Raw genomic sequence first — 144179 nt, 5'->3', positions numbered from 1 at the left:
CAAGCATCTTCAGGCTTCTGCAGGTGCAGCAGCCTGAAATGGAGTTCTTAATTTTGACTTTGCAAAAACACTAAGATTTCTTGTAGTTCCAAGAAAGGTGATCCTTCTGTAAGCAGACTGAACCCACAAGAGCAGAACACTACCCCACCAGTGCTCAGTTGCTTTTTTAGAGACAGCATGTAAAAATGTTCACAGCACGAAAGCGAACACTATTTATGACAAGCATACCTTTTTCTCCATCACCTTCTTCCTCAGGTAAGAATTCATCTTCATCGGGATAATCATTACGCCAGTTATTTTCATCATTTTCATCATCTTCATCTTCATATATTTCCCCTGCAACGTCATCATTATCTACCTGCATGTCAACACAAAGACCAACATTCAGTACAAATACAGACACTTAGCACTTTTCCACCCACCCATACAAGACTATACAGGTCACAAATAGCCAAGAGATCCTGATCTACCGCGAGCGTCAGTTATCCAAATAGTTGCACAGAGCAGCTGTCAGTATATTCACCATCGCACAGCAATCTGCTTTAGGTGAAAAAAAAATCACCAAAACCATGCATTTAAATGTTCCGGATCAGCTTTAAACACCAAGGTTAATGTCTTGGTGTAATGTCTTGGTGAAGTGCTCCTCACTTCAGCAGTCGTGTAATACATCAGGAAGCAGAAAAAGAAGCTTCAAGTTCCTGATACACAAGTCTATTGATCACAGTACCTATACAATGGAAGACTTAAGTTGACATTTAACTTTCTAACTCCACAGTTACTGAAGGACAATTCTATTACAGGAAAATATCTCGTATTAAGATTAAAGTCAAGTCCCCAAATATTGAAAAAGATGCGTGTACCTCCCATGTTCCTTTTTTCACTCAACTGTATTTCCAACTACATTTTTAATTGCTGCCTCCTCGTCATAAACAAGATGTGAATTGCTTCAAGTTTACATTTGTGTGCAAAAATTTATTTGGCAATTTGAAGCCAGACAAGTTTTTCAGAGTAGAGTATGTGAGGACTGTCCCTTCAGTTTTCATTGTCATATCAGAATTTGCTTGAATCAACAGTAACCTGGAAGAACACAGGACTGGCAGTGACAAACAGCCGAACACAGATGTCGCTGAGCGTGTCACATTCTTATTTGTGACCTTTCTATTTAAGAAAGATCTGTTTTCCCACATCCTTACCAGTTCATATTCTTCTCTATACGGCTGTACAGAGAGGATGTTTTCAATCCAACCAGGGGCTGATGTTTCCATATAGTAGATGTCGTAAACATACTCCTCTTTCTCATGGTGTTCTTTTTTACTGTCTTCAGAAACATTTAAACGCTCACGGATCATCTCTACTGCATTGCAAAGAATCACATCTGGATCAGTCTTCTGCTGAGAAAAAATAAAAAAATTAAAAGGGCATATTTCCACTGAAGTCGTGCACACGAAGGTTTAGTTACAGCCAACTGCCTTTGTAGACAGTAGTCAACAGCAGGCTAAGGATGACATTCTGAAATCTTCAACCAAAACACTTTTCCATTGAAATGCTGGTATTTGGAACATTAACTAGAAGAGAAAGACACAGAAAAATTTTCCAATTAATGCAGTAAATCCAGCCATACCCAGTTCAGAAAATTTCTGGAACAAGTTCATTAGAAACTATTGAAGGGGATATGACTAACCCCATAGAACTGTTCCTCTGTTTCTGATGACGTGTTGGTTGAAAAGAGCAGTTTTAAGGCAGCCTGTGCTTTGTAAAGCGTTACAATTGCCCCCCCCAGAGAAGATGCACATACAGTAGCAGTGATAACACACAAGCAGATTACAGTACACAAAGTGTGCAGGAGAAACAATGACAATATGAGAGATGAACAGGAAAAGGCTGACACACCCTACAGATATGCATTTTATTTCCTTGTTTCCTAACTTAAGCACATAAGAAATTTCCCACATAAACACAGAAGAAATTTCTTTGTGCTTTCTCTTTCCTAATAAATTATTTCCAATGTATTTGCTTTAGTGACCAGCACTTGAAGGTCTACACAGGCAAGTCTTTGCTGCCAGTTATTCTCTACTAGAGCATTTCAGAATATCTTGTCCAATCCACAGTGATGTCTCCTGAGCTACTTGAGTAATTCTGAGGAACAGCTAGACCAGCCTTTCACTCATGTCTAAATACTTACAGAATGACAAAGCTTACTTCTTTCAACACTTACTGCTTGTAAGTTCTGATGCTACCTCAGTTTCATTTCCGTTTTTCTAATCAGCAGAATGGCAGGTAACAGTTAACTAACAGATCTCAAATGTCTCTTTGAACTATGTGCTTAATAAAAAATGAGAGTTCATACTAATGTTTGATGGCAAAGCCCTGAAATAGCCTGTAGGAAATGCTGAAGGATGACAGCTGGTTGGACTCTTCCTCACCCAAATACCTTCTTTAACATTAAGCATTTTAACTTTTCCTCAGAGCTGTGATAGGCTGCGTAAGTAAAGCATCCATGTGTACTTACAGATCATAGAATGGTTTGGGTTGGAAGGGACCTTAAAGATCATCAAGTTCCAACCCACCTGCCCTGGGCAGGGACACCTCCCGCCAGACCAGGTTGCTCCAAGTCCCATCCAGCCTGGCCTTGAACCCTCCAAGGATGGGGCAGCCACAATTTCTTCCTAGTTTCTAATCTAAATCTCCCTTCGTTCAGTTTAAAACCATTACCCCTCGCCCTGTCACTCCCCTCCCTGATAAAAGAGTCCCTCCCCAAATATATATAGTGAAGAAACTACTCTCTCTATATATATATACAAACACATATAGTGAAGAAACTACTAAAGAAAGCATATACAGCCCTCATACCTTCTTTTCCATATGGTTATGACTCTCAGATACAAAATCTTCTGAACGCTCTGCAGGGTCAACCCTACATAGAAGGCAGAGCTTCTTCCTACTTAAAACCATGCTAGGCATTGAGCAGGTACTCCTCAGACTGAAAACATACTTAACTCTTAATACCAATAGAAACAGGACATAGGGGCTTAAGCAGCCCGTTAAACATCTAGAGTTCTGCTAAAAACAAAATAAACAATAAAACCTTGTATTGGAATTATGAGAAGGGGAAGCTCAAAAGTATCTTTTCCTTTAGTGAGTCTTGCCTAGAAGTGACATTCCTAGGCATCTGGGTAGGTAAGCAGACACCAAATTAGATTTTTTTTCTTTTCTAGGTAAAGAAGTTAATCAAAACCCACCAAGACTGATCTGACAGATGAACGTGAGAATTTATACATCAGAGCAGGGTACAGGAAAAACAGGGCGGTACAAGCCCTTCCTGCAGCAGCCAACTCCACACAGCTGTCTGTCTCAACAACATTAGTGCACTTAAGGATCCTCAAATAAGTTACTCCCTGTAAAATACTCCAGCTTGCAAATATCTAGTTAAAGCTCCTATTAAACAGTACAATACTTACAATGCAAAAACCTTCCACAGCGCTCAGTTTGCCCACATGTACCAGTCAACAGTGACACCAAAGTACTTCAAGTACCCTAAGTTCGTTTGCTGACCTGAGGGTTTGTGGCAGCTACACTGGACTCTTCCACCACCTCCTCTTCCTGTTCAATATCAAACAACTGGAATCTCCCACAGCCGTCCGAACTCTCATCCACGGCACCACTATCCTTTTGTGAAGAGCATTCTGTTGCCTCAGAGTCCGCTCTGTCCCCACCGATGGATGGCTCGCCATCTCTGGCAGGCGTGGCTGGTTGGGCACAGCTGGGACGATGGCTGGCTACCACACGGTAACGGTTCTCCTTCCTTTTCTCTTGCTTGGAAGAGCGGAGCTCCTGGATGATCCGCTGAGTGCTTCCTAAAGAGGGTCGCAGACTCTGAGCTGCTTTCTCTCGAGTGATCACTTCCTGAACATATTTCTGGAGTGGTTCGTTCTGGGCAGAGGAACAAAACAAGAGGCAGCACAGTCAGTCTGACTCCTTCCTGGGAGTGATTCCTAACTGCTAGTACTGGTACTCCCTATTCGAGGACTGCAGTACCAACCTTCCTCACAACATTCAAAGTAAGCTCTACTGCTTTCAGTCTCTTGATACTGGGGAAAAAAGTATAAGACACTTGTAAATTCTAAGACTGCTTCAATTTGATTTTCAGACAATATACTTTGTGGTAGAGAATACCCCTCCGAACAAAAACAAATGCTTTTTGAAGACTGTGACGGTCCTAAATTCAAGGCGTATTACCCTCCCTCACCGGGCAGGACAGCGTCTCCCCGAGAGGCGCTGCCCCCGGGCCCGCACAGCCCCCGCGGGTCCGCTCCTTGCAGGAGCACAGCACAACGCCCCGGCTGGGGCACACCGCCCGAGGAACGGCCCCGGCCCAGGGCAGCGGTACCTTGGAGGAGACGGTCGCCACCAGCGTGAAGAGGCCCTTCTCCACGGGCGGGCCGCCGCCGGTGCGCGGCCGTTTGCAGGCCAGGAGCAGCGCCTCGGCCGGCTCCGTCCCGCCGCGCTTCCGCTTCACGCGCAGCACCGCCGCGCGCTCCATGGCGGCCGCCGGGCGGAAGGGGCGGCACCCCCCGCGCGGGGCAGGCCGGGAAGCGGCGGCGGGCGCACGGGGAGGCGGCCCGAGGGGTAGGTGGTGTCGGGGGGGGCAGAGGGGCCGACTCGGGGCTCTGGAGGGGATGATGGGGCCGCCGCGCAGGTTTCGGGCAGGGGACAGCGAAGAACGTTGTCCCCGTCCCCCGTTGCAGCGCTTTTGTGAGGCGGGAGAGGTGCGCGCCAGGCCGCTCTGCCGGCGGCCGGGCCTGTCCCTGCAGCTGCCGCTCCGCAGCGCGGCTCGGGGGCCCGGCCCGGCCTTGCCGCTTCCTTCAGAGAAGGTTTGGGCACCCTGTAGAGAGGGTGTTTGGTCTCTCCCGGCCCGACGTGCTGTGCCTCAGGGATTTGTTTTCCCTGGAGAATTTAATGGTGATTTTTTTTTTTTTTTTTCCTCTCTGTACTGAGTTCATGAACGGGGCTGGGGGAGCTTCAAACATCCTTGTAGAGAAAGCATAAGGCAGTCACCAGTGCTTCTGGCCGAGGCAGGTGTAATAAGGAAAGTATATGTATATAGATACAGATCTAGAGCTAAAGTGATGTCTCTTGTTTTCACTGAAAGCTTTGTGGTGTTTGTTTTTTTTCACAGCCAGTGTTATGGGTATTATACTGAAGCCAGGGCAGCAAAACTGTACATAATATATAAATAATACAAATTGAGATTGATCATGAAGACCTTTTGTGGAAGAGCTAATCCAACCACTGGTGCGATGGAGTGGTTGGAAGAGGACGAGGACTATGACTACCATCAGGAAATTGCAAGGTATGCCAGAAAAAATACCTTGTTGTTCCACTAAAGCTACAAAAAAGAGCAAACCCGACTTGTTCTTAGGACAGATTTTGGGGTTATCTCTGTAGAAGTTTGAAGGGCATGAGGTGAACAGACTGTAGGACAATCTAAATGTTACAGTCCCCTGTGTTATACAGGACAGAACGGTGAATGTAGAGTTATGTGAAGTATTCTCCAAGTAGTTTCCTTCTAAATTTTTTAAAAACATTCTTTGAGGTGCTGATCTTAATACTGATTGTGATTGAGTTGTGGCAAAATGCATTGACTAAATTTCTTTTGAATCCCTATGGCAACGACTAATTTCCAGTTGTTTGTTGCTGTAGTAACTATTTAAGTGTGTAATAATAACAGCCACAGGAGTTGGGAAGATTAGATTTTGGGGTATTTTTAAGTAGTGTGACTTGTGAAGAAATGGGGACCAAAGAAATGTAGATGTTGGTAACAAGTGGTAGACCACTAGTAGGCTGTCTTCCACCGCGGTGTATTGCTCTGTAGGAAACCGCGTCTGTCCCAGCTGTTGTTTCACAGCTGTTTGTCCATAGGTCTGTGCATTGGATCTATTGCTGAAGAGAGAATATATGCCAGCAGCTAATTAGTTCATTTATATGCTGGTGACCAGATCGCTGAAATGACATTATTCCTTAAATCTGGGGAAGAGTTCAGATCTTCAAAGGGTGCATCAGTTACCTGTGCATTTGGAGGCTATGAGGACCGGTTGCTTTAGTAAGAGAAGACAAAGGAGGCTGCGTAAGGTGTAGGAATTTTGTTGTGCTTTGCAGTATGTAGTATTTTGAATGGGATCTTTGTTTTTTTTATTGTAGGTCACGCTATGCAGATATGCTTCATGATAAAGACAGAGTAAGTATAGAAGCAAAAAACTTTTGAATGGTGGGAAAACATCTGTTTTCTTTTTCTTGAATAGCTGTCACTGAACAATTATACTGGTTTCTCTGGAAGATTAAATGATCAGATTTGTAGTCTTTAAGATACCAGACCTGCTCTTAGATCAACAGATGCCTTCTTACATCTGACTCCAGTGTTCTGTTGTTTACTGCAGAACGTGGTATTTACGTTCACTAGCTGATTTTGCTGTTCTGTGTTTGGCATTTTTGAAAGACAGAGCTCATTAGATGAAATTTCAAAGTCTGTAAAATGCTTCTTAGTTTTTATAGAAATGTAAGTAAAGTCTGTCTTTATTATTTTGTGGTATTTTTAGCTCTTATTTACTGCTTAGGATTGAGAAGAAAATTAAGATAGGCACGATGAAGTCTGGAGTGAATGATCTAAATGTTCTTTTTGCTCCAGCCATTTAGTCAACCGTTCTGTCAATAACCTTTTTAAAGAGGTTTATGGTGACTACTTTATGAGTCTTGAATTCATATTGAATTGCAACATATCAGTGGGATCAGGCGTTTAATAAGCATATAGAGACAGCAAGTTGTGTCTAAGTAATTAAAACAATTCTCTTGGAATTATATATCAAAAGTGTTAAATAGAATTGTTCGGAAAGGCTTCCAACACACCTTCCAAATGTATAGTGTCCAAAGATAGTGTATTCTTTGGAAAGGCTTGATAAATCAATAGGAAAGGAATATCTTGGAGCAGACAGGGGAAAAGTGATCAGAGTAACAGTAGTATCTTACATGGATCTTATTTGCTCTAGAAAATGTAAATTATGCATGCGCTCTAAATAGCTGACTAATCAATGACGATGTGAATATTGTGATAAAAACTGATGTACTTGAAATGGACTGATCCCACCAAAAGCCCTACCTTTTGTTGAAAATGGCTTTGGTGTGACTGTATAGCGCCCAGGATGCCTGTAGGCATTTTTCTAATTATAAACTCACAGTTGGAGAATGCAAGATTTCTACACAAAAATTCGAAGTATAAATGGAAAAAAGATTGATGATTATTTTTTTTTCCTTCCTTCCACAGAATGTGAAATATTACCAAGGTATTCGTGCGGCAGTGAGCAGAGTAAAAGAAAGAGGTGAGAAGGCAATTGTTCTAGACATAGGGACTGGCACAGGACTCCTGTCAATGATGGCAGCTTCAGCAGGTGCAGATTTCTGCTATGCAATCGAGGTGAGTGTTTGTTACAGGTTGCATATACTTCTGCGTACGTGTTTATAGCCTCTTCATCTGCAGGATTACTGGAGTGGATGCATTTGCTATTTTGTATTGTGGCTTCTGAAATGCAAGCTTGATACTTTTGTGCGTCAAAAACACTTAGATCTTACAAGAATATAGTTGAAAAGGTACATTTTTCTTTTTTGGGACACTTTCTGTAAATGTACAGATTAAAATTACTAAGTCAAGTTTTACAGTATTCTGTCTTCTCTACTTATGAAAACTCAAGCATAATATGGAAAACTTTAACCAAGTTTTTGAAAAATGTGAGTATTCTCTAACCATTTTGCTGACCTTCATAAGTTTCAGCTCTTGGAGAGGGGTTCTCAGACCACTTCATCATAACATGGACCACATCATAATGATTTTTCCATCTCTGTGATTAGATAAAGCATCTCCATTTTTATTGACGTCCTGATGGTCATTAGCAGCCATTACTTATATTAAGGATAATAACAGGAACAATTTGGCCCATTTAGCTTTTTTTTTAAACACATTTGAAGAAACAAAGAGAAAAGTCACTTGTCTGTGGGTCATAGTTGAAAGAATGCTATGTGATTTTTATCCAAAAAAAAAAACCTACATTTTTTTTAGTTGAGGATTTTATCCTATGATCATTTTTCAGGGACATTCCTCTTTCATGTTGACACAGGAAGCAATCAGAGAGGGTTTTGCTGGTTTCCAGAGTGGCCACAAATGTCTTAAGTAATCAGATTGTGTGTGAGCAGAATATTTAAAATTTTTGAGTTTAAAAACTGGATATGGACATTAAACCTTTTCAAAATGCTCTTCATCCTGTTATTTTTCAGCTATGCACTCTCTCTGTGCTTCTCTTTGTCCTGAAGAAAACAACAATTCTCGTCATGCTGTTAATAAAAGATTTTGGGCATACTTCACTGACTATATTTGTGCTGGTTGTTTTGGGTTCTTTTATTAATTTGTTTGTTTTATGCCTTGAGCACATATAAGTCACTTGGGGCCTCTCTTGATGCATATATATCTTTATTTAAAAAAATAAGTTTGTTTGTGTGCTAAAATATTCTTAACGTGTATTCTTGTCTTTCAAAAGTTAAATTGGAGTAGGTTTTGGAGTCAGCTGACGTTCAGTTTGTAAACAGTGACGTTGGAACTCTATGAACTATGAAGTAAGGCTTGCTGTCTTGTTTCATGGTCGTGAACCTCAAACATAGGAGAAGACACAGAAGATGTTAAATGTTTGCAGGACTAAGTATATTGCATTTTGTGCTGGTGTCCTTTCATTTTTGATAGCCAGTGTTAGCTTACCAGTTTGTTATACTTTTGCTATTTACAGGTTTTCAAGCCCATGGCTAAGGCTGCTGTGAAGATAGTGGAGAAAAATGGTTTTCGTGAGAAGATCAAGGTAATCAACAAACACTCCACTGAAGTCACAGTTGGCCCAGGTGAGAAAAATAGGCTAGGGGTAGAAAACTTGCAAAGTACCTTAAAATCATGAAGGAATATGTCTTATTCTTATTTTATACATGTTTTTAATTAAAACAAGCAAATCCTTTACGCTCTAGGAAGTAATACTGGAAATTTACTTCCAAAGGAAGTGTTGTAATAGTAATTCAGTAGTCATTTGTATTTCATAGTAAACTTTTAAAGGAAGATAATTTGCCGTCTTCAGCAGATTCTCTAACAGGAATAAGTTTTTCTTTAATTACTTGCGTTTTCAGGATAGCATCTTCTTGAAAGACTTTTTCTTAATGTTACAATAATAAATCGTGTCTTTTAGATGGAGATATGCAATGTCGTGCAAACATCCTGGTAACAGAATTATTTGATACAGAGCTGATAGGAGAAGGAGCTTTACCAACCTATGAGCATGCACACAAATTCCTTGTACAGGTAAGAAAACAGAGATAGTGTGTCACATTTATCCCTAGAGAAACTCTTCCGTGTTTTGGAGTAGGATAGAGATTATACTTGATTTAGGATTCTGTATCCTTTGTAAATACACCATCAGCTGTGCTAATTTCTTATGCAGTGAATAATTTACTAGATTTATTTCTAGAATAAAGCTGTTGGAGTTCATATTGTAAATCATGGGCTCTGAAATTGCACTTAGTTGTTTTGTGTTAAAACCTGTAACTTGCTGGATAATGAACACTTTCCAGAAAGGCAGCCAGTTCTGATTTTGAGCTTTCCTTAGTAGCTTGTTCCAAGAGGTTTTCAAAGAGTTCTCCTCCTAGATCTGATGGGCTTCACCTCCAGGCATTGGTTTGGTTTTGTGGGTTTTTTTTCCTAAGGAGCACTTGCTATTCCACTTGCTTCTTGCCTGTGGAAATACTTTCAACACTGCAATCAAATTAATATCTAGGGGGTTTTTTGACATACAATCTATAGATGTGATTCTTTTTCCCTTTCTAATTTTTTCCTTTAAGTAAAACGTGGATGGCTGAACTTTATTTTGGGTTCTAAGTCTCATTCTCCAGTTTTACATATAAAGACAATAGCACTCCATAAGTTCTTACTGCTCTCCATATAAAACTCTAAATTGTAATTAGTCTTTTCTTGTAAAAGCATTGTTCTTGGACTTCACAGTAAGCTCTTAGTTCACAGTGGTTTTTTTAGAACAACTTGTATGTTATCTATTCTCTAATCATGGATGCAAAGTTATCATTGCATAAATGTTTGAGCCATTGTTTTTCTTATTTACTCACTGCAGTCACAAACTCTCTTTAATATTGATAACTCAGTAGTTGACTGCCCTGAGAAGCTCGAGATAGATCTCTTACTTCAGAATGAGAATGGAAATCCAAGTTTAACTGAGGCTGGTAAACTGATAGTGTTGCATGGTCAATAAAGTAATCTGGCCTTGCTGAACCACACTGAACGGGACAGGTAGGTGTATCGTACTTCACAGATAAGGAGACAAAGTGCTCTGATGTTACAGAAGTCTCTGAAATAATTTGTGTTTAAAATTTCAAAGCTCCCAGTCCAACTTTTCTTGAAATAGGTTCACATTTCAATTGATTTAATTCTCATGCATGTTAATAAGTCAGACTTGTTGAATGCATTTACCCTTTGTTTTGAACACTCAGGAAGGATGTGAGGCAGTGCCTCACAGGGCAACAGTGTATGTCCAATTAGTGGAATCCAAAAGAATGTGGTCCTGGAACAAACTGTTTCCTGTTCATGTCGAAGCCGAGGATGGTGAAAAAATTATTGTCTCCCCCTCAGAAATGGAGAACTGTCCAGGTGTTCCTTCTGTTTGTGATATCCAGCTGAACCAGATGCCTTCAAGTGACTTCACTATCCTTAGTGATGTGGTGACAATGTTCAGGTAAGGTAGGCATTTGTTTTGAAAAACAAAATTCTCCTGTGATGCCTTTTATATAAGTTTTGTATTTAGCTTAGGAAGCTAGTGAGAATTTCTGAAGAATGTTGAACTCTTTCTTTTTACAATTTTCATGCTTCTTTGCAGTGTGGATTTCAGTAAGCCAGTAAGGAGTGCCTCTACCTCCTACAGAGTGCAGCTGGAGCCTGTGAAGTCTGGCAAGGCACAAATTGTACTTTCCTGGTGGGATATTGACATGGACCCCTGTGGGACAATAAACTGCACAATGGCTCCATACTGGGTAAAATCCACTTCTGCTCTCCAGGTAAAATACTCAGCCTTCAGATACCATCGTTAGATGACTTGAGTAAAGTCCATACTGGGTGTATTAAGCAGCTGTCCCTTAAACTGTGTAGGAACTTTGCTAATGTTTTATGTGTCAGAAGGTGCTAAATATGCAAATCATAAAAATGTTAACTGTAGTATGTACCCTGTTTAGGGTTTTTTTTGATGTAAAACTTAAATGTAAGCTTTAGTGTAAAGATTAAAATCTGGAACTGTCTTCCAGATATTTTTATTTTATTTATTTTACTGTAAAAAATAAAGATTTCCACATATTTTTTCCTTAACTAGTTCTCTATGCTTGGTCAAAATACTAGACTGTAGTTTGCTTCCATGTAGTTCTTCTGTTAAATTTCCAAATAAGTTTATGGTAACATATTTATATTCCCATAAAAAAGGCTGGTGTGTGAAAATGCTGGGTTGATACTGGATAATTAGAGGAAGAGGAAGTCACTATGAAATCAGATTCCTGTGTTTCAAAATGAATGTATTTGCTAGTAGGATGAACTTAGTAAAAAGGAAGCTAGAAAATGATTGTTTGCACTTACTGTGTTTTAGGATAAAATCTGAAACTATCGAGCTTTGGGGAGTTCAGTCAGCTTGGAATGAGCGATCAGTTTGGAATATTTGCAATGTAGAAAACAGCTTTTTGAAATACAAAATAATTGTACTGTCATATCAGAGTGACACTAAGTGATCTCATTTGATGTGTGAGGCTCCAACCACTGGTCACTGTCAACAATTTAATACAGGTTTCTAACAAAAGTGAACTATACAGGTGAAACAGCATTAGTAAATGCAAAGCGTATTTTGGATTTGTTTTTCATTTGATTAAAAGAGCAGCTTAGCTAGTCAGCAAGCCAGTGGGCTCAGGCTTATCTATTGTAAGAAATCTATATAAAATACATTTATTTAATATATGGTATTAGTCTTTATTCAGCTTTGCTTATATGAACAGGATTCTTTTAACTAGTCGTACATCAGTGCTTCAAAGTTGTGCCCAATCTTACTAATTGTTTTCCTGCTATTTGTTTACTTTCCATTTACTTTGTATGAGTTACTTCCTAAGGTTTTGTTTATTGACCCTTTTCAGTGGAGGGATCACTGGATGCAGTGTGTCTATTTTCTTCCCAATGAGGAGCCAGTTGTCCAGGGCGAGAAGGTGTACCTGACTGCCTGTCGTGACAAGTACTCTGTGTGGTACAAGCTGCAGAAAGCCAGGTAACAATACGTCTATGTGAAAAAGGGTGGTATTTTACTCCAGCCTGGAGTATTTGCTGCTCTTAGTGGAGCTGTTGTGTAGAAGAGCAAGATAAGAACCTAAAGACTAGAAAATTATTTAAGTCCACTTCATGGGCAATGCACAGGTTTAAAAAACACATTATGCATAAAAACACAGTTGAGGTTTTGACTGCAGGCTCCTGCCTTATGCCTGGTAGAGTTCTGTGACAGAGATACAAAGACCACTCACGGTTGGTTCTTGGAAATCCTAAAATACAGCTCAGCTGAGCTGGCCTAAAGGTAAACGAGTGAAATAATTGCCATTCCATCTCTGTTTTCTATTTTTCCTAGTCAGCACTGTCTTTTTGAGATTACTGCCTTTTGCTCAAATTAAAAGGAGCTTAATCATGTTGTTTGTGATGACAACAGCAGCTAAGATTTTTAAAAATCAGTGCCAATTTTAAAAGTTAATGTCTGAATTTTATGTGCCTTTTTTACTTAGGAATCCAAATGAGTATCTTTTGTTCTAAAAGATCAAAGCCTAAAATACCTAACCATCACAATTAGTGTGAAAGTTGGTGGGGGTTCTTGGTTTTGTCTTTTAAAAAAGGTGAGAACTGGCCCCTGGAGAACTAGTAAATTTGAACAAGTAATAGTGGACTCCATAGGCACTAATGTGTGTACTACCTAAATGCATAAATGTACCTGTTTCCGAAAGCATGGTGCTGATAGTGTAGTTAATACTTTGTTTAATTTTTTTTTCCAGAGGAGAAGAGGAGAATAATGCAGCTGTTCGTGTTGAGAGCCCTGTTTGTAGATGCCAGGCTCATCTTCTTTGGAACAGACCACGTTTTGGGCAATTAAATGATCAGAACCGAACACGCCAATACATCAAGTCTTTGATGAAAGTGAGTGCATGTTGCCTGTAGGTTTTTTGACACCTGTGATAGATGTGTATATTGCTTTATTTGCAGTAGTTATTTATCGAATTTGTTTCTCTCTTACTAAAGGGCTTTGCTCACAGAGTATATTTTATTTACATCAGGAGATGTAAGTTATATTTTGTCATCAAAACTTTGGTATTATTTTTTTTCCAATTGTAAGCAGCCATTTTTGCATAGGAATTTGTAGCAGCTCTGTGTCTGTTAGTTAGAAGGAGTATTGGTAGTTGAGTAAAGACACCCAATACGTTCTTATGCAAACTTTTTCTGACTAAAACGAGGGGATTACATGAGTATTTCTTACACTGTTGTGTTCTGCTTGAAGTGGTTATATTAATCACTGTATTTTCCAGATCTTATTTGATAGGGAAGTATATAAAGTGAGAAGAAACACCACCAAAATGTCTAGAATTTGAAAACTTTTTCATCTGGAATGGGAATAACAATGACAATTTGTTTTCTGCAGGTTCTGAAAACAGATAGTGTTTGCCTTTGTATCAGTGATGGCAGTCTGCTGCCTGTTCTGGCTCACTATCTTGGAGCAAAGCAGGTACAGTACTTCTTCCTGTTTTCTGATCTTTGCGTTTTAACTTGGTATTTTTAGTTCTCTTGTATAATTCAGCATTTCCAGCCCATTATTTAATTATTTCCAGTGCCTCTTTAGTGGCAAGTAAGAAAGAGGCTCTCATTATTTTGAAGTGGAGGTTAAATTCATCTCTGATCAAGCTGAAGTCTAGGGAGATAATAATTACCAGTTTTGGTGTTTGTAGCCCTGGATGAAAGTGGTGTTCCTCATTCCTGTTTGCCAGCTAGTATCCTGATGCTTTTGGAAATGCTTTTTCTGCCAACCTAAATGTCTGGCAGTTTTTGTTCTTCTTTTATGTTTGCAATTCCATAATTCCATGTATTATCTAGTCTGAAGTGGAAGGTCTGTAACAGCAAGGTAGAAAGCAGTAAGAATACCAGGTCTGTATGTAAAGGAGAGCTGCCTGGCTCTCTCACTTATGGATGTACCTTATGTGATGTGTTCTCTCATGGGGCTCTTCAAACTAAAATCTATTATAGTTGGACTGAATATCTGGAAAGGTGTAATATTATATAATCCTGAGGAAGACGCTAGGCAATTCACAGAAATAAATAAACATGCTGAGTTAAACCAGTGATCCATGGTTCCTGTGTTTGTCTTTAGTAGTTGCTAGTCACAGATGACTTCTGAGGAGAGAGGAAATGAATTGGGCAGGCGGAGATTTCCATAATGTTTTCCTAGCCTTGTGGCAGCATATTGCCTAACTATTCATCAATTTTGAATAAAGCCTGATTTTTTCCTTCCTTCAAAAGGCTGATGTGCTGCATTGCACATCTGAGCTCTTTGCAGATGATACAGTCAGATCATGTTAAATAATGCCTACAAGGAGTAAGCGCTGCTGGAGGTATATTCAGCAGACTGGCAATATGCTTGCATTTGTTCAGAAGCAAATATATGCCTATAGAGCAAAATGGCAATATTAATATACTATGTGCATCTTAAAAATGGAGAATAAACATTTGCCTGCTGTTGGGTTTTTTCTTGTACGGCTGTGAAAACAGCATTATTTAGCCTTTAGCTTATTTAGGGTGTTTCTGTTGTTAAAAAAAGTACGTGACAGTGGTCTGTGGAATAGGTGCGTGGTTCTTAGAAAATGTGCTCACCCAGGCATCACATCAAAATGTTTCCTGCGTTGTTCTTTTACATATTCTTTTACATATTCTTTTAATAAAAAAATTATAAAGCTAGTTTGACTAACTCTTGTGTATTTTCTTTAGGTGTTTACATTGGAAAACTCTGCTGTGTCCCGTTCTGTCATGGAAAAAGTGAGTATTCAATTTTCTGTTAAAGCAGTAAATGAACTCATGGCATTTTTAAGGCCAGAGCTGATGCCTTCGATTGTCCTTGCATCAATTGCTTGGAGGTTAAATCAGTTTAATGAATGTGTTTAATCATACAGTTTGACAGGACTGTGGGAGGTAGGATATATTGGGGGTGAGGAGTTCTTATTTTTTCCTGGTATTTGTACAGAGCTTTATGCAAATGCCTGGAGGAATACATCCTACTGGAGATATATCCAATCTCATAGCTCTACCCACAAGCTGAGTAGGCCACTGGGAAAGCTGAGCAGAGGGAATTATGGTTCCCAGTGCTTAGTCTGATCTTCCAGATGCCTGTTGGCTTATCTGCTTGAGCTATTGCTCTGCTGCCCTCATTGCATTGGTGATAAAAGTGGAGCTTCTTGTTCCTGAGGATTAGTGGAATGTGAAAGCATCCCATCACTTGCACTGGTGTTACTGGGAAAGTGGCATCTAGCAGTACTGTCTTGCAGCTGGGACGAGTTGGGAATGCCTGCTCTGCTGTTTGGCTTGTAGGAGACAGTGGGCAGTGGCTCTTCACTGCGAGGCACATTTCAACTGCTCCCTTGGGGTAGAGCAGAGAAGGCCCTGCCAGCAGAGTGGAGGCTGTTCAGGAGAGGCAGCTGATCTCTAGGAAGCGACTGGAAGCAGCTTCCTGAAGTCAGCTGTTCTGTTTTAGTTGGCACAGTATATTTGAAAGAGGTCTGCCTCAGCCTGTGGCTTAGGAGTACAAAGCACAAGCAGTAGGCAAATTGGGATGGTCTCTGGCAGAAGCTGAATATGCAGTGTATGCGTAGTTATAATTTTTATCTTTCTTGACTGTCCTTCCCATGTGCTTCAAAGTACAAATGAGTGAAGGTGAGGCAACTTCTGTGTTATCTGCCTTTTTATATACTGAGTTGAAGGAATATGTAGGGCATGTGCTTTGGTTCACCAGGTGTGATATGTTGGCTCCAAGTGCATGCATCCTTCAAGAATAGGCTTGTATCATCCTGATGACTTACAGTAGGCAGTTTTTTAGAACTTCTTTTGGCTATTGGTTTCTTTTTCTTTATTTTTAATAAAATTATTATTTTGGTATGGGTTTGAGTCTCAACTGTAGCTTTTGATAAGGATTCTTTGTTTTAGTTTTTTAAAGCAAATCATCTTGAAGATAAAATTAAAATAATAGAAGCACGTCCTGAGTTGCTGACATCTTCTCATTTGGAAGATAAAAAGGTATGTTACAGTTGTCCAGTTCTGAATTTCAGTGGGGTGGTGGGGAGCAGAAGGTGGAAATAGATCTTGCCTTCCTACTGTGCTACTTGTAACCATAATGAATCCCATGACATCCCAGTTCATATGAAATGGAATGAGTAGATGGTTCAGATATTGTCCCACTGAAACTAAATGAGACTAAGGACTGGGGGATTTCACTTTTTTTTGAAAGGGTATGACTTTCCGTTGCTGCATGATTTATAGCAGTTGTTAAGGCAGGTAAATTGGTTTAACTGTGTATGTGCTACTAGCTGTAGCTCTTCTTCCTCAAGCCACTCAGAAGATTGCAGTCTGTATTTGAAAGTATTAACATCCTTAAATTAAAAATTTCAAAATTCTGTTGCCCTCATTACAAAGCCTTTCAACCTAAAACTGCCATTTTTTCCCTCAAACTTTTTTGCAGGAAAATTACTTTTAAAATTTGCTGACTAAACACAAAAAGGTGCCTGTTGGGCAACATATGCAGTAATTAAATCCTTATGGAGCAGCAGAAGGTTTTACCTAGGTGATTCCACTTGCAGTGTTGCATTGTCAACTATTGAAGGTATAAATGGCCTGTGTTACTGAATTGTTGTTCTTTATTGTAATGTTTTTAATCTCCTCCTTTCTTTGCAAAGATTTCCATTCTTGTGGGAGAGCCGTTTTTCACAACAAGTTTGTTGCCGTGGCATAACCTGTATTTCTGGTATGCTAGGACAGCTGTGACCAGTCACCTTACCAGCGATGTCACTGTCCTGCCTCAGTCTGCTTCTTTGCACATGATGATTGTGGAGTTTCAGGTGAGATTGTTTAGAGATATCCATTTGATATTTACTCTTCCAGGATTGTTTTAACAAGTTTCTCTCATCTTAATACTTCAATATGTTTTGCGCTTACCACCTGAGAAAAGAGTATTTGACATCTTGAAGATGAGTTTTGCTCTTTCAGGGATCTCTGGTCAGAAAATTAACTCAAGTAAATTTACCATTTTAAATGAAAGGGCTGAATGTTTTAAAATGCTTCTCCAGATTAAAGAGAGATTGCCGAAGCATGTGAGAATTGTGGTTGTGTATAAAATCAGATAGTCTACAAAATACCAGTTTTTAAAACGGTGCTTTATGAGTATAAAACTGTAGGCAGGATTTATAATTGCATGTTCTTTTTTTTTTGACCACTTTAAGGCTTTGCACAGTTCTAAATTTGAGCATCATAGGGGTCACATCTTAAAAATACTTGGAAAAATCATCTTTCAGAAATTGTACAATGGTGTAAACTTTCTTGCAGTTAATTAAGGACTTGGTCAGTAAAGATTGTGAAGAGTTTACTTGCGATGGAAATTATATAAGTACTTTCATAATTAATATGCAAAGTTTTTGTCCAGTAGCTTAAGTGAGGGAACCCTTCAGTCTGAAACTGTGTAACTAAAATAAACGTACTATAAATTTAAAAGAAGCCTATAATCTAATGAATTTTCACATAAACATAACCTTTAATTCAGCTGTTAAAAATGCCAGCTCATTTCTCCCTCTTCTCTTCCCTCTGTGTGGTTCAGCAGCTGCATACTTCTGTGTCTGAGCCTCCTCTCCCTTCACAGTTTCCTTACTTGAATGCTCTTGACCTTGTTCTCTTACTTCCGCCTTTGATTTGTGCATGTGAAAACATGTATGTTCTTTTTCCCTCTGGGACTAATCAGCTATGCTGCATGTTTTTACATATCTTTCAGATTTCTGCAAAAACAGAGAATTTAAATATGTATCTGAATCTTACAACAGGAAGCAGATGTTTAAGACTAATCAGCAGTAATCAGACTGAAATAAGCAGTTAATTTTAATTTCATGCTGTTTTATCTAAAGGATTTTCTTCCCTAGAACTCAGAGCATTTAAGTAAGGAAGTAAGCATTATTCTTTTCATGTTGTGGATGAGGAAACTGAAGCATGCAGAGTGATGACTTAAGATTATTCAGCCATCTAGTAGCAGAATGTAGAGTAACGTTAATGTTACTGAACCTCAGTTTTACACTTTTATACACAGGTTTGTGTTCAGAGATGATTCTATGTAGTTGTTTTGGTAAAACATTTAACATGTGTTTCATTCCATTAAGCAATTCCAGAGGCTATTGCTTTAATTTTACCCTTTTTTCTTTGTTCAGTGGTGAATGTAGACTCAAAGCCTAGAGTCTGTGGACTTTTTAAAATAACCTCTGCATTTTCCAGTTCTTGGTTAGACAGAAGACACAGACATAGTGTTGTAAGGTATTTGGCAGACCTGGTTCTGTAGGCTGTTCTGCCTTGCCAGAATAGGTATATGTCTTTACAGTTAAGCAATTAGCAAAAGCTGGATCTGGGAGAACGAATTTAATGAAGTTACGTTAGTTATAAACTTGTTTGGTCCATAATTGCATTTAGAGAGCAGGACGCTACCTTTCTGATTTGATAGTTCTATCAGGTGTGCCATTCGGAGATTCTTTATAGTCCCTCTAGTTCATGCTCTATTCCGACACAAATTATGACAGCATTTATTTAAATTTATAGTAGTTCTGCTGCCACCTTGTAAAGCAGGAACAATTGAGGTTGCTAAGTGGAAGAGTGAACAAGTAATAAAATGTATATATTCACAACTAGTGAATGCTCTTGTTCTATTAATAAACCATTAATGCAGTCTAAGAAAAGGCAAAAGTTGAACTGAATCATTGTCTGTCCGGTGGAGAGGTAATAGAGTGCTAAAGTCAGCGAGAGGCATAGTATGAAGTGCCTAAAATGTTTTTATAGTCTTTGGAATGCTAAACTGGAGTATGGTGGAGCAGTGGGCCGTAAGATGTGCTGGGTACTGGAAATGGGGGCGTGCAGTAAGGGTTAGTCTTGGCAAATTCATACCTACTCTGAAGTAAAACTGTGCATAGAGATGGTAGGAAATGTGGCATATTCTTTAGAGGGGATGAAAACTGAAAACAGTGGTTAAAGGATTAACTGACGTGCAAAACATTTTCCCAGCATACACTGTCTTCTGATTCTTGCAGTAGTTCTAATGGTTTAGGAATCCATAGAGAGTAGAGAGTTTTTATCTGACTTGTTATCAAATGTATAATCTACAGCTAAAATTATTTTTAAGTTGCCTATTTCCTTTAATAAAGCCAACCGAAATCCTGTTTTCCTTTTAGGACTTATGGAGAATCCGAAGTCCATGTGGCACCTGTGAAGGTTTTGATGTCCAGGCTATGGATGATATGATTAAAGTAAGAAGACTGAAAACAGTTTCAGCACAAGTCTCAGTGAAACAGGACAAAACTGGCCTTGGCTTAAAAAGTTATTTAATGACAGTTGAAAAACTTGTATGTTAGGCAGAACACCATTGGTTTAGTTTTTCATAAATATGGTGGCTGTTTAGTTCTTGCAAAACAGTAACTTCTGTAGCATGGTTTTTGAGATTATATGTTTCTTCTCATTTGCCAAGCTCCTCAGTGCTTTGTGCTGTTTTGAAAATAAGTCTGTTTGGTCAAAAAGAAAAATACTGTTCTCAAAATTTTGTGCTGAGCTTGAAATCAAATCACCTGGGAGTTGTTCATAGATAAATCCTGCTGCCTTTCCTTGCCCTTGCAGGTATTTTGAAAGAGAAAAAGGCTTTTTTACTTCTGAGAAATAAACATGAAGGGTGAGATTTATCTGTATCAGTTTCTAGAGCTGTATTGTGGATAGCCGTATTTGAGTTAGCCATTTAGACTGCCTTTAGAGTCATTGTGGAGGAGTACAGGCATTATAGGGTAGACTACATCTCAAGGGAGAAGAAAAGTTAAATGCATGGTGCATTTAAAAATGTGCCTGTTTCTGTTTGACTGTGAAGACCATAGTCATAGCAATTAGTTCATGCATGTAGTAGGTGTTTTCCCTTGTGCCTAAGAAGTGCAGTCCTGTCCTCTTGCACTTTATTGCTTAAATACTTCTGATTCAGGATACACAGTTAGCTTGCCAACAGGGACTGTTTGCCTTTAGATTGTTTTCAAATAGTTTTCTTTCTTTTGTTCTTTCTTTCGTTCTTCAGAATTCTCTGAATTTTAGGGAATCCAAGGAAGCAGAACCTCACCCTCTGTGGGAATATCCTTGCAAGTCACTCTCTGACCCCCAGGAAGTTTTGACATTTGACTTCAGAGACACTGTACCGGAACACTCTCTCGGCACACAGGGTTCTGTGAAGCTTTTACGGTGAGTTTTCTCATTGCAATAAATATTCTTGTCATTATCCATTTTTTATCTCATATTCAAGGACTGTGTGTGTATATATATATCCATATATATTTATTTATATATATATATATATAAAATGTGCATGTGTATATATATGTAATATATAGAATGTATAGTTAACTATAATGGTTAACTAGTGGGAAGATACTTGACAGTTTTTAAAAATGTGACCTAAAGTTGTGGAAGTTACTCTGACATGAATGTCCTGTGGCTGTTCACAATAGGCTATAACAGTAAAGGTAATTTCTTAGATAATATGACTGTATAAAATAGCATTTTCTAGATGTTGCCATGATTTAAAAATTAAACAAATTAATTTATAGTTCAGAGAAAATAAACCACTGTCTGGATGTTTATAATCTTTCTCTTTGTTCCCTGTTGCTGAGTTCTTGCAGAAAAAGCTCCTATTTAGCTTTCCAAGTTATTCTGTTTAACAGCTTTAACGTGTACACTATTTTTCCTTTTAACCATAATTCTGACAATCCTGATATGTCACGTGTCTTCTGAGATATTTTTTATTATAACCTATCTACAGATTGTATTTGATTCTGTTCAAACTTGAAATGCTGTTAAGAATTTAAAAACAGGGGAAAGTAATTTTTAACTATCTAGAGCTTATGTAGCTCAAACACTGCTGTAATCATATGTTTCTCTGTGAAAAGAAAATTCAAAGTTTCTCAAAACCCAGAACCATCTGTGCAGGTGCCTTTGCACCAGTTGTATTTCCAGGCAAAACACTAGCATGACCTCTGCTGCTTGAAGTGAGGTGGGATATGTGGTAGATATTATCTCAAAATTCAGAAACAACAAAGCTAGAGTCTCTGAAGGAATTACTCTCCAGATATACCAAATATTTTATGTCATGTTATCCAGTGCCTATTAAATGACTTAGTTATGGCATATTTTCCTCTTCCTTGTCTTTTTTAGATTTCATATCTACAAATACTTAAAAGTTGCCACCCACTTAGCAAATCATTCAGCTGTCCAATATTTTTTTCAAGCAAACAAGTTATTGATGGTTTTAGAGATCTCGCCTAAACTGTATGAGAAATGTGTGCAGTGTTTAAGCTATTAGTATGGGATAAAGTAACAAGTTTTGATCTTCCACTGCTCCCCAGGAAAGGAAAGAGCCATGGAGCAGTTCTGTGGATGGAATATCATCTTGCGGCTGATATCTCTGTTAATACAGGACTGATACAAATCTCAAATGAAAAGGTATTTCTTCAATCTAATTTTTATGCCCAAGTCTATAGGATTACAGTGCTGAAAAGTGGGTCTCTGTTGGCCACGACTGGTTTATGTAGTGCTCTTTGCTACACTGTTTGAATACTACGTGGACAGAACTATTAGAAATATCTGTTCCTATTCGGGGGCGGGCGGGAGGGGGAGGAATGGGAGATGTACCTTAAAATGGGAGAGTCTGAATTGGATCCAAATGCTGCCATATTTTTGAGCCACATTTAGAACTTAAGTATGATGCTAGCTCAAAGTAGAATTTACTCATAAAAATCCCCTTTTCTCAGTTTAATTAAAGCAAAAATTTTGAGGGGAAGGAGTAAATATTTTCAATATTCTATCCAAATGCTCTTTGACCAAATCCATTTTTTCCTCTAGCATATGGTATTTCAAGTTATGTGTTCCTATAACGGAATGGACGGCAATGGAAGTAATAACTATCTGATCACTGTATGCTGAGCTGGGAACAAGAACTCTTCTGTTCTTAATTGCATTATTACTGTCTAGTAATAATTTCATGGAGTTTTGACTGCTTTCACTTTTAACTCTGTCCTGTAGGGAAACTGTGAATGGAATCCCCACTGCAAGCAAGCTGTCTATTTCTTCAGTTCGGTTATTGAATCAGAAACTCTGTCAGACCTTCCTAGTGCTGTCACCTATGCTATAAATTTCAACACAAAGACAGGAGAGATTGCCATGGATTTTAAGCTATTATAAAATACTTTCTTCATGTTCCTAAATTATAATAAACTTACATAGTATTTTTTTTGTACAGCAGAGGGGTTGTTTTTATTGTGCTCAGAGAGCAAACTGACTGTTCTGAAATACACTTTACACCTTTTTGGTTTTGTTTTCAAAATATATAGTTGGGGGAGTAGAGAGGAACTGTTTCTTAAGGACAGGTATTCCTGACAGGGTTCATATATGTTTATGCACATACTTGTTACCATCTGTCTCTGTGAAACTCTGGTATTTTGGGGGTTTGAATAATGTTATTGGGCTACAAAACAGTTGACTTGCTGGTTATTGCATGGCATATCAGTGGATGAAGACAGTAAACCTTACACCAAGAGTAGATAAAAGTGAGTTAAACTGATCTATTTCTAGGCTTTGCTCTTGTCGCTCTAAAATGAGAAATAATCTTCAGAGTGCACAAAAAGAAATCCCAAGTCAAGCTACATACATATATCAGTAAACTTAATAGGGAGAAGGAAACAGTTTAGCTGCTTGCAGAGTTGTCTAAGTTGTGGCTAGTATTGAACTGAAATGGTCAGTGAATTAAAAGTACGAAGCAGTGACGTTCTGCCGGAGTCTGAGCTGCTGCGTTTCTGAAGAGACATTTCCCAAAGAGTGACCAAAGTCTGGAACAAAGTATCTGGAAATTAGAAAATGTAGATATTCAGGTTAATTGGAAGTGACAAAATTCCAATGGGTAGTCTGGGCAGAAACAAAAGAAAAAGAGACGAAGTCTAAAAACCTAGTAAATCTGTAGGGGATATTTAATATGCATTATATGATCAAAAATGTGACCTTATACTCATTCCGCTGGAGGTCTAACTGATATCTGCCAATTTAGCTAAGTTGTGCTATTGCTGAACAACGTAGGTGTCCACAACTGAGGTTTTCTTAGTTTCATTCCATATCATGTTGCCAGAAACTCTAGTGTGACCGTGTATACGCAATTAATTCTGCTTTAGATGAACAATCAATTGGTGTATCCATTTTGTATGTGTGACCTATTAAGGGAAATAGAAAATCTATGCACTGCCTGTCCTAAATTATATCAGTCAGCAGGGAGAACTCTGCTTTCCAAAGCTACTGCTGTTTCCTCTGAGCTGTAGCTTCAGCAAAGGGAAAGAAGTGCCATAAAGAACCCGTGAGTGAGCAGGAGCCTCCTCTGCTCTGCTTTCCTGGTCACCATGATAAAGAATTCTGGTGAGTAGGGATTTTTCCTATTTTTCTTCCTAAATGTGATCATATTTGTAGACTTGGAAGTCATCTGAAATATTCCTAAATTTTTCAGAACTATTTTTCTGAAATAGTCACTAACATGACTCATGTTTTTTACTAGAACAGGAACCCTGCAGCTCCTCCCGAGACCTGTGGATTTCACTCTTCAAAAATGTACTTTTAAGATATTTTAACTTCAGACTCTGATTTCTTACAAACTTCCCTGGAATATATAGGTTGCTCTTCATTAAACAATTGTTTGTAAGTTTTGATACGCTGATCCCAGTGCACAGTAAGTATGGTGGCACATACTGGGAACATAAACTGTGCAATTGTAAAGGGAACAATAGTATGGCCAAACCTTTTCAATGGTGAAGGCTGGGACCTTTATAAAAAAGCAAAAGGCACAGAGACAGTTGTGCGAGTCTGAATGCGTAAGGCTTGCGTTGTGTGGCTTCTCTTCTGGAGGAGGCAACACAGCAGAAAAAAGGGAGCTGCTGCCTCCCGTGTTTACTGGAGACCCCACTCAGAGCGGGAGCTGCTGGTCTTGTTCTGCAGCAGGAGGAGATTCTGAAGGTGCTTTGCATTTAACTGCACCAGTGATTCTGGATCTAACGGAAGCGTACAGTGTTCCAAAAGGAACTATCACAACTATTAGATAACAACATATTAGAATTTATATGTTTAAAAACTAAAAGGTAAAACAAAACCACAACTGAATTTACAGTATTTTAAGGTCTAGTGTTAACTTTCTTAAAGATAAGTGTGTGTGTGCATGAATCGTAATTCCTCAGAAAAAATAAAACAGATAAATTTGCTAAAATGCCAAAGGAAAGAAATCCATTGATGGCAATTTGTATTTTATTATCAGTGTTACATATGTTGAAGCTGTGTGGACACTGCGGTGGACACCAGGCATGGCAACTGGGAGATATCTTTCTAAACTGTTTTGGTATTGAGAGACTTGAGACTATTGAGATTCTCCCAGGTGGGTGCAGTGAATATGAAGGGGTAGGGTTGGTGCAGTAGCTGGCATATCTCCAGAACTGTGCTTCCAGAACTGAACTGAGGCAATTGATAGGAATCATATTATCTGCATGTGAGGAAAAACATCTTAAATTTTAGTATACCTGGAGTGGTGATTGTATCACTCCTGTCCAAAAAAATTAAAGTTCTGGAATGCTGAGCATATTTTAGCACCTCTGGGTTCCTTAGAGGAGCAAAATCAGGAAACCTTATGCACGTGTTAATTCACTGTGAGCGTGATCAACATTATTAATGCTTGCTGGTTATGCTTAGTATTTAGATAGGCACTGAAAGTGCTTTGAGGATTTGGTTGAAACATGCTGGAAGCTGTTATGTTGAAGCAAACCCTTACCAATTGTGTGGTTTGATTGTTTTCATCTAAGTGACACCACTCATTAAATTCTGATATATACAGAATGCAACTGTGTTGATACGAATGTGGGAGACTTGGGGAAAGATTTCTTCACATGTAAACAGGAGCATTTACTGTATGTATAGGTTTTCCTTGGCTTCTGTGAATTCTTCAGGTTGGACTTAAAAACCTAGTGTGATCTGTAAGTCATGTGGAGAACAGCTGCTTATATTGGCCATTCCTTATATATGTATCAAAAACAAAGCAAAAAAAGTACTTGCATCTCTGTCCTCTCCCACAGGGCATTTTACTGCCAGCTACAGGTGGGGGAGGAAAGCCACTGTATCAGAAAAACATACCTGCCCAGTAGCAGTACCCAGGAGCCCAGTTCAGGCCCCTGTTTGTTCCCGGAGCTGACAGAAGCGTTGCCATGATGTGCTGAGTTGGAAGAGCTGCTGTCTACTGGCATCTTAATAACAGAGCCAGAATCCTCTTTTCTCTTGGAGGGAACTTACTCTGTATGGCCACTACAGGCATATTTTTTTCTAAATGGTGACAGCTTTGATCCTGACTAGGCTTGCAGGTGTAGAGGCATGTTTTAGTAAAAACGAGATCCCCTGCCACCACTCAACTAATAGTATTACAGTTTGTAAATTGTATAAGAGCCAGTGTGTAACTGAGATTTTTTTAATGTGTCACAAGAGAAGCTTGCATTAAAGATGCAGGTTTTAGTCAGGTATTAAACATAAGCTACAAAGTTATGCCATTTGCTTTTAACTTCCCTATTATAGTTTTGCTGCAAAAAATAATAACTTCTGTAGGTCTGAGTTGTAATGAAAGTTTTACTACTGCTTGGTCGTTACCACACCACAAATCCACAAGAGGGTGCTGAGAATCCACTTTTAAATTGCTAGTGCATTTTGAGATCATGTTTACATCTCATAAGGACTTGCAATGCAGCTGTCTCATATGCAAATAAAATGCTTGTGATGTTACGATACACTATGCATATGTGCACTGGAACCAAAAACCAGTTTAAAAAGTGATAACCGCTAGTAAGTGATAACTGCTAGTAAGACTAATACATGCACATACCATAAAAAACAAGACAACAAAGTGTCTCATGCTAAATATACTGGATAATACTTTCAGGACAGTAAAATGGTCATTGCCCTAATGATGGACAAATCTTGCATTTAATTTAAAGAGTGTTTTCTAAGTTGTGGCAGCACCTGCAGGATTTGTTCCTTTATTTGCAAAACGGGTGCCTTTTGTGTGAAGGCTGGGCAGTCGGAGGACCGGGATCCTGGAGCTTGCTCTTCTCCTTCATTAGTCCTTTTGAAACTGTTCTGTGTAGGCTTCCTGCATTTAACAAGATCGAGGATGCAGTTCAGGGCTAATTCATTTACTCACTCGCCCTTTGTATTCTATTTGTAGTTACAGTGGGTTGTTAGGAGGGGAAGAGACTATTACAGCTTCCCAGTGTTAAGATTTTTCCAGACGATTGTGAGCTGAATACAATGTGTGCTTGTATTGTCATTCTGCCTTATTGACTCCGACAGCATTGCAGAATGTTAAGTTGCTTTGATACTTCATCATTTTAAAACTTCACGTTTCCAAGCGTTTAATGCAGATTAACGATCAAGGTGCTTCTCGGAGAGAGGTGTGTGATGTTATCCCTGGTTTTCAGATGAGGAAAAACTAGGCGTGCTTTGCGTGGGTGATCAAGTGTTTCATCTGCCCCGGCTCACTATAAGATTAGGGCCTCAGAGCTAAAAACGACTTGCTTGAGGCTGTGCAGAATAAACTAATCCCCTGACTCCCTTGCTCTGCTTTAATCATTTGTTTTCTTAGCACCGTGTGATTTCAAATACAGCCTTAGGAGGTTTGACCGAGATACAGCAGATAAAGGCTCAGAGGCAGCAAATCCTTGGATACTTGAGTAATTAAAACCATGGGTTTTTTCACATATATAAAAAATATATATCTATATATTATAGACAAATTATATTTTTAATATATAGATGATATATTTTTTTACATAGCTGTAGGGCTTTTTGTTTTGAAAGGGTGTCATGAAGATGACCCACTTCTTTTTTTTTTTTTCCCTTTTTTATCCCCAGCAGGATTCTGTCTCGGATTTGAGAGCCCTAAAGATGCTTCTCTTGTGGACAAGGGCACTAATGAAATAATGGGAGCTGATGATCTCCCGGTACGCAGAGGGAAAGCTGGGCAGCGGCAGGTCGGACGGTGCAGGGCTCTGGGTGCCGTATCTTGGAGACTGGCCTGGGGGCTTTACTCCAGAGCAGCCGTGTAACTGTTGTCTCTGGCCCCTGGTGTTTTCTGCAGCCCGTGCTCTCTCTGGCTGTGCCCATCGCGCTCTGGGCAAAGTGTTGGTCTGGGAGAAAGAGCAGGCGCTGCCGTTTGCCAAGCGGACTCCCGTTCCCCAAGGCTGATGGATCCTGCTGTGCCTGTGCTCCCATCGAGCAGCTGCTTGCTTCATGTCAGAGTATCTAAGAAACCAATTATTCACAACCCTGAGAATCGGCAAATAAATCAAGCTGCGGCGATGAAGGGGGTGGGAGGGAGAGACAAACAGCCTTTGCTGCAGCACTTCAAAATGTCATATTTCTTCTCAACTGCAGCATTTCGAGGAACAGCTGAAGTGGCTCTACTGTAGGTCCACACGCATCATCTCATGCCTACCTCAGCAGCTGCAGTCACAGTGAGGGGCTGAGGAGCCCTCCCTGAGGTGGGGAGGGCCATGAGCGCATTCAGAATTAATTAATCATAGAACGGTTTGGGTTGGAAGGGACCTTAAAGATCACCCAGTTCCAACCCCCAGCCCTGGGCAGGGACACCTCCCGCCAGACCAGGTCCTTCAAAGCCCCCTCCAACCTGGCCTTGAACCCCTCCAGGGATGGGGCAGCCACAGCTTCTCTGGGCAACCTGGGCCAGGCTCTCACCGCCCTCACAGCAAATAAGTTCTTCCTTAATTAGCGATAACCCGGCTCTCCTGGAGCCTCCAAACGCTTGAGGGAGAAGCAGCCAGCCGGCCCGCTGCCCGGGGACGCGCCCGGGGTCCGGCAGCCTCTTCCTTCCCCTCCTCCTCCTCCTCCTCCCGGGGCCGCCCCGCCACAGCCATGGCCCCCGGCGCCTCCGCGAGCGGGCCGGCTCCGCTCCTGACTGGCCGAGCCCCCTCCTCAGCGCGGCCGGCCGCCATTTTGCCCCCCCCCGCCGCCTGAGGGGAGCGGGGAGACACGTCCTCCTCGCACCCCCAGCCCTCCCCGCCCGTCGCCTCTGCGCCGCGGGAAGGCAGCCGTCAGCCAGGCCGGGGAGGCGTTGCGCTGCGGAGCTGGCTGGTCGCGGCGGGCGGCTCCGGGCGTCGAGCTCTCGGGCGGTTTCCAGCCGGGGCGGCGCGGGCCCTCGCCCGTCTCCCCGCGGTGGCGCTTCCCAGCGGGCTGCGGCCGGCCCTGCTGCCGCGGCGGGGCTGCACCGCCCAGCCAGCCGCGCTGCTCCCCGCCTCAAACGAGTTGTGCCAGCGCTCGCTTCCAGTCCGCAAGTGTGCAGGAGGGAACAAACTTTGCCTGGATTAGAGGCCTGCTTCGTTTTAGAAGTAATAGGGGACTTAGGAAACAAGATCTCGTGTGTTGAGTGTGTCTGTGTGACTTTCAGATTGAAGAAGCCAAGGGCACACGTGGGTAATGAACTGGTACGAAAAGAATATTCATACCATATAATTTTGCCTGCTGTTTTGCCACGTTGTGTATCCTGGGATGTTGTACCAAGTAGTGAGTAAGCTAAGGACCAAGACAGTGGCTTTAGTATTGAATGTTCACGCCCCTGGTGCTTTAAAACAGCATTTAGGGGTTTCTGCCACCTCAGCTGATGTTATCTAAGAACTCTCCATAATATTTCTCATATTTCCTGGGAGTGGAGCCTCTGTCCTGTGGCCCTTCTAGGGGAAAGCTTATGAAGAGGGAAAAATGTTTTGAACACACTTAACCTCTTTCTGAAGAGGTATAAACAAAAGGCTTAAATTTGGGGGTATTTTTTTGTTTGCATATAACTGAAATTTGCTTGCTTTTAGGTTTAATTTGCTGTAGAACATTTTCTTCTAGATACGCATTTACAAATAATACGTCTAAACAGCTATTTCCCAAGCTGTGCTGACGGACAGAGGTGAACAGTATGTTTTGTGGGTTTTGCCCCTTTCTGTGTTATAGCTAGCATTTATTAGCTTTCCTTGCCCCACGGGAGGGCAGTGGGGGATACAAGGAAAATAGTAATTGCAGAGGCCAGTTTTGGGTTAAACTTAGTGTTAATTCTATTGTAATCTATATGTGCAAGGCTGAAAACTCATGGGAGGATTCTTTATGGTGAAGTCTAGTCATCCCTGGTTTCTTTTGAAACATCTCGCTCCGTTTTAAAAGCAAATTCTAGTTTTCAGCTTTATCATACCTCCTGTGTTAGGTGCCAGGGATCAGCCCCGGCTGCCAGCATGGACAGCCATCTCTGCTACTTTCTGTCTCTGGTAGTGTGTTCTTTGAGTGATTGAAGTGGTCTTTGGACTCCAACTCCAGCAGTTTCATTCCGTTCAGGGAGTTTAAGTACTGATCCCTTGAGTGACCCTGCTGGCATTGCTTCTCCTTAAGCCTTGGCCTTGCTTACAATCGCTGGCCATCTCTTCCATCGGGCCCTGTTGACGAGGCTGGCTGTCCTCAGAGGTGGCAGGGGCTAACAGAAAAACGAGCCAGGAAGTCTCCCACAATTAGGCAGGCGTTTCAGCAAAAGGTGTTTCTGCCTACAAAAATGTGCCATCTAAAGTTTATGCATCTGGATCTGAAGCATAAACCCAGACCTATCTGAAGACACTGGTGAGGCATGGGGAAAGTGTGGTGAGGTTACAAGAAAGTTCTCTCCCACAGCCCGTGTGTTGTTGGAGAGCACTAATCCCCAGTCTCCAGGCATAGCATGCTGAGGGATAAAGATCTTGGTGTTAATGTTATGGTGTTGTGTTGAAAACTCTGCTGATATATTACATTAAGATGGCTTAGCATGTGTTTCTGTTTTGTGTAAAACTGTGAGGGAAGCTGCATCTCTTTTTCTTCATGCATTAAGAAAATTCTTTTTAGATTTCGGGGGTTTAGATATTACACACACACCACACACCCCTGCGCTTTTTGCATAATGCTGACTAGTGCTCAACAAAAACTAGCAGTTCCTTCTGTGTTTTACAGCAGAACCATAAGGTCAACTTCCATGTTAAATGTTACGTTTTCACCTTTTCTTGATTATTTTGGCATGCACTCTGCAGTACACATCAAGAAAAGCCTCCAGAAAGGGAAGAAGTCGTCATATTTCAATATGAAATAGGCCTTATGTCTGCTGTGGCAAGGCACTTGGCTCCACAGGTTTCATGGCTATACACTGACAAAGCATTTAATTTCTGTGTGTTGTCTTTTTTGCTTGTCAGGGAAGCTCAAGGCTAGTCTCTTAGTGTATTTGTGTGCAATGCCTGCAGTGCCAGGCTGTGGTTTTTATTTGATGTTTATAGATTATATGAATGAAATAGCAGGGTCGAAGTAGAAGTAGCTTTTCCATTCCAGAAGGGGCACCAGCCCTTTGGATCATCTAAGCAGTTCTTCCTAACCCAGGTTAGTGTCGGGGTTACACTATGGAGAGTAGAACTCCTCTAATAATCCATTGTAGATATGCTAATGTGCAGATGTGGTTGGCAGCCTGTTTCTTCTTGCATAGTGGCAGTCGTAAGATATCAACAGGAGGTTTGTGATAACGATGCAACATGGCCCTTTTAAGTGCTGTTTAGCCCGTTCTCTTTCTTTGAAGGCTCCCTTGATGGCAGAATCTGTCCCCATTTAGAATGCTGCCATTTTTGTATTTGTCATGGTGCCAGTCAGCTAAGCCATCTAGTTTGCCTGAATAAATAAAGGTATTTTCTCACAGGAGATCATCTGTTCAGATCGATGCAATGCCTTATATCCAGTGCCAGCTTCCTGCAGCTTTCTTGGACGGTGCTGCCTGTATCCCTTTGCTTACAGGCAGAATATCCCACTTGTGTCTCTGCCTCTAGCTGGGAACTAGATACACTGCTCCATTCTTTACCTTCTCTTAAAAGCTGAGAGCTGTGATTCTCTTTTTGAGACAGTCTGTATTTGCATTCCCTGGGTTGGCCGGGCAACAGCTAATAAAATAATTATATTTAAAATAAGATTTAATAAAAAGGCATCTCTAAAAGTAAAGGCAAGGTGTAGTCATGGTTCTCAAAACCAAAACTAGTCAGCAATACACATTGCTGTGGAATGTTTCCTAAATAACTAACTGTCATTTAGTCTTTCTTAATGTTCTTAACTTTTTTTTCCTGTTGCTGATTTTGGGTTTTTTTTTCCTTTTCAGATACTCTTGTATCTTTATAGCATGTCTTCAGATCAAGTATCTCCTTCCATTTCTTTTTTTTCCCCCATTCTCCTCTGCCCTCCCCATGGATGGGAGCTTTAAGCACAGTCTTCTGAGGTAGAGCCTTGACAGGGAGCTATTCATAATTGAAGAGTTTCTACTAGTATGTGACAATTCTGCCCATGTTTAAAATGTAAATATAAAATTATTTTAAATATAAAATTAAATATAAATTATTTTATAAAAGAATAAGCTGAAGATCCCAAACAGATAATTTTTCTTGCACTTGTAAATAATCATTACCCAGAGGCAAAAGAAATTCTGTACTTTTCCCCAGTCCTCAAACTAGGCACAGGACTGAGTGGGATCTTCTGGGTTGCTCTCTATAGTCCCTTCTTGTAGTAGGACTCGTGCATATAATCTGTCCCTAAAAATACATCAGACTGTTTTAAAAGTGGTGGGGTTTCAGAGAGGAATGTATGTTTGTTTGTTTTGCATTCCATTGTGGTAGTTTGGAAGCTGGTTTTGAACTTGTCTGGTCAGAAACCTTCTAATTGTCAGCCCCTGGGAATACAGGCCTGGACAAGGACCTCTTATACTGGGAACAGAGCCACTGCCCAGCATTTAACCAGACTCAGCCTTTCTTTCTGGTGGTGTGTGGTAACTGCTACGTCGACAGCTTCTAATTTGCTATAACATTGGAACACCCAGTTGCTGAGGATTTTGCTGTGGGTTGGTAGGACATTCAGGGTCAGCTGTGGGTAAGAGCACTGGTAGTTCATATGTGCCACGGAGTTCCAAGAACACCAATCTAATAATTAATGAAGTAGCTACCGCATGAAGTCCTCCTTATGTACTTATTATGGGATACAAAACACATTTTGTTAGAAATCTGAGTTTGCTGTGGCTATAAATAGCTTTCTCGGCAAACGTGGAAAAGAGAAATTATATGTAACTAAGGAGTAACAGAAAATAGGGTTTAAATACTTGTTTCATAACAGGCTTATTTTGGGGCTGAGATAATGGACCAGGCTGCGTACTGAGAATTAGTTTGACTTGTGTGATACACCTTTCATTAGAAATATATTTAGCGTAGTGCTTGGCACCATACTAGACCAAGGATATTTTTTTTCCTTTGGTGTCTTGCAGACCTTGCAATTGGCTTTTGTTCCTTGATATTCTGATGGTCATTACTAAGTGATATAAAATATTCAATATTGGCTTTGCTGAAGCTGGTGACAGTTGACTTCAGGAGAAGTTTTTAATTGTGGAGGAATATCTACCTGGATTTTGCTGAGTATTAAAAATTCTGGTTTGGCATTTGAAAGGTGTTTAAGAGCCTGTTGCAGCCAAACACAGAGAAGGTAACAATTGCACCTAGTTAGATCTGAAAAGGTAGTGAGGATGTTACCTGAACTGCAGCAGGGCTGGGACGTTCAAGCTGACAGTCTTCTGCTAATTTAGAAGTTCATGAACCTCTTTAATGAGAGCAAAGATACTTAATTACACTTTATGTGGAAAGACATCATCTCCCCCTCGTCATGCTCATCTCTTTCCGTTCTTTGCAGTGGGATACATTTGGAATATACTGCTGTTGTGTGATTTCAGGTTCTGAACTCCAGCATGCTTCTTTCAAAGCCTGAAGGGTTGGAGGCTGCCCGTGCAGGCACCGCACCCCACTGGGCTGTGGCAGCCCTGGAAACCCTTCAGTTGTTGGTACTGCATCATCCCCCATCTAACATTACAGAAGGATTGTTGTGGAATGGAGCAGTTCTTACTGTAGTTGCATCCTGAACTCTGTGTGGGTCATTCTGCCAGGCGTTTGTGGAATCACAGCTCCACAGGTTCAGTGTGTGGGGTATGGCCCCCAGCTTTACCAACACGTTACTGTCCTTTCTGCGGGCAGCTTTGTTTTCCTGGTGTTAACGCTGCATCCTCCATTCTGTATCGTGAAGCAGAAGGATTTATATCAGTTTCTAGTTAATACAGTGTTTAATGTGTGTATCTGTGAGGCAAATTCCATTTTAGCAGGGTGGAAAGCAGTCAGAGATATCAATATTCAGTATACTAATGGCATTCAGGATCACATTAAGGTCTCTATTGAGCTCATCAGGCTGACACATCTTGTTGCTGGAATTTGGAAGAGTCCAACATTTGCGAATAAGAGTGGGACTTCTAAGGCTTCTGGCTGCTTTTGACACGTGCTGCTATGACTTGAGGAGCTTTAGTAGAGCTTTGCAAAAAACCTGTTGTGCTATGTAGTATAGCAGTGAAAACTACTTGATGTAAGAAGCTTTAGGCTTTTGTTGCAGTGTTTATACAGATAAAGGATACTCTGACACACGTGGCTCGTCAACTGTACCATGGCACTCGAGGCAGTTTGGAGTTGTTCTGCCAGGCTTGGCTTTGGAGACATCAAAGGTTTACTTAGAAAAGGGAAAGGGAGGGCTTGGCAGTGGCACAGCCTGGGCGGGCGTCTGTATGGGATGCTCGTGTGGGGACTGGAGGAAGGTGAAGCATCAGTATGGACATTTCCAGGGGAACAGAGCGAGCAGGTGCTGTTTTCTAGGAATTGTGCCATTTACGGACAGGAAAGCTAGCTGAAAACCAGTATATCAATAGGAACATGGGAAAAATGTCCCTTTATTTTATGTGACTATGTCCAGTTACCTCGTCATTTAAAGCACACAGGAAGGCTGTAGCATTTTTCTACTACAGTTAATCTCTTGTGATTTCTGTTTATTGTTTAGTTGGTTCTTGGTGCCTAGGAACCATTTTCCTTCACAACGTAGTGCTGAGTGCTGTATAAAGACAGGGCAGCAACACGGTCTTCTGCCCCAGAGTGTCTCTGAGTCAGACAGGAGGAGGGTGAGAGGAAATAGACAGTGAAGGCCCGTGGGTTCACAGGTTGGAACCTTCTGTCAGTGTGAGAGGCAGTGGTACCAGCGTGGGCACTACGGCACGGGCAGCACTGAGTGCAACCTCAGCAGCTCCTATGATTTCCAGTACTACAAGATGGTCGTCAGACCTATGAAGGGGTTTTTGGGGTGATCAGAGAAGGTAAAGGGAATTAATTTATGGCCCAGATTAAATGTTGATGGAGATTCCATGATCTCTTTGGGTACGCAGACCCAGTGTGTGACTACCATTGCTACTTTTTTTCTCCTCCCTTTTTCTTCTAGTCTTAGGTACAATTAATGCACATTTCTTCCCAATCACATCTTATGGTCGTAAGGAGCAGTTATTAAATCTGCTGTTAAGTAGAAGATGAGAAAGAGGATTGTTGTTTTCCTGCCAGTCTTTCTAGAAAGCTTCGCTCACTGATTTCACAAATGGCTGCTTGGAGCCTCCCCTAAATGTCAGGGAAAGTATGGAACAAAATATGAAGGGCTTAGAGATTTAGAGTGGTAGATGTGGAAATCTGGATTAGTGAAAAACAACGGTACAGGATAAGAGCGTGTCTTCAAAAGGCTGTGAAAATGTAGATGAGCGACTCGAATTTGCTGCAACAAGGAGAATTAGTACATCAAAGTATTAAATAGTCAAAGAGAAGGGCTCTAGAAGAGTAACAGTTTCAGCAGCACTCTGAGCAGGAATTTCAGTGGGATAGGGAAGCTTGCATTTTAATAGGTGTTTTGCCAAGAGAATCGGTGCGATAGCCAGGAGGCGGGTGGCATTGCAGTTACTGTGCTGACCCTCAGGCAGCTGAATTTCACTGAATTTCACTGAATTTCTAGAGTTGGAAGGGACCATAGAGATCATCTAGTCCAACTCCCCTGCTGAAGCAGGATTGCCTAGAGCTAGAGCATGTTACTCAGGAGCATCCAGGCGGGTTTTGAAAATCTCCAAAGAAGGGGACTCCACACCCTCCCTGGGCAGCCTGTTCCAGGGTTCCGTCACCCTCACCGTGAAGAAGTTTCTCCTCATATTTGAGTGGAACCTCTTATGTTCCAACTTGTGCCCGTTGCCCCTTGTCCTCTCGGTGGGAACCACTGAAAAGAGTCTGGCTCCCTCCTCCTTCAACCCTCCCTTGAGATACTTGTAGGCGTTGATAAGGTCTCCCCTCAGCCTTCTCTTCTCCAGACTAAAGAGTCCCAGCTCTCTCAGTCTCTCCTCATAAGGGAGATGCTCCAATCCTTGAATCATCTTTGTAGCCCTACGCTGGACTCTTTCTAGTAGTTCCCTGTCCCTCTTGAACTGGGGAGCCCAGAACTGGACACAGTACTCCAGTTGTGGCCTCACCAGTGCAGAGTAGAGGGGGAGAATGACTTCCCTTGACCTGCTGGCTACACTCTTCCCTATACAACCCAAGATACCATTGGCCTTCCTGGCCGCAAGAGCACACTGTTTACTCATTGTCATTTTGCTGTCCACCAGGACCCCTAGATCTTTCTCTTCAGTAGTTGCCTCTAGCGGGTCCACCCCTAACCTGTATTGGTACCTGACATTCTTCTTCCCCAGGTGCAGGACCCTACACTTTTCCCTGTTGAACCTCATGAGGTTCTTCTTTGCCCAGCCCTCCAGCCTGTCCAAGTCTCGCTGGATGGCAGCACAGCCCTCCGGGGTGTCAGCCACTCCTCCCAGTTTGGTATCATCAGCAAACTTGCTGAGGATACACTCTGTCCCCTCGTCCAGGTCACTGATGAATATATTAAACAGCACGGGTCCAAGTATTGACCCCTGGGGGACTCCACTGGTTACAGGCTTCCAACTTGAACCTGCTCCATTAATAATTACCCTTTGGGTCCTGTCACACAGCCAGTTCTCAATCCACCTCACTGTCCCCTCATCCAGCCCATACTGCCTCAGTTTCCCAATGAGGATGTTATGGGAGACAGTGTCAAAAGCCTTGCTGAAGTCAAGGTAGATGACATCTGCTGCCCTCCCCTCATCCAACCAACCGGTTATGGCATCATAGAAGGCTATCAGATTGGTCATACATGATTTACCCTTGGTAAACCCGTGTTGCCCACTTCCAATAACCCCCCACTCTTCAACTTGTTTGGAGATGACATCTAGTATGAGTCTCTCCATCACCTTCCCAGGGACAGAGGTGAGACTAACTGGTCTGTAGTTCCCAGGGTCCTCCTTCTTGCCCTTTTTGAAGACTGGAGTGATGTTGGCCTTCCTCCAGTCCTCAGGCACCTCTCCTGTTCTCCACGACTTCTCAAAGATGATCGAGAGTGGTCCAGCGATAACGTCTGCCAGCTCCCTCAGCACTCGTGGGTGCAACCCATCAGGCCCCATGGACTTATGAATGTCCAGTTTGGCCAAGTGGTCCCGAACCTGGCCCTCCTCTACTAGAGGAAAAATTTCCTCTCTCCATACCATCCCCCTTGCCTCTAAGGCCACAGATTCATGAGGGGTAGTCCTAACAGTGAAGACTGAAGAAAAGAAGGCATTCAGCAACTCTGCTTTCTCCGTGTCTTCCACTACTAGGGTGCCCACCTCATCCATCAGTGGGCCCACATTATCCCTCACCTTTCTCTTGCTGTTAACATACTGAAAAAACCCCTTTTTGTTATTGTTAATATTGGTGGCCAAGCTGAGCTCCACTTGAGCCTTGGCCCTTCTAATTTTCCCCCTGCATATCCTCACCGCTTCATGGTATTTCTCCTTATCTGCCAGGCCCTTTTTCCAAAGATTATAAGCCTTCTTTTTGTTCCTGAGTTCCAGCCGAAGCTCTCTATTTAGCCAGGCTGGTCTTCTTCCCTTCCTGCTTGATTTTAGGGACTTGGGAATAGCTTTATCTTGCGCCTTTAAGAGTGCCTCCTTGAAGAATGACCAGCTTTCCTGGGCACCCTTGCCCTCGAGGACCATCTCCCAAGGGACACCCCCAATCATGCTCCTGAAGAGGCCAAAGTCTGCCCTTCGGAAGTCCAGGGTGGCAGTCCTGCTGGCCCCCCGCCTTGCTTCAGTGAGAATTGAAAATTTTATCATTTCATGATCACTTTGTCCAAGACGGCCTCCAACGTTTACATCCCCCACAAGACCTTCCGAGTTAACTATCAGCAGGTCCAGTAGGGCACTTTCCCTGGTCGGTTCCCTCACCAGCTGCGTTAGGAAGTTGTCTTCCACGCATTCCAAGAATCTCCAGGACTGTTGCCTCTCTGCTGTGTTATATTGCCAGCAGATATCAGGGAAATTGAAGTCCCCCATGAGTACAAGGGAGAGTGATCGTGAGGCTTCTGTCACCTGCCTATAGAATACTTCATCAGTCTTTATATCCTGGTTTGGGGGTCTATAACAAACTCCCACCACAATGTCTGCCTTATTGGTCTTCCCCTTGATCCTTATCCACAGGCACTCGACACTGTCATCATGCATATTGCTAAGTTCTAGGCATAGAAGACTGTTCTTAACGTAAAGGGCCACCCCACCTCCTCTCTTTCCTTGCCTGTCCCTTCTGAAAAGTTGGTAGCCATCAATTGCAGCACTCCAGTTATGCGAGTCATCCCACCACGTTTCTGTGATGGCAACTAAATCGTAGTTTTCTTCCTGCATGATGGTCTCCAGCTCCTCCTGTTTGTTGCCCATGCTGCGTGCATTCATGTAGATGCACTTCAGCCGGGCTAGTCTTCCCACTATTTTTCCGGAAGGGCTGGCGCATTTACCTAATATCATTGGTGCGCTGTTCCTGGGCACCACTTTGGTAGCCCCGGTTCCAACCCCGTCCCCCTTCAAATCTAGTTTAAAGCTTTCTTGATAAGCTGTGCTAACTCCCGTCCCATTGTGCTTTTTCCCCTTTGGGTTAGGCTTCCCCCATCTGCTGTAAGCACCCCTGGTGACCTGTAGATCATTTTATGTTCAAAGAAACCAAAGTTCTGCTGCTTGCTCCAGTCTTTTAACCATGAGTTGATTAGTTGCTTCTTCCTACTTACCCCTTCGTCCATCCCTATGTCTGGTGGGATAGCAGAAAACACCACCTGTGCTCCTGACCCCAGGAGTTCATAATAAACTACAGTGCAACTCCTGGGGCAGAGGGAGCAGAAGGACTGATAATTTTCTATACTTGTTCTTCTCAGTTAAGTATCTGGAAGAAGCAAACTGTCAGGAAATTACTGTGTTTTACCTTGTGGTTCTATAGCCATTTCTGAGCCACTTGCATAATAATGCAAATTGCAACTATGGAAAAATAGATCAGGTATTGCAGGAGAGGCACATCCTAGGAATCTGCCACTGGAAAAGGAAGTCTGTCCAAGTGCAATGCTGTAGTAGCATCAGAATGCAGACAAAAATCACCCGTACAGCAGCGGAGAAAGATGCAGAGCTCCATCTCTAGCACCCTGTCTCAAAAGATGGAGTGGTTTCTTCCTGAGCTAATGACAAGAAACATGCATGCTGTGCTCTTGCTTAATCACTTGCATTCCACAGATTGCCTCCTTTCTGCTTGTGGGAAAAAGAAATTCTTCGAGGGGGGGGGTTCCCTACTGTTTTTTTTTTATAAAAGACTTTGAGGACTGTTAAGAGAGACTGAACCAGTAAAATGGATTCTTTTCCCTTCACATTGTTTTGCTGAATCACTGAAATTCTTAAGGACATATGTACATGGAGGCTTTTGTTTTGTTGCATTTTATTATATATTTTTTTTAATTAACTTTGGCTGGACAGTATAAGGATAATAACCTGCTTTCTGTTAGTTCAGGGACTAGATAAATGTTGAGATGTCAAAATGTGCAAGTGCATAATAAGAACTTGCCCTTGTGGTCTTGCATTACACGCTGGGGGAATGCAGTGTGGAGTGGATGCCCTCGTACTTAGAGCGTGGACTTGGCCTGAGACGCGGGGCTCAGGTTTGCAGCCTGCAGCAGGCACTCTGAACACTTGTGTGAAGGTTGCACGCCTTGAAAACCGAGCGGGCTGTGACTGTGCAGGGGGATGTCTGAGCAGTAGAGGCAAAGGGAGGTGGGCAGTTAAAAGCAATTATTTCTTTTGCCCTTTATTTTCTGCAGATTCACTAGCCTGGGCATAGCACAGTGAGACCATACTTGACCCACCCGCTGGACTGCGTCTTAGAGTCAGGTTTCTGTTAGCGCCGTCAGACTCCACATCACAGAACCAGAAAAAGTGGACTGCACAGAATTATTTGAGCCTTGAAATTTTATTATCTTGTTTGCATCAACCAGTTATTCCTTTCAGCACCAATAAAAGACAAAAACCCCTTTTTCAAAATACCTTGTTTTAATCAGGTCTGAGATTGTGGTTTTCTTGCAGGCAAAGAAACCAATGAAAATATTTAAATTTTTATTTTTTTAATACATTTATAACAAAATGTCAGAAGGTGTGTGCTTACCATATAAAAACATTAGGTTCCAGAAGGATACAATACCGAAAAATCATTGAAATAAAAAAAGGTTATTCTTCTTATAGGATTTCTAAACCTCAGCAATAATACAAGTCTTTAAAAGCATCAAGATTATATTTAAAACAAGATGTCATGGAAAAATGAGACCTTCAGTAACAATTTAACCCTCATTGTAATGGATGATAAAATTGGGAGTTTTTCAAAGTGCTTGAATGGTATTTCTGTTCTCATCCTATAGTGCCAGGAGGAAGTAAAAATGCTTCATTTCCAAGCTGATGATATGTGCTGACACTGATGTGCTGCTGTGTGAGCCCAGGGTAGCTCAGAGACCAAACTGGGGACAGTCAGATCTGCTTAATCTGGACCAACAAACAAAGGCCGTTTAAGAAAAAAAATAAATCTTTATTGAAATTTTAAGTTCGTTAAATTTTACTGTCTTACCCAACAAGTAGGACTGAGGGTCTAGCCAGACTAAATGAGAGCGCTTCTGGGACAAAACCTTGTCATAGTACTAGCACAAGATGGGTAAACTCGTACCAGACAGCTTTCCCAAGGGCTTCTCTACAGCAGGCCACACCTCAGCCGGCTGCAGGCTTCTCTTGGAGCAGCCTGTGGTAAAGTTTGGGTGCTCTGGACAGCTTCTCTTAAGCGTCCAATTTGTGATGGAATAAAACTAGCTGGCCACCACTTGGATTAGTTATAGTAAGCACTTTTTCACATAGAATCATAGACTGGTTTGGATTGGAAGGGACCTTAAAGATCACCCAGTTCAGCCCCCCTGCCCTGGGCAGGGACACCTCCCACCAGACCAGGTTGCTCCAAGCCCCCTCCAACCTGGCCTTGAACCCCTCCAGGGATGGGGCAGCCACAGCTTCTCTGGGCAACCTGTCCTGGTGTCTCAGCACCACGTAGCAGGAAGCTGTACACGAGGCGCTGCTCCCCTGGTCCTCGATGGCTGAGCTGTGGGGCACAGCTGGTAGATTGTTTATCCCACAGACCCTCAGACACACAGTGCACAGATTAACTGGATCTGAATGTACCCAAGAGGCTACGTACTGTTTTCTGTAGGTTGTGTTTTTGAAGTGATCTTAAGGTACCAACTTTGTAAGGACCTGACATCCCTGAAACTTCTGGAAGTTCTTAGTTTTTGGTGTCTTCATTTGTGTCTTTTGTTCACTTGTTCTAGAAGCACTGTTGTAAAATGCAAATTGAACATGCGAAACAGAAGATGTTGCCTAGCTTTTATAAAAACAGGTGACGCTTCATCTACAGTATCCCTGTTGAGTGGCACTTATTAAACCAAGAATAGCATTATCACCCACTTCTTGAAGATACCTGAAATTCCTGTACAAAGTGGGGTAAGCATAGCAGATTAAGCTTAACTAAAAATTCTTATAAATAACATCCTACTAATAAATTGGGTCATGCTATCCTAAAGCAAAGTGGGATTGACATCTGAAAAAGCTATCCAGGGTTTGATATCCTGGGCATGTTTTGCTACCCCTGCCCCCACCATCCCCCTCCCCCCTCTTTTTTTTAAATGCAAATATTCTATTACATAGTATCTGTCTAAGGCTTGTAATGATTGATATCCTACCAGTATCTATGTGCGATAGTATATGGAACTGTGGTAGTAGTGGTGTAGACAAAACTCATTTTTCTGCGGGATGTTGCTCTGCTGGGAAGGAAAGCCTGTTGGTTACAGGTTACCAGTACATTCGCCCTCTGACTCCTGCAAGCGTACCAAGGCATGACAAGGCACAGGATCAATGCAAAGAAAGCAAGGAGCATCTGTACAGTGGTGCCACAATGCTGTACTTCCCAGCATCACTCTTGCAAAGTTAGATCCTTAAGACAGTAAATTAGTAAGAACTACCTAGACCGATTAAATGTATTTGTATCGTTTGAAGAGAACATTTTACAACTATCCATGTCTTGATCACTGAGAAACTAAGAACATCAAAGTCTAAAACAGTTTACTTCAAATTTGAAAAAATATTTCTCCACGTATCTCAAAAAGTTGACAAAAGTGCCTGGTTTTTAGTCAGCACAAAGCCACAGAACGAATTTAAAAATAATTTAGACCATGTTAGTTTTACTGTGAATGTAACATTGTTTGGCAGTAGTTTTATGATTATATTCCACACAGTGTCAAATTCAGCTCCTGCAACTGATACTCAGTGAAGTTGGTATCAAATTGTAATTTACATTGTTAGGAAAGCTATTAAAAATACTGTACCTTATATTTAATCTTACTGCTGAGAAATAGCTGCTGGACAGCACACAAATTGCTACTGATACTGTTTCTTTTTTTAAAAAGGTTAATAAAATACAAGCAAGGTAGAAAATAGGATTAAAAGCATTGTTTCAGGTACGAGTCTTTCTGAATTGGGTGGAGAGATAAGAAACCAGAAAAACACATTGCACATATGTGCACCCTCTGTATAAAGAGAAACATACAAAGTGAGAAACTGGTGGTGCACTGAAATAGTACACTAAAGTCTCTGACGCTGTAAACTTGAATTCCTAATTTTATCAAAAAAGGGGAATTGAATGAATCTGGTTCCATTGTTGAGTCCCCATGGGTGACACAGACTACCCTATGGTTTGGCACAGTACACTTTTAAGAGGCAGTCTCTGCTGAAGGGATGCCAGGACTGGAAAATGAGGCATACATAGGGTCAAGAGCAGGTGCAGTGGGAGAGCATGAGAAGTGGCCCACTACCTACTTGAAATTAGCCAATACTGTTAGTCCAGTACTTTTATGAGTTTCTCTACTTGCAAAATCAGACTGATCTAAGGAAAAGTTCTGTTTACTGTAGCTAATTAAGCCAGTACCAGAGGCTGTGCAGACTGGGGTTTCTAATTTTAATCTACTCTGATTTAGTTCAAGGTGATTCCTAGCAGATATAAACTAAACCAAAACAGGAGCATCTTCAGGAGTTTGTGGCCAGCATAACTAAAACAGTTTACTTAATAAAGTAAGTACAAGTATTAGATTTCAACTCTTTTCAACACAGGGAATTTGTAATGTAAGAGGAAGTAACACTGAAATTGAACAGGAAGTAGGCAGAAGAAACTAAGTATCAGTTAATACGCAAAGGGTCTTACTGTTCTTCCAACAACACAAACCCTTCTGAATGTAAATCCCTAAGAAGATGCCAAGTCTCATTATGGACCTGCTTCTCAGCTTTTCATTATTTTTGTTAAGGTTAGAGAGGCTGATTAGGTCAGGTCATGGGGAAAAGATGGCAGAGGGGAGCCCTCACCTTTAAGGACCTGCAGTGGAAAGAACGCACGCATCAGATGGCAAGACCCCAGTTAGAGTCTGCGAGCGCATCACAAATGGAGAACTGTCTCGCGGACAAGAGTCACAGATCTGTTCTCTAGTAGCTAGCCACGCTACGCCTTCCCTTCAGGTGTACTGATTCCTTTGGAAAACTGTTAGGTTATCCTGCCTTATCAGTCATACACTGTTCTACGCTTTTTCTCCCTCTCTAAGGTCACTTACACTTATTTTAACTCTATATCTAGCATGCATTTTACAAGCTATTTCCCACTTAACTCTCTCTAGCTAAGGCAGAATGTTGTCTCTGGTGTTACCAGTGGTACTACAGGAATCTATTCACTCTACTGTAACATACATATCATCCCATACCATAATTCAGAACTGCCCCACGTATGGGAAAGAAAGAAAAGACATTACAGGGGAACTATACTTCTTAAGGGAATAAGTTGCGCTTGGAAAGCTAAAGGCCCAATTCTGGAGTCATCATTCAGACAAAACACTTCATAATTTCAGTGGGAACACAGTTGGAATAAGGGTAGAACTGTGTTAAGTCTTAATTTCAATTTTTTCAAAATTTCAAAATTTTTTAAGTATCCTTAAATTGGACAGGAAGATATTGGTCTGCAAATGGGATAGTTTTTGTTTGTTTTAAGGTGTATCTGTAATGACAGAAGGGTTTGCCAGTCCCAGAATGCCTTGCTTTGGCTGGTATCTGATTTTTGAACTCACTTCCATTCTGATATTCCCCATGGTATCTTACTATTTTATCTCAGAGTGGCATGCAGTGCGGGCGCATGCTACTGATGCAAGCACGCTACTACAACTTTTAACAGGCTAAAAAAAGAAAAAAAGCTTTAGCTTCTTAGTTATACAAAGAAATGATGCAAAAAACCATTGAGCAGCACTAACTCACAGACTAATTACAAACTAAATTGTGCTATATATTAGTATAAAAACATGTTTTAGTAAGAATGGCACTGGTTCAGAAGGAATTAGGACTTCCATCTTGGTTCCGTTCGGTCCACAGTGAAGCATTGTAGTACAGGCCTGCCCTGTTGCCTGAGCAACTTGTGACAGTGGCTTTGGGCCAGAACCCCTTCCCTTTCTTCCCTTTGTATATCCGTCATCGTTGGTGCCTTCTTGGAGTAGCCTGGGTCAGGTCTGGTCATCTTGCCTAATGTGGCACCAGAATAGTTCGTTCTCATCCTCTGATATTTTTTTAATATCGTTAACATTTCCCTCTTCTAATCTCTCAAAGCTGGTCAGTTTTAAGGGTCGTCTTCTCCTGTAGACACCATGAGACGCATTGCTACTGGTAGGTGGTCTGTCAGGCCTGCTAACTGGGTAATAAAGCTGAACTCTTCCACTTCCTGCAGAAGGAAAACAGACATAAGAAAGAAGGAACTGGAAAACTGGTCTGTTATACCTCACACCAGGACTCAGCTTTTATGTCCCTTTTTAGTTACTTTGAACTACCTTACTGTATTAGTAGATGGATGGGACCATAGTATGGTAAGCTATCTGGCACACAGGGCATGTCGGTGTGGTGCAGTGTGATGAGGTGAAGCATTTATACAGTACATAGTTGAACTACTGGGGATGAAATCTGTTTCCTTTTCTGTCCAAGCAGCAGGTAATCCATGTGTGCAGAGAGGCACTTGCTGGGAGGAGGGGCTGTACTGCACTAGGTGTAGCATGCAGCTAAAAAAGGAAACCTGTCTTCATTAGATTGAGGTGTTAAACTTTGTGGGAACTTAAGGCAACCAAGAACCCCACTCCTCACGTCTCTGAATTCCAGACTTTTTTCTGGCAGCGTTTCATAGGACCACATTAAAGTTGTGTAGGAAATGCTGTCTGCTTCCCAGCTTCTGAAAGCTGGGTGAAGCAATCTCCAGGCTCACTTGATACAATGCAGATGTCCCCTCTTACAGGCCTGGTACTTAGAGCAGCCTATCTACCAGTGTTGCTACCAAAATCCCTAAACTCACCTTGAGTTTGTTTATGTAACAGGTTTACAAACTTGGTACTTGCATGCAAAAGTAGAAAATAGCAAAGCAGCAGGTTCTCCTTGGAGTATGAATTTGAACCCAAGCAGAACAGGCTGCAGTGCCATCCAGACAACTTTGTTGTATAAATTATGGCCTTTTTTGTCAGCTCTGAAACTCACCACTTTCCATTCCAGGTAGAGACCTTCTTCTGTATAGAGCATATAATCGATCCTCCTCCCGTTTCCTTTCAGCGATGCTTTCCTCCCCTTTTGACTGGAACTGTGGTTCTTGCTGGTGGGATAGACTAAGTATCCTTTCCTTCCTTCTTCACTTTCCAGCACCCTATTTTATTAAAAATCAAAACACATGCTTTAAATGTTTGCTCATTCTGTCCTTTTGTGCATTACACTAGGTTCTCTCCCAGTTCCCAGTAAGGATATTACCTGTCTCAAAGGACTGATAAACTTGTAAAGCGCATCTTTTTCCAAATGCATTTTGCAATATGAGGCTGTACTGACTGCTGACAGTGCTCTTAAAGCCTCGAGGCTGGTTTGTACTGGTAGACCTGCCCTTGTAGCCAGGAGAGCCAACATCTGAGAGGATGACCTTGCCTGCCTGGTAGCTGTTGTATATGGCAGCCTGCAGTGCCTCCACTGATTTCCAGTGTTGCTGAAGCTAGCAGAAGGGAAAACTCTTTCATTGTTTCCCTTTGAACAAACCTGAGTACTTTGATACAAACCTCTCCATGCTGATCAGAGCAACTCCGTCTGAAAGGAAGACAGCCAGCTTTACAGGTGGGATATTGATGAGGAATTGTTTTCAGGAGGACACATTTGGGCACAGGGTAGTTAGTTTTGAGCAAGACTCGGCATCAGATTACTGTCTTGAACCCCAAGCTCTTATTTCACTAGTAATGACAGCCTTGTTTATTCGATTCCTGTATGTGACACTCTTTAAACTCCTCTACAGAGATGGACTTACTCACCAGGTGTGTTAGGACTGCCCCCATCTTGCATGATTACCCAGCCCAAGACCATAGACAGAAGCAGTCAAAAATTAAGAATCAGTTTTCTATGTACCAGTCTCATGTTCAGGCAAATAAGCTGCAGCTCTCCTATTACAATTTTTAGTTTGGGTGCTTAAACCTTAACAGTAGGTTTTATACAGAAGACTATCAAGGCCCCAAGCAACTTGATCCAACTTTGAAGTTAGCCCTGCTTTGCACGTGACTTTGGACCAGATAACCCCTAAAGGTCCCTGCCACTCTATTTTTGCAATAATTCTATATTGCTGTACTCTTCTGTGTTTTTTGCTATGTTGTATTGGATTTAAAAGGAATCTTGGTTTGCCTTCTTGTATTCTATTTAAAAGGTCTACCAAAGGAGCGCCAGAGGCGACAGGCCCAGCTGGGTGTGCAGACACAGGGGTCGCACGCAGGGACTGCGTGGGAAGGGTACTCTGCAGAGAGAGAAGATCTGGTACAGTCATAGCTGTTTTGCATGGTAACTGTGGATGCAGAGAGAGGCAGATCAGGTTGTGATTTTGCTATCTGGCTCAAAACACAAACTACTTTCAAAATCACCTCCTTGAAGATCATTTTCCTTTACTTACCTGCCAAAACCTGAGCTCAAGGTTCTGTGGTTTCCCTTGAAAGAGTTGATTACGCCATTAAGCTACATCATCAACTGTCGCAGGAGAAACACTGAGCCATGAACTTGGGTCCTAGCAGGTACAAAGCCTTTAATTTCACCTTGGAAAAAAATAAGATATTTTTTGATCACCCAGTTTTTAAGATTTGACTTTGGATGGGTTTTATGGGGTTGGGTTTAGGAATTTTTTAATGCATGCACGTGAGAGTACAGAATGAAGGAAAAACAAGAGACAAACACCAGATTCTTGTGATGTGTTTTAATGTTTGAGATTCAGATGCTTTCTTTGTCAAATTTTGTCTCAGGAAGGACTTGAATGGTGGCAGAGGGGACACAGCACTTGCTACAGTTGATTAGGTCTCAGTAGTGTTATAATCTCTAAGTTTGGGTCAGTTGATGCATACAAGAAGTACTTTATGTGTCTTCAAAAGATAACATTGACAAAATTCTGGTCATAGAGATATTTAATCAGAACTTTTCTGAACCTTCTTTGGACTTAGTGAGGTACTGAGGGTTCCTATGAGTTTATTGTAACCAGTTTATGAAAGTAAGCTTCCTTTTATTCAGTTTTAGGCTGTCATCTAATAACTCATGTTAAATTAGGTTACTGTCTGCACCCCATTTGCAAGCTGATTCTACAAAAAGCTGCTGCCTGAAATTCTTTTTCTAGGTTCAAGAAAGCAAGCTCTTTGATGGGACTGACCTCTTTCAAAAATTGTATTTATATTTGGCAGAGCTAATTAAGTAACAAAGTAAAAGAAACTGCTGATTAGCGCTGCAGTACTACTGCAAAAAAAAATCTTATTTGCATTAATTTAAAAGATGAATTTGTTTTAGCTTCAATTATGTCCTTTTAAAAGTCTGAATGCTGGGTATTCACTTAACCTGCACAACTGCTCACAGAAGGGAAATGTTAATTTCAAATACATGAGGAAAACTAATTGTAAATGTGTATTCATCTGCTTCTGACTAAAACTTGTACCACTCTATGCAGTGCTTTGCTGTTTGTCTCTACACAAAGCAGACGCAAGTAGTGGACATCTGACTATGCTGTGTTAACAATTTAAGTGAACGTATCTGATTATGACTGATTTGCAGAACTAAACCTGAATTTTGTCAGGATAATTGTCTTAATTCATAGGACACAAAGAAACGGAGAATAAAAAGTAATTGGAACTTTATTTTTTCCTTGAAATATTTTCAGTCCCAAGTAACTCCAAAGGTTAAGTATGAAAGTGTCACGCAGCTCTGGGTGATGGTTGGTTTGCAGTGCTGACGGGGCTGCAGTGAACAGAGGAGCACAAAGAGCAGGATACGTAAGGGAGCTGTAAAGCAAAACTTACTCCCTCATTGTAAAGCTTGAGGGACCGTCTCTCGTTCAGGCAAGAAGCACCCCAGGAAAGGAAGATTTTTCTCACTGGTGTTGCAGCCTGTTGCCCAGAATCGTGAGCCTCCGTCCAGCAGTGGAGACTGGAAAAATTCTCAGTTAAATCTTATTAACTATGCTGTAAAGTTCTCTCCTGAGACAGACTCCATTCAGGGCTTAGAGACAAAAATGGGCTTATTGCAGTGCTTTGCTTGAAGTGACATACATCTTTCTGAGATGAGATTATTTGTGTGCATTTCATGAAGCCTTTCTGAGCAGAAGCTCATGTGGCTTCCAGTGCTGTGGCAGGGCCCAGATCGTTACATCTAGCTTACTAATTGTTCTATAATTATAAATGACTTGCTCATTATTTGTACCAAGCATGTTCTTCTAGTCCGATGTTTTACGTATGCTGTACTTGACATGAAAGAGATATTTAAGAACTAGTTGTTCTGCTGCTTTTATGGCCTAATTAGTTTAGTAATGTGAACTACTTAATTTTATTTATAAACCAGAGAAGAGTGCTGATGAAGAAGTAATTCCCTGGATAGCTTACATTGCCAATTTGAATGTCTGTTTTAAATGTCTCTAAGGTTTGATCAAGATTTATTATTGAAAAATTTAAGAAAGGATCGATTTTAGGCTGTACCCTGTTTTGCTGTGTATATGAATTATACTTGTTAGCTAGACAGTGCTGCACAGCTTCTGTGCTATTTAACATTTCAATATCCTTAAATTCCATTAAGGGCTTTAAATTTTACTGAACTTATTTAGCAATTCTTACATTTACCGATCCCCTGCAGAGATGGGAGGGCAGGCTCCCTTGGCCTCTCATGAAGTGAAGGTTTCTCTAACATATAAGCAGATCTACATAATGTACACATGCAGATGTGCACAAAAAGCTAGTGGAAATTCTGGTCTAATAGAGGGTTTTTTTCATCAGTTTAAAAGAAGCATAACGTATTGCAGAAAACAAACTGAAAGCCACTTTTAGTAGGCAAAATGTCTTGCATATATTCTGTTATCAACAGTCAAGAATATTTTCCAGTTAATTCATACTGGGATGCAGTACATAGACACAAGTAGTGGAAGTTATGCTCATAAATCTTCATTGATCGTTTGATGGCTTTTTATCTATCAGTAGTGTATTCAGCAATGAAGTTGCACTGACAAATACAAGTAACTCTTCAGGAAATAATACCCCAAAAGTAATTTGGTGACAGATTGTCTCAAAAGGCAGCTTGAAAACACAGGGGATTTTGTTGGGTTTTTTTTAATTATTTTTTTTTTTAAGCCTGCTTTTGGAACCATAAAATAGAATGTTACACCCACGTACAGATTTGCATTTGCAAACTTGATTGTAGGGCCAAATTACCTTACTTTTGCTTTGCAGAAATCCCTTTCACTTGTACCAAGTTCATGTTTTCAACGCGTGCATAGAAATGCCTGGAAATTTTGCAGGCTCTTGAATGTGCGAAGTGTGATTTGCTGTAACAAATCCTTATTTTGAATATAAACTAAACTCAGACCTTATGTCTAGAATTCAGTTTGTCAAAACTGATACAAGGAAGACTTGAAGAGGTAGCCTTACCTAACACGTTCAATGAAGTGTCCAGCTATACCATGCAGTGTACTGTACTTAGTGAGTAAAAATGCCAACATAAACTGTGCCTACGATAATGCACCATTTCCATTATATTGTGTTAACTGAAGCATCTGCACAGACTTATTAATTCAAATAACTTTACCTCTTTAGTATATTTGGGTAATGAACAGCTAGAATATGTTTTATAGTTAGTCATGATAATACCATATTTAGTTCATTAAACTAGCCTTCAAAGTGTAAAAAGGATTATCACATTCATTAAGTGCTGCTCTAAAATGCACAAAGGTTATTAATTTATCTCCACTGGCATATTATTTAACAAACAGTACAAGTATTCAAGAAATTTATCTTAAGACTTCTGTAAGTTAAGGGTTTTTTTGTATTTCTCTTAAGTCTACTAGCTCAAACCAAAGATACCTATTTCTCAATATCAAACCCTCCTTAAAAGTAATGCTGCACTACTGTCACCAATAGATATTAAGCCTTATTCCTAGTTATGTCTGAGGTACTATTCAATTCCTCTCTCTGTTTGTGAGTTTGCTTTTTTAGGTGTATCAAATTCTGCCAATTTCTGGAATGGGTGTTTTAAACTTTATGGTTTTTTTATTTGAGGAAAACTAAATTTTCTTTTGTTGCTGTCCTTTACAGTGCCATGACCATGGAACTGGCTGCCTGCAGAAAGACTGTCAAACAGGCTGTCACCATACCCTTTCCAGTAGTGCTCGGAGTTTCTTGTCCTATGGGCCTGTTCAGGTAGGACCAACTCTAGAGACATAAACCCACTGACTGCAGTTGCTCTCATCTTTTCACCCGCTGAAGCCAATGCTATTAGATTTAGAGAAGCAGCCACTTTCCTTCCCTTTTTTTCCTCTTCCCAAGTACCCCTGAGTAAAAAAAATGTGTTTGGCTATGGGGGTTTTTTTTCTTACAGTCAATAAAACACCCCTCAATTTTTGACATGTTAAAGAGCAAGCAATGAACTGGCTTTTAAGGAGTTGTCTAAAGTATGTGAGAGGATTAAGAATTGCATACTTCTGTAGGTTATCTGGAGTGCACACTTCTTCATCGTATAATCCTTCAGGATCCAGCAAGGTACCTGTGAAAAGAAAGGGAGATGTGACTTTCCCAGCCTACTTCTGTGACTTGCCTCTTGGGAGGCTTCCGGGACACGTGTGTGAGGAGCCTCCGTGTGGGAGAGGGGACCGCTCTGACTGAGCGCGTTGTGTCACGTCTCCTCTGCCCACACCTCCCCACTGCTGCCACCTCTCAAAACGGTGCCTCCGCTCTTCCATTTTCTCAGCCCCAGTGTCTCTGGTTTTCCTTTTCATCTGTTGCAATTGAGTAAAGCCACACTATTAAACAGTTCCACATTCTTACCTTTAGCATCTTCACAGTTATAATTGCTCCTCTAGAAAAAGTCCTAATTCCTGATCTAAAACTTCACCAAGTTCAACTGAGTTTTACCAGGTATGAATATCTCGGAGTTCCAGGAAGTCTTTTGTAAAATGAACCCTACAAGTTCATAGTGTTGTTGAATTGCTTTGTTACATCTCATATTTATCAAATACCAAATGGAACATTCTAATCAGAAGCTGCAGGCTTTCGTTGCATGCAGAAAGTACAGAAACAATAGCTTGGCTTCCTCCTGAAGTAATCTGGAGATTATTTTAGAAGTAGAATAGGTGTGGGAAGGCATTCAGGTAGTTCTATGCATAAATTCTAGAACGTGGACTGAAGTTTAAGTCTCTGGTCTTAATTGTGATTCAACAAGACACTGTTAATGTTTATAAAATATACGTTACAGAAATACACCTTGTAAATATTTGGTCTCTATCAAATTACTGCCAGTTAGCTGAACTACCTGCCGCTTATAGATGTTCTGTCAGTGACAGAAAAGTAAATGTTCACACGCTGACAGCTAGAGAAGGTCTTACCAATTGCCCATGGTTTATCCTCCCCAGGACCAATTCGACAAGGGTCTTTGTAGTGTGTAAACAGAGAATGCTGTTGCTCCAGCTTGTCCTCTGCAAGGAAAGAGCAAACCCAAGAAAAGGCACATCAGCTACGTGCAGTGAACTATGGACAACTGTGTGTCCTGCCACAATAGAAAAGGCAAGTCCTCCTTCCTGCTCGGTATACATTTGTAGTGAGTTGAATCAGTTCAGTAGTAGCTTTATTGCACAGCAATATCTTGTCTTGATTAGAAATTCCAATAAATGAGTGCTATTAACAGTGCTTCCCTGCAAAGTCTTTCTATGAAAGACATTTTTTGGTAGTTTCTACCCGTAAACTGAAGGTTTTTCAACATTTTTCCTTACCCTGTCATTGACATTGCATTGCTTACACTAGTACAAAAACTTATGTTGAAATAGATCACACAATGGAAAATTGGACTGACTTCACAATGTAAAAGGCTGTTTGTGGGTGTATATCTACATCTTGGCAAGTCTGAAAATAAAAGCTTGTGCTTTGCTTGCTTCAGAAGAATTCACTGAATGTTTTCCAAGCTATAATAGATAAGAGAAAGGACAAGCAATTGATAATTGGCTTGGGACATTATCTAAATCTTTAAAGCCATTCTAAACATAATCAGCATCACCTATCTAAGATAGATTAAAATTTTGTTGTGATTAATTTGCAAAAGATGAGACAAACTTAATCAATCTGACTGGAAGGCATTTTATCTTACACTAAAAGGTTTAAAAACATAATAGACTTTTGCACAAGTCAGTCTAAAGCAACCTGACAGTAAGTAACTTTTTAATAATGTTCCCACTAAATGTGAATTCACGGTATGAATGTTCTCATAATGTAAAGCTGGAGGGGAAAGCTGAGTTGCAGAAAATTTGTCATAAGCATAAGGTTGATCATGGACCTGGAGATCTTTGAAAACTACTGTCAATACATCTATGAATAGAAGCTTGATATTCACTGAAACATTAATTACTTGCAGTATCAGTCTGTGGAGTGGGAAAGAATACAGAAAATCATACACAGAATTACAGGAAGCTAATTATTGTTTAAAAAAAATAAATACCAAAATGTTAAATTTTCTGTAATGCTAACAAATGTCCCTAAAACAATGAGTAATGTAAAAATGGAGGAGAAAACTTCAAAACATTGCATTAACCTTGCTTAGTGCATAAGGAAAGAAAGCAATCTAAAAATAGCAAATGAAATAGCTTAATTTCAGTTTCCAGGCTTGAGTGAATTTTAAGGGGGGGGGATGTAAATAAGCTACAGAGATAGCAAAACTGGTCTTCTGTAACCTACTTTTCAATCCTCTTTAGCAGTGGCTGCAATATTTACAACTATCATAGGTTTTTTTCACTTTTGCTTTAAAAAGGTTACAACAGCATTAATTATACTTTGTACTTGTGCAAGATGTTGGTTAGCGTGCCAAAACCTCTCAGGTAGATAATACTGACCATATGTTCTGCCTCACAGCTTTGCTCCCGACTCTCATGCCGCATAACCCCACTCACTTTCCATTTGCTGTGTGACTGGGCAGTCTCCCCTTTGGTAAGCAGCAGATTGTTTATTTCCTTGATGGACATCTTTGCCTCCAGGCCACTCCATCCATCCAGCAATATTGCAAACAGTCAGATCACAGCAGATGTGTCCATTTCTATCCCCCAGCTTCTCTCCATTCATTGGGACTGCTGCAATTGCTGCCTCAGCCTGTCTGTGTAGCAGCTTGGCTAGCTGAAGACCCGTTTTTGATTACATTTCTTCCTTCCTTCCTTCCTTCCCTAAAAATGCACTACCACTGCTACCATTATATTTTATTCTAATAGCTGTTTGTTTAACTCCAGTATTCTGTAGCCATTACCACTTACTGTTCACCTCCACAGTGCATAATAGTTTCTTCTACCCATCAGAGCACTTCTGACAATTCAGAGTTTACTTAGGATCATAAACTTGTGACTGATGCACTTTCTGTACATACAAGCTAGAAACAAGCAACAGGAGGGCTGAGCTTTGGCTTAATGGTCTTTTTCTACCCAATTAAAATGTTTCTTCATCTTTGTTAAAAGCTTCTATTACAAGTGTCTGATAGAAGTAATGAGATTAGAGAATATTAGTTAATTTTTGAGATCAGAAAATTCTTGCTTTTTGTTTCTTAAAATTGTTTTTGGTACAGTTCTTGCCCTCAGCCTGAGTTACCTACGCTTCCCATGAGGACTGCAGAACTCGCACTAGATCCAGTTCACAAATTCACCTGTCAGTCCACAAACTCTGGTCGGAGTTACTGAGTCCCATTCAGAATGCTGCAGCCTGAGCTCACCTGCACGTCTCCCTGCTGACTCAGCACAGACAAACCCCTCTGATGACCCCCCACGCACTGTACCTGCCTTGTGCTTTTCCTACCTCAGCACTGCAGTTTTGGCCCAGTCGCACAAAAGGCTTTTGGGCCGTCAGCCGTGCGGCCCGCTGGTCCCTGGGCACTGCTGGTCCATTTGCCAGCTCCAGACCAGCAAAGTAGATTGCCATCACATAAAAGCAGCGAGGAGCTCAGCTGGGTGCCTGAGCTGTATGAGCAGGAAGGCAGAGAGGATACACAAACACAATGCTCTGCACTCTGTGTTGGCAATTTAACTCTTAACAGAGCACAATATTTATGTTTGGAAAAGGCCACTGTCTCTGTGAACTCACCAGACGTTAATTATGGTTTTGTGGAGTTCTTTTTCTAGTACCCTCAGCATCCAAATATAGACAAAAAATATTAAAAACTTAATAAAATAAAACCCCAAAGCTACAAAGCATCAGTTATTTTTTTCCAAGACCTAATTCAGCAATGTTTGGTTCGCTCTGCAGCATTAATCTCCTATGCATGTGTATATACACTATCAAATTATTTTTAACTGCATGAATTTAATACTTTTTGTCCATAAAAATCCCATAACATACAAGTCTTTCATTAGTAACTGAAATTCTAGGACAGTAGGTGTCTACCTAATTCAAGTAAAGCTAAAGCACTAGATCTGTCCTCATTATTGCTACCACAAGTCACAAATTATTGCCCTTTGTGCCTTAAAAAACATTATTAAGCAACTAATTCAGCAGAGCTCATAAGTGTGAGCCACTCTCCTTAGCTCATCTCGAGACTGGTAATTTTTTTAGAAGTATCTGTAGAATGAAATCTTTCCTTGCAAAAGCCAGTCACAATATCGTATACTGCTGTAACCCACAGGAATCAAGAATCTTCCTGTTCCTTTTTGGAATAGGTAGATGCCTGGAGAAAAAACTGTTGTCTTACCAGAGGAGCAGTTATCAAAGTTGAGATCTCCACAGATTACATCAAACGCCACCAGCTCCTCTGGATTGGCTGTACTGGAGGAGGAGGTAGATTTTCTGAATTCAGACAGCCAATCTTGAAGCATATCCAGTTGCTCACATCGAACAGTAGTATCTCCTGCAGCAAACAAAAAAATACCCAACAAAAACATGAAACAAGACCTCCTTTTAGCATGTTACACAGCCACATATTAATTGCTAGGCTATCGTTAAACAACTTGAGAAAAAGAGCACAAGATAAAAAAAAGGTGTGGCTAATGGTATACTCAGAACATAGTGCTCAGCCCATTGTGAAGTTCATGAGGAACGACACTTTTTGATGATTTAAATATATCTTTCTGGAACCAATCATACTAGCCACATCTGAAGAAATAAGAAGATAAAGTGCATCTGTGCTGCAGACAACCAGCCAAAATGACGTTTCTGGCCGCAGGAGGGGAGTGATCTGATGCGCTACATCTATAATCGGGAGTTCAGAGTTCAAATCCTACCTCAGACAAAACTGGACAGCATGCTTTGGGGTAAACCATGAGATTTTTCTTTGCTTTGCTTTCTAATTGTTTAAAATGAAAAATTTAATTTCAGTTGGTTATTAGTAAATATACATCCCTGGTAAATTCAACTCACTCACTCACTCATGCTGTAACAGTCCATCAGAGAGTCCATGTTACATTTGTGTTCAAGTAAGAATGCCTAAACTGGAAGTATTGTTTTGTGTTTTTAAAGGTACGTGTAGATACAGGTTGGGGCAGGCAGTACTGCAGAAATAAAGAACCAGATCCTTTTCCCCACTTGCAGGGAAGTTACACTGGGTTACGTGTGCTGAGGATGTGCCCCGTTTCACAGGACTGATATGAAAGGGTTGAGATTGATTGGTTGCCAAATATATTTTGTTTGTGAAACCATCTGACACACATACCAGCTCTTTAATTATAGCAACTAACCATACCTAATTTCTAGCACATTAAGTGACATGAAGTCTTAGAAAAAATTAATTACTGGCTCTCTTAAAATGATTACAGGAAAAGCTTGATGTGAGGAAAGAAGCAGGAAGTGACACACTCTAGAAATAATTGTTTACCATATTGTCTTTCCTTTCTTTTTCTTTTGTTTTCACCGTACCTATTGTTAACAGTTATTATTTTGCTTGTTTCAGACTTGAAATGATATGTCAAGTCAGACCGTTACTTTTCTTCAAAAGAAAAGATTTGTTTTTGAATGACACAATCAGAAGAAAAAGCAGCAATCCCAAAATAACTTAGTCTGACTATAGTTCTATTTTAACCTAATTCGCTACTTTGTGCTAGCTATTAAAAAAGTGTAAAACACCAATTAGAAACATCAGTTACACATATGTCCAAAGCTGCTGTCAGTGGCCACTATGGAGATGGGGAATATTTAAGTCCGTGTCCTCATAGCTTGTTACTCCCTCATCTCAACTGCGGCTGTCACCAGCACTGTGCAGACTTTCAGAACGTGGACTAGGCAGTGCACGGGAGCTGCGTTAACCTACAGACAGACTTCAGGCCTTAGCTCTTTATTTTCCTACCACTATTAACCTGTGAAGCACTGGAATTTTTAAGAACATCTCGGAGCCGGGGGGGGGGGTTGGTAAAACAACAGTTAAATATAAACTGAATCAGAAATGAACCAAGCATGATTTCATACAATCCTAAATAATTAAAAGAAATATTAAAAACAACATGACCAGGGAAAGAGATAGCTTTAAGTAGCTTCTGACACCAACTTACATCTTCTGACTGGTAATTCTAACAGCAAATAATCTGATTTTTTTCTTCCACTCGTGTTACTCCCACCAAATCTTTACCTGTTGGGCTGTAATGTAAAAGCAGGTACAAATGCTTCCTGGATCTGTTCCCTAACCTAAAGCTTCTAGTTGTACCTCCAGTTCACCCAGTACCTAATCGCACAGCTTGATGTGAGTCCAGACCAATGTGTTCTTGGGAAAGCCCTTGCTACAACAGCACAAGAAAGCCCTCCAGTGAAGACGTAGCTAGACAAAAGCACAAGAAATGGATCACGTGGAATAAATACAGCCTGGAGCAGGTGACACTAACCACAAAAAGTGTGCCTGACTAACGTATACATTCTGCTTAACTAAAGATACAGACAAAATTACAGATTCATAGCAAGCAGGAGCTTGCAAGGGCCCTCTGGAGATCATCTACCCCAACCCTTCTGCTCAGGCGGGGCAGCCACAGCAGGCTGCTCAGGACCTTGTCCAGTCAGGCTTTGAATAGTGCCATGGTTGGAGAGTCCACAGCCTTTGGGTATCCCATTCCAGTGCTTAGTCACCTTTGCAACAAAAAACGTTGTCCTTTGTTTACACGGCATTTCTTGCATTTCAGTTTGTGCCCGTTTCCTCTCATCCTGTCACTGGGCCCCGCTGAGGAGAGTCTGCCGCCATCTTCCTTACAACCCTCCCAGTGGGTATTTACCCACTTGGGTAAGATTCTTCCTGAGCCTTCTCCTCCTGCAGCTGAACAGGCCCAGCCTTCACAGTCCTGGTGAAGCTTATTCGAATTCATGGGCTCTCCTTATTTTATAGCAGCTGAATCTTTCTATTCTGTCTCACCTCCTTAGGCTAATACTTTCTTCTGGCCTGCCTTTGTCTCCTCATACATAACTTTTAGGCGTGGTGCATGTTGACAAGAATGCAGTAACATCCCCACAAAGTCCTGATTATATAAATTGCTCTCTACAAATCCTGATTATGTAAATTGCTCAGCTGTCTAAGACCAGCTTTTATATCCCTGAACTGTCCAGGTCTTTTTGCATTTTCTGTGAATTAGCCATCTAGTATGGCTTCACTAGGATGAGTGATAAAATAATGCAGCTGTTTACCATATGGGCATAAAGCTCAGCCTGTCACAGACCAGCATGAACGATGTAGCAAACCCACTTAACTGAAACGCACAAAGGGAAAATTCTCCAAAAGAGAAAACCCTTAGGAAAAAAAAAACAGACAGACAGGCAAAAACATTTTAGAAGGATATTGCAGAAGTTGTCTGGTAACATGCACTGCTATTATTAAAAAAGCATTAACTGCATAGTGACATACATCTGCCTGGTAAGAAAGCTCAGCCTTTGTAGCAGCACTAGCACCAGATGAGCTCAGGGCTCTACAGAAAAATAGCCTCGGAAATCTAGAAACAGATGACTTTCACTTCTTTTTAGAAAAAGTGTAGAACTTGTGATAAACTGACATCTCTGATGACTAGAGGTCACAGAAGTAATTGCACTTTAGTACACTACCATGACAAAAGATGGGATCCTCTAACGCAACTGGAATATAACTGCTTTCTGAGGTTAATGTTAAATTAACAGTATCCAGCTTATCCTGCAGCTACACAGCAGGTACTGTATGTATCTGTATGCAAAAGTTACTAGTGAGACTCAGTCTGACCAGCTCCCAGTGATCAATAGCTTTGGAGATGAAGAATGAAGATAATTGAACTAATCACCTGAGTAGAGGAGAAGCCAAACCTGTATCCAGAACAATAAGGGGAGCAAACATTTAAAAAACTGCTGCTGAAGTGAAATAGCATCAATAAATATTAACAGAAGAGAACTAGGTAGTAACTCCTAACACTAACATTCAACTTCGCCTTCTTCCAGCCTTCAGCTCTAATTAAATGTTCAGATAGAATCACTGATCTGATTGACTGCCACCAGTGATTAACCAGAGAATACAGATTTGTACTAATTGCTCTACACTCCTTTACTCAGTAACTGGCCTGGAAAAATGCAAATAATTGTGTTGTGACTGGTTCCTGCAGTTAGCCTTTCCAAATTCTTCACAAGTTCTCTTCAGCTCCAAATTTTGTGGAAGGATGAAAGGGTAGTGTGGGAAACCTCAGCCACCATAAATAAATACTTTACCTTTTTTCATTATAGGATAATCATACTTGCACTTTCCATTCACTTTGGAAATGCTTAAGTGAAATACTGGCTTTAGTTAGGGCTGCAGGTAGGTACTACAGGCTGAGGAAGACTGCTTTGTCCTACTCTGAAAGATGTTGAACAAAGCAGCTGACAGGTCTAGTCAGAGGAAATGATAAGATCCAGTGGAGGTTTTTAACCACTAAGGGCTATGGGATATCTTGGCAGGGAACGTGCCACAAGTGAGGGTAGGGGGCAAGAGCAGGCTGCCACAAGTGGGGATATGCCAGCCTTGCTATTTCAGAAACATCTGTGGAATCACTGCCTAGGGAGCTTAGCACTGAGGTTACTCCTGATTGCACTGTCAGATCCCTCCAGACACTGAGGGATCTCTCAGGACTGAGCCAAGTTCTGCTTAAGCTGTGTGTAGGCTTGTGGAACCTGACACTAGGGAAGCGTGAGCTGCCAGCACCTGCACTGCTGATGACCAAATTCACGCTGAACGCCCAACAGGGACGTGAATGGGGTTATGAGCCAGAATCCAGCATCCTCCATCAGCTGGGCCTGGGCTGGAATAGCCTGAGGCTGGCTCCCTTTTCATGGCTTGGTGAGGTGTCTGAAAGGCGTGACTCAAGGGACTTGGGAGGTAGGTGGATTCTAGGCAGCAAAACCTGTCCAGAACATTAATCACTGACTAATTGAAAGACATAAAAGAACCATGTAAACTTAACAGCCCCTTGGAAAATAATTACATTCAAGTCTCATTAAAGGATCCCTTCATTTGTCACTGAAACGCAGCTATTTCCACAGTGGAAATAAAGAACTTCATAGCACCATTCAGTAATAGGTGGAGAACTGAGAGGATACACTAAATCTAATTCTAAAGTTTTATTGAAAAAGGTGAATGTCAGGTCTGAAGAAATAGTAATTGCTCAGAACAGAGTTGAGCCAGCCCATGTCTTGATAAAAGTAGTTCATCCCCTACCATAAGCAGTTGGATCCCTTCATTTTATACTCGTGTAAGTATCAGAACTATCAAGTGTAAGTTTATGTAGCCTAGAAGGGAAGCCAAATTGCACTCAGCCACGTATGACAAGATGATTTAAAGGCTAACCTTTTAAACAGTGCTTGTTTTTATAGATACCACATCTTTACATCCTTGAAGTGTTTTTTGGATAATTTTTTAAGTGTGTGAAATGTTATGAATCAGATGATACAAATCAGAAAGCACAGCTCTGCCAAACTTATGAACTTTAGTTTTCTATTTCCTTACATAAACTAATATGATATATCAAAGGACAATTAGACTCTTAAATCATTGTCTGCTCTATTTGAATGTAGTTTGAACCAGATAAGCCTAAAAATACGAAGCAAGAACATAAGTAGGAAAATGAAAGGTTGTGTTTTACCCTTGAAGAAGCTTTAGGCTGACTTTGAAAACAGAACATTACTTCCCCATTATTCTTCCCTGCCCCCTCTTCCTCTTTAATATTTCAGGGATTCACAATGTGGTTATCAAAGACCTACTGAGAATACATGACTAGGTAGTAAAAAGGAACAGGACTGGAAGTGGAGGTTTATAACCTAAACTAGAACAGCAACAAATCTCAGCTCCACAAAGCAATCTCACAGTACATTACCATAATTCCAGAGCTAAAAATAGAAAACCAGAGAAGGACATTAAATTGTTAAAATGTAGCTGAAAAATTCATGAGTCTTCTTCAGAACCATCCAGTCTCTCTCATGTACTTCAGGGACTGGCAGTTTTGTTCCCAAGCCTGTCTCTCTGCGCCTGAAGCACTGACAAAGTCGAAGGCAGGCGAGCTGCCTGGCGGGGTTACCCCAGACACGCGGTAGCACAGAGGTTCAAAGTTCTACCATTTATAATGCATGACCATCTCGCCTCAGTCTGCGGCGTAGGCGCTGTCTTCAGGCAGGCTGGGAGGGCTGTGTCAAGCTCTCCAGCTCTCAGCAGCACAAGAATCATAGTTGCATCAAGTAAAACTAAGGATATCCACCCCTCTGGCTAAATTAAATTTGGATCTTACACAAAGTAAAGGTTTGTAGATTTGGCTTTTATTTTATCACTACATCTACTCTAAGTATAGAACTGATAGCTGTGATGCAAAGCACACAGAGCATGCTTTGTTAAATGTAATAGCGGAACTGCTTTTAAACATGACCAAGAGATTTTCTTAGTAAGGGTATTAACTTTCTAGACATTTATGTATGAAATTCGCAGGTCAAAAACCAGAGAATTTGGGCTTATTCCAGCTGCTGACTTCTGATGGAAAAACTGTCCCAACTTGTATCTTCTGATAATCCCTCAGTTACGTACAAAGAAATTTTAGTTTATATGTTAATATGAGTTATTAAATACTATTGAGTAATGATGATAGAAATGTATTAGCTAAAATAATAGTATTTGGTAAAGAGGGAGCAGGGGAAGAAAAGCTCTCAAAGGATATTCTTTGTTTGTGTCCTATAATATTAAATTACCCTGAGACTGAAAATGTGAAGCTTTGGGGATACACTTGTCTTTCTTCGCTATTTCACTGCTATTTGCAACACGCATTGCACTTTGTCAGAAATACTGGAGGAGCAGTGCTTGCTACTTTTGCACAATACCACCCCCCCGGCCTAGAAATAGTGAAAATTAGGAGAGTACCTGCAATAGCTTGCAAGTGAGTGCAGGAGATGTATCCCACGATTCTTTGGTCCTGAGGTGTACTTCCCACTTGCACCTGGAAGGGAAGGAAGAAATAAAAAGGTGATTAATGGAATAGCTCATACGACTCCGCTTCTAACCCCGGCTGCTCAGCCTCTGTACACAGCATTGGCCTCTTCCACCACTCCTTCCATCCAACCCCATTTTGAAAACACACACAGAAAAACCCGCCGGAGACACAGGGTACTGGTGTCCCACCTCCTGCTGGCACGCTGACTCCTGCCTGACCACCACTACTTCAGTGTTTTGATTTTGATCTGCAACACACACAAATATTTGACTTCCTCCCATTCTTCACATTCCCATTGGTTCTGTCCCAGCTGCGCTGTCACCCTTTTGCATCCCATCCCAGCAAGACCCAGGCCCACCATTGAAGTGCCGTGTAACCCCATCAGCAGTCTCATGCTCGGTGGCTCGGTGTCTGTGTGAGACCAGCATGCAGAAGGAAAAAATGCCAAGGGAGTCTGAGGAAAATGATGAAACATGAAATAAATACTGGGCTTGACTATGTTTTCTGCATTCTACAGCAAGTTTTGAGTTTTGAGGGACTTTTATTACATTCTTCTACAAAGGTGCTGGGGATTTTTGCTGTGTCTCAGCGCAGTATTTACTTTCTTCAGGTCACGGCAGCAGCCTCCAGGTCTGTCAACCAGATGAAAACACAATGTGTGCCCCTGCTCTTATATGCAGAAGCGGAGCTTTCAGGGAAACTGGAATGTAGTATAATTCCTCAGCTGTATCATACGCAACAATCTGTTAAAAATATATTTGCTGGTGAGCACACAAGCAAATTAGAATCAAGTTCTGGTTTAGGTTTTCAACTCCATTGAAGGTTTTGGCAGTTCAGGACTTACACAGCTGCAAATCAAAATTCCTGACGATTGAGAATCAAGATTTGGATTGAGGCAAGAAAGTAGTTTGAGCATATGGTTTTCCTGTTGAGAATTAACGTGGCAACACTGCATGGACTACTAAAGAGAATGCCCACAGAGGAAAGCTGTACCCAGGGCTCAGAAACAAAACCCACAGATGACTCCTTCACAAGGCCAGGCTCAAATTTCATCTGACACCTCTAAATAACATGTAGAGCTACATTTCATACAGATACAATTTTGCCAGGTTTGTTGGTTTTCTTGTTTTTCAGCTATCCAAGAACCATCGGATGCATTTTAATACTTATAAAGTCAGCTTTGCAGTGAGTGAATTTAGAAGTCATTTGTACTCAACAATGCCTTGGTAACTTTCAGTTTTTGTTGCAGCTAGAAGACTATGTAATAAACAACTTGCATTATTCTGTCCTCAGTCTGTGCAGTCCTTCTTTAGACAGTTTTCCAAACAGATATTGATGGTGTTCTGCTGCTCCCATGCAGTTAACCTCCTTCAGGGAGGGCAAAGGCAGAGGAAGATGAGGAAAATACACACAATCACTGCTGGATCTACCCCTAGGCCAGAGAATTCTCCTAAACTCACAAGGTTGTAGCAGAGTCCCAAAGGATATGCTGATCTGCAGGATGGCTGTTCGTGACTACCGCAGAAGCTTCACTACACAGACATCCCTCAGGCTGCCTTGGTATGAAGATCACAATGTCACTGGTGAATTAAAGGAGCATTCTCTCTCAATTTTTTATGCAACATATGTCATTCCAATAGAAAAGTGGGAAACCTTTGGTTTATATCCTCTAGTATCTAGTGCTGACAACGTGTATGAATTATATTTTCCAGACTTTGTAATTCAAAATCAGATTTTCTCTGAAAAATATATATTGTAAAATCTCTACTAGTTTACAACTTGGGAGTCTCTCTTCCTGCAGAGAAAAGGTATGCGTGTCATACATCTTTCAATGCCATCCACTGTAACTGCACTGAAAATACTGCATGTGAAGTTTTCTGCCTTACAGCAAGAATGTGCTGCTTATAATCCTCTTATTGACTAAAGCAATGGATATGGCTAGAGAGTGAGGAGATGTCCCTGAGATCTGCTGGGAAGGCTGCACAGGCCAGGAGGTTCCTCCCGTGTATTGATGGTAATTTCTTGACTCAGGTGGTGGAGGAGCCAACAAGGAGAGAAGCACTACTGGACCTACTTCTGACAAACAAAGAGGCACTGGTGGAGGACATTAAGGTTGGGGGCAGCCTTGGCTGCAGTGACCATGGAAAGATAGAGTTCAGGATTGTGGGTAGTGTGTGCAAAACAACAAGTAGTAGCATCCTCATAGGTGAGCTTAGGAAGTGTAGGTCAGATGAATGGACAGTGAGGTGGATTGAAAACTGGCTGAAAGACAGAGCTCAGAGGTTTGTGATTAGTGGCACGGAGTCCAGTTGGAGGTTGTTAACAAGTGGTGTTCCCCAGGGGTCCGTACTGGGTCCAGTCCTCTTCAATATATTTGTCAATGACCTGGATGAATGGATGGGATGTGCCCTCAGAAAATTTGCTGATGATACACAGCTGGGAGGGGTGGCTGACACACTGGCTGACACTGCTGTCATCCAGCGAGACCTGGACAGGCTGGAGAGTTGGGCAGAGAGAAACCTGATGAAGTTCAACAAGGGACAGTGCAGGGTGCTGCACCTGGGGAGAAATAACCCTCTGCACCAGGACAGGTTGGGGGTGACCTGCTGGAGAGCAGCTCTGAGGAAACAGACCTAGGAGTCCTGGTGGACAATAGGATGACCATGAGCCAACAATTTGCCCTTGTGGCCAAGGAGGCCAATGGCATCCTGGGGGGCATCAGGAAGAGTGTGAGCAGCAGGTGGAGGGAGGTCATCCTGCCCCTCTGCTCTGCCCTGGGGAGGTCCCAGCTGGAGCACTGGGTCCAGTTCTGGGCTCCCCAGTTCCAGAAGGACAGGGAACTGCTGGAGAGGGGACAGCAGAGGCTACAAAGATGATGAGGGGCCTGGAGCATCTCTTTTTACAAGGAGAGGCCGAGGGACTTGGGTCTTTTTAGTCTGGAGAAGAGAAGGCTGAGGGGGGATCTGATCAATGCTTATAAATCCTTAAAGGGTGGTTGTCAGGAGGATGGGGCTGGCCTTTTTTCAGTGGTGCCCAGGGACAGGACAAGAGGAAATGGGCCCAAACTTGAACATAAGAAGTTCCATCTAAACATAAGGAGGAACTTCTTTCCTGTGCGGGTGGCAGAGCCCTGGCAGAGGCTGCCCAGGGAGGTGATGGAGTCGCCTGCTCTGGAGACATTCAAACCCTCCTGGACATGTTCCTGTGCAACCTGCTCTGGGTGGTCCTGCTCTGGCAGGAGGTTGGACTAGATGATCTCCAGAAATCCCTTCCAACCCCTGTGATTCTGTAAAGCAGATGGAATCATTTTCAGTATCTCTATCCAAAAAGCATAAAAGATCTAAGTTGGAAATCTGAACACCCAAACATAAATTATAGTCAGTTGAGAAAACAAGTCAATGGAAATTGGCTTTAGAATTTCTTGTGCAGCCTTAATGGAGTGCCTGACAGGGCCTTGTACTCACCAACCAGTTTACGTTGATCACACTCATTTCCATTAATCATAAATAAATACGTATGGTGTGGTGTCCCTGATGTGAACATATCTGTACTGAAATGGACTTGGGATCTTCCTCTCAAAGAATGACAAGAAGTGGCTGAGAAGAAGGACCAACTGCCGCTCTGCAGAGGTGGGCGAGCGCAGGGGCCGGTGCCCTGGGGCTGTGGTGTGCCAGGAGCAATGGCTGCTTTGCACACACACGAGGGCAAAAGGAAAGGGGCTTTCATAAATGCTCTGCTAATTTTAAAAAAGCTCAAAAGCAAGAGCTGAAGACATTAAGATAACAAGAATTTCGTTGGAAAGTGCCAGCGTGGAAGTACATCCAAAGGTGCTTGTCTCCCCGATTTCCCATTTCCTCCAACTTTTTTGACTTTTGGGGTTGGGTTTTTTTTTGACCGGCATTATTTGACCCACCACGCAGAGTCATTTGAGTATAATGATAATGGAGGCAAACATTTGTGACAACTGCTAGGAGAGAAAATAAATATCCTTGCAGCTACCAAGTCAGTCCCCAGCCAGAGCAGAAGCACTAGTACATTAAATATGGTCTGAAATAAAACAGTAAGGAAAATCTGTTTCTTCAGTGTAATTTGGTATTTCACAGATGACAAGGACTATGGGATGTATAGACAGGAAAACTACTTGACCTCTGGAATATTACAAGCCCTGTAACTCCACATAAAAGCATTCCTTCGTGTGGCCCAGTGCCATGGCTCCCTTTGGAGCCTTCCATTCCCCAGGGGCAGCCCGGCAGGAGATCCCACTCTGCATTTCAGCCTGCAGCCTGGATCTTGGCAGGAAGGTTCCACTTCCACCAAACCAAGTCAGGACTTCACAAATAGCATAAAAATTTTTGCTGCTTAACACAGAAGAAACTTCTAAATTCACATTTACAAAAAAAAATCCCAACATATATGTAAGCAAATAAGCAGAGTGGCTCCTTCACCATAAATCCAACTGAAGTTTGCTTCGGCTGCACTTCAGTAGCTCTGTGTCAGTAACACATTTATCAGATTACCTTTGTGGTACTACTTCAGATGGTGCTTTCTATCATCTTAGTTGTGTCATGGACCACTCTTCTATATCTATGGAAATTTATAGGAAGGTAATATCTAAATATAAGTTCCCAATGTTTTAAAATAGGATAGTGATTACAAGAGGAAAAAGTTTATGTGACATCCTATTAAATTCTGATGTTACACAGAGGTAAAATTAAAACATAAAATATATCCATGGTTTAGTAAAGGGTCCTAATTATATAATTTTGACAGAAACAAGTTAATATTTTTCAATATTATGCTGAAATATGCAAAATATATTCCAAATCTCAGTACATCTGCAAAGTTTAAATAGTCAAACTAGTCAAACCTTTGGAAGGTAGGAGTAGATTCTGATCCTGTTACTGAGCATTACATTTTGTTAGCTGTTGGAGGGGCATAAAAAGCGCGTTACCACTAAGAAAGAGGCTTTTTTCCATAAAGGAGAAAGCCTACTAGGGTTGTGTTTGGAATTCAAAATGCCAGTTTCTACTGCTGCATATTTGCATTTGTCCTCTGCCTGTAAATTAAATAAGTAAGTGTGGAACTGACTGCACTGAATTTTTATTTTCAGTCAGAGTACACAAAAGTACTTGACATCAAGTACTTTTTAGTAAAAGATTTCATCTCTATGCCATAGCACATTAGTACAATCTACTGAAGAACCCGTGCTGGTACTGTGCTGTACTGTGCAAAGCTGTGTATCAGAGACTTGTCCTATAATGGACTGAGGATTGTATGTCCTCCTGTTAGACTGGCGTCAGGTAATAAATAGTGCTCATGAAAGAAATCAAGCCAACAACGCTACGGCAGAAAGATTCTTGCTGACAAGAAAAAAAATGTAGCAATAGTTGAAATTTTAGAGCTTGAGTGAAGGAAATAACTGTAAATTCAATCACATTACTTGCTATCATGGGAATTTTCTGAGATAACTGGAAAATCTTGTACATCTCATGTTTACCATACTCTAGTATAATACATATACAGAGCTGCAAACATGACAAGTATCTTGTCTTTAACCATTTATATTTACACACATCTGTCCCAGCAACACAAAACAGTTCTATTACATCTGGATGTCAATAAAAGCATCAACAGATACTTAAACAAAAAACAGGGAAATGCTACCTAAATAGCAGGGAGATTTCAATACCAGCTTCAAACATGTCATCGCTGTGTTATAAATAATCAGCTACTTGGAAGGAAATGTTCTTTAATGGTTAAAAACGAGGGCCACGCCATACATGAGAAATCTCACTTGATTAACGAATGAAACTAGGTTCTCAGGACTGACCAGTAATGTGTAGACAAAACCAAGAGGTTTGTTATGAGGAGAACTTAACCTTTAGTGACAATGTCTAGAAGCTTCCCATTGCCAGGAGGCAGCCATTCAAAAAAATCCGAAATGAAGTAGACGGGTTCTCAGATTTCTGTACACTGCAACGTGAAGGGTTTCTATCCATACAAGTCCAAGCATATGACATTGCCTCTTCCTCCATTGGAAGCAAATCCAGGTGCACAAACCAGAAGAGAGCTACCATTTTGGCGTACTCCTGGAAAAAAAGCTCTGCCGAGTTTATCACCCCGAGTCTACATGTGGCCAGTAAAGCCAAAGCTGGGAAAGGTAAATAATCTGACTGCAACACCAAGACTCCTTCAGGGAGATGGGATACTACATGGAATAATTTCAGCTTCAGCCATTATATTTAATCACATCTTGGACTGTAAGGAGCAAAACCATTCATTTCATCAGCTTAGTTGCCCATGAAGGTGTCAGTTTTGCAGTTGGAACAAATGTAAAGCGTAGTACTGATTCCTGCATTGTTCTTTGGAAGAGCGTGAGTCTCCAAAGTCTCGAGCCCTACAGCAGACAAACTCCCAGTCATGGCAAGAACCAAGCTAACGGTGCTCGTATTATGAATTAAAACTAGCCAGTCTTAAAAGCACACCTGTGGGAAAAACCCTCTCCTTAGAAACAAAAGCATGAACACTGCATTTGTAAAGAACGGCATCTAAGTGGGGGCCTTGAGTTACTGTTTATCTTAGAAATAAAACACCCAGATGGAGAATAAGAGCAGGGCAGAGAAACAGACTCTACAGGAGATGTGACAGTGACTTACTCCCACAGAAATATTCAGCTTGCCATATGTAGCCAATATTGGTTAAGTTCAAGGGAAGCTCCATTAAAAATCCAGGAGCATGAGATTCAAGTGAATTGTTGCAACTGTAGGTGCACAAGCAGTGTGTCTCCACAGGCACTCATGGCTCAGAGCTCCCCTGCTTGATGCTCTGGGATGCACTGGTAACAGCACACTGTTTGTACCTCCCTATTTCAGCAACTGTGGACTGCCTATGGAAAAATAATGTGCAAACAATAGAGTGAGGAAGACGAAAGAAATAGAAAACGTAGCTTCTCTTTCTTTCCAGTACAATTTTCCCGTTATCTCCCAAATTGTATCAACACCTTCTGAACATTTTTTTTCATTTCAGCACGTTCCCAGGACAAGCAGGAGGGTTGGCACCAAGAAACTAACTGGAACAGTCAGTCAAACTATGCACAGTCTTCATTCCTGCAACTTTTCAGATCCCAAGGAAAACTTCCAACTACTCATATTCACAATTCAAGCATTCCTGTCCCACAGAGATGACGTAGGTTAGCGGTAAGATGCATTTTATTCCTGTATTTTGTGTTCTTTGTAGTAGTTTTTTGGTTAATTTAGACATAGTGTAAAAAGATCCATCTTATTTTTAGTACTTTGACAGCTCTGCCTTCTGCCTTCAGGGATACACAGCGGCTTCTAAAGAAGATGCATTGGTTAAATTATGAATTTATTATAATAAATATATTACTAATGCATATTAAGTAAAGAAGTTTAAAATGTTATAGACGTCAGCTTAAAATTCCAATTGGTGCTCTGCAACTCTTTCTAGCCACATTTGTACTTCATTATTTCAGAATCCTATTTTTCCCCACCTACCACATGACAACAATTGCTGTTCCATGAACTCAGAAAATTAGTTATTTGGCGAAGCTTCATTAAGCTTTTATGTGAGGGAAAGTAGGTGTAAATTGGTGCCATGAACGAAGGGCTCTTCCTCTGCTGAAGAGGATAAAGCCCACAACACACATTCTCTTAAACCTGTATTTCGTTGTTGAAAACAGTTTTAATTTGTCCCTATTAATGAAGGAGAAAAAGACTGTGATTAGTAACATTAATTACATCAAAGTGAAGGAACATGGCACAGTGCCAGGGTAGGGTCCTTTTTTTCTTTTTTAAAAAAGTCTCAGGCAGCTTATTGGACTCTGTCCAATTCCTGCATTAACGTTTTATAGCAGAAACTGAATATGTGGGAAATGTTTAGGTTACCCTCCTGACTTAAATGGCACAGCTTTAGAGCTCTCTAAACAAATTCATGAGCAGCGCTAGACATTTCTTTTATACATCTTGGGATAACTGTTGGTACTGGACAACTGATTGAGGACAAGAAAACCTAACCATTGAAATCTTGAGATGATCTTTTTTACTGGGCTCAGGAAACAGCCAGTCCCCTTCTGCAATCCTTGGGTAAAAAAAGCTTCCCCTCAATATGCTGTGCATCTGCCCAGCACAAGTTGCCCCTTTGCTCTCAGCCGCAACACACACAAGTTGGGATGGGACAGTAAGGACAGCTTAAATTACCCAAGCAACATGTATCTGCATCAGTAATATCAAAAAGGAGAATCACAGTAATTCAGGGAACCCTAATTTCACCAGACAAAACAGGCACCTGGAGAGTAGCAAAGAGTGAAAACTGGACTTTGAAGGAGTTGTGCAGCCAGAGCTACCGCTCCTTCTACCATCTGTCACTGCCGGAGCAGCTCTTCTGGAAACAAGTCTAGCTTTGCACATAAAGCAAAGGTTGCTAGGTTTCCTTTAAGCAATGAATAATAACATGTTCTCTGCACAATTACTGTACTTCCTGAGAACAGCACTAATTTTCAGAGAATTTGAGAGTAAATCTGTTAATAAGCTTAGGAATTAATATTAATTAAACACAAGTTCTTCCAGAAATTTAGCAAAAAACACAAGACCTGTTTTTCCTTTTGCTTTTCTTAGAATACTATTAGCTGTTCAAACGACCCACATCAGACTGCAGTTTTGCTTTTCCTCTATGCTCACATACTGTGTTTTAAGTAAGCATTCTGATTTTTGCTAAAAATCTCTCTCTTGGCAGATGCCAAACCCCACAATAATTTTCTACTAAGAAGAACAGGAAGAACAGCCTTCTATGCAATATATTCACAGGATGCTGTGGGGTTGGAAGGGACCTCTGGAGATCATCTAGTCCAACCTCCTGCCAGAGCAGGACCACCCAGAGCAGGTCACACAGGAACGTGTCCAGGTGGGTTTGAATGTCTTCAGAGAAGGAGACTCCACCACCTCCCTGGGCAGCCTCTCCCAGAGCCCTGCCAACCTCACAGGAAAGAAGTTCCTCCTCATGCTTAGATGGAACTTCTTATGTTCAAGTTTGTTCACGTTTACTCTTGTCCTGTCCCTGGGCACCACTGAAAAAAGACTGGTCCCATCCTCCTGACACCCTCCCTTTAAGTATTTATAGGTGTTGCCCAGACCCCCCTCAGTCTTCTCTTCTCCAGACTACAAAGACCCAAGTCCCTCAGCCTTTCCTCGTAAGAAAGAAGTTCCAGGCCCCTCATCATCTTTGTCTTCCATGTGTCCCAGTTTCAGTGGGAGGAAAACCACTCCAAAACCTCCTTAGTAAATAGCCATTTTGAGAAAAACACCTCTTTCATTCCACCCCCTACCCCAAGTATGCATTTATATGTCTTGCATGATTAGATTTACAGTTACAGCTATCAAAATTTAAGGATAAGAGAGAGGCAAAACTTGGCAGCAAAAGCGACAGTTTTTATTAGATGGATACGTTCTGGAAAAACAAGGACAAGCTCTCCAATTCAGTAACTCATCAGGTCAAGTTAAGACTGTTTTCTCCTTTTATTACACTACTGTCCGAATCTTACACAGCATCCCTGAAAGACAGTCTAAGGCTACATACTAACCCCTCTCACTAAAGACTGATGTTGACAGTTTGAAACCTTCTGGCAAATTACAAACGGGTGACACATTACGCAGTTTCAGCTCAGCACTCACTGATACCTTCTACGCTTGATTTGGCTGCAAAATCATCACTCAGTTTCTGAAAGGGACACGTACTTTAAAACTCCCTTTAAATTCATTGAAACCACTGTGAATTAAAATTATGCACGTGTCAAGCCAACAGCTGCAGAGTAACTGAGACCACTGCACCGCGGCACATACAGACCCACACAAGCTCACTCCTTAGTTGGGATCGCCAGCACGGAGCGGCATCTGCATCAGTCCCATCTCCCTCCTCTCTCTGTAGCAAGAGCAGCAAGAGACAATTGGAGTTATGAAACCTACAAAGCAGACTAAAGGGTTCTTTTCTCAGGCATTTTAAATTAATGTGAAATGCAACATGAGAACAGTGAGTCACGGCAGAGTCTCCCAAGGGCCCAGACTGTCAAAGTATGAAAATGGATTGGCTGATTTATGTATTTGCTAACTTCTCCTCTGAGTCCTTAGTGGCAACTGGGAACAGTGGTTTAACACTTCAGACGTGAAAGTGTCACATAATGCAACTGATGTTTCCCCCTCCTTCTATGGTATTTTTTCTGTCACTGTGTCCCTCTTACGTCCCAATGAGACCCCAGGTTGGAGACAGAAACACTGCTAGAGTTTGAAGAGATCAAAGTGCTGAACGTAAATTAGTCCTGCAGTTACCAAGAAAATGGCTTTTCCCAACAGCTCCTCACAGCTACCTCACCCTCATGCCTTCACGCAGGCTGACCTGGAAAGTATCAGCCTATGCCAGTGGAGAAACCAGTCTGTAAGCTGCCAGGAGCAGGGCGGCAGACATCTTCAGGAAGAGAACAGGCCCAGGCTAGCAACATCCCCTTGCGCAGGTCTCTGGATAGCTGTTGGGCAGCAGGAAGTCAGTAGCATGAAAGAGCGTTAAAAGCTTCCATGATTTACTTCCAACTTCTTCCCCTGGCTGTGACACCCCTGGTGTTAAGCCACAATCAAATCACTTTACCTTCCTGTGCTTCAGTTTCTCCTTCTCAAGCAGATATTGACCTTTCTTTGTTACGCGCTGAGACACATGAATGAAGAGCAGTATGTAAGAGCTCACTGCGATTATAGCTACTAATAATAACCCTTGAGCTGTGTAAGTCTCTCAGGTAAAATAATTCTGTATGACTAAGCAAATCTCTCAAATCCTTCCAAAGCTCCACCTGAACTTTACAATCTAGATGGTGAGGGCAGGGCAATGGAAAATCATTTCCTCTTCACTGGAAACAGAACCTATTCTGAAAGGACAAAAATGTGTGAAACGCTTGGACCTTGGCAGTAGGGATCTGTTTAGTAACACAACACCCCCAAGGCAGTTTTGCCTTTTTGTTCAAAATAATTCAACCTTCATTAAATGTTTAGTTCTGAGACTTTTAATTTATCTCCCTAACATTTATATTTGTAGTAAGGAGCCAAACCGCACTCATTAAATGAGAACCAGTATCTTTTTCGGAACATTCTTAGGAATTTGGATGTTGAGTCTTTCCTGAGGTTCAGAAAGATTTGAAAAAAGGCTTCATCCTTCCAGTGAATGGAAACATTAAGTGATTTTATCCATATTTTCAAAACACACAATCACTCACTTTTCATGACTTTTGTTTATAAACAATATACAGAGCAATTGCTCCTTTATTCAGAGCTGGAAGCTGTGCAAGGGGAACAGTCGCCATAAGTGTACCTCCAAACCAAAACTCAATAGATGTCTTTTGTACTTCAGAGATGGGAGCACCGTGCCTCCCACAGGAGCTGACAAACACCGAGGGTGCAGAGGACAGAGACGCACCGGCGTGCCACTACGGGATGGAGAGCACACAGGAAGCTCTTGTTCTGCAATGCTGTCTTACTGTCTTTGAAACCACACTGAGGTAAATACCAGACTGGAATAATACAGATTATTTAATATATTGGATATAAAAAAATAAATGTATATAAACCAGACTGGCTGCATCAGGAGAAGTGTGGCCAGCAGGTCCCAGGAGGCGATTCTGCCCCTCTACTCTGTGCTCATGAGACCCCACCTGGAGCTCTGTGTCCAGCTCTGGAGTCCTCAACACAGGAAGGACATGGACCTGTTGGAACAGGTGCAGCGAAGGGCCATGAAAGTGATCAGAGGGCTGGAGCACCTCTGCTATGGAGACAGGCTGAGGGAGCTGGGGTTGTTCAGCCTGGAGAAGAGAAGGCTCCGGGGAGACCTTATAGCGGCCTTTCAATACCTGAAGGGTGCCTGTAGAAGAGCTGGGGAGGGACTCTTTGCCAGGAGGTGTAATGATAGGACAAGGGGAAACAGTTTTAAATTGGAAGAAAAAAGATTCAGATTAGATCTCAGGAAGAAACTTTTTACTATGAGGGTGGTGAGAGCCTGGCCCAGGTTGCCCAGAGAAGCTGTGGCTGCCCCATCCCTGGAGGGGTTCAAGGGCAGGTTGGATGTGGCCTTGAGCAACCTGCTCTAGTGGGAGGTGTCCCTGCCCAGGGCAGGGGGTTGGAACTCGATGATCTTTGAGGTCCCTTCCAACCCAAACCATTCTGTGATTCTATGATTCTAAGAGCCAGTTAAAGAAGTATGGATAAGCTGTCCATTTCCAATGGCAGCGTGCTGCCCAGAATGCCACTTCCAACCACAGTTAGGATTTGTGGGGGTGGCAGCAAGGTACCCAAGTGTAAGACCTCAGGACTTTTGAAGTTAATGGATTGATTCTCACTGATGTCAAAAACAAGCCAGGCTTTTACTTACTGTAGCTTTTGTCTCCGGAGTCCACACACACTCAGTTGCAGATTAAACACTACATCAAGAAAAACAACCTTCAAACTTACTTTGTTTCAAAGCTAAAATTAAATAGATCATTCCTGCTTTGCCTTTCTTTTCTTTTTTTTTGTCAAACAAAGAAATGACCAACGATCACTTAATGTGCAGAAAGTCATTTCGTATCAGGATAGACTTAACTCAGGATGAAAAATATTTTAGGAATGAAGTACAGTGTGTCAGAATAACATAGACATGAGGAAGAACAGTCCTTTAGCTGGGCCAGAATTCTGTCATATTTAAAAGAATCTCGTCGTCTTTGAATCATCATAATAAGTGGTCCCTATTCCCTACTCAACTGTAACATTATTTAACAACTCAAATCCATAATTAAGTTCATCATCCCAGTGGAATTTTGAAAAGAGGCTTAATTTTCTGCAAGAGAAATGGATCCACTGCAGGCTGCCAGTGGGCAGCAAACCAGTGACTCAGCAATGGGCAGCTGAAAGCAGATCGGTTTTAATCTCTTAATCCCTACTGTATGCATATGTTGAAGGGTAGTCTTTTATGACCCAGGCAATATTTACGCTGCACAATGTGTATGGTGATTTTTTGCATGCAGCACTTCATGATGAAAAAAATAAACTTTAGCTGTTTATAAACACGTAAGAGTACAGTATAGAGAGTTTAGACCCAATTTTTAGAAACCTGTATTCAGATATAGATAGGCTTTTGTTTATGTCAAATGTATGGAGTACTATCACACTGCAAATTCTAATATTTGGGGGGGTTTATGGAAGCCACAATACCAAAAGTTTTTTTGCTTCATTTACAAATTATAATTAGCGGGTACAAAAAACCCCACTGATCCTTATTAACAATCCATATTTTTAATGGATATTAATGGCTTTTGTTGAGAACAAATTATTTTTCTTGAAAAATAACACTTTTTTGTTTTAAGCACATGCAGTACATATAATTTGAACACCTAATGTATTTTGCTAGCATTCGAAAAAAGTTCAGTTTTTAGTCAGTGAAACCCATTCCAAACTGTGACTAAATCACAAAATCTGAAATGCAGTATCCTGGGAGATCTTCAGATCTGTCTAGGTTTGGGTCTACAGATTTGGATCTCTGCACAGAGTTTTGGTTCTCAATTAATCACAAGTCAGAAGAGCTCACTTTCCAGTTCATGAAGAGCACAGCCAGACTCATCCAGGAATTATGCACCAACAGCCACTAGTCTTGGAAAAGACTAGTGATCATGCAGGCTTTTATTTCTATTTTTCATGATTTACTGAAGTATAACCCCAGGCTTCCTGCTCTCTCTACTATTAGTTAATTTAAGTAAACTCTGTTAATAAAGCGAAAAACCTCTCTGCTCCCCTGTGTCCCAGGCATATTTTTTTTGTTTACTCTCCTTCATGTCTTTCCTTAGAAATTCTTTTGCAACCAAGAGAGAGGGACAGCCATATGTTTCCTTGCAATTATTTCAGTTTTATTCTACTGGCATTTAGACTTCTGATTCCCTCACAAACGCACAAGATGCATAAGCTGGTTTCCAATGTCCATTGTACGATCCCTTTTTATGAAGCTTAGAATTTGTGCATGTTACTAAAGAGATTTCTGTATCAAAGAAACTAAAATTGCATGAAAACTACATCAGTTTTTGACACCTGAAATCATACTCAAGTTCTACCTCCAGAAGTCCCTCATTATTTTATGCACATCCATCACTTTAACACAGTACCTAGGCCACAAAACCTATATATAGGTTATATCAGTTAATCTAGATCTGAATATTGCCTCTTTGAACGTTAACAGAAATGATTGAGAGAAAATATGTAACTTTATAACTTGTCATGTCTATAGTGTCAATATTTATGGCTTCAAAAAGGCTCTTACCTTGAGAAACAAAGCTCCCTTGGAAGCCAAGGAGTCCGTTCCTCTTCCATTGGGGTAACAGTGATAGGCAGCATCCATAACAGGATAGCGGCTGGCAAAAAGTAGACCACTGTTCACAAACTTAAAGCTACAGCAGCCATGGCAACTATAGACCCCAACATCATAGACAATGTATTCAAAATAGTGATGAAGCTGCTCTTTCAATTTCTCCGCAGCTCTTTTGTCAAACACCTCCTGCAAACACAGAAAGTCCAGGTTGGCAGGGAAGAAAGCGGAGATCTCGTGATCAAAGGTCTCATCTGTATGTTTCTTTTTGCGCACTGAAGTCTTCTTCATGATTGAAGCTTTGTAGAGGAGCTTGTTGTTGACAGTGCTTTGGTCCACTGTACCATCTCCAACGCGAACTTTAACTAAGGACTCTCGTGAAGCGGAGTAGCTGTCTAAACTCCCAGAATCACCTTCTTTCTGTTTGTTGTTCGGTGTTTTTGAGATCTCTGCATCACCTTCCGGTGAGGGCTCTGCTGGGCCACTGGCATGAGCCTGGCTGTTGACGGGATCTGGTTCTGTGTCTGACAGGTGGCCGTTATCCTCTCCGTTTATGCGGACAATGCAAGTGTTTTCTTCTCCCCCATTTGACTCTCCAGCTCCACCTTTATCTTCTTGACTTTCCTCGCTGTTGTTTGAGCCAGAATTGTCTCCTTTATACTCCATTGATGTTGTCCTTTTGATGCCAGCATTAACAGTACGATTAGTGTTATCTCCACCCTGGGGGGAGACCAAGCTGCTAAAACTTGCTGCGCTGATGGATGTGTTGGTAGGAGAATCTATGTATATTTTGATCTGTGGTCTGCTTGCCCCATTCCGGATCCTCCGGCCAATCTCTTTAGCCCTAGCCTGTGTATTGAAAACGTTATTAAATCTTGCCAGAGAATCTGGCAGCAGGCAAACGTTGGCACTGCCAAAGCAGAAGCTTTTCCCATTCCCTGCAGCCTTCCACTCGGTGAGCAGCGTGGCTCCATTGGCGTGGGTCTTGTCTTCTAGTCTGGAGTAGATGTACGGCCGCCTGGCTGACTGGAGCGGGGACCATAACAAGAAGCCAATCAGAGCGAAAGGAAGCGAGGCTACCAAGAGTGCCAGGTAGATGGGAGTGGTAATAATGATGCAGAGCGCGTGAAAATAGCATGGATCATCTGCTCTTTGACGTTTTTCATAGGTGGTTGGAACAAAAGAGCCCACAAGCCTATCCGCTAGCCAGTAACATGGGAAAATCAGGCCCCAGGAAAAAGAATGCAGAACTGACAGAAAGCTGTTGGGAAAAGGGGAAGTGTATAAAACCATTGCAACTCAATTATGACAACACTTCAGGGCTTACTACATGATGTCACTATGTCAAGCATCCATAAGAACACTGGGAGGGCTGGGGAAAAAAGGTCCAGTCAGGAGTTTGGTTTTTTCCAGTGAGAGTCAATAACAAAACTTTAAGAGCACCATTTCACTGTCCCGGAGTAAAAGTGAAACAAGGCCACTGTTTTCGTCTGGCTTTTTGGCACCTAGGTTTGTCCAAGGATGTCATTGTTCACTGGAGGCTGCCATAACGAATCGCTCCGGAGGCAAAAAGGAAATCTGTGAAAACAGAAGACATAAAACATATGCAACAGTTATTAAAAGTTTAAAGCAGATTTTCTTATGCCAATTGTGCCTTGCAATCTAAATTATTTCCCTTTTTTTTTGTTTAATTTAACATTTTTGATAGCCTGTTAACAAAGATGATGGATCTAGGGCAACTCCAACAACAAGGGACTGGTATTCCTGCGAATGAAATCAGTCCATTGACCATTTACTGCATATGGCTAATGTTATCATGAAACACTTTTCTATTATGAATTTTAAGCCTTACGTTGAGAAATACAGTTTAGAATTTATTTTCTTTTATGATCCAATCACACTAATATTTACATTTATTTATGTTAGCTTGCAAATGGAACCTTGCAAATGAGCGTTTAGAAGTTATATCTAGGCTCCTCTAAAAGACTATTGCATCTGGTATTTTATCACTAGAGTTATATTGCCAAGGTCCTAAAAGAAAAAAAAAAGTACCGTGATGGCAATGGCAAAGGGACCTTGTATTTTAGAGTAGAAAACATTTGTTTGCTATAAAATATTATTTGCTTTGCTGCCTGTTAAAACAGAATGAGTTTATTCAAATACTCTATGTATGGTTGAATAGGGTTTCAACTTTTTAATATTCAGTTTATTAAAACTACTAAGTCAAGCTACTTTGCTTTAATATTTAGGTATTTAATACTCACTACTTATTTCAAGCTGCAGTTCAGTTTCATTCAGCTAAAGCCCAGAACACATCCTGATAAGATTTCCTATTACAGGTTTCTTACATATAGTGAATACTTAAGCAAAAGATAAATTAATTCTAATTGGCATCTTTGTTTTTAAATTCCAATTTTCAGCTTTGAAGGAAACAGTACTAATTGAATACATCAAGTAAGAAAAACAGTTTCACGTCTTTCCTCTGAAGATAGATGATGTCTTTCAAAAGTTTTGCTACTAGTTGGGAAACTCTGATCTGAGGTATTTAGAAAATGTCACAATTAACCAAAGATCTCAAATTGTGAGGGGTCTGATCTTATTAAAAAAAAAAAAAAGCTTTCCAGTATGCATAGAGCTTACATAGTTTCTTAAAAAGTAATTTAAGTCATCTTAACAACTTACAATTAGTTGAGGTTTTATCACAGGTTTTGCTAATATGAAATGTAAATTATTTTTAAAAAAGAAGCACTTGCATTAATCAAACTTTCTCAGCCTTGAGAACGGTATCACCAGAGAATGCAACATCCCTCTCCATCAACTGCAGCTGTGGAGCTACACAGTAAGAGGAGCAAAGCTGGATGGCTGGTGATGGCAGAACTCCCATTTATAATGTTCCAAGTTTCAAGTGTAGAATGTAAATAAGATTAAGCAGCCCTGGATAAAAACCATTTACCAAATAAGCAAAACAGAGGATCTGCACAGCATCATGCTTCAAACCCTGTCTTTATTTTTTGACATCTTGGAGAGATGAAAATTGCATACGTATATTTATTGCCATAAGTTCAATTAAAATTTGGGGCTCCCAGGGAGCCAAAATTAAGGAAATACTAGTTTGATGTGTATTTTAAACATTCTGCAGGGCACCCAGAGAGAGAAGGGCATTTCTATTTCTATTTAATAGCAAATAAAACAATGATATGGGACATAGAAGAGGGAAATACAGTTTCATAAAGCAGTGCCGTCTTAGAATCAGAATAAAAATGCAATTCTTCGATTTTCTCTCACCTTTTAGATTTCTGTTTCTTCAAACCAAGCCCTTGCAACTGATCTGTGCTCCTACTGTCAGCATATTTTTAATGGTGGTACACATGCAATACCAGACTGCCAACAGAGAGTCTAGTGTACAGGCCAGAAGCAATAAGTAAGGTATTAACAGAAATGGCCTAACTAACTCTCTTTTTCCCATGCATATTTTTTGTTTATTAATGATAAGAAAATTCTTCCCTCAGTCTAGATTCCCTATCAGCAGAACTGAGAGTAGTCACAGCACATCAGATCGGTAGCCACACATTTCTTGGTAGGCACCATGGCAAAGAAGCAGTTTAATAAAGGAACAGATGAAGAGAGGATAGTTTTGTAGGTATTTCTTCCCAGAAGTGAAGACAACCCTAGGCCAAGGAAGTGAGTGTCAGTCTGAAAAACCTAGGAAGTTGGTGACAGGGGCTCTTAACAAAACTGACTGGAGATGGGAAACCAGTTCTAAAATAGAATGAGAAAAATCAGGTTGAGTGGGGACAAGATTATAAAGGCGTTCAAAAGCGAAACCAAGCAGTTGGTACCCAAACCCCGGAGCGGAGGCAGAGCACAGGCATTAAAAAGGATGGCAGTGCCACAGCAGAAAACTGCTTCCAACTGCTGTGCCCTGGGCGTGCAAGGACAGCTGTATCCCAGAGATGCACAATCTTCAAGGCAGCAAACGGTGCTTAATAAATACACGTGCAGCGCTATCAGGAAAAGATTACCAAAACCTGACTGAAAATACAAAGTGGGGGGAAGAAGAAAAAGGAGCTGTTGTACTGCAGTGACACCCCCCCAGCCTTCTGAGTGTGAAAACACCCCTGCCACTGCTCCCAGCCAGCTGCACCTTTGGCCAACACCAGGCAGTCACGTACGTTTAGTGGGAGATACGGTGCCGTGTATTTTTGCCCTGATGGTACTATTAAGATGGAAATTTGAAAGGCTGGATCAAGGGAGGATGGTGGGGTTTTTTGTTGTTTTTAATTATTAGCTTAGTATAACTTTCACAATCTTATGCAACATGTTTGAGTTTAAATAAATGAGTGACTAGTCAAGTGCCAAATAACAAATGCTTGGCATTTACTCATTGCCAAAGGCATTTTAGGCTGTTGATAATAGGGGGAAGCCTGGCAGATTTGTTTTCCTGAATGATTTTTAGGACTCTTTAGTAAGAATGTTCAAAAGAGATTCTGGCATCTACATATTAGATTTAAAAAAATAACTTAAAACCAGTCCAATTATGTAATTACCATTAGACAAGAAAAAACTGTAAAGAAGTTATTCTGTTCTATTGGATGCTTAAAACGCTTTCTAAAAGCCCTGTCTCTTTACATAATCGCTCAGTGGACCAGAGAGGTTCCTGTTCACAGCAGTGCCAAGGGTAAACAGAATGCTGTTGGCTGGTGCAAGGGAGGTGAGGACAGACTGCAAACCTTGTATTCCAACTTTCAGGCTAACGACCTTTCTGCTGGAAGCTGCAGTTGTGCTGCAGACAATAAGGTCAATTTGACTTTTACTATTTTAAAATAACACACCAGAAAAAGTGCAGAACCACAACGGATCCATAATAATTTGTCTAATTGGGTTTTCTATAGATAAGTTTTTTCTGAAGTGTATGATGACAGGGTGTTACAACTCCTAGTGAAATGTGATTTCGAGCGACAACTTTGTAAATAGAGTAGTCAACGCCTGCTCAATGCTGTGATGAAGTTAAAAAAATCAATCCAACATAACTCGTGCCAGTTCTGTTATGGAACTGCAGCATCAATAATGTATAAGATAAATAGCTGTCCAGCAAACCATAAAATGCTCAACTAAAATGGCTTCACAAAAGGAATTACCCAGATTATGGGAACATGCTAAATCTAAGGAATCGGTGCTCACTGTAGATAGAACACACCATCATGTGTTTTAGCACAAAAGGAGGAGAAATGAACACAGTCAGAAATCTTTCCACAGGATAAGATGACACAAGTGTCATAAAGCAAATTGCTTCAGACTGAAGTCTGTTTTAACAACATTTAGCATGAATGTAAGTCTTTGTAAACACTGAGGAGTGAACAATGGATCAAGGCCACACTGGGGGCCCCTACGCTTCCTCTGCCTCAAACAAGGATAGTACCTTTGAAAATCAGGGATTGATTTGAGACAGGTTTTGAGCAGGTGCCAGCTGCATTCCTCAATTCTAGCCAATGGGGATTTGAGTAGAGAGACCCATTTCATCCCTTTTGTTCCATTAATTCTAATAGAATTCTCACAACTAAGGATATGGAAGTACCAAAACTCTGGTATTGCAGCAAGTTTTAAAATACAATAGCTAGAGAAGAGGGAGGAGGGAATCATGAGCTGGATGACCTTTAAATTTTTGCATGTTGCAGACAGAATACATCAGCACACCAAGGCCCTAATGAAAAATACTCTTCTGGCAAGTAAAATATTACCCTAATTTATTAATCTTACAGATGATGGAAATAATACAATTCCCCAAGCTCTGTTACAGCCTCACTGGCACACACAAGAACAGGAACTAGGTTTCTTACTCTTGTCTCTTTGCTACACGACCATACACAGCGTAGACCCTCAAAGCCACCCAAAAAGAGAGAATGGCGAGAGTCCTGAGAGACACATTTTGTCTCTGCAAGGATTTAAAGGGTGAGGGAAAGCACCACGTGAGTCAACTCCAACTTGGAAAATATGACGTTAGTAACATCTCTCCTAATGCAGCAGTTTAGATGCAGCCTAAAGCTAAAGTGCCTAATTCCTTGTGATGAAGGGTATTACTTGGTAATCCAATGCTTTATTCATAGGGGCTTGAGAGATTAAGGGAGAATTTAAGATATTGCAATGAAACAGATATTTTTGTACGCTACAAAGACGTAAACTGAAGTCTTGTTTAGTTGTTTTTATTATTTTCTAAGTGTTTGAAGGCTAAAAAAAGACTTTATTTAATTTTTTTTTATGGTGCCAGTATAGAACATCTCAACTTTAGTGATGACAAGACATCAGGTGGAAAGGTTTCAAAGATTTTTATGATTATAATTATGCCCAGAAGTATGCTAGAGACATCATAGATCAAAAGAGATGTTCCTAGCTCCAGCACAGCTTGCAAACTAAATAAAGGACAATACAAGTCAACAAACGATAGAGAAACAGGAGAAAAACAACAAATGGTATAATAACAAGGTTACACGGACAGTCCAGAAATGGTCAGAAAAGTTTGAACGTCCTTTTTCTTAGAAAAATAAAATACACTTTCAAATTCAGGCAACTCAAATTTCTGTAAATTTGCTATTAACATCTCAACTGTATTGTTAAAATACATGTAAATCACTGCAAGAACAGGTTTTTTTTAAAAAACAGAATAAAACTGCTTAAGTGGCTAATTGATTCGGGAAGTTTCTCTATGGGTAATGACATAATTCACACACATTCATTAAAACTAGTTTTTCTTGAATCCTGACAATTACTTGGTCTTTAGTGAAAGTCATAGAAATATTTACCTAAAGCTGGATTCTAGAAAAGTGATTTATTTAGATGGTGTTGACTTTTTGTTACCTTTATTTCACTATTGTCATTGCAATTTGAAGTAGAGAAACAGAGCTTACAACAAAGCTATCACCACACCATGCAAAAGAGCAACAATTCGTGTTTGAAACTGAGAATGGGTGAAATGAGGATCTGGGAGAATTCTCATAGTTGCTTATCAGACAAGCCACAACTTAATCTCTGCTTTCCTCCATAGTGTCATCTAGTTTGGCTCGCATACACACTTCAGAGATTCTTCCTTTCTTCAGCCAGTCTCCTTTCCCTGATTATTCTTATACATGCTTCTAATTGGTGTCTAACTACCCTTCTGAAAAAAAAAAAAAACCTACTCCAAAAGGCAGCATAGGGGTGAACTCTTTTGCATGCTTGATTCCTTGACTGTGATTACAGAGATGCAGCCATCTCAAGGTGTCCGTGGCTCTAAGGGAGATGCTTTCCTGTTCTCTTGTGATCACCTCACAACCTGATGTTTTAATTGAAATCCTGTCATCCTGTACAGGACTCATCTCATGAAGCAGTTCATGATGTAGGGTAAGGGACTTTAAGCAGCACTTACTGGTTCACCTTACCTTCCATTTAAGTCAATAACAGTTTCACGGCTTATGAACATCTAAGTAAAAACTTGGTAAAAACATGAATCCACTATGATACGAGGAGTTGAATTCGGTGTGTTACTGATAGTGATGAGTAAAGCAGTACCCATTCAGACTAAGGATTTGTCAGAAGGAGAAGGGAAGGAAGAAAGTGTTTTTGCAGACTTGCCATTGTGATGTTCATTTACCAGTGTCTCCCTAAACTGTCTTCCTTCTTTCTAAAGAAGGCAATCAGGTATCTCCCAGCTACTCTGCAGCTTGTCTCGCTTATGTCTATAGGCTGCCAGAAGGCAAGAAGCCATTATAAACAAGATGTCTAGCTTAACTGAACTAACCTGTAAAAAATAAAATATTAAGGAGTGTGAATTTACAAGTCCTACTGAATACCAGTGATGTCAGCAGTTAAGTATGTGTCTGCAGAAGAAAAGAACAAAAACACCCCTCCGAGTTCACAGAGCCTGCTCAGGCTTACATACTAAATATGTAAGGAGCAGAGTTATGATGATGCAATCTCTCTTCAAAATAAAGAAGCATCGAGCACTTGGGCTAAATTTTCAAAAGGAGTCTTTGGAACCTCAGTGATGCCTTTCACTGGATTTCTGTAAAACCTGTATGTTTGAGCCAATACAGTGCTCGGTACGAACCACAGCCTCGGTAGCTTGGGGACCTCAAAGAGGGCTATGAAGTCTATTGCCTTCTGCCCCAGAGCAGACCAGTCCTTCTGTACTGGAGTTGGGTGGGTAGTGACAAAGGGAGCTCTTGTCACATATATGCCACCACAATGAAGGGAGGTGGTAATCCTCTTCATTTGACAAAAGACTGGCTGTAGCTGGTCTCCTGCTTGATCACCTTAGCAGAGACAGTAAGCTTCATGTGGTGTGGTACCCCGTGGGCCTCCTCACCCCCAAGGGGAGATCTTGTGGCACAGAGCTGAAAACTTGCTTATGATCAGTGTGAAACTTGCTCTGTGCTTCACAGTGATGTGTGGCATGGCAATGGATTCTTAGCTACAAAAGCAAACCATCTCAGTTTGGTAGTCCTAGATCATATTCCTAGGCCAAAAACCATACCCACACACCTTCTGCTACCCAAATTAAACTGGATGAAGTTTTAAACTTAATATTAAAATATAAATTTGATTATGTTAATATATGGAAACACACATTAAAAATATATCCAAACAATTGAATGAACAATATGTCAGTTTTGTCCCTTTTTTCTTTCAAACAAATGGAAAATTGAAGCTGCATTCGTTGATTCTATCCCTCTGCTCTGCTCTCATGAGACCCCACCTGGAGTACTGTGTCCAGCTTTGGAGTCTTCAGCACAGAAGGACATGGACCTTTTGGAACAGGTCCAATGAAGGACTACAAAAATGATCAGAGGGCTGGAGATCCTTTCCTGTGAAGACAGGCTGAGAGAGCTGGGGTTGTTCAGCCTGGAGAAGAGGAGCTCTGGGGAGACCTTATAACAGCCCTCCAGTGTCTGAAGGGGCTCCAGGACAGCTGGGGAGAGACTCAGGGAGTGGAGCAACAGCATGAGGGGTAATGGTTTTACACTGAAAGAGAGTACATTTAGATTAGATATTATTCTTTGCTGTGAGGGCGGTGAGACCCTGGCCCAGGTTGCCCAGAGAAGCTGTGGCTGCCCCATCCCTGGAGGGGTTCAAGGCCAGGCTGGATGGGGCTTGGAGCAACCTGGTCTGGTGGGAGGTGGCCCTGCCCAGGGCAGGGGGGGTTGGAACTCCATGATCTTTAAGGTCCTTTCCAACTCTAACAATTCTATGATTCAACAACCAGCTTTTATATTCCTGCAAGCAACCTTGATTCCACCTTGCCATAACAGATTTTACATGCTTAAAACTTAGATCTGGTGTCATAAATGCAGAAGGGATACATCTTGTCTTTCAAGCCTAGAAGAGATTTATTCTTTACATGTATGAACTGCAATCCCAACCATGGGCAGAGAGTTGGTGTGTCTACACTGAGCCACACACCAGCTGGCTCCCAGCAGGCCTGACCCAAACCCAGAAAACTTCAGCAATCCAACTCCAAATTCTAAAATATACCTCCAAAACTCTGTGCGTTCTGTTATGTGAATGTGAGTGCACCAATAGCAGCCCGTAAACTCACTAGTCAGAGATGTGCCATGCGGCCATTTTTTAATAAGGCATTTAGTTCTACTTCACTGCGTGGCACAAAGACTCAGCTAAAAATCTGGACTCCAGAAACTTTCAGCAATTATTTTTATTTCAGTGGAAACAGAAACAGACTCACAGTTTCTGTTGTATTTTAGAGGCACCAATGCCACAAATGCCTCTAAAAATATCATGGTTATGCAAACTAAGTAACACAAGGACCAATGCCAGTTATGATCAGGAAGGACATTACTTTAAAACAAATTTAAGTGCATCATTTGAGTAACTTCAGGAATTCATACCAAAAAAAGTCCTTATCTGCAAAACTGTCTCTTCTTGTACAGGAGACACAAACACATATTTCCAAATTACTAAATCATATTTATGGCCTTCGGAACGGGTAAGAAGTAGAATCACCAGCATGGCTTGTAATACCTGAAAATAACAGCAAATACTTCCTACAGCTTTAAGTTTGCAGAAAAGCTTTGCTATCAGGCAAGATTTAGACCACTTGGTGATCTCACTCAGTACCTGGAAAGCTAAACACTCTCTATTTTGAGACCTTATTTGGTGTACTTCAGTAGTGAGACAACTGCAGCATTCAAATGCATGAGTCTGTGACACTAAGCTCTGTTTATACAATAGAAATGGAATGGGCTCTATTTACAAAATCACCTTTTAGTGTGCTTTAGCCTCGTATTTTACAGGAGCTGGAGTAATTCAATAATGGCTAAATAAATCTGATCTTTGTAGATGGTTTGTTTAACAAATCTTAGTGAGATGGAACAGTATTAGCTTTGGGTGCCCAAGACAGAATTGGCGATAAAAGATTTTCCTACTCATCTTTCACCATCTGAAACCACAGGCCTTGTCTCCAGAAACGGTCAGGGGGCACAGGTGTCCCGAAAATGAAAAGCTGCACATTCTCAGGCAGCTCTTTGAGTCTTCAGGCTTCTGGTTAATCCAATACAGATGATCAGATAGAATTCTGAAGTCATCAATTTTCCCCAGAGTGGGTATTTTTATACTGTTGAAGTTGTTCTTAACAGCTGGCAAAGTAAAGTTATCTTAGCCTATAGTAAATCCAACACAAATCCCCACCCTAAATGTCTGTTCTATAAAAAAGATCACCTACAATTCTCAACATTCTTTATAAAGGAAATTAAAATACGACTCAACTGAATTAAAATACAGCTACCACTATAAACAAAATTAAAGTACATATATTCATGTCTTACAAATGGAAAATTGGAAAAAACAACATTTGTAATTTAGCAAGTTTTTATGGAAACCCTGAGATTAGGCTCCTTAATTCACAATTTCCTGCTCTACTGACAAAGTCATGTTTCCTCAGGATTCACAGCAATCTAAATGTATGGTCAATAATCATAAAAGACTCGGCAATGCTCCAAACACATAAATATTGAATCTTTCCCCCCAACCTTGTTACCATATCAGCCTCTCTGACACAAATACAGGAATTCAAACTCCAGGTTTTTTTAAAGACTAAATTGTTCTGTGAAAACCTAAGTATTTTAGTTGCATATTTCTCAAACAGTCTCTTCTGTTTTAAAAAAAAAAAAAAAAAAGAACAACCCAGAGCACTCTACACTTTTGAATTTTCGAATATGGTAACACATTCAAGCAAAAATGTTTTGTTTATTCATTTCTAAATCCATTTCACTGTAATACACTGGTAGACTGAAGCATACCAATCCTCTTGTATTTTCATTTCTTGCTTCAGAGTAAAAAAAAAGATAGTTCACAATATATGATTTTTTAAAAAAAAATCCCATGCAATCAGTTTGTGCCATGTCTAAGAACAGCCATTGCCATCTTTACATAAAACATGGCTGAATTTTGCTTAGCTGTTACAAAGGTATTAATCTCTCAGATACTCCTGAATGAAATACTTAAAACCACAAAATCTGTTCAGTGATTTGTCTTAAAACCACCTCAAAGAAAGCAGAGAGAAGATTTTGTGCAGGTTTATTCTAGGAAGCCTCCTGCCACCTTACACCCAGGAAACCCACAGCAGAGCCACGGTGCAGACCCAGTTCAGCTGTAACCCCCCTGCCCCACAGGGACACGCTGCTCTCACACCGCCTGTCTCTGGAAGAACAGTGACCCATGCCAAGAACCCACCTACTATCCAACTGCACAACTCTTCTTCTGCACGTTTGTAGAGACACCCTGCAGCAGTTTTTGAAATGTGTTTGCCACCAAAATAGCATTCTTGAAAAAAAAATAAAAATCTTCTAGACTTTCACAAGAATGCAAACCAGAAGGACTGCAATACGTTCCGCAGTCATCCTAAAATTTATTACACTTTTTATTAAGCGTTGGCTTATACAGAAAATGCTGATCCTTCCTGACAAACTGGGAAAGATACTCAGTACCTTCTGGACTGTTAGAGCCCAGGAAGCAACATTCAGTTCTGAAGCATCCTCTGAGGTCTGCTAACGCTGCCTGATAGGAACCAGGTTTCTGGCACTCTCCACAATATTTCCTGAGTCTGCTGTTGTGCTGGCAGAACAGATCCTGGCTCACATCTGGGTGCTTCCAACCTTTCAGGTTCCATATTTCAGAGATTCCTACTCTACACACATAAGTGTGTTTCTGGGCACAAGTTGGTGGGGGAGGACGACATGGACTTGGTAGAACAAAGTGAACACAACATTTGAGGCAGGCTGGGAAGAGGGGAATCTTATTTCTAAGCTAAAAGATGTCATATATCTGTGGAAAAACAACAAAAAAGGGAAATCTGATTTTTGTAGCATGGACAAAATGATGCTTAATCCATAAAACACCCTGAAATATCAAAATTGTGGTGTTGTTCCTCAAAGTGGTCCATGTTTAGTAAAGAAACAAGAGAAGTTCTGCTAAATACAAAGATTCTAACACTTCCGCCACTATCAGAGAATGGCATAAGCCAGTAAAAGAACACAAGAATTTAAAAGGAAAAGACAACAACTGAGTGAAACTGAGCAGCTACTTAATTTGGGTATGCATATCTGCACACAAAGTTCCCCTTGCTATTTTGTTGATTTTTATTTTCCTTAAAAATACAGTAATTGTTTATGTTTTTCTGTTACTAAATGCAGTTGTGAAGATGAGGAAAATGTACAGATATTTCATTTTACACCCCTGACCCTTGCTACGTTTTTTAATTACTCTTGCAACTACAATGAAATCAGCAAATCTACACCCACAAAGAGCAGAGGGGACAGAATAGTTTATTTACATATTTGAAAGGAATCCCTGCAGTGTTCTTGTGATCACCGACAGATGATGCACACTAGATGCCTCTCTTAGCCATCAGCAGAAAAAAAAAGTTTAAATATTTAATATGCTTTTAAAAACTTCTACTGAGTGGAACTATTACCAGTTTTCTCATTGTGACTGAAAAGAAAATGTTTAATTGAAACATCTTTTAACAAATAACCAGAAGCTGTGCACATGAATGCATGGTATTTCCAGATTAGATTTTCATGCATGCTATTTTCTATATACTGGCATTTAAACCAAGTCTAAATAAGATCTAAATCCAAATAACAAATCTTTAGAGAAGCAGAAGTGTTGACTGGGCCTATCTCCAACAGAAGCTTGATCTCAGTGTTACCTGTAGGATGCAGAGGGGGCATCCTGCATCTTCACCGCTGTTTTTACTCAGGTCAGCTTTACTGCTGCAACTGTTTAGCAAGATGACATGATACTACAAATAAATACTGCTATTTTAGGGGAGTAGAAAAAGACTGCGTTAAAATTTGGTGAAAACATAGTCAGAAAAAACAAAGAAGTGGCATTTCTCATTCATTACCATCTCTCTGATGCACACTCGCAGTGCAAGCAACTAATTTTGGCTTCACAAAGTTTGGTAGCTTCTACACAGCCAGTTTTACCATGGCAAGTAAAACGGGGCTTTGGTTTGAAAAGAGCTGCATCGATGCATTTGTCAAGTTTGTTCTACTCCCGGGCCAGCTGTGCAGTCCATTATGTCCAAAGAACATCGGTAGCCGTGGACAATACCTGTGCATGTTACTAGGGTGATACAAGTGCTAACTGCAGCACTCACACAGCAGAATCTTTGTTAATAGCCTAAAGCTAAAAAGACTTATGCTACATCTTCCAAACCAACATAGTCTTGTCTTGCCTTTAAATAAACTCACTTTGCACTGTGATTCACTTCAGAATTCAATTTTTAAGAGTCATTCTGTAGAGCAGGAATACATTCCTAAAAAAAATTCAGCTGTCTTTATGAGAAAAGCAGGTCTTTGTGTGTCCAGTGCTATGGTGTTGGAAGTGAAGCTCTTCAGCACTGAAATGAAATTCACATTCCAGGGGAAGCATTATCTCCTGCACGGAACAGGACAGTCGTCAAAGAAAAAGATGTAAGTCGTGGAACGCTTCATTTCTGGTCTTTTCATCTCCTTGGCTTTGGGTTATCCCATCCCCACTACAGACCTGACCGTGTCACACCCCAGTATCCCAGAGCCTGTGTTTGAACAGCACAGCTGCAGTGACGAAACAGCAACTGCTTTTTCTTTTAAGGGCCAGGTGATCTTTAGTAGCTCCTGGTTACATTTCTGTCTCTGCAAACAGCCCCGTGCCTGTGCTACACTTTGCAGGACATATATTAACTCAAGTATTGTAGGCAGAGATGCCATTTGTGTGTTGGCCATGGCTTGTACTAGTCTCCTGCCTTTAACAGGACTTCTCCCAGAGGCAAATTTGCATTAGTGAGGTGAATGCACACTGGGAAAGTACCAGAGCATGGTTAGACAGAATAACATTATTTATAGAATTCTGATTATTATGCATCCCAAATTTTGTAAGATTTGAGATGATGTAGAGGGAACATACTGTTAGTATCTTACATAATTCATCTTGATCGCTTAAATAGTTTCTTAAAACAGCATCCCCTGGATGCCTGTTTTTGAAGTGTTTAACGAGGTATATGTAAAGAGGTTAATAATTATAATGGGGGTGTAATGAGCTTCACTATCAACGGGAGTCAAAGTACAGTAGATTTTTATCTCAGATAATTATTTCTATGTGCAGTAAACGCACCAGCAAAACTGAGGAAATAAAGTCTTTGAATTACCTCTAGTGAAGCGAATTCACAAAAGAGAACTTTTATTTTTATTCTGAATTTGTTGTATGAATTTGACAGCTGTCAAGCTGATAAATTAAGAGAGCAGAAGCCTCATGTATTGACACAGAGCTACAGAGCACAGCACGGGAAGCAGAACTTCACATTCTAGTGTCTCTTGGCTACAGGTAACAATAAACTTGTGTCTATGGAATTAAATGTCAAGCTTTCCACACCAAAAGGACAACTCATCGTAATACGTTTGAGAGAAGTAACTGTGGTAGCGACGAGTAGCAGACTGCTCCCACAAAGATACCACGGACAAGCATAACCCACAGGCTGCGCAGCTACCCAAAAGGGACTGACCTTTTCCTAGGGAGGAGAAGTTATTTACTGAGAAGCCACGTTCGCTCCCCCTTGAGCTCTACAGCCAAAAGCACAGCCGAGTTGCGGGGCGCTGCTGATGCCCTTTGCAGTGAGTGCTGGCCAGGGCTGGGCTGAGACCACTGACCTGGCACAGGACCCCAGGAGCAGGTAACACCAGCTGGTGACACGGGATTATTGATCTGCTTTGATGGGAAATACTATAGGGCGAAAGCCATAAGGCCACTACATGCAAGATGAAGCCATCTTCTTTCCACCCTTCCAAAGACAAAAAACTCTTGTACTAAAATGAAGAAGCTTGTGTTCTGGTTTTTTGTTCTATGTTCCCTTTTTTCTAATGAATATTTTTTCCTTGCCTTGTGCACTTGAAGAAGTAATTTTGTAGCATAGATCAAAATTACTTTCTGAAGTTATTATCCTGAAACTAACTGTGAATTACGACTGGCTCCAATAAGGCCAAGAAGCGCAGCTGGTGAGCAGTGGAACCAGGGTGACTGCTGCTCGCTCCCCTGACGACTCGATTTTCAGCGTTAGGAGAAATCAAGTGACCAACTCACATCGGTCAGTTTGAAAGCTCCAGCCTAATCTCGTAAAGCTGTTATTGGTAAACCACAAACCTGTCAAGATTCTTTCGCACGCTGCTTGGCACATTAATTATGCCACTGTTATACTATGTTTTTAACTACACAGTTGATGCACAGTGTCAACGAAATTACAAGGAACTGACAGAAGAAAGGACGGTATGAATACAAGCTAAATTCAAAGCAAATTTATCTAAGTTCCAAAAACACTTCTCTTGTACAGAAGATGCTCTTTGAAGTCAAGTGTTACTTAAATGCAGGTTTACTGATTATTCTTGTCTACATCCCAGGCCTTTCTATGCTGCAACATTATCTGCAAACAAAGAAAGCAGAACAACAACAAAGAAAAGCCTTAATTCTATGTTTGTGAATATTTTCTAGAAACCAAATAGCTGCCTTGTTTTACTGCATTCATCCCTCTTTTCAATTGTAAGAACTCTGACAAACAAGTTTTGAGGAAAAGACTGCTTTTGTAATCAACACTGATGTCTACAGGCAACTGTGCATTGGCTGTTCCCTGTCTTAGGCCTCTGGTGAGTTATTTCCATTCACCAGCTCCTTGCTACAGATACAGAACACATACCTACATTTATAAAAGAAATGCGCACTGGAAACTCGTACACACAAATCCACACAAGGAGTTCAGCCAGGTCCAAGCCTTTTCCAGACCGTAGCTGTGGCTTTTCACCACCATTGCATCAGTTACAATTGGTGTTGGTCTCTGAAGACATTCACACCGTCTACTTGTGGGAACAGTCATGTGAAAAAAGTATTCTGAAGCAAAACTTGACTTGATAGAAGAAAGAAGTTCAGGAATCTCGAACTTTGCATCACTCTCACAGCACAGACACTCATTTTCTCATAAGGCAGAGTTCACCCCCAAACGTTTCTCTGCTGTGTTGCACTCAGTAGACTATTTGGAAAGTTGAAATAACAGAAAGGTTTATGGGCTTTCTGGGGGGAAGCTTCTATAATTATTTTTTTTTTTCTGACTTCCTACACACCCCTATACCTCCTAAGAAAGCTCCCTCTGAGGCTCAGAACAAGACCCTCTTTGGTAACCTTGGGATAGGCTTCAAACAATATGCTGGAAAATGCAGATTAATACTCATCACTACCAGTGCTGTATTTTAAAATAAATGTCAGGGTAAAGGACTTGAATAATACTGAATGCAAAATGCTTGCTTTCCCTTTTATTACTCCATACAAAAGGTGGTGCCACCTGCAAATTAAATTAATACCACAGCAGCTGAATGCCAGCTTCTGTCACCAGGACACAAGGGACCTGGATACAGGTGTCAGATGCCACAAACTCCTCCAAGGGAGATCTCCTGTTACTGACCTTTTCTTCCTTAATTTGATTCCATTTAAAAAAAAAAAAAAGAAAGGCATTTTAGAAACAACATCAGAAATGGTAACAGAGTGACATGCAGAGAAGGCAGACAGAACTGAATTCGGGTGGCATGTACATATCACCTCCCAGCTGAAACGCCGGGGAGCACCGATGTGAGTGCTCAATTCTTACCCCACTGAGGTTTTGAAGTCTAAATGGATAGGGATGGCTTATGTGAATCTGAAATAAGAATTCACCTGTAAATCCTAGGTTTGAATATGCAGTGCCACAAACAGAAATAAAAGTTGCCCTCAACAAAGCATATGGACGGTGGCATGTTTTAGACTGTGAATGCCACTGGTGGCATTGTGTCACCTTGCTGGGCACGCACACGATTTCAGGGCCCAAATGCTGTAAATAATTACCAGAAAACTGCATTTTTTTTCAAAAGAGAATAATCTCTGGGATAATCAGAATAATTAATAAACCATGCACACTTTGGTTACCAACTGTACTGCTGTCCTGCTTTGGTACGTCAGTGGACTAACTTCTTCCTCAATCCAGTCCTCCCTCCGAGTCACAGCGTGAAGAGAAGAGAGCTTCGGTTAGCTCTCCTCTACCTACACCTTTGCTTGCTTTTGCAAAATACAAAATGCTTCATATTAAAATATCACCAGCAGAAGAATGAACACATAACTCTGTCACCAGTAAGTAATGCTTATGATATATAGAAAGCTAAGTCACAAACTACGGACTTCAGCATGTTTCCCAGACAGGCACTGAGGAGTCAAACCCTCAGCTATCAAACTCTCACTGTCATCAGAAAACACACCGATTCCTGACAACAAAATACATTTGTGTTCTGAATGCCCTCAGTCTGAAGTCCCCAGTTACCTGCAAAAGAGCTGGTCTGTGTCTGCAGCAACTCGCTGGGGACGTGGCAGCATCGGCTGTAACTCCAGCAGCCGCGGGGCAAAGAGCTGAGGGGAGCAGCTCATCTTGTGCCTCATACAAGGAGGCTGCAAGCAGGTGAGCTTTAACCACTGTCATTGCAGGTTCACAAGGTTAGGCTAGGACAGACTTCAAGCATAAATTCAATGAAAAAACCCCCTCATATTTATAAATGGATAATTTAAGCAGTGTTCCCATCAAATACTCAAAGTAATCATAATGCAGGGTGTGTGACTTCACATTCTGTTTTGCTTTATAAGACTAACCTGTTAGTCCTGGTTTTTCACTGAATTTCAATGAATTTTTTAGAGTTGGAAGGGACCATAGAGATGATCTAGTCCAACTCCCCTGCTAAAGCAGGATTGCCTAGAGCTTGTCAGAGCATGTTAGTGATTTTATATCCCCTTTTCTTTTTCTGTATGGTCTGTGACCACATCTTTCTTTCCCTTAGAAAAATCCTTTGGATCACTTCTATTTCTTCTCATTTGAGGGAGTATAACGGTAGTATTATTATTTCTACTATTACTACTACTTCTCTAGGGAAACTCCCCAAACATGAACAGGTTAGGTACACCTACACAAAACACATCATCACCAACAAAAGACTTTGCCATTCACACAGTAGGAAACCCAAATCTTACAACATGCCTTGTTTTATCCTGTGCCTAACATTTTCTATTTCACAGTCTTCTTTTAATGTACACAGACACGTAAGTGCTACTAATACATCTTGTTTCTATTCATTTCTAGTTAAACAACATATGACTGCTTTCAAGGTAGCACTTTGACCTACCTTTGGATTTAAAACCTTACATGTAGATTTAAAACCCTACCTTTAGATTTAAAACCCTACCTTCAAGATATGTTAAATTAAAGACAAATATTGCAGGAATGACCCAGAGATGCGTTTTTTGTCACTAGCTTTTGTCTCAAAGAGACGGTGATAGTGAGCTAACTAACTGAACTGTCAGGTCAGGACTAAAGAGTGACCTCCATAACAGCCTAATATTGTAATTCTAACACTTTTTTTATTGCACTGGTAGGAAAAACCTTGATGACAAGAGCAATGATCAGATTATGGCAGACACTACAGGACAAAGCCCTGATTCACAGACTTCTAGACGTGCTTCACCATTTCTGCCATCTCTATATCATCCATGGTCCCGACCCAACACTACCCAGCCTTTGCCTCCCTGCCAGCACACAGGACAAGCAGCTGAGACCAAGGGATGTGGGACCAGCTGAGCAGCAGGACCTGTGGCAGAGACACAAAGTGGATTCCTGCTCCTATACCTGTCAAACGCCCTGAGGCAAGCTGCTGGACCTCTGTGGGCATCTCCTCATTCACTGCCCCACTTCCCAGTCCAAGCTGACTTCCCTGCTGGAGTTCTGTGCTGTGCTACACCTTGAACTTAGGCACAGCCAGTTAGGGAGGTACCTCACTGATCAGGAGCCTAATGAGCTAGTGGCCCTGCAGACAGCCAGCGTATCAGAAGACAAGCTGCCCTCTGAAAATAGCCAAAAATTTTATCCTTGGAGGCAACAATCAGCTGTGTAATGCTAGTCAAGCAGCTTTCCCCACTGAGATCACTTAATTTCTTGCCCCGTGTCTCACCCCTTCATACCATAAGCTTTTAGGAGTGCAGTAACTGTCTATCTTGGTGTCTTTGGTGGACAAATTATTATTCACTGTATAAGATTTCCCATCGTATATATAAAAAGATATGTTTCATACTCATCACATTAAAAACTGACGCATTTTCATCAACATAATTAATGTTTGTTGTATTATCTCTCAAATAAGTATACACAGTTGTGGTTTGAGAACAGCCCTCGGCTCTAAAATAGCACTCTTCATCCATAGACCAATGCAAATGCAGCTGCTAATTCAGCTTTTGTGAACAGGTCATCAGCATGACTAGCATATTAACATCTCAGCCAAGGAGCAACACTTAAAAGCATTCTCCTAAAGGTTAATGAAATGGCTCAATACATACTTCAGCAGTGATTACTTCCAAGAAACTGGTTAAGGGCAAATGGACCTCACTTGAATTTTAATTCAAATTATAATTTTAGTCTGAACAGTTAATAAAGGTGTTGCCTGGTTGTTACGAATATATGCTTGCTCCTGTTTCTGTTGTAACCTGCTTAGGTTGGTTGAAATTAATTGTGTTACTGATTAAATTCCTGGGAAAGGACACAATACTCATATATAATGACTAATTCACTCTCAGTTTATTGATTGTAACTTCAGAATCATTACATCAGTACAAATCCAGAATACATGAAAGATAAATGCTGTACTTGGTTCACAGAGAAAACTCATACCAGGAGTAGCTCACAGTAGCCACAACTATTTAACATTAAAGTTGTCTGCTGTGATCTACTTAATTTTACATTGGCCACCCACCAAAATAATTTTCTGGCAAAAAAATAAATACATTCATACACCCCAAACAACAACTTGGAAGCATTTAGCATATTAATATATTATTCACTGTAATGACCCACACTGGAGTCCTCCAACAAATTGTCATTACAAACAGATCAAAGAGCATCAGTTGCAAAGACCTAAAGACTAAAGGAAAGAACAGGTTCATCCAGGCAGCCCCCCTGCTGCAACTGCACAAAAGCTACAGTTATCTTCCATAGTTCTGCAGCTAGGCTTTATGGCTCTTGTAGGGTAATCTTCACCTTTGCAGTCTGAAATCTTTGAGGGATTCTTAGAAATGCATCCCCAAGAAGATCAGATCCTTGAGGTACAAGTGCATCACTCCTCGAGTCGTAGTGCCCCAAGTAACTGAACCATCCTTCACCCGTCTCTCTGCCAAGGCCATCAGCCAGCATTCCAGCCACTACAAGAGCTGAGACCAGTGTGTAAATGGAGAGACCCAGTATGACTCTAAATTAATACTGTCTAATTAGACATGGGAATACAGCAAATGGAAGAAAGAATTAGGAGGAGGAAGTTCTTCCTATATTCCTATACTGAGAGGAAACATAAATGTTAGGGCCAACTTATCCCAGAGAAGGCTTCTGTCTGCTGGAGGGGGCCTCTCAGTCATTTCTGAGGATTTTACTTTTAATCAAAGAAGGTTTGTTCAGTCTAAGTCTGCTGAAACTCCTCAACTCATATCTGGTATCACACCCTGAGATCCTCAGGATAAAATTCCAAGAACTGCTAGCTCTCAGCACAGTCTACTAGATGTTGTCAGAGGGATTACTCAAAGCTACTCCTTGTCTCCTTCAGACATAAGGCGTGAACTTCGCAAGGGATAACCCTTTGAATGCAAACAGTAAAGCACCACGAAACAATAAGAAACAACAACAAAGAGCAAGCAATATTATATTCATAAAAATAATGCAAGAAGCTCCAAACAAAGAAATAATACTGCTTAACCAGCACGACTGCTGCCTATCTTTCACAAGAACAATGCTGTTACAGGATCACTCAGAAATTCTGTACCAAATGCTATTTAGCACTTTTTAAAGTGTTCAGTAACGTGCACTGTTTGTCAGATTTGTTGTTTTATGTTCTTGCACTGAAAACACTAGCATAATTTTTTCTCCCACAGTAAAGTTTTTAAAAAAAGATATAGATAGTAACAGGCAAAACCCCCGATTGAGGCTGCGCAGCGTATGAGCAATGAAACAGGATCTGCTCCTCTTTCTGCCGTGGTTTATTTCTTTGCAAGGGTTAGGAAAGAGAAGGAAAAGACAGAGCTCCCCAGTCACTGGAGAAATAAACAGGGATTTTGGGGGCATTTTTGCTATTTGTTCTGCTTAATTTTTTTAATTGCCACCTGTTTTAACATTCTGGAATTTATTATCTAGCATTCTGTACTTCCTGGATTGTGTGCTGAGTTTATGAAAGCATGAAGTAACCTAAATTATTTTAATTAAAACTTCTGTTGGCATCTATAAAGTTATTTAATAACTTTATATCCTACTGCTCTAGCTGAATATTACTATAATTTTAAAAGGCATTTTGAAAGTCTTTATATTGTAAATTAAATAAGTATGGGTACTATATAAATTAAACACGACACTTGGAAACAAATCTTACAATCTCTGCTAGGCAAAATTCCAATCAAATTAATAAAGCTTTACCTGAGCTGTATCTAAATAAGAGCTAGAGGAGAGGGCCACAGTTACCAGCTTCCAACTCCTAAACACAAATTGTTATTTTAAAATAATCATTCTAATGCATATACTTGTTTTTTCCAGGATTTCTCTAGGTTTCACTGAAAATCATCTGAAGGTAACACTTAAATCCTTTCAAGATACACCAAAGTGAGCTGAATAATCTGCACAAACAGCAAGAAACACAATTACTTAAAATCCACAAGTATGTGCAGTTTAAGAATATAGTTATGGTAAACAACCTAACCTCACTTCTTGATTTTCTATTAATCAAGCACAACCTGCTCCTAACCTCTTGGCAGACCAGGCACCCTCACTGGGAATACGCAGTTGCAGCCAACAGCAGACAAACAGCCACATTTTAGTGTATTTTAGTCTTTCCTTGTATATGTTACTCTCGTAGGCCAGTTCTTCTCCTTGTATTTCCCAGAAACGAGTCACGGCAACTGCGCGACTTTGACAGCAACGAAGCCAAAAGACGGAGCTGGGAGACACGCCAAAGAACAACTGGGAGCACTGGAAATCCTGTCTTCAAGAGGGAGCTTACTCTATACCACCTTAACCACGCTCATGACTTTCTTCACCTAAGACTTCATCTATATGAACTGACGTGTGTAGGTGTGCATGAACATTCACGTATGTATTTGCATATATTAACATTGACTAGCAGAACTGATAAGCTGTTTTCTAATTGCTCATATAAGAGCTGTAGAAAAGAGCTGGTGGATTTATTTTAGTGCATATCTGCATGTTTAATACTTCCAGTCCATCATTCTCCATAGGATTAAATGATTTCTTTCATTTGGGCAAGGGCAAAGTGTTTTTACTTTATGATATAAAATTTTCCTAAAAAGAACAGAAAAGAATTAAAAGTAATCACAGATAATATGAAAAAAATAAAATAAAAACAAACCCTAAAACTCAGCAGGAGTATATCTCTCTACTGTGTATAGAGATCCCAAGGGAAGAAGGGTCAGGGAAGAGGAAAATCCCTCATGTGTAAATCTCTTCTGGAGATTAATTCAATATAGTATGTGCCCATGTGGATTAAAAACCTCCAAATACACAGAGTATACATTCATCTGTTCATTTTCTCCCAAATATGGAAGAAAGACACATCTTTCAAGAGACACTAAGACAGAAACAAGAATCTCATTAAGGAACTAAACAACTGACAGCCCCTTTATGGCTCTGAAAACTTTCTCCTGTTAAAATCAACTTAAATGCTGCAAGGGGTGCTGATCTGCACAACGTTATGGTAACACATGCAGTCTCTTTCTCTGAACAAAAGATGCTGTTTTTCCAAATTAACTTAAAATCAACCCATTAAAAATTGCTTACAATGAATAGCTGCATTACTAGACTATCTTCCCATAACTGTTAGTTTATATTCATCTTGAAGATAAAGGCAATTTATCCTTGTGGCTCAGAATGAGAGTTGAGCTTTGGACAGCCATGCCTCAAGAGCCTTGATGGCACTTCAGAACTGCTGAGAGGTTTACACACAGCCCTGTGTCCCAACTAATGGCTCGTTTTTTGCTTTCAGAAATACAGTCGACACCAAGTAACCTGCAAAAATTCTCAGCTCTTCTAAATCCTGTTCTCAGCTAACTGTAAGTGCTTTCTTTTTCCTTGTGATATGTATGCAATGCATTACACTTGGGCTTTTCTTCTTGGCCGCAATAAAACCTGAAACGCTTGTTCACTTTCTTAATTAAAAATATTTTTTACTTTATTGTAGGGTTTTGGGAAGTGCTTTATCTGTATTGGCTTTGGCGAGGGAGAGTACATGAAAAAAAAACCCTTTTCTGGGCCTTTCTGCACCAGCGAGACACCTCTCTCTGTCACCTGCAATTGTGAGGACTTTGTATTTGATAACCCAGATGGTCCCTTCTAGTCTTACATTCCTTAAAAAGGACACCAAGTACTGTAAACTGGTGCCACATGGCATACAAACATCATCACAATATTCTTTAAAACATCATGTAGCTATTTAGTAAGTTTTAGCCCCATTAATGCAATTTCACTAAATGAAAAATACCATTTTCAAATACAGTTTGTGTTAACAAGAGCTGAAATGAGAAAATTAGGCTAGTTCTATCATTAAACGACAAAGGCATATCTCCCCCAGATCTACAGCAGAAGTAATATGATTCTTGAAAACACATCCAATACTGAATACAAAAAAACAACGTTTTTTTGAAAACAATGATCCTTAGTCACTAAGATGTATTTTTGTGCGGAGATGAGTATTTGACAATTGCAGGAAGAGCAACCCTGCATCACTGTCATTATGACCTCCATCTTGTCCTCAAAGGTTCTACACCTTTTTGCAGCAATAGCTGTGTTTTGATGGCGTGTCAATACGCCTGAAGCGTAGTGAGGTCCTGACCTCACGGGAACCCCTTACACCACAACTGATTTTGTGTTAGGAAACTGAGTCTGTAGCCCAAGAATGGCACTGGCCTCCTTATTACTTAGAATGCATTTGGGAAGGCACGAGTTTGTTTCTAAGCAAGCAGGTATTAGAATAAGAATGTTTGTCCTAAAATTGTGAAACCAGTATGAAGTCTTATCAAAGGCGTTTCAATTGAAAAGCCTTTCTAAACCACCTTTGTTTTCACAGGAGGGATTTTCTGAAAGGCACAAAGAACAGTTTGGTGCTCAAATGCCTTTAAAAATGTCTTTGATAGAAAGCCACCGGGAAAGTCATTCAGAGTTACGGCTCTGACTTTTTCCAACATTACAAATCAGTGCTCTGTTCCTCCTCTACAAAAACAGCAACATAGATTTACGCAGTTTCTTGGAATTAAGATTATGATGTACCCCTCCTCACACACGAAGCATCGAAGCTGGGGTCTTCTGCTCTCCTTAGAAGTCAGTAGCTCAAATAAGACTCCACCTTCCCTCATAGGACTCTGATAACTTAGTTCTCTGCCCTTTTGTAACGGTGGTAACAACCCTGTCTTTCCCTTCCAGATGCAGGCTGACCTACTGCAGCAAGACCAACAAATACATTTTAAAAAAAATTAAAAATACATAAATAAAAATCAGATGGAACATGACAAACTCTTGAATAGTATCTGCAAAACATGGTAGCCACCAAAAAAAAAAAAAAGCAAACTTTGCACCAGTAAAAAAATTCCTCAGAAGCATACGTGGTCAAGAAAGTACCAGGCTGTCAGAGCCACTGTGAGCAGCTGCCAAAGAATATTCATTTTAAGGTAAATGCTTCTAAGCAGGGGGATAAGCAATGATATGCAAGCCTTAGGGATCTTAGCTCAGCTATGGACCTTCTACTAGAGAAGTATCTGTAGGTATGAAGGTTTATGTTACTGGAAACACAAAATTTATATAAATTATGTTATTAGAGAGGAATTTATTTTCAAGGTTTAATATCACCTTTGAACTGAGACCAAATATAATTTGCAATATATACGGATTGTATCCTAAAATCCATTTTCAATATCAGCCTTTGAAATTTGATCTACTTCACTCTTCAAGGTGACTACTGAAACATTTTACAGTAATCACTTTTATTAAAAAAAAGAAAAATCTGTTCCATTCTTACCAGTCATTGCTTGCCAGCAGAGCTACATTAAGTGAGACCATTTTCAAAATTATTTGCTGACATCAGTTTCTGGAGGCAGAAGTGGATCCTCCCAGGGTGCTAGTAATATAGTTGGTGCTAACACGCTTAACTACCGTGTGATACAACTGCAAGCACAACCAACAGGTTATTTTAAATCTCAGGAGGCTTTACGGTATTCAGAAGCAGCACTTGCAATGTTTTTACTAAAAAAAATAAATCCAGAGGAAACACTCAGTCAATTCATCATTCTCTTTACATGTATAAATAAAAGTTGTACAGATATGCTTTTACTTTTTACATAGAATATAAATACGTACTGCAATACATTTACATAATACATAGATGTACACACACATATATATAGTTATCCATATACATATACTTTCCCTATCTTTTCATTTGCAGACCTCCCAAACAATTTAAAAGACTGATCCAGGAAGATGCTTTTCCCTGGATGATCCAGGAAGATGCTTTTCTTTTAATCTAAGCCTGTTTACACAACCCTTTTATATAGCTTGAGTTTATTCTATACACTGAACCTCCAGTCAGATGAAGCAGATGAGTTTTCAAGTCCCTAAAAAAATAAATAAATCTTGCTCAACTATTAAGGTAAAGTTTAATGAGGACTCTGTAGAGAACCGTGTTTCAGAGTATTTCATTCACAAGAATCAAATAGATATTCCAAATATAAGCACTGATTTAAAATGGATATTCCAGCTGCCTTAGAGATCAACTTTCATTAAATGAAAGTGTGAACTACTACTCAAATTTATGCTTCACTAAAATGAAGTTTGCACACAGTAATAATAATTACACAAAAAATACACAAACTTGGGTGGAATCATGTTTGTAAAACTGTGTGAAAAGAAAGATGTAATATGTTTGATTCTACCTTTTTGTGACATTAATCTGCTTCACAATGGCAGCTCTTGCAGTACATTAGTGATGAGGAATCAGGGTACAAGATCATTATCATATTGCCACTACATCTTCCCTTAAAAAAACCAAAACATTAAAAATCTTCTTTCACCCTTCTTTCTGTGTTCTCAGACATACTGTGCTTTCTTTTACCTAATTATAGGAATGCAATGAGTTGTACATCATTTTCATATCTTAGTATCTTACATGTGGTCTCAGAGGGGTATCTAATCTCAGGTGCTTTAAAGCTATATTATTTTATCACCTAAAATATTGCATGGGGAAGGGGGTATGGGGGAAGGAAGATGAAAGATTATTTTCTAAGGATGTCCTGGGCAAGTAAAGAAACTGCTGTTATCTAACAGAAATCTATTCTTACAGATACCTGAAAGCCAATTCTTTCCTTAGGTTTTAGGCACCTGGATGTGAGGGAGGAACCCTCAGAACTACTTTGCCAGACAGTTCATCCTGAAAGCTACCTTTCGAGTTTAGTATTCAAAATAACCGATAACATGAGCAAGAAACTAGCTGGAATTAGCTATTTAAAGATACTCTGATACTTAGTTAAAGCTCTGACAATCATCTCACAAGGCTGCAAGAAAACTGTGCCACCCTGTTGGCCTCCCCAGGCTTGCTCCTCCGCTGCGGACGGGCACTGAGCACTTTCAAAGGAGCAGAGATGTGACCCGAGAGCACACCCAGTGCAGGTATTCTCCTCAGTCATTTAAAATCATTTAACTAATGATTTTTTCACTTCCCTGACTTCCTCTACTGACTTACCAACACAGCTTTTTGTCCTTGATAGGATCAATGACCAACATACCAGTTAGAAGGTGGGTGTTCTGCCCATTACCTAGGAAATACTAGCCCAAAGCTCTCCAGTACACATCACTGCAGAGAGATAATGTTAGTCCAAACTTCCCCAACACACAGTAGGAGGCAGTAAAAGAACTCCAAAATCATGATCTTGGAAAGAGTTAAGGCTGCTAGGAAGTTTTTGCTGTCATTTACCAAACCACACTTAGGGTAGAAGTCAGAGGACCAGCAAGCACAGGGTTTACCTTAAAAGGATGACAAAATAATGACTTCAACTGCAAAGGGTCTTCCTGATGCATCTATAAACTAAATAACATTTGAATTATTAGAGTATGTGTTACTGAAGTCAAAGCTCTGCTCTGTCAGACATCTAGATAAGCACCAGCTGCTGAGTTTGGAACTGTCACATTGCAACTCTGGATTTGAACTTGGGTCTAACACTCTTTACTACTAGCCTTTCACATTCTTAGGTGCAACTTTCAAAAATTCACTCTCTTTTCCTACTATATCTGTTCTCCTTTTAGGTATTTTATATTAAATTGTTGTACAAACAGAATTAGTCAATTGGTTATATAGAAAGTTATATAGAAACTTCACTTCTACAAACATCTTTAAAATACAAACTATAAAATATGAAAAAATAAAATAAAATGTTGATTCATCCAGTACAAGCCTTCCATCTGTATGCATAAGGCAATGGATATATCTGTGAAAAGATGAGGATGGAATGTTAAGGAAGAAGATTGACTTCAAGAATTTTTCTCTTAATGGACACTTTGCTCATGGTTACCTGCTTACCCCATCCCCCCTTTCTTTTTACACAGTAAGTAGCTCTTTATGCTTTTTCCCTTTACCATTCCCAAGGAATTAACATAGTCCCACATGAAAATACGCCCCAGCTGGGGATGTTATGATCACAGATATGTATACACAAGTCTTTCACAGGAGACATTTGCAAATCTCCTCCAGATACATTCCATCATCTGTGAATCTACAGAAATGTGCTGTAAGTGTCTCTCTTTCTCCTCATGTGGGTTCTACCCACCTATCTCCATACCCTTTTATTTAATAATTAAAATTTTTCTGCTGTTGTGTGAAATTAGATTCAAAGTGCCTTGATATGTAGTCATGCAGATTATAACACCAAATGATTGCCCTGCGACTTGTGTCATCCGGTGTCACAAAAAGACCCCCAAACCCCAGTCGTTTAGTCCTGCAATATTGTGATCACCTTACACTGGTGCAGGTATTTCCAGACATGTACACTTAATCCTAACTCAAACAGCAACAGACCCGTTATTTTTTGGTTACTCTCATATTAACACAATATATTGTGTTCATTTTAAAATCCTCATTTAGAAATTGTCAAGATTTATCTTTTACATCTTTTATCTTTTAAGTAACATTTATTTTCGTGATGAGAGAAAAGACAGAAAAGAAAGACGGAAAAGAAAAAGGGGGAAAAGATTATTCTGCTTTTTCCAGTGATAATTCTTTCTGTCTTGCCAGAAGTTGATTTACCAGAGGCTAACAATTCTAAAGCTTCTTACTCCTTTATAAACTTCTGATAGTCCTTGGTTTCTCACCTCACCAATGCCCTCAAACTTCAGTCTCAAGCACATCTTGAGTTACAGACACTATGCTGCTTTCCTTAACCAAAAAACTCCCCAAAAACTGTTTGCCTCCATCTGACATTGCAATAAAATGCACCAGCACAAATCATGGCTTGGAGGAGTTTGTCCACTTTCAACACCAGGACAGTGCGTTGCCACAACTACACCACAGGCTGGAACCAGGGCAAAGCCTCTGACTTCCTTCCTCACAAAGGAAGTGGGTGAAAGCAGAAATCTAACAATTTTTCAAATGTTGATAGGTTTCTCCCAGTGCCACACAGCGGCTCCAGAGCAAGGAGCAGTTGAGCTCCACCACACCCAGCAGGACTGGGGATGTACAAAGAAATCAGATTACATTCTAAATTATGAAGGTAACACACAGACTGATGAATTTTTAGCGAAGTTGTGCTGTATTTCACATACCTCAAAATGACACAGTGCATCATGAAAAATGAGTTTCAAGTTTAAATTTTAAGAAGTCCACAAATGATAAGTAAAGAAGATCCTTTGGCATCAAGAGAAAAAAAATAATGAGCAGAAAATTCATTATATAACTTCATTGTCTACAATTTATTTCATACATAGCCTGAAACAAAAAATATAAAATTAAATAAATGGATTCAAACCTGGATTTGAATTCTTGAACTCAGCAGTTTACAAAAAAATGACACTATAGTCATCACAGAATAGAGAAGCAATGCTGGTAAAATATACTACATACAATTTAGACTTTAAAACTTAGTTAGGTGCAGGGCATATGTTACAGGGGGTTTTCCAGAAAGTAGAAAAAGATACTTTAATTTACTGACTGCAAGGAAAAGCACCCAGTGTCCTACTGAGATCCTTGTATTATTCACCTGCTTTTTCAAACAAATACTACAGAAAAAGGAAATTTCTGTTTACATATAGATTCCCGATTCTCTGGTTAAATAAAGATCATTAAACATTTATTGAATCCTCCACCTCTAGTTTAATGATTTACAGATAGGATCAAACAGCTAAAAATTTCACCTGCTGATAGTGAGTATGAAAGGCCTTGGGAAAAGCTCAGCACGTTCCCAAGAGCAATTGATCAAGCACTTCCAGAATCCAGCAGCAAAAACCAGGAACCTTGACAAGAGCCCTGCAACCAGAGTGCTAATGGAACACACCTTGCCATCAAATTACAGACAAAAGAGGTGAAATGCTATTATTATTATTCGTTATTACCAAACCCTGCATGCCTGAATGCCCATTTGTGCATGCAAACACTTGCACAGCATAAACTTCAAGGAAAATAAAACTACAAGAGTATAAGCATAAGCCAACAATTGTAACATAAATGCATAAACAAATAAAGGAGAAAAATCCCACAGCAGAAGCTCTGCTCAGGAGCTCACAATGAAATAGATGGTGAAATAAAACCCTGGGATAGAGTTTTCAGCTCAAACATTGTCTTTTCTTTCAAAGGTCACTGGAATAGATTTCCACTTTCTACACGCTCATGCTGAAGTGTTTTAGAGCAGAGATTCCCTCAACAAAACAGAGAATGCCTAATAACATCCTACATATTAGTCTTTTCATGATGAAGACACGGTATGTGATTGCACTTGAACTGCTCATCGCCTTACACTGATCACCTTATACTCTGCATCCTTTTATCTCATCAGCTTCCCCATCCCAATTTAATACTACTTCTACTGCCACTATTTTTTCATTATTTATATATTTGCTTCACTTTCTCCATTACAATCACTCATATTTAATTTAGCTATTGCTGTGTGTTTTGATGGACTGTTATATAAAGTTCCTGTTTAGTAAGTTTATTATATAAACAGCCTGTGAATAACAGACACACTGAAATCATGTGTATGTTAGGAGCAGCACTACCCAATGTGTCATTGGATTATGTTGCTACTGTTGTGTATCAATTTTTTCAAGATGATCTGCATTAACATTATTTTAATTCTTGAATACTGTGACTATACTCTTCACAGCTAAACACGTTCAACAGCATTATTGTAAAACAGCATTAAAGAGTGACAATTGCATAAAATTTCCAAGTACTCTGACCACTAACATCACCAAAATGAAATTTTAAGTACAGGCATTAAGACAACACCTCTCAAAAAGAAACAATAAAGAATTAATTTGAAGAATTTGGTGCTTCATTAAGTACAGCTTCCTCATTACCAGTGCCAACATCAACACAAGACATCCAGCCAGTTTGGGGTTCTTTCGTTCCGTCCATAACTAGCAAGATCCGCTGGCAGAGCTGAACAGCAGCAGCAAGGAATCGAGCAGCACTGGGACCTGCCAGCATCACAGGGAACTCGGAACTGCTTTCCCCTGATATCAGAAATCACAGCACGCTACAGAGATCTTCATTATTTTCTCAGATACACTTCAACTCTAGCTTTTTTGCTTGGGTGGAATTAAGTGAGGTAAATTTTATTCTTAGGTTTTAGAATTGCATGGGGATACTCTTCAGACTTCACTATCATCTTGGGAAGTCCTAATTAAAGAACTTGGCTGAGCTGGCTTTAAATATTCAAAGAGACTCCTATGAGAGCAACACATTGCTAGCTGAATATGACTGGTAACATTTTTACTGTAACCCCTGATGCCAGCACTGGGTTGTGATCAACTGTGTCCAGCTCTGTTTTAGCCCATTCTTTGACTGCAATTTTCTCCTTCACTCTTCTTTTGCAAATCAAGGCTTATTTAGTAACATACAATCTCCATGTTAAGCACATCTTTCAGGATTTAAGCCTGAAAGCAGCTCAGCACACAAAGATTAGCGCAGGAGCACGTGCTAGAATCAAGCCGCGAACTCTCAGGTCCTGGTCTGTCTTAAATGAATCCACTCCAGGGAAAGTCAAGTGACAATCTTCTGAAAACATTCCTGAGGAAAATGAGAGTGGATAAAGGGTAACACATGCTCAAGAGAAGGCTGCTGTTTATTAACTAGATGTTGTAATATGCCTTCTATTTTTACAATGCAGTTGGAGTTAAAATTTATGAGGCACGCTTTCAATCAGGTAGTTAATTTCCGCATTCAGCCAATCTGATGCGTTTTAATTCAGAGGCATGTCTTCACTCTGCATCAGAACACCAAGCTCATTTCCTGTGCAGTGGAAGGTAAATAGATGCAGTGCATCAAGTTACCCCTTAAATCATGTTTCCAGGTGTTCTGTCTGACAACGCATGATGTACAGATTACAGAATTCTCTGTGAGCTGATTTCCTGTGATTCACAATTAAAAGCTTTGCATTAGCCACTAATTAAGGCTAAAAATTTCAGATTACTTTCAGGTACACACGACTCATCTAGCTGTCATGTCCTGCTGCTGCCTGGCTGCTTCTCATTAAAAGCAGCTGCAAAAGTTGCATTACTTGCTACAGAAAGTAAATTTATACATATTGTTTTACAAAGCTATTGCACTCGTTGAGGCCTGCTCTGTTCATTAGCTAATATGACCAAATAAAAGCTTTTTGAAAAACAGTCTTCCTCCAAGCTGTGTCACAACTGTATTAGGAGAGTTCTTTTTAATACAGGAGCAGCAGGCATTCCAGAATAATGTCAAGTGGTCAGTTCCAGAGGGCAACAGAAGTTTCATCTGAGTTCCAGCTGCAGAATTTAGCCTTACACAATTCAGTCGTTAAAAGACCAACAGAAATCCAAAGTTGATGATATAAGATTAGAGCCAAAGGTTTCTTTGCTTACAAGAAAAATTCTGCAAAGCTGGTATGCGTTTATGGATGTTTTCATTAAGTGAAATGTTCATTACATTTGCACAATTGATCAATACACATTCCCTACAGGCTCCAACCTAAAAAATATAATCTGCTTAAGGGAATTCAATAAAAAGTCAATAAAGGTAAGTTTCAGTAACTTATAGCTCCATATCCTTCCCCTCACCTTAATTAATTTGTACTTCTTACAGGAAAAGATGGGGCCTATGACAATCTTTGTGAAGTCAGAATTACAACTCCCATGCTTTCACAGCCAAATTTCGTAGATGAATAAGGAGCTGGCCCCAACCACTCAAGGTTCATACATCATGTGGAGTCTCAGGCAAAGAGCCTTCTGTGCAAATGAGGGAGTCTGAGACAGACTGTACCCACCAGACATACACTCAAGACAGGCAATTATGTGCATCACACGGAAAGTACATATATATTGTATCAAATTAGAGTCCATCATCTGTGTATTGGTTCTGTGTCCGTACTGTGTGTCAATATAATAGCTGTTATGCAGCAGCTCCTAATTAGTTTTTTTGCTTTCATAGATTTTCATAGTTTAGCCTCATTAACACCATGCTTGCAGATACCAAGAACAACTTCATTGAGCCTGATGCACTATAAAGACTTAACTACATGAAGCTCTGGCTGCCATCTCAGAAAAACACTCCCAGATGAAACCATTGGTTGACAGGAAAGAGTCAGATGCGTTAGTTATCTTTAAACTTTAATTCGTAAGTCTCCAGTATACACCACTCCACCCAGTAGATCTAAACCACAATCTCCATGGATTTTGGTTTGATAGGTTTCCATCTACTAGCAAATCATCTTTTTAAACTTCATTGAAATATGCATTAAGCCCTTTTATAATTCCACATAACTAACAGTAGTAGATTTCATTACCTTTTTGGCTGAGATCTTATCTTGCAGCTGCATTTTGAATGTTTAATAATAAACATGGACAAAGTGCACTTGCTGCAGCACTGAACATTTCTTAGTGTAACTGTGATCTGGAAGGAAGGAAACCTCAGTGGGACATTATATAAGCACAGTTACCATTAATTTCACAGCGATGCTTTCTGTCTTTAGCAAAAATCAGTATGTAAAAACATTGCAATTTAGAAATTTTTTATTAGCTGCTATTGAGTTAAAGACCATTTTGTTTAATATACCTCAAGAAAAATCTAAACAGACCTCTAAATTTTGGAGCCACGTGAGCTTTGTGATGCTTCAGCCTAAATCTTCAAAACTGGCATTTCCAGTGCACAAAGGAACCTCTCAGAGACTTGAAAAAGTGTTAGTAAAATATCCCACAGAATTCCCACTTACATAACTGATCCATGGTCTTCCAAGAAAGTTCAAGTAAGTAAACCTGGCAAGCGCACCATGTTATAAACAGCTCTGTCAGTGCTTTGCATTTATTTGCAAGTGGAGGATTGAGAAACAAAACAGCAGAAAAAACAAATGAGATGTTTAACTCATAGAAAGGATTTGCTTCAAGAAGTGAGTAAATTTCTGAAGGCATTAAAAGGTGCTCTCCAGAGCAGTCACTAAACCAAAATATTCAAATAGGAGAATTCTACAGTTGTAGAACATACCATTCTAACCAAGGTCTGTGAAGGCCTTAGAGATTTATGACCTGCTTAAAACTTACTGAGAACGATAGGCCCTAATCTCTCGGGATCTCCCCCAACTCAGAAAGCACAAACGTGGAGTGGGAGAGGGGAGAATACAGAGCAGTGCCCTTTCCTTGAAGCTGAGGAAGGAATACTTGTGTAGGGAGGAGAAAGCTGTGACTCCAAAGGAGGATGCAGCATTAGATAAACACATCAAGAATATTCAAGAAAAAGGAGGTTTGTCTTTGATATTGAACAAATACCTAAAGATCAGCTCTAGGCAAATGTAGAAAAGCCACATATATGCACAAAAACACACAGTAAATTTTGTCCTGCACCACTGTCTTATGTGTTAGTTTTGCTAGTGGTCCTCTTGTGGCACATTTTGCTTGTCACCATATTGTCACCACAGACAGACGGGCTATGTCCAAAGTAAATGAGAGCAGAGTACAAATCCAGTAACTTTACAGAGACACTAGGTGTCAGGCAGAATTTGAGTCAGAAGCCACTCTTTCTTCATCATATCACATCCATTTTATAATCCAGTTTTCATGGAACTTACTATACACTGTATGTTTTGAAACGTCAAGTTCTCTTGCACTCCACAAAAATAGGAAACTGTAGTGTGCACACAGAGGGAGAAGGGACCAACGGAAAGACCAGATTAATGTGTAAACTTTAAACATACAAATGCTAAAATACGACGTACATGAAAGCTTCTAATAGTGCACAGCCACATGGAAAGGTACCTCCCTACCTATCACACACAGCTTAATTTCACAGGATCTGGCTCTGTGTGCCTACACCCCAGGGAACAGTGTTGGCATGGTAACTGCAGGCTCTATGGCTTTCTTTTTTTCCCCTATTAGCAGTCATACTGAGTTTTTTGTTAGCTTCAGGATCAAGTAAATTTAGACTAATAGCACTGTTTATTTGGGGCAAAAAGGAGAAGAGAGGGTTTGTCAGAAAACACAACCAGTCCTGCAGGAGACAGAAGCAGAAGCATGGCTCAGATTAAAAAAAACAGAAAAAAAAATTGAGGGAAAAGTTATTAATGGCTGTACTCCTCAAAACAGTGTCAAGAAAGAATATCCACCAAAAACTTTGTCAATCTGACCCGAGTCACATTAAGGCCAGAATGGGCCAAATTTCATTTTTACTCTGGTGCCTCCATTATCAATTTTAGTAGATCAATTTCAGTAGAAAAGCAGAAGAGTGGTCAGAATTCAAAAAAATCTTCAAAAGATAGTTTTGATTAGTGATAATGATTTTAAAATTAAAAATCACTAAAGATAGTGATTTTAAAATTATTTTTTAAAATCAGGATGTTTTTCAAATAAGTTACCTTAATAGCCAACATATTTGCAGATTTGATTTTATATACAGGAAAAAATTAGCACTTTTAAAACAAAGAAAAGTGTGCCTTACACTATGTTTCCCTTATTTTTATCACAGAAGAGTAACTTGCAAACTAATGAAACACTACATGTTAGAAGACGATCAGAGAAAGGTCTGGAAATCACAATGCATACAGTTTAACCTTATCCCTAACAGCATTTGAAGGATTACCTCAATGACCAAGTCAATGATTTCCTATTAGTCTTGCCCCTTTCTGCACTCCATTTGCGCAATATTCACCAACTTGACCCAGTCAAAGTTATGTAGTGTGCAACAAATGACAGAAGAATTAATTAGACAATGCTTGCAGTGGGCAGGCTGTGGAGACGGTAAGGGGCTATAATATATCCCCATGACAAGTATTGAGCGAATTAAATAATCTTGTCAATCTAAAGATTTGTGGAACTTTTTCTTTTATACATGCAAGGGTTTACTCAGTAGTTAGAAAATGCACTTAATAAAATGATATTCTAGGCATTCCATGTACCCATGATACCTGATGCCTCTTTCCACCATGTAGTAATTTTGCCATCTCTTCTGGCAGAAACAAATACAGAACATGATTCTGATACCAGTATGACAGCATAGAAATTTCCAGATGGTATCTCAAATACTTTTTGTTGTTCCAAAGTGTATCTTATTTGCCAGATGATGATGTAAGAAAGAGAGAGTGCTAACAGACTCTCTTTCCTTTTTTAAAAGTCAAGCCTATTTCAGAAGCATTTTATCCATTTCTTTCATACTGCATTCTCGGTGACCATTAATCAAATTTCAACTTCATTCTTTCCCAGTTCCTTACACCGTTTTTAAAAAAATAAGAAAAGCAATATAATTAACAAAAGTGTTTTGGCTGCTTGTAAGATCTCTCCCATGTCTCAGGTTTTGCACTTTACCTCCCCTACTCTCTAGAACATTAGATCTCTAAAACCACTGTCCTTTCTTGCTACCCACCAACAAAGCTGACCTTCCTCAAAAGCATTCAAAGTGCTTTGGTCACCATCAGTGGGGACAAGTGGATGTGGAAGTACTTCCAAATTCATGTTCACATAACCTAACAAAGAGAAGGCATAATGCTGTCATGCATAGTGCTGTGTGCCTATTGTTTGCAGAAATAGCATTTATAGTGACTGCAGGAGTGTGAGAGGGGGGTGGTCTGTGGGTTTCATGCTATACTGCTACCTTACTGCACAATTTTGTAGAACTCAAAGTGCAATCAATGGTAAGCCAAGGCTAGAGCAGTCAGAGTATTACACTTGTGTCTATTAGAAAGATAGCTACTTGAAAACAAACAATTCTCCCCCTCCATAAAAAAAATCATTTATCAAAACAAAGAAGCTAAAAAAGAGGGGGGTATTATCTGTGACGAACTGAAGCGCCCTTGTATATTTACACTTTTACTACCAGGAAAAAAAATGTGCAACCTTGTTCTGATTAGTACCTCCAATCCCCATTTTTCTGGTTCTCACTAGCAAAGGTTACTGGCAGCATACTGATTAAGCCGGTATGGCCAAAAGCCAATCAGGAACCCAAGTAAGTATTTAAGAGATTTTCTTCTTGATTGAACAATAGGGTCCTTCACCTCCACTTGGGCTCAGTTCAGCTTCACAAAGCCTCACTCTGCAGGGTTCTGCTGTCTCTCGTAGTGTAAAAGTCCAGGCTCCTTCAGTGGGGGTTAACCAGTGTTTCTGACTCACTGGCACTGAAGTCAGTACAGTAGCTTTGGAATGAATTTTCCTTCTAAACATCTAATTTCTTATACAGATGTTGAGAGGGGAAAAAAAAATTATAATTACTCTCCCATAAAGTTAAAGTGATACCACTCCATTCCATATTGTTCCCATTGGTGAGAAACACCTTCTTTAAATATTATTACAGAAATAAATATGATCATCTAGTCGTTTTTGTAATTTAGCATTTTTAGCGATTCTTTACCAGACGGGGCCATTTCAGTTTGTGTGGGAGAGAGAACACCTTTGGGAAGTGCAAGATTAACTTAAAAAAAAATAATCTAGCAGTGATAGAGTTGTTCATTTGCAAATAGCAAATTTAGAACTTGAAGCAATACTGGGTGCAAATTTATGCCTTTTTCTAGTATCTATTTCTTTTTAATAAAAGTTAGAATAGTAGGCAATAGTGTTCACTTGCTTCCATAGCTACTGTAGTTCCACATGTAGAATAGTGTGCTACATTTAAAAATCAATGTATTTCGGACTTAATATAGAGGATACAGTGGCAAGTGAACAAGAATGGTAAATAAGATAATTTCTTCAAATTGACTTTGGAACAGTCTACGAAACATTTGAATGACAGGAGGCCAAGTACGGTGTCCACATTGCAACACAAGATGACCTATGAGCCTCCAGAAACAAACAGAAAAAAGCTCAAACCCTGCTCAGAGACGTTCATCAGTTTCTTTTCCACGCGAAAACTCTGACTAAAGGCTAAAACCATGGCTTCTTGTTATCTAGGAAAGCTGGGACCAGTCAACTAATAAAGCTTGTATTATATAACCACATCCTTTTAAAATTCAGAACAAAGATTCCTGTTCATCACCGGTTCTCTTACCTACATTGCTTTTTGGTTTGTGGGTTTTTGGGTGGTTTTTAATAAATCATTAGGAAATCTAGATGTATGTGTCACATGGGAGTTACCCGCCTATATCTTTGTGGTGACCTGAGCAGCATGTTCTTATCTTTCTCCTACAAAACCATTTCTTTCTACAGCTAAGAAAAAAACAACTATAACAACTTTACCTCATTTTTAAGATGAAACACCATGTACAGTTTTAAAACTGAATGCTAGAACAGTTAATACTTAAGAGGCACACAAATTATGTAAAACTAGATATACAGAAAATAATGAATAGAAGACCTAGTTATCTATGGAGTTTTCTTACCCAAATTACTCTTAGACCAGACTGATTATCACACTGAGATTTGACTGCAAATACCTGACTGCAAGTACCACAAGCCATTTGTAAGCATTTCTGCATTTTATATGTAAAGATTTCTTTTCACATACATGCTAGTCTTCAATGTCTAAATTATTATGACCAAAGTCATTCAATAGAAACCCTTACAACATGTTATTTCATGGCTTTGCCCAATCATATGCTATATCAAAATAAGATTTGGTAAAGACAGTACAGGAAATAAAGGAAATAAGATTACACTAATTCAAACACTGAATAAAGAATGGAATGACTGTCTTAATTCAGGCAATTTGAATTATTAATGAACTGTTTGCATCTGTAGAGATTTACTCTATTAGAAAGATTTCCTCAACCATCTGAATCAGGAAATTGGGGCCTCAACTTCTGAAAGGTCAGCTGCAACAAGCTGGAAAGGGCTGCTCTTTTCCAAGCTTACTTCTTTGACTGAAACAAAATTACCAGGAAATCCATCCTTCTAAGTGGGTAACAAAGCACCACAGTAAAAAGAGTGGGATACTGAGATAGCAAGTTAAATACATGGTTCCAAAATTATTCCCAAATACCTTAAGGAGATGGCATTTCTGCCACTGAAATATTGTAGCAGCAGAGCAACAGGCACGATGTCAGTTTTGTGTATGTCTGTCATTATTCATTAATAAACAGTCCCAGCAAGAAAGAGGTCCCACTTTCTCCTGCAGCTGGCACACTCGCATTTCTGCTCCAAACAAGAATATTTGTTGCAAAAGTTCATAGGCTGCATCAGTTTCGGTCACTCCATTAACCACTTTGAGAACAGAGAGAATGCTTTTCATTCATGAACAAATATTGACTTTATTTGTTCATTCTTCACACTGGAGAATTCTAAGACTTACAGCATGTAAAATCACTCAGAATATGTAAATAACCTGATTTACAGATTAGTAGACCTCTACAATAATAATCTAATTTGTTCTCTTTACGTAGCAAATTCTACTTAAAGAACTGCACTATTTGTCAATGTCCAAATTTGACTGGGACTTCCCATGAGAAACTATTTCCAACATGGCCAAAATAAACCACCAGTCCTTTGCATTAGGTATTTCATCCCTTTTATCTTGCTTAATTATATCTTTTATTAAATTTTTTATTTATTATTTTTGACCTCTCTGCATGCAATTCTTTTGGTAATTTGCCAGTCTTCCTTACAGACAGTTACTTTCCGTTCAAAAAATGCCTTCCTTCCTCTTAATGTTACTCTTTCCCTTTAAACTGAAACCAATATTCAAGTCTTACTGTGTTTTGGAATAAGTATTACAGAGAATCAGGTAAAGAAATAGAGGTGATCTCTCAGGGGTTCAAAATATTTTCTTTGAAGCCCTGATGTTAAGATTTGCACTCATGACCAGAGGCTGTCTCTTCATGCTACTATATCAGATGCTATTAGAAAAAAAACAGGTACATACAATGCACACAGAGAGTACTGTAAATAAGAATAAGCAACGATGTTTAAAAGAAATCCAGTACCAAACTTCAGAACTTTCCATACAAACGTTAATAAATATCTCCTGCATATACATCTCACCAGCTGCTCAAACATCCTATGCCTTGTAATCATGCAACCCTCAGAAGAGATGCATATAATCAGAAAACGCGGTCATTGATGTAGGCCTACCAGTTGGTAAATGTACATCAAATGTACCGTAAGAGAGTTCCACTACCATCTGCACTAGAAAAAAATAATAATCACATTTTGTGATGCTTAAAGTCAGCTGGCTAATGATACATGGATAACTTTCCCACCCATATTGTAAAAACCTATTACAGCTACAGGATCCTGCACATTCAAGCATTGCAGCTTCTAAAACTATTTAAACCGAAATCTTGCAAGTAAGACCATCAGAAGATAAAGTGACAGATGGTATTAGCAGTCCAGCATCACTGGGGCTTAAAGTAACCACTTCCCTAATAGAGTTCCCCCACATCTCATCCTATCCCACTGCATCTTTTAAGCATCTATTAAGTGACACAGCAATTCTCATTATGCTCTTGGCAAACCTTTTCCATCAAATTGAGTATAGTATTCCCAACAGTAATCAGAAGTTGTTTCCAAGCCTGGACTCACCAGCACATTTGTCATACGTAACAGACACCTTAGATTTTCCTGGTGAGTGCAAGTCACAAAAGGCAAATAAATTGCATTACATTTGTTTTGTACTTTCAGCTGCATCACTCACCCAACCCTGCCATTTGTTTTCTGCCATGACTGAGACATTCCATACTTAAATATTTTCCAGTTATCGTATTCTTAAAACACACAACCCACAAAATAAAACAAAACAAAACAAACAAAAAAATACATTTTTACCACCAATATGCTTGCCTTTCTGCCATTCATGTGAGACATGTTTACTCTTCCTTCATAAATTTAGCAATGCCTGTGGAAGAAGAAAGCTGCAAGAGAAACACAGCAGATTCCTGCTGGAAAAGAACTATGCAACAAATGATGGCATTTTCAGAGTTGTAGGTATTCACCTTTGCCAAGCAAAGCATGAAAAAGCTATGTGGCAAAGTACAGTCTCTAAAGCAGTTTTCAATAATCAGATAATCAAAGGGTTTGCTTTCTACTTTACGCATCATTCTTGACATTTAGCGGTATGGTTTTGTTCTACCATCAAGTTCCACAAATCCTAGATGAGTACCTCGTGCACAGTCCATAGCAATCAGGGCTTTACAATTAATATTTCTGAAACAAAATATGCTTGAATTACTTTAGAAACTGCTTGTAAAAAAAGTGGCATAAGCAAAATGGAATGCACAACTGAGTTATCACAAACACTTGTCAGAAAGCCTTTGCACAGTTCCACATCAACCTCTAGAGAAGACCGGGTCATCTTATACAGTCACCATTTGACTTGTGTAAATGAACATATGGCACAAAGTGATAAAACAAAATGATGACTGCTTTTCATTGTGCCTCTGAGCTACTTTGTTCTGAAGCAGCCAGCCAAAAAGACAGACATACTCTTCTCCTTATTAGTTTTCAGATACACTGATTCAACATTTTCTATATGAACACAGAAAAAAGTTAACTGTGCAGATACATCTTAAATTGGCAGGTATCAGTGGAACACATTAAATTCCCAAAGGCTTCCAAAAATTCATTAACAGTGTTAATACCTAAGGTTTGTTTCCAGTTTCAAAAACGTAGCCGTTTTTCTTTCCAGCATTCAGTAACCAGCTACAGATATCTCCAGCAATGTGCTCAGACCCCTTTTCTCTCAGCAGCAGTGTTTAGCACACTGCATTGTCTTACTGACGCTGCAGATAATTATTGTAGTTTTGCAGAGAAATCTTGACTGCAACGAGTTCCTGCTGTACTGACAGAGAGAGGACAAGCAACTCCAGATGCTGACTGCATGAGAAGACAGAACCTTCTGAGACCTACGAGGGACCACATATCTCAACTTCCCTGCACTGAAGATCTGGCTCCTAACAAAGTTTGCCACATTGTTCTATTAACATAAGGGACAGAGTGTATCCTCAGCAAGTTTGCTGATGATACCAAACTGGGAGGGGTGTCTGACACCCCGGAGGGCTGTGCCGCCATCCAGCGTGATGTGGACAGGCTGGAGAGCTGGGCAGAGTGGAACCTAACGTTGCGTAGGGCAACAAAGATGATGGAGGGATTGGATCATCTCCCTGATGAGGAAAGGCTGAGAGAGCTGGGACTCTTTAGCCTGGAGAACAGAAGGCTGAGGGGAGACCTTATTAATGCTTCCAAGTCTCTAAAGGGTGGGTTGAAGGAGGATGGAGCCGGACTCTTTTCAGTGGTTCCCAGTGACAGGACGAGGGGCAACGGGCGCAAGCTGGACCATGGGAAGTTCCACTCAAATATGGGGAAGAACTTCTTTGGGGTGAGGGTGGCAGAGCCCTGGAAGAGGCTGCCCAGGGAGGGTGTGGAGTCCCCTTCTCTGGAGATCTTCAGGACCCACCTGGATGCTCCTGAGTGATGTGCTCTGGGCAGCCCTGCTTTGGCAGGGGAGTTGGACTGGATGGTCCCTAGAGGTCCCTTCCAACTCTGACAATTCCCTGATTCCGTGAACATCAACAGGAATCACACAGGTGAAGATTCACATCAGGTCCTGCATACATACATTTCTGTTTTCAACAACTAATGCCAGCATACCAAAGGTAAGAATAATCTCTAGCCAGGGATTAGTGAGAGAAAAATCATATATAAATGATTATGAATACATAAATATTTGAATAGCCAAATTAAGGCTTTGAGGAAGAAAAAGTTTCTGCAATGCTACTAATACAGGTATGTTTTAGCTTATAAACACCCAGCTCTGCTTCAGCAGGTCAATTTACATGCACCAATCTTTGTAAACTCAAGAGCTATAAACAGTTTTCTTGAAAACAAAGCAAAAGCCCTCCACGCAGCCTACTTTTATAAAGATTCCACAGCTACTTCTATGTGTAACCATTCCAGAACACATTCCATTATCAAATTCTTGAAAAGATTTGAAAAACAAAAACAAAACCCAATGAGATTCTCAATTCTAGTAGTCTGGTGTTTCCTCACAAAAGCACGATTATGCTGTTGGTCCCCAAAAAAAATAATTTCTGAGTTTGAAGAGTACTGCAGTATAGACAACCTAATGCTCCATAAACTACTTCTAATTCAAAACTTTCAACTTTAATACCAGACAAGAAGAACCTTGTGTATTTCCCAATAAATATATTGCTTTCTAATTTTAAAGACCTATTTGGAAATCATTATGCAGCAACCTTTTCTCCTCAGTGGGATTCAACAACAGATTAGCAGCAGTTAAAAACCTGAGATGTGTACCCTGCGGTTAAGCAAAGTAAAAAGCCATGCTGGTTGCTAATATTTTGGTCACATCTGACTTTAAAGAAAATAAGAAGCTTGGGACTACTGACTGTGATTTAAGTACTAGTTTACATGGGACAAGTTCAACCTTTGCAATAATAGGACAAATTTTTGATGACAGGTTCTAGAATCATTCTAAGACTTTCTGCAGGGGAACAGTTGGACATACAGAAGTCACGCTGCTAATCACTGCAGCCCTTTGTGGACTGGGTTCACATAGAAGTGAATCCGACTTCCTGCTGACATCTCTAGCAATTACATTTGGCTTTGTACACGGAACACCTGCAAGTACAATTTTACTGTAAGTATGGCTGAGCCGATTATTTTAACTTGAGCCCACAACAGCTGTGAATTCTTGTGAGATTTTATAAAAAAGCCCTTACACACAAACATTATGCTTTCTAAACACAAAAGATCCTTAAAGATTGTGAGCTTATTGGGAAGATCTCTGGAAAACGTCAACAGAAAAATAAAGCAACCTAGTAGTAATATCCCTAAACAATACAAAAGAAATAAACAACAACAGAAAAATAAAGCAACCTAGTAGTAATCTCCCAAAACAATACAAAAGAAATAAACAAGCGAAGTCGATTCTGTTGTTTACAAAAATACCTAGAAATAGTTTTCATCTTTCTATCTGTGTTCAGGAAACGGGCTTCAAATTTCTCTTCCTTTCACATCTGTAAAGCGAACAGTCACAGCAGTATGTTACTGTAGTCCTAAAAGCATTATCAAAGCCTTTTTTATTGTGACAGATAGATTTCCTTTCCAGGTTTTATTTCAGAAGGGATCAGATGTGTCCAAAGAAGTGATCCTGACTATGCAACCTCTTCTCTCTGGGCAAACAGCCTCTAAGCAACCCCTAAGCACTAGATGGGTGCCTCAAGTCCAATTCTTTCTTTTCCTTGTGCCTGGCTGGGTCCAGCTGCTGGGCCTCCACACTGATGTAGGATCCATTTTTGGCCTCAAGGTTTGCTATTTGGACCACCGTTCTGATCTCTTTCCCTTGGTAAGCCTCCATTCAAATTGTCAAGTCTTTGGGACACACCTTGTCTTTCATACATCCTTATAAAAGTTACCAAGAATTACTCTGGCCCAGTAGCAGCTAGAAATTATGGAAAAGAGATAGAAGGAGAAAAAAAAAAAAGTACCTGATAAAGAATGAAATGAACTGCAAGATAAATTAAATGCAAAAAAGTAATTAGAATTTTGTAGAAAGACAGCCTTTCCCAAAGAAAGCAAACACAAGTATCCTTCCCCCCAAAACACTCAGCACGCTGTAGGATTCAAGACAGTCTGCACTAAAAAAGCACAAAGTGATGCAAGAAAGACGAGAGAATTCTTCATGTAAGTGACAGGAGAGCTAAAACATGCAGTGTAAAGCCTGTGGGAAAGAGCAGATCTGTTCCCCCTTCCCCGCTTCAGGTCTTGCAATTACTCAGAACTGCTCGCTTACATCCCCAGACTAATGTTTAGATTCTGATTCTGTCTGTGGCTCTTCCTCCCAGGCCCCTGAGATTTTGACACGACATTTTTCCCCTCTGTATCCTACTGCCTTGTGATACTGCCTTGTTCTTGCCAGCCTGAAGACAGACAAGACAGACTTTTTTGGAGCAGATACTGCTTTCTTTTCTTTTTTCTTTTTTCTTTTTTCTTTTTTCTTTTTTCTTTTTTCTTTTTTCTTTTTTCTTTTTTCTTTTTTTTTTAACACTGGTGAAAATTACTAGTCTCTAAAAAATCTAACTATTAATAAAGTGCCCAGAACCAAGATTTTGGCATGGCTCAATATTGCAGTAGACATTGATCACACCTTTATCATGACTATGCAGTCATCTGAAAATACATTTGGGGTTAGGTTTTAAGTATAAAATATGGAAGATTATGTCTTCTGTGAACTCCTGTGGAAAGCTCTGTGTGAAATTATTTTCTTAGAACAGTAAAAGGTCTAAAATACTGAAATATTGCCTCAAAAGTGGAAAATTTTCAACTTAGTATCTGTCCCCTCCATCTTTATTTTAGTTCAAAGTCATTAGCTTAATTTGAAACAATTGCATTTTGATTTTAGGAGTTTTCTTCTCCAGAAAGTAACTGAAAAAAAAATATTTTTAATGAAACCCCTAAATATTTCACATTGAAAATACAAAAATGTAAAGTTACATTAATTTTGGTTCAAAATTGTTTTTCCTAAGGTGGGAGATTAATGAAATACAATCCTATTTGGCAAATGATTTTGTTTTCAATTAATCCATATTTTGAGAATCACGGGTTATAGAGAAAAAAATCATCAGGAAGGTCTATTTCCTTTGTCTACAATATTCTTCAGTAGAAACTGATGATGATTCAGAGTTTGCATAATCAGATTTTTAATTTACACAGAGGTTTCAGCCTCTTGGGGAAAAAAAACCCACAAAAACAAAAAAAAAAGATTATTTGCCTGGAATGAAGAAGCAACACAAAGCCCCTAACACTGCTTATCCTGTGGCACTTGCCTCGATATGGTAGGCAAGTGATAACCAAACGGGGCTCCCAGCTCAGCATGGTGTGTTGATATTGGGCTCAAAGTCATTCAGTCTGCACTTTCCCCACTCCCTCTCTAATGATTTGACTTCCAACACAAGGGGCCAAGGCGAGGACCTGGATTCAAGGTGAAATGGTAATTGCTGCTTTTCTCAGCCGTGCAAAGGCTGGGAAGACACAGCTATCAAGTCATCATTATCTCGTGAAGAGTCAAATATTTGGACAAACAGACCTAGCTTAGATTCAAACTTCACATATAAAATTAGCAATACAATTCCATTTTTATACTGCAGGGATACTAATGACATTGTTACAACTGTAATTATACAGTTTGCTTTACTGCATGTAAGTTCCCTGGACATTAAATTTCCTTACTGAGCAGTAATATATTCCGTTTATTCAACGATGTATGCACCACTAGTCTTCTTATTAGTTGGTGTTATTACAGCTGCCAACCACTTGGACTAGTAGTAAACAGTTATCGCATCATCGTTTTAATGTATGGGAACTCAGGTTTTCCTGTACGTGTCAAACAACTACCATAAAACAACAACTGTAGCATACTAATGAGCCATGTTACTACCGGCTGTTCTCAGCGTCTGGTTATTCACAATCAATTACCTTTGTTTAGGTTGAGCATCAGGATTGTTCAGCACCAACTCTGTTCAGAAGACACTGTACCTGCCTGAATTAAGCAACCTTTTAACTTTGCATAACTCACCTAAGAATTATTCAGTTAAAAAAGCTTAGCGTATTTGCAGATTAATGAAGGAATTGTCCCCCAAACAGGTTTCACCATACATTAGAATATTAAAGGCCTTAGTGGCCTCTCCATACTCATATGGTTATAGGACCTCGGGAGACCTGTAGTCCAACCTCTGGCTCAATGTAGGGTCAGCAGTGAGGTCAGACCAGGTTATTCAGGGTTGTATCAAGTCTCAATTCCTGTCATTAATGAGAACAAGGATAAATATAAGTGTATTTAGCCCACACAATAGAAACGCTCTTTCAGCTAGCACAGTAGAGGCAAACCTCAGTGCCAGGAGCACAGTGCAGAAAAATCTAAGCCGGATCCACATGATCCAGGTTGATTCAGAAAGCCTTCTGTGGGCTGAGCTGATTAGTTTCAGAACAGCTCACAATGAAATGATGCCAATATTTCTGATCTCCAAGCTAGGAAGCATGCATAGAACTTGGACATTTGTTCCTCTTCCTTAAAACTATTAGCTAGGGCCATCAAGAAAAGTGCTTTTCCATTTTTTTCAAATTTATGAATAAAACAAAAGTACAATTTCTTCAGGAAAAAATACGCAGTTAACTCAGCCTCTTTCCTTAGCCAGGTTCTTCATGCACTGTTACACAAAAAGACCAAGAAACAGAGGGAAAAAAAACCCCAAACATGTCTAAACAAGATGTAAGGTTAGTGCTTGATGTTTAAAGCTTTCTTTAGTCCTCTCTTGTTTCTGCATAAGATTATTGTTTCTTAACCAGCAGTTATATTTATATAACAAAAAATTACTGAGGAATAAGTAAACATCATTTTCATCAAATAAAAGTTAATAGAAGAATCATAACAATCTAATATTAAAACATTTTAGAACAGTCTGTGTGTAAAACATCTAAGTATATAACTTTTTCCCCTTACAGTTTAAAAGAAATTAGATTTCCTAAAACAGATGCAGAAGTAAATTTTGATGTGTATAGTACACAAATAATAAAGATGCTGATAGAGAAAATAGCAGATACAGGGCTTTGCTGGTAGGGAAGAAATACAAGAGCTAAAGTTGCAGAAGAGGCAGAAGGGATAGATCTTCAAGTTTCTTGCTGCAGTTCACAAGATTAAAATTTAAGCAACCCAGAGTGAAAATGAGCAAAATTTACATTCAAATATTTCTGGCTGTTCAGATTTAGTCTCCTGTTAAAGCTCTATTAAGAACCTTTCAGAGGCAAACAATGGGCTTTTCAAAAATAAGACAGCAAATCTCTGATAAAAAGAGCCAACTTCAAGTCAAACAAATGAAGATTATTAAACATCTTTTTCATAACTGAAAGCATGAAAGAATTTTTTCTTCTTAAAAATGTAAGAATTCATACATAGCTATCAGTCAATAAATATCAATAGATTTAAGGGAAAGCATTTAGTAGTTTTGTATTTTAAATTGGTTCATATGTGTCTGAAATAATCCAACTGCATTTCACTATTTTTATATTTAAAATAACAAAGTTCCTTTGTATATATATTTTTAGGTGACTGCCAATTCTAAGAAGTAATTCTATTTCACATAGATAAAAGAAGTTACATAATGAAAACACCTTCACTAGAAACTGAAGGTAAAGTCCTTCCTGCTTTTAGTAAGTCTGAACAACAAACCTCTACCTGAACACAGCAAAATAAGAGAATCCAGTAACCCTGAACTATGGGCCAAGGAATTGCTTCAGGGCAACTGCTATGTCAGCCTACTGGCTGGAAAACCACCAACCTCTCAGCCTTCCCTGAAGCGTTTTAAAACCAGACGCAAAGAAGACAAGAAACAGCCAAGTAGAGCATCAGCTGCAGGACAGGGGCTGAGCACTCTCCAGTAAAATCAATTTCTGATTAATTTTTAGACTAAACTTCTACATGCATCCTGTCGCTAGAAGCTAAAAAGTTATTACCAGAAGTTATTAGCCACAACCTTTTTCCCTTTGAAGGCAGCAGGAAACAACTTACATCAGTGTTAATGGAGGCAAGAAGAACAGCTGCTGCTATTATTGCTAAATCTCTTCAGTGCTCAGTTCTTTGCCCACTCCTTAGAAGAAACTGTTGAAGAAAATTACGCAGTTTCTGCTCAGGTTTACTACCACGCTGGCTTCTAACCAATTGCCAGCCAGACAAATACAAGTTAGATATTTGAGGTCCATGAGAAGCTTTCCCCTGTTGTGACTCATTTGCCACCTGCAACCTATGAGAACAGAATGCAATCCATGACAGGGTCACAAAACTTGAATAAAAAAATAACACCTTCCGTTCAATGCACATTCATAGACATGATAAAATGGGAGGGAGGAATGAAGACATAAAAAATATTCAAGCATTCATCCCATGTTTTAGTAAAGAAAAGCCTTGTGATTAGGTTACAAAACAGCACATATGGATTTTTCTTTCAATAAAGTAACATGACTCATGGCTTTTTGTTTTTACTTTTCTATAATCAGTAAGATCACTTTAGATTAAAGAAGGTGCAGAAACACTACAATAAAGAATGATGTCCGCAGGTTTATAGCATACACAAAAATGCCTGTGTAGCATGTGCTGTATGATCCCTCATACAAACAAAGCAAGAAACAGAAGACATTTGAGCCTGAGAAACCAAACTTCTGACACTGCCCAGGTCCTTCAGCAGGATGTGTGCCAGACAGTAATATTAAGCTTTGTATACTTTAGGAGAAATCGTTCCACCCGAACAGAGAGCTTCAAGTAAGACTGTGTATTATACACATGAAGCTAAGTAGTGGAAGAGGTGCCATATTTTCCATGAACAAAACCTTAAATATCTTCTTTACTTGCAACTTCCAATGTAGTTTTTCTATATGCAATTCATTTTGGACTCTAGATCGTTTTTACTCCTATTACAAACAATACTACTAAAGTCACTTCCCTTGGTGTACAAAAATGTCCTAAATTTTCCCACTCAGTCCCTTTGAATTCTTATATATCAAAAACTCATGCAAAGAAAACCATGTCTAGAATACAAACTGTGGAATTAGATAATTGTGAAAAAACTCTACTTAACTGCACTCTCCCAAGGCTAAGCCTACCAGCTGAAATTGGCATGTAACTAGAAAGGAACCAACTGAAAATAGTCTGGAATTATAGATTCCATCCTATCCCAGAAGCATTTACTGATGCAACTTGTAAAAGGGTTGAAACTGACTCACAAGCGTTAGGCAGAGACAGCACCATCTCTGCAATGGAGGCATTCCTGTTCCTACCATTACCTGTTGTTACTGGAATTTTGTGGATCATTTATGAGGTCATGCCCCTCCCACACTACAGCAGTGAAAGTGTATTAGTTAAGGTAGCAACTGAATATACAATTAAGAGGCATGGGAAAGGGTCCCCCTATGTTCCTCAAGTTAATTCCCTTTAGTTCAGCAAAACCAAGGTCACATAATATTATTATTATTATTACTATCACTATAACTTCTTATATTATTGCATAACATTATATATATGCACTCCTTACATTGTTCAGACTCCAATTATACAAGTTGATTCAGACAGACTGTACAGAAATCAAGTCTACCGCATCTAGTTATTACTGTGCTATGCCTAAAAGATTTAAAGGGCTTTATAGCTTATTTTAAATGGCCAAAACCACTCAACTCATCCCACAAACAACAAGAAGCACAGATTTTCTGGAAGATGTCAGTAATTGTGCAAAATTTTTGCATTTTACTTGTAGAAATGGGAAGTAAAGAAGGAGCTTTCTAGGTAACTAGCACTCTCACAGTTTCTACGGATGCAATTAACATCTGAAGGCAGCTACACAATTGCTTAGTCCAAAACAAGCCTGTAAAATCTTAAATCAGTATTTTATCCTCCTGAAAAGGCTACATTAACACAAACTGGGACTGGAGTCTAAATTAACAGATACAATAAACCTAAAAAAAAAGACAGCTGCCTTGGTAATAAAAGAGGTATATTTTTTCTAAGTAACTCACTGAACTATAGCCAAAAAAAAATATTACAGCACTTGAAAAGAGGTCTTTTGACTCCACAGTACACTTTGGAGGAGAAGTTGCCTCTTGCTATGTAGCTTGCTAGTGTTGATGAAAGCGTACAGCACAGTACAAAATCTTTTCAAGGTCATGCATTTCAAACCCATGGAAAGCAAGCTGGTTAAATTATCTGTTTAATGCCATCTTAGTTCCAAGCAACTCAAACTTTATATCCAAAAGCTTTAAGTTAGGCCTTAAAAAGTATTTAAATGAAAATAAATACAATTCATGGGGAATTGCTAATGCTGAGAGAGTCAGTGATTTTTTAAAGTCAACTCCAACCTTGCCTATTCATACTCTAATAGTTGAACTGCAGCAGCAGAATGAAAAATAGACACTACCAGATCCACACAACATGTAGACAAAATTTCAATCAAATCAGAAACACCATAAAATCAAACTGAAGGGTTTAGATATCTCACGTACCACAGGCAAGTAACAGGAATGAAGTGGTGCTGCAGCCTTTTAAACCAGAGAGAATACAAAACAACCCTACTCTACAGCTTGGTTGTCTGCAAACAGCTTTTAAGATTTCAGCTAAGGAAAATATTCTTGCAAACACAGCCAGTCCTACAAAGATACAAAAAGCATCGCCAAATACAAACTTAAGGAACTACTGCAGTAAAGCACTTTTTTTTTCTCTGTGTAAAATCTTGCTAGGAATCAGAAGGAGCTATAGAGGTGAGGATCTGGGCAGAAGAAGCACTTTTTTCGTGATGTAAGGGATTGAAAACATTTCTTTCCCGTTTTCTACTCCCCACTTTACTAAGTTCCTACTAAGCATGCAGGACAGATGGATGTAACTTCCAAAACATTCTTTGTGCATCACCTTAGTCAACATTGCTTCATATCAAATACCCTCAAGGTATCTTGAAGACAAAAAAAACCCCAAACCATTATGGCCAGCATGAACAATTGCCTTTCTAACTGAAATGGCTCAAACCTCAAACAGCAAGTAAATACCCTAGAAAAACATTAATTAATGACCAAAAGTTTTTACCACAGAAGATATGACTGTGAAGAGAGCTTCACAAGGAAGAAAAATACAGAAGATGTCTGTATATGTCCAGCAGTGCCTGTAAAAAAATATTCTATTAAGGAAAATTTCTTTTCCATTGTGCTGCCTGGCATCGAGCCTAATTACTGTGGTAAAAAAGAAAAATGGATGAAAAATGATCTGCACAGCTTTAACTCTCTATAAGCTCTTTCTAACTTGAAAATTATATTTGCTCTCAACAAATGTTAATTTCTTTGCCAAAAAAAATAATCTAAGATTGCTGAGAGGTTAATGAGATATATTTTAAGTAATATTTTAATATATTTCATTATAGCAAGACAGTAATTACATTTTATTAATAAGTAAGCAGTAAATCCAAAGTTATGCTTTTTATGGACCTATTCCCCTAAACATTTCCAGTCATTTTATAATAATTACCAAGTCCCTACTCAAATAAAATTCTGAGTGGAAATTGCTTCATATTCAGCTCCTACAGTGTTTGGTTCTGACTCCAGAAAACTGATTTAATGGTTAAGGCACTAACTAACCTGAGCTGGTTTAATTTTCAGCTCTGCATTTTGTGGGTTTGGTTTCCGTGTAATTAAAAGAGAGACTCTCAAGAGTCTCTAACCCCTCTATACTGCACTTCTTACTTCTTAGCCTGAACGTGCTGCTATGCCCATTCCAATGATTATGTGCCGGCTTGAGCACCCAGTCAGTTCTATACTTTAACATTAAGCCTGTTTAACAGATGGTTCAAACGGGGCTCCTAAGTGTTTTGCCCATCATAATAGAGCAAAGACATGAATGGAAGAAAATGATGCTATAAATTGTGCAAGTACATCTACAGAATTTAAAAAACCTTTGCCGTGCTCAGTTAAGTCTAACAGCAGGCAGATGACCAAGTAAGCAAGTCTCTGAACAGAAACAGGTGACTTTGACATCAATCTAGCAACTCTGACATCAAACTCTTTTTTTCCCTTAAAGTGAGAGAATAGTTAACAAAGCTACATAAATTTCTATTAGAACTTCTGATATAAGGTTGAGATATAATTAACAAATTGACAGCTTTACTTGAGGGATGTTGCAGGATATCGAGCTGTACTTGTCTCTGCTGGGGAAGAATAACAGCAGTTCTGAAATTACATGCTTGTTCTGTATCCTGTCAGCATTCTATTTTATTAAATCTGCCAGTGAGAAACAGACACTATGTTTGGTTTTTTCCTGACAACAGTTCAATGGGGAAAGGCAAGAAGCTTGAAGACAGCTCAAGAAGGCTTAATTGCTTGACAAAATGGGACGCTGCAGGACTCAGCCTGCATGCAAAGTAGCACATGGCCAAAATACCTCTAAATTTCAGTAAGCTTAGGACTGTTCCCTAAATCGTATACCTATTACACTGCACAACGACAATACTTTCTGGGAGGAGGTCAGCACCTTCACAGAACAAATGGCACACAACAGATGTCAGGAGCATTACTGCTACTGTGCCCACCTCCTAAAGGTTAGCTATGAAATGAGCAAGGTACCCACTCAGTTATCCAGGAGTTGCAGATTCGGTTTTCTAGCATGAAAAAGTCTACAGAAGGTAGTCTTCTAGTAAAGCTGCAAAGCAAGGGAAAGAATGTTAAAAAAAGGACCCTTGGAGAAAAAGAAAAGGTTTTTTTCCTGCCAGAAGTTAATTGTTTTCTCTTTGGCTTGGTAAATATTAGCTATAACTAGCAAAGGTCTTTCATGACAATATTTAACGTTTTATTCTTGGTGCAATCTGATGAGAAAACATCATGACATATTTTCTTTTCTTTACTTATAGTGACCTATGTATGGAATACTTTTAGCTAGGAAACCATTTTAAGGATTTACTTGACTTTCTACTTCCATCCCAACCCTTTAAGGGGCTTTAAACAGCTTCCTTAAGTCATCAAAAACTCAAGATTTGCCTTCAACATGACCATGACATGCCCATATTCACAAGTACCATTCATAATGAATCCACAAAGCGCATTTCTCCTTACTCCCAGGTTTCAGGAGCATGGCTTTTTCTCCCTTTGTTAGATGCAAGTTATGTTGTTTATATGGATTAGCCGCATTAGTGCTGTGACCCTTACAAGCTGTGATGATAAGTAGCTAATTATCTTCTCCCTCTTTTCCATTACTCTTCTTCAATACAAGTTGTTCTTGTCTTTTTTCCACTGCCCCACTCCCTGACCTTACAGACCTATTGATCTTTTAACATTTCAGGGGACAGCTGTAGAATGTGTAGTAGGCTATTAGTTGTCTTATTGCATCTTAAGAAATTGATGATTCTGTTGTTGTCAAATCAAACATAATCAGATATATAATTTCATCTTGTAGCTTTAAGTAACCGTTACCGCATTGTAAAGGCTACACAGCTAAATCAGTGGCTCCATTTCTGAATCGCATCAAGAACTGTGTTGGATTAGAAGCAGACAAGACAACAGAATGACTGGTCACATGGGTATGGGTATCAGTATGGGTAGATTTTCTTACTTTTCCCCAATTTACAGGCCAAACGAGCTTTTACTGTAATCAATTTGAGGGAATGAACAGATGAGAGTTCAACTTTCCCACCATTCTTAACAGAAAATTACTAAGGAAAACAGTATTGACCTGTGGAGTAATCGCCTTAGACCATGCTTGTTAATCTGCACCTCTCTCAAAATGAATTTTGGAAAGGGCAAGAGCAAGACAGAAAGCAGAATCAAGCAGACTTAGTGCCATTCTTCCTACCTTGCAAGTAAATTCTCAGGAGCAGAATACAAAGAACCAACCAATCAGCTATTTAAAGGAGCTATCTCACTATTAGGAACCATAGTGAAAGAACCATAGTGTAAGCTACGTACATTAGACCGCAGAGATAAAATTGTTCTGCATGGTTGTGGGTAGGATTAAGTATCATCTAGGAGATAATGAGCACTCTCTGTTCTTGCTGAGTATCATTTTGTACAAAATAGCAATGGAAAGGATTTTCCTCATTAACGAATCATGATGGGGGAAAGAATGAAACTTAAGACAGCTAATTTTTCCAGGATTATAATGTTCTTCATTTTTAGGTCATTTGAGTTCCATATTAATTAATAGAAAGATGGAGCCTTTACAATCCCCCTGATCCCTCTCTCATTACATATGTAATTGTAAAAGCTACCTTGCTGTAATAAAAAATTAATCTCTGTACTTATTAGGGGATCACAGACTCGTAGTGATGGATGACCATGTGTCAGAGCACATTTCCACAGTACGCTGTAATATCACTGAGTCATCATCTGGAATGGGAAAGCACAAGTCCAGAATCTTAGCTAGACCACATCTTCTTGTTTGTTTGTTTGTTTGTTTTAAATGTACTTGCTAAAGTGGCTTCTCTGTCATACCATATACAGAGATACTTGACATGTTAATTGAGCAGTCATACCTCATTGAATAACTCTGCATATGTACAAATACACAGAACTGTAAATATCTTCTGAAACTTGCCATAAGGGCAAATTAAAGGCAGAATTCATTAAGCCCAGGAACAGTAGTACAGTAGTACATGGGCATGCATGCTGTGCAGATTTTAACAAAAAAGCCTGGAGAGATATTACTTCATTGCAGTCGATAAGAGAGTACTTACTTTGTAATGCAATAATGACAGAAATCAGAACACTTGTTAACTTATCCGAAAATATACTGATGCAGTTTATTTCATCTGCAGACAAAAAAATTTGGCACATCTCTTTATTCAGCTGGTGTTCAAATATAACATAAATAAAAAGCGACCCGGACAGGCTGGAGAGGTGGGCTCCTGCAAATCGCATGAAGTTCAACCAAGCCAAGTGCAGGGTCCTGCACCTGGGACGTGGCAACCCCAGGCACAAATACAGGTTGGGCAGAGAATGGCTGGAGAGCAGCCCTGAGGAGAAGGACTTGGGGGTGTTGGTGGATGAGAAGCTCAACATGAGCCAGCAATGTGTGCTGGCAGCCCAGAAAGCCAACCGTGTCCTGGGCTGCATCAGGAGAAGTGTAGCCAGCAGGGCCAGGAGAGGTGATTCTGCCCCTCTACTCTGCACTCGTGAGACCCCACCTGGAGCTCTGTGTCCAGCTCTGGAGTCCTCAACACAGGAAGGACATGGACCTGGTGGAACGGGTCCAGTGGAGGGCCATGAAAATGCTCAGAGGGCTGGAGCACCTCTCCTATGAAAACAGGCTGAGAGAGCTGGGGTTGTTCAGCCTGGAAAAGAGAAGGCTCCGGGGAGACCTTATAGCGGCCTTTCAATACCTGAAGGGAGCTACAGGAGAGCTGGGGAGGGACTCTTTGTCAGGGAGTGCAGTGACAGGACAAGGGGCAACGGTTTTAAATCGGAAGAGGGGAGATTTAGATTAGATACTAGAAAGGAATTCTTTGCTGTGAGGGTGGTGAGACACTGGAACAGGTTGCCCAGGAAAGCTGTGGCTGCCCCATCCCTGGAGGGGTTCAAGGCCAGGCTGGATGGGGCTTGGAGCAACCTGGTCTGGTGGGAGGTGTCCCTGCCCAGGGCAGGGGGTTGGAACTCGATGATCTTTAAGGTCCCTTCCAACCCAAACCATTCTATGATTCTATGATTCTATAACTTCCAATGTGGCTTTTTACTCTTCCTTTCTGTACTATGTGATCCAGGACACAGGTCCAGGACAATCTAGAAATACATCTGGAAGATATATTTATCTATTTACCATAGCTACTTACAGGTATTTCTAGATTAAAAACAAAACAAAACATACTAGACTGAAAAAGTGTGTCAGTCAGCAGCTTTCCCTAAAAAGAAGGAAAAAGAAGCAAACACTTGATTCCCAAGTTCTCAGAAGTCTGGGCTGGAAGCTATAGAAAAACCTAAGCTCAAAATGACTGCATTCACTCAACCTAAGATTCCTAAATCTTTCATTAAGAACAATCTTCATACAGAAAGATAAGTACAGTTCTTTCAAATATCCTACCTCTCAAAAGCTCATCACCCTGGTCATGGAAATTACAATGTGCAGGTCAGCCAACTTAAAAGTCTTAAAATAAGAACTCCTTTTAATCTTTGGAGAAAGACTAAAGAAACACTAGCTCCTTGATCGCTTTATCTGAAGGGAAACTGTCAGTGCTACTGACAAGCTTTAAAAGATGAATGCACATAAATATCCAAATAAAAATTATACAATATAACCAATGCACTAGCAGATATATATATGTACACAAAGATGCATACATTCTCAGCAAGTTCTGTACAACTTACATGAAGAGGTCTTCTTGAAAGAGAGAAAAAAATCCAAACCAAAACAAAAAAAACCCTCAAAAGTTTAATCTATGTTATGTATCTAATTGCATATGCATATTCCATGTAAGTATGCAAAAATCAGTCTCTCACACACACTACTGATACAGAATGTGCGAATCCCCCATACCTCTGAAAAGAGAAAACAAATTGCAAAACTGTACCATCTTATTTGTTGATTCTTAGGAAAAGGAAGGTTTATAGTGGGAAATCCCAGTCTTTGGATGAAAGCAGTCAAAATCAGCATCACATTAGTATCAATGGGCTGGTGCTGCTTTGCCATTCTACGTACTTCTCTCTAAATCAAATTTTGCATGTATACCCTTTACAGAATATTTTCCCTTAATCCTATCCAACACAAAATGATGAGTTTCACTTACACTTCACTGTGTCCTCTTTTGTAGGGCCCCACTTACGTTAGTTAAATGAAAAAAAAAAAAGAAGTTTTTGAAGTTCTAAGCAAGCAATTAACATTTGCAGTGCTTATCCAGACTGAGTTATGCATGAAGTTATTTTACTTTCTCAATAACTATCAAGTAGAAAACACAGAGCAGCAAATATCTATTTTTAGAGAAAGATCATAACATAATGTAAACTCAAAAATAAAGGTATGAAATTCACAATTTCAAGCTTCACTACTGCTGGACATTATTCACATAACAGGCTTAACAACTACTTGTGGGGGAGTGACTGTAACCTATAAGGGGTACCCATGGTTATTCATATTCTGCAAAAGCAAATGTGCTTTGCTGGGGGACAACAGTCATCTGAGAGACCTATGCAGTGCTTTTGTATGAAGGCTAAAGAAATCCATGGTAAGACATTTACTGTAGACATATAAGCAGAACACAGGAAGAGCAAACTCATTATCTCTTACCGTTATTCCACAAAATTTCAGTATCCATAATCTAACAAGTATCAGTCTTTAAGGACCCCAAAACCACTGATTTCTTTAGTATTTTATGTTTGCTATCATGGTTCACCTAAGCAAACAAGACAAGCGTTAACTAACTGGAAACTGCAACTTTTCTGTTATTTGCATCAGAAATTAAATACCTGCTTTAGTCTTTAAGTAACGCTACAATGTCCTCTTTCCCTATACTTTTTGAGTTCTGATTTACTTTAATTAATTGTTTACTTTAGCCCAAGCATTAGAATTAACAATCAACATCCACCTGACATCAAGAAGAAGGAGTGAAGAAGGAGTGAAGTCAATAACCAAATTCTCCACTTTTAAAATGAAAGAATTATGTTAGGCACTTCATAGCACTACCATGTCTTGCTAAGGCCCCAACTCTTTGTGAAGAGCTGACAGTCATTTAACTGTGCTAGATGTTAGTAACTGCAATCTGTTACGAGTGATTAGTTTCTGGACAAAATCTATTCAAAGCAAATCTGTTCTATGTTTAAGCATACTCAGGACGAGCGTCGGTAGTTTCAACATCATCTGAGATGATATAAGACACAGCCAAATGTGTTGTGCTCTTCTTCCCCTACAAATATATCCAAGAAGTTTTACGGGCACAACAGGGCAGACTGAACTCTGCAAAGGATTTATTTTCACTCAGATTTACAAAGCTGAAATGAATTGCACACTGAAGTGCTTATGTCTTTCCACTAACAATAAAGGTTGTGCAGATGATTAGCCCAGATGCTATGGAGACTGCGTTTATACTGTGGTTTCACGAAGCTAGACAAGTTTAATACCCCTCACAGGAGTGTAACCTGTGTGTTTTCCTTGGCCTTTGAAACTGCTTTGAACTATTCTGTTTTGAACTTTCTGCCAGAACACCTGTTTCTTTGTCCTTGTTCTCTTGAAGATACTAGCAGAAAAGGTCATTTGTACTAACAAAGCCATGCCAGCTTTAAAATTTTAATCATAATTAAACTGTAGAAAAACACTATAATGAACAGACAAACACCTGAGTATTTAAAGAATGGCTTTATATTTACAGAAAGTACTGGTAGTTAGAATGTTCAAAGTTAACAGTTTTCATATAAGAGGGCAGAACAAGGCCTCACGCAACTCAAACACTTAAAAATAAAGCTAAACAATGCATATGCTTTCTAACTATCATGTAGAAATTGGTACATTTTCCACAGATAGCAATTCAATATTTCTGATGGCAGGAGAGAACAAGATTTCAAAATGTCACACAGAGAAATCACACAGGGAAAGAATCCAGATTTCCCAGTTCCTAAATCTTACATTCAGTGCATTAAGCCTCTTCAGTTTTTTTCAGGAAGCATAGTTTAATACAACTGAAATTACCTGCATTTCATTCCCCAAAACTCATTTAAAATTGAATGTCACCATTTTTTACACCAAGAACTGAGAGTAAGAATGAAGGCTCCATACCGAAACAAGAGAAAAAAAGCTGAAACAATTCAAGTTATTTTGCTTCTGTCTGAAAAAACAACAGATTTTTTCAGAAGTCAGATCTACAGCAAAGGAAAATGAGGAACTCTGAAGTGAACAGTGAAGCAGAACTAATTTCTGAAAACAGCAAAACCTTTCAAACAGGATTTACTAAAGAAAAGAAAGCATGCTACACAGAATGCTATCTCAATTAGGGATTAGAAATAGGAAGCTTTCATGTAAATTCCACTTTTATATAGAGACAGGTTGAACAATAACTAGAAATCTTCCAGTTCCATAAGATGCCACCATTAAAGTGAGAAAAGGTATAATATGTCTTAGGGAAAAGTACTCCTCTGGTGACATGGCACTTGAACATGCTTGTATTTCTAATTCTAAAACATTAGAACAAATAAGGACAGTTTTAAACTTAGGTCTTTTTTTTTTTTCTTTTCAAATCCAGCAATAAAAAATGAATGAAGGATTATCAGTGAGGAATGTGAAATGTTGGCAATGTTTGAGGCAAAGCCATAACTAAACTCCTAATACTCAGGAAGGAAAAAAAAACAACTCTACTACAAACTAATCATATGTCTATTTCCCCATGTGTTCTATTCCCCCTCTCTAGAGTGTTTACTATTCTCCCTCAATTTTTTATTTTTTTTTTTTTTTTATAAGGGTCCTGTTGAGAAACATTATTGCAGTGAGTAGGTAGGCAGCCTGCACCTACGCAGTGATGGTAATTAGAGCAGTGCCTCGTTGTTCTGACAGGCAGCACTGCTATTGATCAGTCGATCTGATCAGCTGGATTCAGCCCAGCGATACTCTCACGCAGAACAGGCAATTTCCTTAAAAATATTTAATTGTGTTTGCACGTGGGTGGCTCTCACCATACTTTTGGTCAATTCAACTTGAGTGTTTTTTTTTTCCCCTCAATTTTTTTTTTTTTTTTTTTTTTTTTGATAAAAACATGAAAGAGATTTGGCAGACAAAGAGTAGCTCCCAACTATACTGGAAAGCCACAGACACTTCAAAGACCACCTAAATCTTAGAGGCCACAAATATGGTCAAGCAACAAACACTTTTACAAGTATTTATGACCTTAATCTTTTGTAAATTCTTCTGGTTCTGAAAGCTGGAGTGCAGCACCAGCTTATATGTAGGTTTTTATTGGCTGACTATTTGACTTTGAAAGCAAAAGGCAGATTTAGGTCAGATGCTAATTTATTATGTCCTTTATTTAAAACTTCATATAAAGAAGTCATCAAAACAGTCCAGGAGAGAAACCCAGTCAAAAGAAACTCTATTTTGGAATGCAGATCTCTGATAAACAAATTGCATACGTCAAAGCAGACGATACCTGCACACTGAAGTAATTCAGAACTACCTGCTCATCCCTCAGATGCACTTTCTCCAGTTTCAGACTTGCATGAAACCTTGAAATCAGAATCTTCTTACTTTTAAAATAGTACTACAATCCCAAAGGTTTCTACACTATCTTTTTAGCTAGTAACTAGGCACTGTTTGCAGCCAAACACTAGCAAAATAAGCGCTAAGCCATGCCAGAATTGCCTCTATCTTCAGGCAAAAATATTTGCAGTCTCCACTGGAGCCCAACTACCTTACGAAAAAGAACAGTTGAGTACAATCCTTAGAAAAATGCAGATGTTGCTACAGTACTTTCTAATAGCAAACAAAAATATAGTGCAGAAAGCAATTAGTGTTCTTCTCTTGAGTTCCTGAACCCCTTGCTGTTGCAAGAAGGGCCTTGGATTCCTGAGTGAATTAAATCTTATAAGTTTCTTTCCAATGAAAACTGTAACTGAAAAAAAAAATTAAATCTATTATGCGCAATGCTACCAGATCACAGTTATGCCCAAGAAGAAATGAAACGACTTGTTGTCAATAGTCTTCAGAACCACAGAAAACAAACTATAGTCAATATGTCCATTTAATAGGACCCAAATCCCTCTCTATTTTGTCATAATTTATTCAGGCTACACCACTGGAACACAAGGGCGAGATGTTGGGATGAAGTTCCAATTTCCAAAATGGGTTGGACTGCTACTTCTACCAAAGTCTTAACACAACACAACTGATTCTTCCACAGTCAGTTGTTCTTGTTTTAGTCTCAGTAGTCCTTCCCTCTTGCATCTATAGCATATAGCGATCCTTTACATCCTTTACATGTACTACATAGGCTACCTTTTTTTTTTGGTAGGGGGGAAATATGACAACAAACAAAACCACCAAAGTACAGGTTATCATTTATTCCTGCTTTACTAAACAAATTATTAGGGTAGCTTCTTGTAACAGCAGAATCTGAAAAAACTAATAAGCACTAAAATATTTCCTTGCTTTCAAAAAGTCTGTGCACAAAACTCAGCTTGTAAGAGAAAATTTAAAAAACTAAGCCACTTATTTGGGGCTGTAAAGTATAACTTTGTTTTTAAAAATTTAATCAGGTCAACAATACTAGTAGAAGTTGCTTAAAAATTAGTTATTTCTTATAAATTTTATTCTACATACCTGTAGATATTTCTATCTAGGAGACCAGTACGAACTGTTCTCTGTAGATCATGGTTTATATATGTCCTCCATTAGCAACTTAAGCTTTTGAAGTTATGAACAATATTTCTGTACAGTCTTAAAGATCTAATAGTACTTTTCTATGCTAAACGATTATTTAATATTCCATAAGGAATACAATATGAATTAAAATAAATAACACCTTTCATGTCTTGAATCACTAAAAGCTACAGGGATTCACATGGTATTTTTCAAAGTAATAGAGCACAAGTCTGATGTTCGTAGTTCCATTAGAAACATTTATATGCAAAACACTGCTTTTTCCAATCATGAATTTCTTTTGAGATTCATTATTGCCCTATAGTACTTTTGTCTGAAAAGAGACTCCAGGGAGATGACACTTTCCTTGGTTAGCATTGTTGTAGCTGACAGAATGCATAAAAGACAAACCGCTTCTGCTCCAGCTTTCAGCCTGAGCCAATCAAACGCAGAAATTCTCAGCCCCTTCTAATCTTGAATTCTGGATTTTGAAGTTTACAGAATAATTGTAGCTTTCGAGCACAGAATCATTTTGTCACATAGCCCATTCTAGCTCATGTAAACGCTACTGGTGCCCTAAATAACATTATTAAAAAACCCACTTGTTCTTTGCATTGTAGACATGTCAGCCTGATTAAAAATGATTGCATACTGTTAGCATTAATGCACATTTCACTATGAAGCAATGATCCCCGAAGGCACCTTGCACTTACCTTCCTATCAAAAAATAATTTATACCTGGAAACGTTTTTTTCTTCTCTCTCAAGCTGGCATTATAGGCCCCTGCCTGGATTCCTGGGCCCTGCTGTGTTAAACACTTGTACAAAAAGACAATCTCTGCACTGAAGAGCTTACAGAATCTTTCATTTTATTTTTAGACAACAACACAGAGTGACTGGAAAGTACAAGTAACAAGATGATTTTGAACATCATGATAAGCACTGTTTAATCACTGGAAAGGTTTTACGGATATCCCCATAAATGAGAGGTTCAAAAGGATGGACTTGAAAGGAAGGAAGGTGACCTCAAGGGACGTTTAAAGGCAGCCTCTTCTAAACACAAGGGAAGGTAAAACAAAGAGGCTTGTAAGAAAGCTTGGTAAATAAACAACTAATACACTTTGACTGCTCATTTGTAGTTCAGAATAAAAAGAGTGAGGCAATAGATGAGGCAGCACAGACCACAACTAAGCAGCTTTGTTTGGAAGTAGCTGGAAAGCCGCTGTCACAAAGATACTTCAGAGGTGTGTAGGGAAACCACGCAGGGTGCCCAACTCAAGAAACAAGCAGATGATCTGAGCAGGAGAGTGCTGCATCGATGTTAACTGCACAAAGCTGGATTCAAGGTTCATCCAGAAGGGTGGCTTTTTTCCTCAGAGTGAGGAAGAAGTCTGAGATTTGGAAAGCTTTTTTGAGGTTTCTGTTTCTGGCTTTGCTCCAATTCCGTGCAACAGGTACAGAAGAAAAGCCGGAGCTGAACAGGCAGTGTAATTCTGCCCAACTCTGCAAATAATATAGACACCTGAGCAGGCATCAGTTCAAGCTAATGCAGCCATACGGTGCGGCTCAGCTCGGGACACAAAGAAACTGAGCTCCCTTAGCACAGCACGGGGGTGAGCTGACAACCTCTGCCTCTCCACAAGCTCTACCACCTTCCCAACAGTCTTCCCCTTCCACTGCTAGCTCAGCAATTCTGTGCTGCACTCCATCGCTCTACGTTATGCACCAACAACCAACCATATCCAACAGCAACTGGAGCCATCTGTTTCCCTTTTCCAGGCACCCACTGAACACATTTCTGACATCAGCACTGTCTCCATAGCACCTAGAACACTTAAGTGAATTTTTCCAGTTTTAAAGCAAACCAGAGCAGAAAATTGGACAGACTTAAATTCAAGATGACATTTAATAATTTAATAAACTCCTCCAAATGGCAAGGAGTAACTAAACTATGTGCAAGTCCATTTTTCATACATTCACAGAAATTTTGACTCAATCAGTATGAACCTGTACAGCCACACAAAAGGATTGTTTTTAACTTCTTCCCTCCTGCTATATGCATTTTCATCACATCTTTTGCACTGATAGCACCTCAAGCACAGTCAACTAAACCAAGCAATTGATGCAGCTAAGAACTGCGTGTAGCAGCAATGATTTGCATCATCTTAAAAGTGAGCATGGATCTGCATCCCCAAAGTACCATATTGTATCACAGCATGTCACACTGTAGCTGACAACTTTTAAATCTCTATGTGACTATTTCTAGATAAATTGGTAAAAAGGGCAAAAATAGTATCCAAATGAAACTCACTATTACTTGCTATTCTGCCAGTCAGGAGTCTTGCTATTCATATTCCACTGGATCCCTTCCTCTGTCAGAAGCACCTCAAGTTTGATATACCTCCTCTGAAAAGAATGTGTAGCTGTACAACAAAAAAAAATGTTATTTCCTTGCTGCTCAGATTTATTCCATTTTCTCTGGCCACCAGTCCACGGTGGCTCTGTTCTACTTCAGAATTGAAATACTCATACTTTTGAAGCAGTATTAACTCATTTGATACTACACATGTAATTTATATGGACTCTGCCCCCTATTGACAGATATTATCCCTCTGCTTCCTCTAATACTTTAAGTTTACTGTGACATATTCAGAACAGTCTCCATGAAGTGATCCTACAGCAGGCAGGAATTCCTCTACGAATGTATCCTGTAGGATCCCATAACAGTCAGCCTCACAAATTCTACTCACACAAGAGAAAGCACATTTTGGAAAAGCACACAAAGTTAGTTTCTAATATCTTAAAACACAGAAGACAGTTATATTGATTTTATACCGATGCAGGTAAATATTTGTGTTTTCTAGAGCACAAATAAATCATTTGACACTAAATATTTGATTTTCAAAACTGAAAGCACATGAAGCACTAAAGCAGAAACTATGTTTCCATGTTAGGTTATGGGGTTTTTTGGAAGTGTAGCTTAGACATTATTCTCACAAATAAACATTATGATACTAAATTGTTTGGCCTTGCTTCAGTACTAGTGCTATGCAGTACAAAAAACTAAAGAAATTGTAGATATCTATATCTGAGACAAATTCCAGTCTGCAGCCTGGATGACCAGGTGATGACACAGTAATGTCTAGCACTGACACTTCTTGGGCACTCTTTCAAAGTAGCCACTTATTAAAAATGGCTTTCCATAGATATCAGTATAGTAGATATGGTTTGGTTTTTTTCCTTTTGCCCTATTTAAAATTCTTGCCACACTGCTCTGGGTGTGTACCCTTCATTATTAGGCCACTTCTTACTTTCATGCCTGTAATTGGAGAGTAATAATGCCATAACGGGCTCACAATGTCAGCGAGGTGCGACCTGAATCAGATTCACTATATTAGCCCCATCAAATTAAATCTTCATTTGTGGAAGGCCATTCAAGGGATACAGATGTAAAACAGAGCTAAGTTATCCCCCAAAAAAGTGTGACAAAGGAAGCTGAGTCACATCATATGCACATCAAATATTCTTTGTCCAAAATGAGGTTTGTGACTGCTGTGAGATTTCTCTAGCCTTCTGTGATGGATTTTTTTTTCTTTTTTTTACAATTTTCAAATATCTTCAGACTTTGTCATGAAAGAGGAAGGATTTATTAAGCATAGCCCTTCTCAACCTTATTTTTACCACTATGACAACATACCATAAAAGACAGCAAGAAGGCGCAGTGACCCAGTGACACGTCTGGGAAAATAGCTTCCACTCATCTGCAGAGTATGTCCAGGCCATGCACTGCAATTTTAGTGGTGAAGTTCTACATTTAACAAACAAACAAACCACAAGATGAAACAGAAGGAATGGCTACATGAAATTGATATCGAGAATTTTAGAATCTATATCACTCTGACTTCAGAGCACGTATTACATGTTTTATAAGTGTGCACATATGCAGCACTAGAAGGATAACGGCAACTGCAGAACTTTGTGTCCACACTAACATCGAACACAGGAATATTTCTCAAAGCCCAATCAAAATCTTTTATATTAAACTTTCTTGCACTTGACACCAACAAAACAGCATAATGTCATGTCATCACAGCTCAGTTGCAAGTGAAATACAGTCTCCATCCCACCACATAGACAGGCTCTGAAGCAAAATGGAAGTGCCTGTACCTGGAGCTCACAGAGTGATGAGCGTTTATGGACAGTTCTCTTCATGCATGTTTTTTCAGTCTGTACAACTATTCCAGCTTACTAAGATTTTTAAAAGCCTAGAATTTGCTCCAGGTAACACTGGCAGGTTAGAAACAGCATGATTCCCTAAGCGTTCAGTTTTCAATTTCATGAAAGATCTGTAAAGCAGTTATCTTAACCATTCATCTCTTCTCCCTTATCAGCTTTATTTGAATATTTCTGAATCTTACTGCTCCGAGTTACTGATTTAAATTTACGCATTTTGAGTTTATTTTCATTTGTTTATCTGAGGTTCACTCAGCTATTCTCTATGTGCAATGCTGTCATATAGACCAGTATCCTATGCTTTCTACATAAGAATTATAGTATTATAGTCTTCTCAACCTGGGTTATTTAAAGTCCACATCTAAACTGTGCAAGCACGGCACAAAAGAAATACAATGCATGCAAAAATACAGCTCTGTTTTCATTCATTGTGTCTTTTCTTTGCCCCTCAAAAGTCCACAGAAAATTATTGGTTTGTTTCTTCGGCTTCAACAACTAATAATTCATTTTTCCAGAGTTTATTCTGCCACCAAGTGATGGAGATTATATGTAAAAAAAGTTTTGTCCCTCATATCTCCTGCATTTACTTTTTCATAACAAATCAGTTTTTATCAAATAAAGTTGATTAATATTTTTTTTCTGCTTCTATAGAAAATGTTACAAGAAATCTTGCACTACGTTACCACTTGGCAAAATGGGTGCACCACACACAGCTTCTATCACTAATAAGGCACTGCAAAGTTTGTGGGACTACAAACTAAATAAGAAAAAAAAAATACACCTAAACTTAAGTAAACTATCTTTCTGTGGCTTGACTTGGCAAATAAATTACATCCAAATCTATTTATAAATCCTTAGCAAATTCATAATTATCATTTGTGTCCTGATAATAAAACATTAAATCCTTATATAGAATTCACATAACTCTAGTGAGTACTTCTCATAAATGCAAACTAACCTCCAACCATATCTAATCAGACACAGTGGGTCCAAAGACAATGCCAAAACATTACACAAATGGACAAATAAATTAATTTCAAATTAAAGGAATTCTTCAGTAACAGAACGAAAAATCTTCTGCAGTGCCTGAATCTGCAATAATAAGTCACATAACTAGCCAGAAAGACCACGTGAAAAAGTATTACTACCGTGTAACAGCACTCCTTGTACAAAAGATGGCAGATTAAAATAAGTATATTGCAACAGCAAACATTCATTTTGTTTGTACTGCAACTATTTTAACACAAGACTCAGCACTGCTAAATCAAACTCAGCAGGAATTGTACCATTGATTATAGTGAAAGGGAACCAAAATATTTATCCCAGCCTCTTGGCCAGAAGGCGGCACAGCCTAGAAGGAGTGGCAGTATCTCAGAACCCACAATATTATTAATGGTTAATTAACTAAATTTTAATTAAAACATTTCATTCCTGTACTTTCCCAAACACATGATATTTTGCACTCATAACTAGCAGCCTCCCTTTCACAGAAGCTTATACTTCAAATAAACACACAGACCGAACAGAGGTAGCCAAACAATTGTTACCTTCACTGTTGTTTGGTCTCAACCTAAAAAGTTATTTCCTGCAGATACCGGAGAGTTCAGGCCTGTGTTGCTGTACAGCTTTGCTTTTTTTTAAGTACATGTTATTACTGCCCTCACGACATTCTAAGAATGTCATGCTTAGCTATAGGGACCAGATTTTCAACAGATCAGTTCAGTTAGGCACAAAATAAAAA

General features: G+C 39.9%; 3 protein-coding genes across 6 annotated transcripts in view; 1 reads left to right on the top strand and 2 right to left on the bottom strand.

Annotated features, from left to right (window-relative positions):
- The window catches only part of SLC7A6OS (solute carrier family 7 member 6 opposite strand), a 7213-nt gene extending 2660 nt beyond the window's left edge, over positions 1 to 4553 (bottom strand). For 2 of the 3 annotated variants that reach the window (XM_014942308.1, XM_014942307.1), the window contains exons 1-4: positions 4388 to 4553; positions 3553 to 3930; positions 1194 to 1391; positions 229 to 358 (exon numbers count right to left, since the gene is read on the bottom strand). In XM_014942308.1, the coding sequence (XP_014797794.1) occupies positions 229 to 358; positions 1194 to 1391; positions 3553 to 3930; positions 4388 to 4540 (859 nt within the window). In that variant the 5' untranslated portion in view covers positions 4541 to 4553. The remainder of the gene's footprint in view (positions 1 to 228; positions 359 to 1193; positions 1392 to 3552; positions 3931 to 4387) is intronic. The other variant, XM_014942309.1, reaches the window with a different exon arrangement.
- Positions 4554 to 4590: 37 nt separating this feature from the next.
- PRMT7 (protein arginine methyltransferase 7) lies at positions 4591 to 22679 on the top strand. Of its 2 annotated transcripts, none has more exons than XM_014942505.1 (18): positions 4591 to 4626; positions 5177 to 5350; positions 6199 to 6235; positions 7316 to 7465; positions 8823 to 8931; positions 9267 to 9379; positions 10576 to 10817; positions 10959 to 11136; positions 12247 to 12374; positions 13141 to 13282; positions 13782 to 13865; positions 15119 to 15166; positions 16328 to 16417; positions 17074 to 17235; positions 19594 to 19668; positions 20472 to 20632; positions 21793 to 21889; positions 22469 to 22679. In XM_014942505.1, exons 2-18 carry the CDS (start codon positions 5256 to 5258, stop codon positions 22625 to 22627), a joined length of 2070 nt encoding a protein of 689 aa, XP_014797991.1. In that variant the 5' UTR covers positions 4591 to 4626; positions 5177 to 5255; the 3' UTR covers positions 22628 to 22679. The 2 variants fall into 2 exon arrangements, with proteins under 2 accessions (XP_014797991.1, XP_014797992.1); XM_014942506.1 differs by lacking the exon at positions 4591 to 4626 and adding an exon at positions 4749 to 4766.
- Positions 22680 to 43827: 21148 nt separating this feature from the next.
- Positions 43828 to 129594, bottom strand: SMPD3 (sphingomyelin phosphodiesterase 3, neutral membrane (neutral sphingomyelinase II)). The gene is made up of 8 exons (XM_014942490.1): positions 129519 to 129594; positions 76129 to 77751; positions 61728 to 61803; positions 55119 to 55274; positions 51793 to 51882; positions 50891 to 50954; positions 45417 to 45579; positions 43828 to 44619 (listed from the first exon to the last, which is right to left on the bottom strand). Exons 2-8 carry the CDS (start codon positions 77464 to 77466, stop codon positions 44518 to 44520), a joined length of 1989 nt encoding a protein of 662 aa, XP_014797976.1. The 5' UTR covers positions 77467 to 77751; positions 129519 to 129594; the 3' UTR covers positions 43828 to 44517.
- Between the last annotated feature and the right edge of the window lie 14585 nt (positions 129595 to 144179).

Source organism: Calidris pugnax, unplaced genomic scaffold (genome assembly GCF_001431845.1).
Source record: "Calidris pugnax isolate Ruff unplaced genomic scaffold, ASM143184v1 scaffold28, whole genome shotgun sequence".
In the NCBI taxonomy this organism is placed as follows: domain Eukaryota; kingdom Metazoa; phylum Chordata; class Aves; order Charadriiformes; family Scolopacidae; genus Calidris; species Calidris pugnax.
Note: the sequence above shows the minus strand (reverse complement) of the source record. Positions and strands in the feature narration are given on the sequence as shown.

Coding starts and splice junctions, on each gene's coding strand:
- SMPD3 (XM_014942490.1), bottom strand. CDS start 77,466: ATGGTTTTATACACTTCCCCTTTTCCCAACAGCTTTCTGTCAGTTCTG. Junction 61,804..76,128: donor AGGGAGCTTTGTTTCTCAAG/GTAAGAGCCTTT, acceptor CTTCCCTTCCAG/GTGCAAGTGGGAAGTACACC. Junction 51,883..55,118: donor CTTTGATAACTGCTCCTCTG/GTAAGACAACAG, acceptor CTTTCCTTGCAG/AGGACAAGCTGGAGCAACAG.
- PRMT7 (XM_014942505.1), top strand. CDS start 5,256: ATGAAGACCTTTTGTGGAAGAGCTAATCCAACCACTGGTGCGATGGAG. Junction 8,932..9,266: donor TGAAGTCACAGTTGGCCCAG/GTGAGAAAAATA, acceptor CGTGTCTTTTAG/ATGGAGATATGCAATGTCGT. Junction 20,633..21,792: donor GGTTCTGTGAAGCTTTTACG/GTGAGTTTTCTC, acceptor ACTGCTCCCCAG/GAAAGGAAAGAGCCATGGAG.